This window comes from Rattus rattus, chromosome 2, assembly GCF_011064425.1.
Source record: "Rattus rattus isolate New Zealand chromosome 2, Rrattus_CSIRO_v1, whole genome shotgun sequence".
Classification (NCBI taxonomy): domain Eukaryota; kingdom Metazoa; phylum Chordata; class Mammalia; order Rodentia; family Muridae; genus Rattus; species Rattus rattus.
This window is the reverse complement of record NC_046155.1, coordinates 8139354-8250392: the sequence shown is the minus strand read 5'-3', so window position 1 is coordinate 8250392 and position 111039 is coordinate 8139354. Positions and strand designations below refer to the sequence as shown.

Here is a 111039-nt window from a genome sequence, read left to right as displayed (position 1 = left end):
TCCGCTTTCTCAGTAAATCGACAGTCTGTCTTCTATTCCTATCAAAGGGCATCTCTTCTGAGCCACAGTGTTCCCTTGACCACAAAATGGACAGTTGAGTCCAGTGAGCCAATTTTGCCACCCATTCAGTACCTCAGTGCCCTCTGAGCCCCTCAGCCTCTAGGTCAGTCTCAGTTTTGTGGTCTGAATTTTCCCCTTCAGCTCTATGGTCCTCTTTAACACTTTTTTAAAATAAGTCATTAAAGATTTAATTATTTATTATATATAAGTACACTGTAGCTGTTTTCAGACACCAGAAGAGGGCATCAGATCCTATTAGAGAAGGTTGTGAGCCACCATGTGGTTGCTGGGATTTGAACTCAGGACCTCTGAAAGAGCAGTCAGTGCTTTTAACAGCTGAGCCATCTCTCCGGCCCTCCTTAATATTTTATTGACACTGGCCAGTCCTCTTGCATTACTGCCCCTAATCCTACTATGCTTCATATTTTCTCCCCTCCCACCAGGGCTTTATACATGCTGGGCAAGAAAGGCGGCACCTCTAGTTCCATTCTATTAATTATCTATGCTATACAATTAAGCCCTTCACAGTGTTCACAATTTATAGTGCCTTCCCTCGCCGGGCTGAAGGGAACGGAAGAGACTGTATGTATGATTTACGTGCACACTCCTGGAAGGGAACCAGAAGCCCCAGGGTACATTCAGAAGCTTTCTTCTAGCGCTCCTGCAGCCTCTGGCTGCAGCTAAGTCCTGCCGCCAGGAGGAGGCGCTCACGGGAGGGCGGAACAGTTGTGGGCGGAGACGGTAGGGGGGCGTGGTCTTGGTGCGGCTCCTATTTATCCGGGCGGCGGACAGCGAGTCGGACTGTACCAACTGCACTGAGGTGAGAGCCACAGCCTGGTCTAGTGCACTGGTGAGAGCTCGGACAGCAATGCCCTGCTAGATACTGGTCTCCTCTGACAGCACTCGTGGGTTAGTCAGTGTCCTGAGAGGAAGGGGGCATTCTAACTTCTCGACATCCTCCGCCGTGAGTTTTTCCCCGTTTTGGCCTTGGTAGTTTCCACCAACGGGCAGGGCGGAAAGTTCCGGAAGAGTGTGGGTACACTTCCGGGTCAGGGAGCGCGCGGCGGCGGTGGCAGCGGCGGCGGCTGACCGGCCTACTTGCGGTCGTGTTCGGACAGAGGCAGGATCGTCTAGGAGCGTCCGGGAGGCGCGAGGTTTCCGGGTACGTGCGGTAGCCGCTCCGGCCCGGTGTCCCAGTCGTGTCTGGCCGCGCGGGCTACCTATGGTAGCCGGGCGCTTTGTCTAGGGCCTTCCGGGCGGGTTAGGCCTACGTCGCGCTGGCTGTGGGTCGGTCCGGAGGACGGGGGGTGGCTGAGGCCTCGAGCCGAGCCCCGGGACGTCCGGCTGCGACCGGGAGGCCCATGGGCCTGGGGCCGGCCACTTGTCTGGTCGTGCGGGAACCTGGACTGGTGCATAAGAAAGGTGTGACCCCTAGCTACCTTCTTTTCTGTCCTGATGGCCATCGACCAGGCCAGCACCATCTGAGCTTGCCCAAATTGTGGTTGGTGTCGCGATTATCATATTCTTCAGTTCGAGGAGCTCTCATAGCATTCTCGAGTAGGCGCCGCTGTTGGGGCTTTACAGTCATAGTTCAGAGAGGCGAAGTCACTTGCCACTGTAACATCGCTGCAGAGTGGCAGAGCCAACATTGCTCTTTCCATGTCCTCTGTCTTGTGTTTGAGTCCAGTGTTGCTCTGTCGTGTCTTGAAAGGAGTACTCTGCAACAGAAAAAACAGTAACGTGTCTGGTGAATGTCATTTTGGCCGCTGGTTGGAAGCACAGTTGGAGTTTGAGATTGACTTGCAGCTCTGCATTCCTTCCTTCTCCCCAAAGACCACTCGATACTCATTCCTTTGGGAAGAATGGACGGCAACATGCCGCATCTCTCAGCACTGAGAAAAGCCACGACTTGTGATGAGGTTCACCGAGTTAGTTATAGCTCCTCTTTCCTGAAAACTGGGACCATGCTCTGTCACCCCATAGGAGCGAGGTCACTGTTATGAATGGGCCAAAGCTCTGTGCCTATCTCAGTCTGCTTTTTTAAATATCAGAGATGGTGTTTCAGCAGGAGTCTGTGGCCAGGACTCCTTTCCAACAAATTCACTGAGCATCAGGTAAGAGTAAGATAGTTTTTCAGAACTCTTGTCCCTTTACTGTTCCCAGGCAGGAGCAATGTGTGACAATTGACATTCCTTAAGTTATGATGCCCTCAGTGTTTAGAGAACATCAGCTCTTCCGCCTGGCCTTTGACCTCTTGGAGAAGGGTTCCACTCTTTTCTGTGGCTTTGAGGGTAGCCTGTGTGTCCTTGAAGCTGATAGAGACAAGGAAGCTTGTACCGTAGGACCTAGGAGTGGGCCCCTGATCTTGAGCCTGCCTCTAAGCTTCCTTAGGTTGTCTTCTTCTGTTCTGTTTTGGTTTTCTCAGACTGTGGCCATTAGGCTTGGTGGGAAGCATATGGTATGCCACAGGATAGGCTAGTAAGTTCTTGAATGAATTTTCTGAGAAAGGTGCTTCCTCTGGAAGTAACTGGGAAAAGGTAAGTGGCACTGAGGAGTAAAGACTATGTATACGAATAGGTTCTTATTTGGGGAACCAGAGTCTGAGAGCTTGGTACAGAAGGAAGGTCATGTCCAGTGACATTTATGACCTTCCTCTCTTCTCCTCTCTTCTCTCCTCTCCTATCTCTTCTCTCCTCTCCTATCTCTTTTCTCCTCCTCCCCTACTTCTCCCCCCCCTTTCGTTTTTTGAGGTGGGGTTTCTCTGTGTAGCCCTGGCTGTCCTGGCACTTGCTCTGTAGACCAGGCTGGCCAACAAGTCTTTTATACAGGTATTCCCCATTGCTTTTACAGTGACTTACGAAGGAGGACTAGCAGGTGTCCCACAGCAGGAGAGGGAGGGACAGCCCACCATCTTCTGCTTTTCAGCTTGGGCCACAGGAATGCCATAGTCCCCAGGAACTTTATCTGCGGTTTATAATCTGATGGTAGCCAGGCGAGCAGAGGCTAATGGGCCAGCATTGGCCAAGAGTGACATGCCCACTTAGCGACAGGCAAGTGGGCAACTGAGCATTGGAGTCCTTGTGATGACTGGCTCTCAGGTGAAGAGTGCTGCTTTGTTTCAGCTCAGGTGTCTGCTTGGTTCATGTTTGATATTAGGACTCTTCAGGAATACTTGGGGAAAATAGTGCCCGAAAAATCAGGCATTCAGATTCTACTTTGCATATGGTTCTGAAAACCAGTCACTGTCTCTTATGAAGATATATTTTATATTTTGTATTTGTACATGGCTTTATGGCTAGGGTCCTGTATATTGTGTCTCACAGTTCAAATTCTACATGTGTGGCAGTGCTTAGGTCTCAAGTGTGGTTCCCTTTGGGGAATGGCACCTTTCAGGAGGCTCTCTGTAGCCAGGGGAGTTTGGAGTTATTTGGTTCTGGTCTCTTTCAGAGGTGAACTCCAATGCGCAGCCATGGATGATGACAATTTGGATGAGCTTGTGGCTCACAGCCCTGGGCCAGATGGACCTCCACAAGTTGGCTCCTCAGAACTAGCCAGTGATGCTGGTAAGCACCCCCACTCCTACCCCCATCCCACTGCTGGCAGGATGTCTGCAAAGGAATAGCACTTGGTACTTTCTCCAGGTTACTAGCTCCTCTTGGAAGCTTAAATGTCAGCTTTCACTTTCAACCTTAAAAAACTTAAGTTATAGAAGTACAGTACATTCATTCTTTTTTTTTTTTTTTTTTTTTTTTTTTTTTTTCGGAGCTGGGAACCGAACCCAGGGCCTTGTGCTTGCTAGGCAAGTGCTCTACCACTGAGCTAAATCCCCAACCCCACATTCATTCTTTTTGTTTTGCTTTTTTTGTCTTGTGTTTGAGATGGTGTCTCACTGTGTGGTTCAGACTATTCTTGAACTTCTTGACTCGTGGTCAGCCCAACTCAACTTCTCAAATTGCTGGTATTGCTGGTAGCTAAGTCTACAATCAAATGTCACTGTGTTTGGTCTTTTTGTGAGGAGGGAGTATTATGAATGGAACCGAAAGCCTTGTGCATACTTAGTAAGACTCTACTGTTGGGCTCTAGGTTTTGGAACAGGGTCTTGCTTTGTCTATGCTTTGTAGCATAGGCTGCCTTCTAACTGCAGACCTCTTGACTAAACTTCCAGACTGCAGGGTTTGCATGGTTTTCATTTACTTGTTTTTGTTTTTGACTGGATTTCCTGTATCCCAGGATGGCTTTGTAACTTGCAGTGCAGCTGAGGATGCATCTGATCCTTTTGCCTCCACCTCTCAAAATGGTGGGATTATAGATGTTCACCACTATACCTAGTTTTGTGTGGTGCTGGGGATATGAACCCAGGGCTTGATCATGCAAGGAATGCAGGTTCTACTAGCTGAGCTGTACTTCAAGCCACTTTGTCTTATTTTTAATGCTAGCAACATAAATACAGAGTAAGATGACTCGTTTCCCCCATTTTATGTCTAACCACACGCACGCACACACCATGGTAGCTTGGTAGTATACCTGTATATTCTAGAGTGGTTTTGGCTCTCTGCTTTGATGCTGCCCTTTGGGGTCTGTGCTTTTCACCTTGTGATCTAGAAGAAAGCAGCAATGGCCACAGTGAAGACTCTGAAGATGATACTGGCAGTGAGCAGGATGATGACACAGATGGGGAGGAAACAGAGGGGCTGTCTGAAGAGGAAGACCCAGAAGATAGATCTGGTAAGATTGTAGGCATTTGAGCCAGTTACCTTGACTCTCTTAGTGAGGAGACAGCCTGTGTTACAACATCCACAGCTGAGCGCGCTAGCTGTCACCTGCCATGGAACAACAACTGACTTCAGCTGGAGTTTTTAGTTTTTAAAGTTAATTTAGTGATACAATTCTGTGGGTATCTCTTTCTAAGAGACAGAAAATAAAACGTCGTAAGAACATTGAGCAACATAAGCCATTGGAGAATGGGGAGACAGGAGCTCTAAGAGGATGAGCAGGGATTCTTGATGGCCTCTCTTCATTTCACAAGGGCCAACTGCTAGCATCACCCAGGTGCAAGACAGCTTAGCAGACCTTACTTAAGAGGCATGTGGCATGGGACCTTTTTTAGGACAAAGGTTGTTAGTCCTATCTTATAGCTTGTTCTTTGCTTATTCAACCAGCTCATTGTGGGTATTATTAAAGTCCTGGCTTCTGTGCACTGGAGAAAGTTTATAACTTGGAAATCATGCAAAGAATAGTGCTTGAATGATATACCTCTACTCTGGAAAACCTTCATGGCCACCCTAGCCTATGGGCAGTCTATGAGGGTTCTTTGTGGTTGTCTTGGCCCCACCCACCTATTGCTACCTTTCTTACCTGTCTTAGGGTTTCTGTTGATGTGATAAAACATGACCACAAGCAACTTGGGGAGGAAAGAGTTTATTTCATCTCCCCGCTTGTGGTCCATTGTCTAAGGTAGAAGCTTAGAATTCTCAAGGCAGGAAGTGATGCAAAGGGCATGAAGGAGTGTTGCATACCGGCTTGCTCCTTCGATTTGTTCAGTCTATTTTCTTAGAGCACCCTCCACATCCAGCCCAGGGCGTCACTGCTGACTGTGAGCCTAGCCCTTCCACAATGCAATAATAACTGAAAATGCTCTACAGGCTTATCCATGAAACTGTCTGGTGCAGGCATTTTCTTAATTGAAGTTCTCTCTTCCCAAATGAGTCGAGCTTGTATTAAATTGACATAAAATTGGACTGAGGCTTCTATTAACTTCAGGTCTCCTTCTGTTGGCAGGCTCAAAGCACCTACTTATACATAAATTTCATTATATCCTTTGGTTGTTGATGAGAATGTTCTAGAGAAGTGACTCTTCCCTTATCATTGGGACAGTACTCATCATGAAGGAGTAGAACTGACTGTGAGTTAGGTAACCTTGTATTGATAATGAGTGCCCAGTTTTCCAAAGCTAGCTAGCCTTGAATTCATCCCATAACCAAACCTCAAATTCCTGGCAATCTAGACTAGAGAGATGGCTTGGATGTTTGTTTTTTTTTTCCCCTTTGGATCTGGGGACCAAACCCAGGGCGGTGGCTCGGATGTTAAGAGCACTGTCTACTCTTTCCAAGGTCCTGAGTTGGTGGTTCATAAACAGTCAGTTCTACTCCTTCATGAAACCTAGTGCTCTATTCTGACTTGTAGGCATATATGTAGACAGAATGCTATATACATAATAAATAAATACTTTTTTTTAAAGATTTATTTATTTTATGCATGTGAGTACACTGTCACTGTCTGTCCTCAGACACACCAGAAGAGGGCATTGGATCCCCTTACAGATGGTTATGAGCCACCATGTGGTTGCTGGGAATTGAATGCAGGACCTCTGACTGCTGAGCCATCTTTCCAGCCCTCGAGCCAGTGTCTTAAGGCATGAGCGAGTAGCCAGCATCTGGTTAGCCATCAGGAGTTCAGTAGATACCAAGGAGAATCACTCAAGGGTCCTGGGTTCCTTCTTATAGGAAACGTCTTTTCACTCTTTGGTTTTCCCACCCTATATCCTGCTACTAAGGTGTGCCTGCTTTTGCTGCTGCTTGTGTGTTCCCGTGTTCCCCAATGTGTAGAGTATTAATCTCTTAATATCCTACTCTGAGAACTAATGCTCAGCACCCAGGTCTCTACTCAGTGTCCGTTATTATTGCATTCATAGATTGTTTAGAGCCTTCCACAGTTCCTCTGCAGTTCTCTATTCTGCTCACCAATCCTGTCTCCTTTCAGAATGGACACAATTTGAGGCCTGGTGTTCTTGGAGACTCTGCCTTTAGATACACCTGGTCTCTAGGCTAGCCACCTACTGCCCTGTTGGTACTAGCGCTTGTTAGCACCTCCCGTGGGTATTGTCTCAGTTACTTCTGTTTCTGTGATAAGACACCATGACCCAGGCAATTTATAGAAGAGTTTATTTGAGGCTTCAGTTCAGAGGGTTAGAGTTTGTGACCATCAAGGTGGGGAGCAATAGGCAGGCAGTCTGTCACTGGAGCAGTAGCTGAGAGCTCACATCTGGAAATACAACTATGAGGCAGAGACACCGACTGGGTAATGGTGTTTTGAAACTTCAAAGTTCTCTCTCAGTGACATACCTCTTCCAATGAGGCCACACCTCCTAATCCTTCCCACACAATTTCACCCACTGAGGAACAATATTCAAATACAAAGAGCTGTCATTCTTGGGGTTGGGGATTTGGCTCAGTGGTAGAGTGCTTGCCTAGCAAGCGCAAGGCCCTGGGTTCAGTCCCCAGCTCCAAAAAAAAAGCTGTGTTCTCTTTCAGCCACAGCATATTTTAAGGACATCATTTGGCAAGCCAGATGAGAGTTCAGTGAGGGAAACTGCTGAGGTCCTTTTTTCTACCTTCAAGTCAGGTGTGGCTGTTCTCAGCATCCAGCGCATTGCTCTGTAGGCACTATGGAATTAGGCAAAACAAGATGGCCAGGTCCCTACCTTCAGATTGCAGGGGAGAAGCAGATCCATCTCTTCTCTTTGACTCTGCTACCATGAGCCTCAGCTCGCAGGGGAAAGCTAGAGTTAGTTGTCATTCTGCTATGGAAGCTCCGTTTTCTAGCCGATTGTTAATAGCCATTCTTAGCTACTGTATTATCACACTCCCTTTGGAGTGGGTAGTAGCTGTTTGTGTCCTTCAGTGCCAGCACGAGCAGCCCCTGTGCTTTGCAAGTGCTCACCTGTGTAGAGGCAGAAGGATCAGGGAGTTCAGGGTCATCTTCATCTACGTAGCCAGCATGGACTACGTGAAACCTTGTCTCAAAAAAAAAAACAAAAAAACAAAAAAAAAAGCACAAGGTGCTGGCACGATTGCCAAATGAATGACAGCGTTTGCCACCAAGCCTGACAGGCTGAGCTCAGTTCCTGAAATTCGTATGGTAAGAGAGAAACAGTTTCCATGGTTTACCCTCTTCTGCCCAATAATTAAACAGATGGTTGGTTGGTTGGTTGGTTGGTTGGTTGGTTGGTTGGTTGGTTGATTGGTTGGTTGATTGGTTTGGTTTGGTTTTTAAAAATCCTTTAAAAAGAGCTCATGTGGTAGGATTGATCAACCAGGGATAGTTCCGCTTTATGGGTTGGCAGCAAGGCTCTGGAGAAGGGCAGCCTAGCACCTTTGTTAGTCCTACTCACAAAGAATCAGATTCTGAGCCCCAGTACTATCTGCTTTTCTGGTCCCTGTGATAGGTGTTTAGTAGTTCATAGGAGCTTGTTTGCTAAATGCATCTTCATGTTTTCCTTCTGACCCAGCCCCTGCTTCATACTGCCGAGATTGACCAGATCTTTTATAGTCACTAATCCAGTTAGGATCTTCTGTCTGTATTCCACAAGGAAGGAAGAGATGCCCAAGAAGAAGGTCTTATCTAATAGCAGATATTTGTCGTCATTGTGTTGAAAGACTTGTGCAGCTATGCAAGGGTTGTCCTAAGCGGGCATTCTTAGGGGTGTAATCATTATTTTGTCCTGTGTATCCTCCACGCCCCCAGAGCTGAAGACTGAACCTGGGGCTTTACACTTCTAAGTAAGTGCTCCCCATCATGGAGCTGAATCCCTAACCCATGGTGGTTTAGTTGTTAGTTCCATCTTCTCTGCAGCCTGTGGTAGCTCTTGAACCCTAACTTCTCGGATGTTTTCTCACAGACTCAGGTGAGAGGAGCTAGTGTAGTCACTTAGCCAAGCATTCCTGTCCTCTTAGCTCTGGGCAGCTGTGGACAGAGAGGCTTCAGGTAAGGGGCTTGGTTCCTCAGAATGGGTATTGTATGAGTATGCCTTTGCGGGTAGGTAGGAAGGCATATTTCAAGAGGAGCTGGGATTCTGCTAGAGGCAAGTGTCCTGAGTGTACTTGGCTCTGCTTAAGGCCAGTCCTTGAGCATGCACTTGTTTCTATAGTTACTAAAAGCATAACATTTCCATTTACCCAAGGTTCTGAAGATTCAGAAGATGGAATAGAAGTGCCAACAGCAGCAGTGGAGACTCAAAGGAAGCTTGAAGCTAGCAGTACACCCAATTCTGATGACGATGCAGAGAGCTGCCCCATTTGCCTCAATGCATTTAGAGACCAGGCTGTGGGCACCCCAGAGACCTGTGCCCATTATTTCTGCCTGGACTGCATCATTGAATGGTCCAGGGTGAGTTGGCTTTTTACTGGGCTACTCTTACCCTTTGTAACTAGGCCTTCTCTGCAGCAAAGCTGAACACAGGGCTGAGCCCAATTTGCTCAGCACTGTGGGGATGTGTCTGTGGGTGACAGGGCTTCAGAGAGGATGGCTCTGGCTTTTCTGAGGACCAGGACATAAATTCTGAGAGAACTTCACATAGTAAGTGTGAAACGGCCTCTGTAGATACTGAAATGGTATAAGTGTGATTACTCAGTCTGATGGCAAGATGATGTGTGTACAGGTATGTGGTGTGTGCCTGTGTTTACATGTAGAGGCTAAAGGATGTCGGGTATCCTGCTCTGTCAGTTTCCACATTATTCCTTTGAGACAGGATCTTTTACTGAAGCTACAGCTAGATAGGCAGCCAGTAAACCCAAGCAGTTCTCTCATTCTCTGTGGCATTAGCATTAAGAGATGCATGTATAATCTTGCCCAGGTTTTTATGTAGCTGTTGAGATCTGAGCTTGGATTCTTGTGCTTGCATAACATATCCTCTTATCCATTGAGCCAACCCCTTCCTTAAGAGAAAAAAAAGTCAAATAAGAGGTTTTATTGCCTGCTTTTCTGTCTGTCCCCAATGACGCTGGTAGTGTGGTGACAGATCCCAGCAATGTTATCAGGGTTATGCCTCTGATACTCCATTCCTTCTCCCCAAGTAGCTTCAAAGCGTCTCTGTGGTTCACTGTAAGTGGCATGCAGATGGCAAATGCCTTTCTTGTGCCCACAGTTCTGTCAGCGTAGTTTATTGTGTCAAACTTCTTTTTTTCTCTTGTGAGTCTCATTGATTAGATTCAGATTAAGTTATTTCATTCTTTAAATTGAACAGCAAGAGGTTGGATGTGATAACACATGCCTATAATCCCAGCATTTAGGAGAGAAAGACAGTGAAAGAAAGTGAGTGGGTCTGAGTTCAAGATCAGCCTGGTCTATATAACAAGTTCTAGGCCAACCAGGGCTACATAGCTAGAACCTGTCTCAATTAATTAGTTGAAAAGCAAGTCAGTCTGTTTGCTGTGCTTATGATGTTTATTGGTAAGGGAAGGCATTTGAAAATAAGCTTATTAGTAAAGATCTTACATATCAGTTCAGATGTTGGATTTTGTGAGATAGCTAGGTACTGGGTTAATGAAGGTGAAAAATTTAGACTTAAAAAAAAATGAGTGAGGGAGATGGGTGGTGGTAATACACACCTTTAATCCCAGTACTTGGGAGGCAAAGGCAAGCAGATCTCGGAGTTTGAACCAGCCTGGTCTACAGAGCCAGCTCCAGGATGGCCAGGACCACACAGAGAAACCTCTTCAAAAAACCAAGGATGGGGGTAGATAAATAAATGAAATATAATCAGTCAGGCACTGGAGAGATAGCTCAGCAATTAAGAGCACTGGCTGATCTTTCAGAGGACCTGAGTTCAGTTCCCAGTGCCCACGTAGTTGCTTACAACTGTATAACTCCAGCTCCAGGGATCTGACACCTTCACATAGACATATAAGTAGGCAGAACACCAATGTACATAAATTAAAAAAATAAGATCAGGGTCAAGGAGTTGGCCCAGCAGCAAAGGATCTTGCATCAAGCATGACAGCCTGTGTTTGCTCTCTAGGGGCCACATGGTAGGCGAGCACTACCTTCAACAAGCGGTCCTCTGAGCTCACCTCTCACAGTCAGTCAGTCGGGCTGGCCAGCAGGGAAAGCACATTGTCTTCTGGTCTCTTCACATCTGCTGTGGCACACATAGCCTTCCCTGCCACCTCACCTTGTGGGACATGTGGTGCACAGCTATAATTCCTAGCATTTAGGAAGATTGCCATGGGTGTGACGCTAGCTTTGGTTACCTAGTAAGTTCTAGGCTAGTCTGGGCTACAGAATGACACCCTGTCTCAAACTCTTCCACCAAAAAGAGAGGGAGGGAGAGAGAGACATTAATATTAAGCCAGTCAGACCAGGGAAGATACAGTGCCTTGGTTCTCACATAACTGTAGTGGCAGGACATGAAAGAGAGGTGGCAGACCTGGGTGGCCCTCAGTTTATACATTTATCAGAATGTAGTGGAGTACACAGCTAACAAAGGTATGTTTTATTGTATGGTATATTTCAGGAAAGGCAACTTGAGCTGAATAGACAAGGAAAAAAAATCTTTGTAGCCTGCATCTGATTATCATACACACTGAGACCATGTTCAAGGTCCCGTGAGCAGTTCACAGAGGCCTAGGAGAAGATCTGGGATAGCAGCAAATAGACTGAAATGCTGGCTGGTTACTCAGTGTTTCCCTTCCCTGCTCTCCTTTTCCTTCTCACCTACACGACACCTGTATGGGAGCATGCATCCCGCTTGTTGACCATTCTCCCTCAGTAGCATGGTGACCTCAAGTTCTCACCATCCAGTTCTAGCATCTTAGCATAGGACTTCAGCCAAGACCAAGGCTATCGGTACAGATTTCAGTGTAAAAGGAATTATTATTATTTTTGTTTTTTCAGGACAGGGTTTCTCTGTGTGTATCCCTGGCTGGCCTTAAACTCAAAGAGATCACTTGCCTGTGCCTCCTGCTGCCTGCCTCCCAAGCACTGGGATTAAAGGCATGCACTACCACCACCTGGCTAATAAAAACAACTTTTTAATTTGTTGTTTCAGATAATCTGTAGATCAGGCTGGCCTCATATTCATAGTTCTCCTGCCTTGGCCTCCCAAATGCTGGGATAATGGCCAGGTGCTACCACCTCCATCTTAAAACTGTTGCTTGTTAAGTGAATTCTTCATTTTGAAGAGAGTCATAATGATCGTAATAAGTAATTGATGAGTAATGAGGGATTATGCAGGATTCTAATCCAATCTTTATTTCTTACAGAATGCCAATTCCTGTCCAGTTGATCGAACAATATTTAAATGTATTTGTATTCGAGCCCAATTTAATGGTAAAATCTTAAAGAAGGTAAGTGTAGATACTGCCTACCCCTGCTTGTATTCTTGTAGGAAGAGCATGACTTGCTTTTTTTCTTGTGAGGTGGTTGTCAGTTCAATTAGGCTTAAAAAGGAGTGACTCAGGCATCCTTTTCGGCCCTGATCAAGCCTAGGGCTAGGACTATCCATATTTACTGGGGCATAGAGTAGGAGTCATGGAGATGTTAGGGGTTTCTGGGCTTCTGTTTCCTCACACCTTCTTACTACAGAGCTTCTCTTTGGCCTGTCTCCTTATGAACTGCAGTCTTGGCATGTGGGAGGTTGCAGTAGGGTGGGACAAAGGGCCATCGAACTGAAGTTTGGAAAGTACTGTTGGGACTGGAATGAAAGGTGTTTTTGCTTATTATTTATTGTCCTCTCTCTTTCTCTTCTTTCATTACTCCCTCCTTTTTTTTTTTTCTCTGCTTTTCCTATCTGTCCCCCAAATCCCCCACCTCCTTTCTTTTTTTTTTCTTCCTTTCCATGGATTAAATTCTAGGCCTTGTGCATGCTAAAGCAAGCTACACAACCAAGAGCTACAACTTGAGCCCTGATTGGTTTTTTGTTTTTTTGTTTTTTTAAAGATTTATTTATTTATTTTATGTACAGCATTCTGCCTGCATATGTGACTGCAGGCCAGAAGAGGGCACCAAATCTCATTACAGATGGTTGTGAGCCACCATGTGGTTGCTGGGATTTGAACTCAGGACCTCTGGAAGAACAGTCAGTGCTCTTAACTACTGAGCCATCTCTCCAGCCCAAACATTTTCATTTTCTTTTTTTTTTTTTTTTTCTCGGAGCTGGGGGCCGAACCCAGGGCCTGCTAGGCAAGTGCTCTACCACTGAGCTAAATCCCCAACCCTGATTGTTTTGTTTGAGAGAGGGTCTCACCATGTAGACCACACTGGCCTTGAACTCCAAGAGTTCAAGAATGAAGGAATTAAAGGCATGTGCTACCACTCCCATGTATCGCTTGTGTTTTTTTGAGACAAACTCTTACTGTGCATCAAAAGATCAGCCTTGCCATGGTTGTGTACATCTTTATTCTCAGTACTGGGAGGTAGAGGTGGGTGGATCTCTCTCTCTGTTTGAGGACAGCCAAGAAAACATAGTTAGATCTAGTGGTAGCACACACCTTTAATGCCAGCATTTGGGAAGCAGAGACATCGGCAGATCTGTGTGAATTCAAGGCCAGCCCAGTCTACAGAGTTCTGGGACAGCCAGGGCTACACACAGAGAAACCATGTCTTGAAAACTAAATAGACAGACAGACAGACAGACAGACAACACCAATAAAACAACAAAACACATTTCAGTTCTCTTGTTCTTTGCCTTCTGATCCTTTTGCTGGTGATTGAACCTAGGACCTCTAACAGGCTGCGCAAGCTCTGTGCCACTGAGCTACAATGGCAGGAGTGTTGTTGAGCTTGTGCTTTAAAGTCCTCATGTGCTCTCCGCTCCCATGCCTGGCACTCACAGCGCTGGTGACTCAGTTCCATGAAGTATTCCTCACACCACAGGCTCGTCATCATGTTTGTTGCTTGCTTGTTTGTTTTTAGAGACAGGGTCTCTGTGTAGCCCTGGCTGTTCTGAACTTACTGTAGACCAGGCTGACTTCACACTCTCAGAGATCCACCTGCCTCTGCCGCCCAAGTGCCCAAGTGCTGTGATTAAAAGCCTGCACCACCACTCCTGGCCCCTGGTGCAGTTCTTGCTTTTACTTTTCTAGTTACTTGCCTTGCCGTAGCGACAACGTGAAGGTCACCTATGTTTTTTGCTGCAACAAAACACTGTGACCAAAGAGCAAGTTGAGGAGCAAAAGGCTTATTTGGCTTATACTTATATATATTACTATTCATTATTGAAGGAAATCAGGATAGGAACTGAAACAAGGTCGGAACCTGGAGGCAGGAACTGATGGAAATGCTATTGAGGCTGTAGAGGGTTGCTTGCCTACTGACTTGCTCCTTATGGCTGGCTCAGCCTGCTCACTCACTCCTTTCTCTCTTCCTTTCGTTCGTTCATTCGTTCATTCTTTCTGTTTCTATTTTTGTTTTTGTTTTTTTAGAGATAGAGTTTCTCAGCCCTGGTTATCCTGGAACTCAGATTTATAGATCTCCCTGCCTCTGCCTCCAGAGTACTGGACCTAAACACACGTGCTACCATGCCCAGCCTTCAGTCTGCTTCCTTATAGAACCCAAGACCACCAGCAGAGAGATGATACTACCCACAATGGGCTGGGCCCTCCCCCATCAATCTCTTAAGAAAATGTCTTAAAGCTGGATCTTATGGAATCATTTTCTCAGTTGTTCCTTTCTTTCAGATGACTCTAGCTTGTGTCAAGTTGACATAAGACTAGCCAGCATACCATATATTTGTTTATTCAGGATGTGGGTTCATAGGACCTGTCTTAGGGTTTCTGTTTGTTATGATAGCATCATGACCAAAAGTAACTTGGAGCAAAAAGTTTATTTTGCTTACCCTTTCAAATCACAGTTCATCATCAAAGGAAGTCTGGGCAGTAACCTGGAGATAGGAGCTGGTGCAGAAACCATGGGGGAATGCTGCTTATTGGCTTGCTCCCTGTGACTTTCTCAGCCTGCTTATAGCACCACAGGGCCATAGCCCAAAAGTGACATTATTCACAATGAGCTGGCTAGAAAATGCCACCCCGTTTACCCATAGTCCAGTCTGATAGGGGTATTTTCTCAGCTGAGATTTCCTTGTCTAACATGATGCTAACTTATGTCCCAGTTGACATTTTAGCTAGCACACAGCCCACGTAGATCTTTGGTCAGTCGATTTACTTTAGATTAGATACGTGTTGTCCTATGAATTGACCACTCAGATTTTGAGGATATGTTCATTAACCAGTATTTCTGTCTTCAGATTCCAGTGGAAAACACTAGAGCTTGTGAAGATGAGGAAGCTGAAGAGGAAGACCCGACCTTTTGTGAAGTGTGTGGCAGGAGTGATCGTGAGGACCGGCTCCTACTTTGTGACGGCTGTGATGCTGGGTAAGGGTAATGGTGCCTCATACCTGCCTTGCGGGCTGTTAGGTTTGGCATGGTCAGGAGAGCAGGGTGAGTACTGAGGACTCCATTGTGGAGTTCGGCCCTGTGAGTCATAAGCAGTGACACTGATAGCTCTCCTGCCTCCTATATCTCTACTTCCTTGGGCTGCTCAAAGGCCATACAGTATGTCATGGCCAAGAAAAAAGGCAGGAGTGTGGACTCACTGGCCTTAGGAGAGAGGGCAGGCTGGCTGAAGACTACATCATCTTGCTGCCTGGATCTTTTTATCATTATTGTTATTATTTTCACTATGTGTGCAGTCTATATGTGAGTATGTACATGTGAATACAAGTGTTTGTGGAAGGCAGAGGCTTTGGGTCACTCTGGAGCTGGAATTACAGACTGGTGTAAATTACCTGAAGTGGGAGCCTTGTACCCTGTGGGAGTGATAGGGTTTTAACTGCGAACCATCTCTGGCTCTCTCCTTTTGCCTTTTGATATACTTGAAGTCACTTTATGCTTGTGAGCCTGTCTTCTGGGACACTGCTTGTGTTCTTTGCTCACCCTTTGGTCTCTGAGATGGAACTGGCCTCCCCTAGCCTCTTGTTGGATCTTTGGCTATTGGTTAGAAAGATTTTTCTGCTATAAAATTATGGCCAGTTACAGAAATATTCTTGCAGTGGTGAGGCTGGTAAATCTGGAATGTTTCCTAGGGCAGAAAATAGTAGTTTGAAGATGTGTCCATGCTGGGAGCTGTTTTCTGAACTTCCCCATGCTCTCCTGTCACTGGGGTTCTTCTGTGCCACCATTTGTGCTAGCTCCACTGGCTGGACTTTGGTGTATAGTTTATACCCAGGAGCTGACTTTCAGCACCACAGGGATCACCTGTGCCCTCTCAAGCCTGTGGAAATAGTTAGTACAGTGAATACCAGCTTGTCTTCCAGGCTCCGGCAGATCTACCTGCCCTTATTGCAACCCTTGGACCTCACTGCCCCTGGGTGCTACTATTCCGTAGGCTTGGTGTCCCTCATTCCTAACATTTGTTTGAATCCATGTTTTGCCACATTGTCTCTACCTTACGGATTGAACGAGTCCTACAAGCATCTAGGACCTCTTCTCTCTTAATTTGTGGATTGATTTATTTTGAGACCGGGTTTGACTGTATAGTCCTGCCTGGCCTGGAATTGGCTTTGCAGACCAGGCGTGCCTGCTTCTGCCTCCCAAGTGCTGGAATTAAAAGCATCTACAATCTTGGCTGGCTTGATTATTTGTGAGATGTAGATCCTCTCTGTTGCCTATGTTAGCTTCCAACTACTAGACTCAAGCAAAGATTAACAAGTGTACACCCCACACCTAACCCTATTAATTTCGTTTTATTTGTTTGTTTGTTTTTGGCTTCAAACATGTAGCAGTTCTCTTCTCTGTTGTAGGAGCTACAGATGTCGACTTCTAAGCCTGTTGTCTGTTAAAGCTGTAAATCGGGGTTTTGTTTCTAGTAGTAATTGACCAGGAATTTCTGGGGGTTTCTCTATCTTCATGAAGTTTTTTGTTTTGTTTTAGTCAAGAATTACACTTGTAAATTTCATAATGATTTATGTATTTCACTTAACAGATGTAACAGTGTAAGCATTAAAGGTCCTGATAGATCTAAGATATTAAAATTAACACATATTAGTGATTCTTGTGCTTCTAAGCACCTTAATACTGTTGGCTTTTACATTTTTTTTTAAAGATTTATTCATTTATTATATATAAGTACACTGTAGCTGTCTTCAGATACACCAGAAGAGGGCATCGGATCTCTTTACAGATGGTTGTGAGCCACCATGTGGTTGCTGGGAATTGAACTCATGCCCTCTAGAAGAGCAGTCGGGTGCTCATAACTGCTGAGCCATCTCTCCAGCCCTACATTTTTTTTTTTATATATCTTCATAGTTGTCTCTCAATTTACAAGTCTAAAATTTCTCATTCATTTTGAAATGAAATCACAAGACTTTCTATGGATGTGGGGGGTGTGTTGCACACGTTGGCATCTTGTGAAATAAGTGCAGGTTGTCTTTGAGTTTTAAGGGATTAATGACTGAACATTAAAGGTCATAATTAAAGGTTCACAGGGAGACAGGAGAACATGAGAGAAGATCTTAGGATGGACTTTACTTGAGTCTCTTTATGGCTTTTCAAGTTTTGTGCTGTTGCATGATGTAAAGTGGACCACGTTTCATGTGACATTCCAGTGAGGGTCACACACCTGATTGTAGAGGATCCGCAACCACCATAGCTCCAGGCACTCCTGTGGCACACACTCGTGTGTGCACGTATTCATATACTTCGTTTTGTAGGGTTTTTTTTGTTGTAGGTTTTTTGGTTGGTTTTGTGGGTTTTGTGGTTTTGTTTTACTTTTTAGTTTTGGTTTTTGAGACAGGGTTTGTGTAGCCCTGGCTGCCATGGAACTAGCTCTGTAGACCAGGCTGGCCTTGAACTAACAGAGATCTGCCTGTCTCTGCCTCCCAAGTGCTGGAATTAAAGAAAGGTGCATGCTTGTCCGGCTCCAGACTCATAATACAAATCTCAATTTTTTTTTCTTTTTAGAAAAAGAAGAAAGGTAGAAAGTATCAGTACAACTCTCCCCAAAGTTTATTCCTGGGAAGCTTGATGGGAAGAATTTAAAAATAAGACCTGAGACAGCATAGTAGCTCACACCTTTAATACCAATACTATGAGTTCAAGGCCAGCCTGTCCCACATAGTGAGTTCTAGGATAACCAAGTTACATAGTGAGACTGACTGAAAAAACAAAACCACAAAAACAAAGGATATGGACAGAGAAAAGCCTAGGGACTGAGTGCAGGGCTTCTTGGGGTGCCCTCTTCAGGAACCTCTTGCTCATCTCTTTGACACTCTCCATGCCCTATCCATGGTGGTCCACCAAGGTCCTTGGTGGCATGATATGATTGAAGCATGGTCAGTTTGGCTGCACTGTAATGATCTCTCTGCCAGCGTGGGGCAGGACTTTTGCTAGGCAAGTGTTCTTTCCCAAGCCCCGTAGAACACTCTCTGTAAAGAAAGATTACGTAGTCATCTACTGTCAGACACAGTGGGTCAGAGGAGATTAGAGTTTCTGTGGCCCACTTTGGGAGTGGGGATTAGAGGCAGGGACTGTGTTTATACTGAGGACCCAATAACATGTGGAAGTGATTCAGCCGTTGGCAGGATACATTGCAGACTAAACATATTTAGTCTTTGCAATGTGGTTTCTTGTGAGACTTGAGGTCCAAGGCCAAGACTGGCACTGAACTGTTGTTCCCATAGGTACCACATGGAATGTTTGGACCCTCCTCTCCAGGAGGTGCCTGTGGATGAATGGTTCTGCCCAGAGTGTGCGGTCCCTGGTGTTGATCCCACTCATGGTAATGTGCTATCCTTTCCTGCAGAGCACTTGGGTTTTTCCTATTGTCAGTTTTAGAGAAGGACCTTGGAGAAAATCTAGACTTGTTATGTGGGGAGAACTTTCATCAGGGAGAGGGCTTTCTTTGAATTCCTTGGTAAGAGCTGGAGGAGTTTAACCTTTGGAGGCCATGAAAGGTTGTCAGTTTGGGGCTCTCAGTTCTTAAGGCTAACTGGGAAAAGCTTGTGATATGAAGTGTACATGACCCAGCAGCCCACGGCTCTCTCCTAAGATGCAGCTCCTGTGAGCGATGAGGAGGTCTCCTTGCTACTGGCTGATGTAGTGCCTACTACCAGCAGACTTCGGCCTCGAGTAGGCAGGACCCGGGCCATCGCTAGGACACGGCAGAGTGAGAGAGTGAGGGCAACTGTGAACCGGAACCGGATTTCTTCTGCCAGAAGGGTCCAGGTAAGTAGCCAGCACTGAGCTGGGTCTAAACAGGGTGGTCTCAGGGTATGAGAACTGAACTGAAGGGATACCACCGGCAGTAAAGGGTCCATACCATTGTCCCGTGACAGCCCACCATGCATGCAGTTAATCTGGCAAGAGAGCAGATGCATCCATTGAAGACACAGTGTTTCACCTATGTGCCAGCAGGACCAGTAGGACTGCCTTCTCTAACACTTTGATGGATGGGATGATGATTTGGGGAATTTGCTCTAGTGTGAAAATGGCCACTTACTGGCTCTTCACCCCTTCCAGGCACAAGAGACTATCTTCTTCATGCCTGGCTCCTGGCACTCATTGTTAGATGTCTGTGACCACTGTTCTGGGTACTGAGGGAGCCTAAAAGTTCTTTCTGTGAAGTCATATTCCTGTGGTCAGTATAGTGACATCATGGTTCAAGTTCCAAATGAGTTGAAGGACTGGGAACTATCTTCTGTCCTATGCCCTCTCTCTGTAACCTCCAATTTTGTACTTGAGTCTCAGCTCATGCTTGCCATCCCTCTTTGACTTTGTGTGCAGGGTAGTGTTGGGGCTGCTATTTCTCACTCGCTTCATTGTTTTCTATCTGCTGGCTCATTCCTTAGTCCCTGCTAGGCCCTGACCATCACATGCCTGCCTCACCTGGGCTGAGGCAATGCTCCTGGCTCCCACCTGCCCACTTCCTTCCTGCTTGGAGCTGATAGCAGCTGAACCCTCTAGTTCATCCTTTGCCTGATCTTCCCTTCTAGAACTTTGCAAAGAACTACTGTCCTTGTGATCATGCTGCCCACTTTTGGTAGGAAAGGAGGGAGGTGGTTCCAGTCTCAAACTATTCTGGCCTCTCTGGTCAGTTTTCGTCATATTCAGGGTTCTGAAAGGGAGTCTGCACTGACAGGATCTACTCACATGGCCCAGCTCAGTGTCCCATCCGTTGAAAGGGTGGTCACCCACTGAGTGGTGCTGTCCCTTGTATGCAGCATGTGCCACGGTACCTCATGTCTTCTCTGCTGGATGAAACTATTGAGGCTGTCGCCACTGGTCTGAGCACAGCTGTATACCAGCGTCCCTTGACACCTCGTGTTCCTGCAAAACGGAAAAGGAAGGCAGGTAAGCTGGCATAATGGGCTTGCCTCCCACCATCAGCTCTGTTTCAGAGTCCAGATATGTGGTCATTTCTGATTATTCCTGCAACTTTCTCAGCCAGAAGAATAGTATACCCTTCACATTTGTGGGTTCTATACTGTCAAGCTCATCTAAACCTAGTTAGAGACTATTAGGGAGAAAGAAGCACATCTGGATTGTTTGGTACAGATGTACCGTCATTCTCTGATTGAGACAGTATTTGCTGTTGGCATGGCTGCTGCATTTCCTAAGTGAATAAATGTCTGGAGCTGGTGTAAACTATCCACAAACACCACTGGCACATAGAAGGGACCTAGAACCCTGAGACCACCTCTGCATCCTGATCTTGTCTCACTGACCCACCCTTCTCCTTCACATTAATGTTTGATGTGCCTAGCAGATGCAACTCAGTGTGGATTTAGGGACTCCTCTCTCCCTAGGTGGGTCATAATCAATCTGTAGCCTCTTAAAAATATACTTTATTGGGCTGGCAAAGTGGCTTAGCAGAGATAAAGGTGCTTGCCACCAAGCTTGATAAGCCAAGTAGGATCCCTGGAACCCACTGATAGAACTGGCTGTACAGGTTGTTCTTGATAGGCTGTGTATGTGGTGCACTCACACACAAATAAAAATTTTAATTTACTTTATTCACGTCTGCACAGTAAAGTGCATGCACCCACTGTAAGTGCATCTTACTCACGGTGTGATTTTTTTTTTTTTTTTTTCATCATCTATCAGTCTGGGTTCCCACTAGATCCAGTGGAACTCTCTGGTCTTGCTTCATTTGCTACCACAGAGTCTTTAGAACATGTGTGATGTGTATTTTTCCATTATCAAAGAGTCTGTTAAAGTGCCAGTTTGTTGACTTCTTATGTGATGGTCATTTGTGTTATTTCCCAATTGCATTTCCTAAGGAGAAGCTACAACCAGGTGTGATGGCACATGCCTTTGGTCCCAGCATTTAGGAAACAGGCATGTGGATCTCTAGGAATTGGAGGACAGCCTGGTCTACATAGTGAGACCTCGTCTCAAAACCTAAAAAAACAAACAAAATGAATAAAACTACAGAAAAATAAGTTTATAATCCCTGACCTTAGCTTAGGAACTATTGACAATAGATGACTTCTGGGGGAAGGAAAATCAGTTTCTTTTTTTTTTTTTTTAAGATTTATTCATTTATTATGTATAAGTACACTGTAGCTGTCTTCAGACACACCAGAAGAGGGCATCGGATCTCTTTACAGATGGTTGTGAGCCACCATGTGGTTGCTGGGAATTGAACTCAGGATCTCTGGGAGAGTAGTTGGGTGCTCTTAACCGCTGAGCCATCTCTCCAGCCTGGAAAATCAGTTTCTTTAAAGGCATGGCCTCTAGGAGATCAACTGTTCCAGTGCATGGCTCTACATCCATGCACCACAAATTAGACGTGGTGGTTTATTTTAAAAAAGAAGAAGAAATCATGGAAGTTGGGAGGGGGTGGAAGATAAGGATTGGATCTGGGAGGAGTGGGTGCTAATTTTATCAAAATGTTGTATGCCTGTATGAAATTCTCAAAAAATAATAAATACATTTAAAAAGAATAAAAGTGCTGGAAACTACATTCATGCAGTTCAGTTTATTTTGCGAGCAGATGTTTTCTTTTTTTTTTTTTTTTCTTGGCAATATGGAGGAGGGAAGAGATTAGATCATCAGCTTGATCTTAGGTTTAACTTTAGAAAAAAATGTCAACTCTTCTAGCTCTCATCCATCACATGTGTGTACTCTGCATTCTCAGCAGCACTCATGGTGGCTGGGTTTCAGTTCCTGCTCACCAGAAGGTGTGTGTGTTAGGAGCCTTAAGGTGATATGCTAAAGCTCTGAGGTCTAGGTGCTGAGGCCTTGCACATGCTGGGGTTGTGGTAGGTTTGTGTGGGTGTGTGTATTTGTAGAATCCTCTCCAGGAAGCCCTTCGTTTCACCAAAAGCGGAGTTTAGAAGCCAGAGCTAAAATCTGTGTTCTGAGAAAGCAATTGGTCATTGTCTAGGTCAGCGACATAGCCCCTCATAAGGTCTCACACCTGCAGCTGAGGTTTAAGGTCAGGCTTTCACTTCTCATATTGTACATCTGTGTTTCCTCCTCTTCATCTCATAACCTGCTTCTCAGTGCTGATTGTAACAACTCATTTGCTTCATCAAATTGTGTAGAAAATTGTGTACCATCGTTTGATTGGAGGTTGGAGTCTGTTTCATCCCATTAAGAACATACAGTCAGGGGGTTGGGGATTTAGCTCAGTGGTAGAGCATTTGCCTAGCAAACGCAAGGCCCTAGCTTTGGTCCCCAGCTCTGAAAAGAAAGAAAAAGGGAAAAAAAAAAACAACATACAGTCAGGGGCTGGAGAGATGGCTCAGCAGTTAAGAGCACTGACTGCTCTTCCAGAGGTCATGAGTTCAATTCCCAGCAACCACATGGTGGCTCACAACCATCTGTAAAGAGATCCGATGCCCTCTTCTGGTGTGTCTGAAGACAGCTACAGTATATATATATATATATATATATATATATATATATATATATATATATATGTATGTATGTATGTATGTATGTGTGTATGTATGTATGTGTGTGTGTGTATATATATATATATATATATATATATATATATATATATATAATAAGTCTTTAAAAAGAAAAATACAGTCAGGCACCCCACACCTCATTTTATTAAAAGACTTTTATATGTATGAGTGTTTTACCTGCCTGTATGCTTGTGTATATGTGAGCCTTGTGCCCACAGAGGCCAGAAGATGATGTTACAGACAGACCAGAGTCACAGACAGTTGTGAGCCCCATGTGGATTCTGGGAACCTAACATAGGTCCTCTGCTAGAGCGACCAGTGCTTTTTATTGCACTGAGCCATCTCTCCAGCTCCAGTTTTAGTTTTGTTTCTGTAAACTTGTTTCCTTCTCCCCCTACTTTCCCTCCTTCCTTCTCCCTTTTTTAAAAATTAATTTTAATTTATAGTACACTGCATGTCTGTGTGAGGGAGTCAGATCCCCTGGAACTGGAGTTACAGACAGTTGTGAGCTGCCATGTGAGTGCTAGGAATTGAATCTGAGACCTCTGGAAGAACAGCCTGTGCTCTTAACCTCTGAGCCATTTCTCCAGTCCCTCTCCCTTTTTTTTATAACAGATTTTCTCTTTGTGACCCAGGTAGCCTTGAATTCATATCATACTCTACCTGCCTCAGGTTCCTTGGGGTAGGTTACAATATTTAGGGTATGTGACACATGCTGTAATCCCAGTACTTCACAGGTGGAGGCAGGAAGACCAGGAGCACAAGGTTATCCTTAGCTACATGAGTTTGAGTATAGCCTGGGCTACAAATGGGAAGCTGTCTCAAACTAAAAATGTGAATGCTTATTTGAATTAAGATCCAAGACAAATTCATGTTAGGCTGTGTGCGTTAGCTCCCTTCTCTACTCTTCCCTGGCATTTGGTCTGTGTAAAGAAGCAGTGTTCACTTTGCTGTTATCTGTAGATTGTATACTTGAGCTGTATGCCAGAAACTTTATCACATTCCTCTAAATGGTACAGTTTAAATTTTATGAGTTTTTTCCTTCTTGAATTTCCCACTTGGTATTTTCAGTTATGTTTGATTGTGCATTATAGGAGCCATAGAAAGGGCAACCAGGGAGGAGGGGCACTGTGCTCTCTGCTTCCTGGGGGTTCCTGCAGAAGATGTCTGCCCTAGTTGAGCTGCTAATTACCTGGTATTCCCTTCACACCACAACATATCCTGGTGTATTCAGTCCTGGCTTGTCAGAATCCTAGAATAAAGAGTCATGGCAGTACATTTGAGGGTGGTTTAGACCACAGCACACAGGTCCTTTACCAGTTGATTTCTGCTTGAAAGTGCGTATCTCCACAAGGGCTCAGAGTGCTTGTTGGTCTTCCAGTCTCTAGGCGAGCTCTGTTTGGACCATGAATGGTCATGTTATAGCCATTGTTGTCTTCAGCTCTTGGTTTTCATGTGTTCTGTTTTTGGATTTATGTAAAGTATATAACGGCTCTAAAAACCTAATTGCTCAGAGAGGTAGAAGAGCCCCATCTTTTCATTGCTATTTGGATTATCCCCTCCCCTCCAGGAACACATTACTTTAAAATGTTACAGATTTATTTCTCTGGTTTAAAAAAACAATTCTGTTAGGCTGAAATGATGGCTCAGCAGTGAAAAGCACGACTATTCTTCCCTCAGGTCCTGAATTCAGGTCCTAGCAGTGACCTGGTGGCTGATAACCATCTATAATGGGATCTGATGCCCTCTTGTGTGTCTGAAGAGCGAGACTGTACTCACATACTAAAAAAAAAAAAAAATTCCAGGCCAAGGCAGTGCTTGTTGCCCAGACTGCAAGACAAGTTGGTCAGTGTCTAATCCCAGTGTTCCTGAGGCAGGAGGATCCAGAGTTCAAGGTCATTTTCTCCACTACACAATGAGAGAAGAGTGTCTCAAAAGACCGTGGGTGATTTTTAACAGATACAGACTCTTACTAACAGACCTGATACCCTGATTACAATCTCCAGATCACATGGTAGAAGAGCCAATTCTTACAGTTGCCCTCTGACTTCTCCAACACATGCACACATACAAAATAAATTTTAAGAATTCACTTTCCCAGGAGAGTGCTGGGAAGGCTGAGTAAGGTGAAGAGTGCTTGTGGCTCTTGCAGAGGACCTAGGATTGGTTCCCTGAACCAATGGCTGCTCGTGACTGTTACTCCTGGTCTAGGAACTCTAGCGCCCTCTTCTGAATGCCTGGGTAGTGGACTTATGCATGCACATGTAGACAAAGTAGGTAGTCACATGTAAAATAAAATAAAATATTCAAAAAAATTCTTAGGTGAGGCGTGTTCACATCTGTAATCCTTGAGAAGCTGAAGTAGAATTTCCATGGGTTCCAGACCAGCTACAGACTTAGACAATTAAGCAAAAATAAATAGTGGCTGGAAAATGGCTTTGTGGTTAAGATCACTGACTGGTCTACCAAAGAACTCAGGTTCAATTTCCAGCACCCACATGGCAGCTCACAACTGTCTGTAACTTCATTTCCAAGGGGCTGACATCCTCACATGAACGAACATATATATATATGCAAAACAACAAAAATTAAACAGTACACATAAAATAAAAATCTTAGGGGCTGGAGAGATGGCCCAGTGATTAAGAGCACTGACTGCTCTTCCAGAGGTCTTGAGTTCAATTCTCAGCAACCACATGGTGGCTCACAACCATTTATAATGAGATCTGATGCCCTCTTCTGGTGTGTCTGAAGAAAGTAAAAAAAAAAAAAAAAAACAAAGTCCTTAAAAAAAGTAAATAAATGAAGAAGTAGTGCCAGGTGGTGGTGTAACAGGCCTGCAATCCCAGCACTTGGGAGGTAGAGGCAGGCGAATCTGAGTTTGAGGCCAGAGTGAATTTCAGGATAGCTACAACTACACAGAGAAATCCTGTTTCAAAACACATAAAATAAAAATTAAGCAGGCCAGGCATACAGCACTTTGAAGCACAGTAGACAGATCAAGAGTTCAAGGTCATCCATAGCTGTATACTGTGCCATCATGGGTTACATGAGACATAACTCTTGTCTCAAGAGCAGGGACTGAAGAGATGGCTCAGTTGAAGAAAAGTGTTTGCTGCTATTCCAAGAGGACCGGACCCAGTACCCACGGTGAATGGCTCACAGCTACATATAATTCCAGTGCCAGGGCATCTGATGCCCACTTCTTTCCTCCAAGGGCACGTGCTTGCATCACACACACACACACACACACACACACACACACATAAAAAATAAACTTTGTGTGTGAGTTGTATGTAAGATTAAAGCCAGCACACGGTAGTCCTGAGGTGCCTAGACCCTCTCCGTAGCTTCCTAAGCTCTGCTTTAACAGAGCTTGGAGGATTGGGTCACCCAAGTCAGAAAAGACCCTGCAGTACTGAATCACAGACATTCAATGTTGTCTTTTCAGGGAGACGAAAGAAAGTACTGGGAAGGAAGAAAACCCGGTCCAGGTCATCTGTGAAAAGTAAGAGTGGGGGTACAAGAGCCAAGAAACGACAGCACCGTGTGAGGAGGACGAAAGGGAGGAAGCTGAAGGTGAGGATATAGCAGAAGTGTCTAGATGAGCCAGTCTTGCTCCTCTGTATGCCTCTGCTGCAGAAGTGTCAACGTGGCTGTTTTTCTGCTGCTCTGTAGGCGGGTGGGTGTGCTTCTAGGTCCTTTGGAGTAGGGTATGTTAAGGATTATGTATGATGAGCCCTGAAACATAGAGGCAGAGGGAGGGCCAGCGGGGCTCAGTCACCTTCTTTTTCTTTTTTTTTTTTTTTTTTTTTTCAGGCTGGGGACGAACCCAGGGCCTTGCGCTTGCCGGCAAGCGCTCTACCCTGACTAAATCCCCAACCCCTCAGGTCACCTTCTTATGGTCACTGGCTGGTTAGATCAAAGGGCTCTCAATCCTAAACTAGGAACAGGTGTGGGTAGGCTGAGTTGAAACCCTCAGGGCAGATAGTCAGTGTCTGTCTTAGGGAGCTGTCTTAGGGAGCCTCGTGTGTGAGAAGCCTGTGTTCAGTATATCCACATCAAGTACTGTGTTCTCACTCAGCCCTGCTGTCATGAGACACACATGGTACTTATAGACGCAGAATGCTGGGGGCGGGAGGGCATGGGGGACACACACAAAAACTTGACCATGTGTTTTATTTGAATTTATACTTGTTACCCATTGCCTGATAAGTAAGTTTTTTAGTGTATGTTTGTAATATAAAGACATGTTTAAATATTTAGTAGTTAGAACATTTGTTCTGGATGTCAGCAGATTCTTCTGGCTGTGATTAAATTTTTTTTTTTTTTGGTTCTTTTTTTCGGAGCTGGGGACCGAACCCAGGGCCTTGCGCTTCCTAGGCAAGCACTCTACCACTGAGCTAAATCCCCAACCCCGCTGTGATTAAATTTATAAGGAAGTTAGGTAGCTGATAATGTTCTTGGATTCTGTGGTCATTTAGCACTTACTTTGTGCCCTGAGGCCTAAGGGCTTGACAATATCAGTTCTTCCTTTCTTGTTTCTAGAAAGTTCTAGACCATACTAGAATCCATCCTGAGCTCACTTTCTCCCTCTGCAATTACTGTGTTTCCTTTTGACCCCCCCTAGTAGAACATCTGGGGCCATCGCCCATGGTGGAAGTGTGGACAGACCTGGGGAGAGGTCTCAGCTTAGGGTGTTGGCTCTGTTCCATCCTTACTCAGAACTAGAGCAAGTGGCATGTGGTCCTCGATTTTAGTATCTTGGGAATGATTACAATTGTGATAGTGTTAAAAGTCCACAACTGTTCCTCCTGTGGCTATTTAAATGCAATGTGCCAGTCATTAATTTTTTTTCTATCACTTTGGTTCAGAACGAAGTCACAGCTCGTTCTCGCATTGCACGAACACTAGGCCTCCGCAGGCCTGTCCGTGGCACCAGCATGCCATCAGTATACAAGCCTGTGGACCCCTCTCTTGGGCTGATGAGGGCAGATATTGGAGCAGCTTCTCTGTCACTGTTTGGAGATCCCTATGCGCTAGACCCTTTTGACAGGTAATTGCAATGGTGACTGTCCCAGTGCCCCCAGCTCATCCTCAGATTTGTTTAGGCTGCATGTGGCACCATGTCAGTGTCACAGGTCTGCTGTGTCAGTGTCCCCTTGGCATGTGTCCCATCCAGCAATGGAGAACAGTCTGCAGATCCGCCTTCCCCTCTGAGTGCCAAGAGGAGAGTGCTGTCCCGCTCAGCCCTGCAGTCTCACCAGCCTGTGGCCAGACCTGTCGCCATGGGACTCGCTAGGTATGGGGCTTCTGGAGTGGGTGAGGGCATGGGACTAAATTGTCTCTCCTTTCCATATGGCCCTCGGTGATGTGACTGAGCAGCTAGCTACCCTTGGTGTCATGTGCTTGAGTTGAGGTTGGCTCTGAGTGCTAAGTCAAAGCTAATTGTCTCAGGGTCAAGTAGCACAGCTGCTAGCCACACTGGCCTTAGTCTCTAAAAGGGAAAGGGTCTTTGAGTGAGGCAGCAGTCCTGGTCCACAGTGACCAACAGGTAGAGATAACGTTCCTGCCAGCTCATGCCTTAAGTGGGGCATACATGTCATAAGTGATCTCCCTACACACTTGATCCCCATGATAGGGCTGGTGAGTGGGAATACAGAGGAACCAAGCTAGCAGAACCACTCTCTTCATCTGTCTACAGGAGGCAGCTCCCTGCTGTGGCCCCAGAGCCCAGTGTGGAGGAGGCCCCCGTCCCTGACCTGCTGGGGAGCATCCTGTGTGGCCAGAGCCTCCTGATGATGAGCAGTGCTGATGTTGTCATACACCGGGATGGCTCTCTCAGTGCCAAGAGGGCAGGTGAGCACCATGGGCTGCCCTTCCTTATGGATGTGGAAATGTAAAAATCACAGTCCTAGAAATGGATGAGTTGGAAAGGTTCCCAGACTTTGCCCTGAGTTGGGGGCAACACTGCTAAGAACGTAGCCAATGTGAGTTCTGTCAGGGTCTTCCAAGGTCTGCATAGTTAAGTGAGTGTGACAATTCTAGGACAGTTCAGATGCTTAGTGCAGTGTCCCATGAGCCAATATGGTCAAGAGTGGACAGCATCTCCATCTGCAGCTTCTTGTCTGTCACACTGAATGGGATACATTTGAACCACAGTCCTCTCTGAAAAGAGAAAGACTACATGGCAGGGGACCATTTATGGTCCCTCAGGTAGTCAGTAGGACAGCTGAGTCATAACACTTCCATTGTGGAGGGACAATTAGTGTCTACCCTGAAAACTAGTTTCAGTTTCAGTGTCTGTTGTGTTCACAAATCATCGAACTTGTTAAAAGAAGTGGGAAGGCTTGCTATCTGACTTTTTTTTTTTTTAGCTCCTGTTTCTCTTCAGCGAAATTCTGTGACTCAATCCAGAGAAGAGTCCAGGCTCAGAGATAACCTGCAGCCTGGGGCACTACCTTCAGAGAGCGTATCCGGTGGACTCATAGGAGACAGACGACCAAACTCAGGGCTGAGCTGTGGGGACAGAACAGCTCTGCGCTGTCTCCCTGCCCAAATAGTGCAGACACCTGTGAGGTCAGATTCATCAGTGACCCCTCGTTCAGGTCTGTCTGGGAACCTTTCAGATGAGAGCAGACCTAAATGGAAACACAGTAACAGCCCCCGACTCAATGGCTCCAATGTACGGGTTGGTTCTGCTTCAACTAAGACCATGACTCATTCTAACTTTCCATCTAAAAATATAGCTCCTGGGCATCCTCAGAAAACAGATCCCAGGAGACCTGATTTCTCCAAGCTCCCCAGGATACCAAAGATCCGCAGGGATGGCAGTAATAGCACACAGGACCAGGCCCCAGCCAGCGGTCAGACTGTCGAGCTCCCCAGCGCATGCATCAGCCGCCTGACTGGCAGGGAAGGCCCTGGGCAGCCAGGACGAGGCCGGGCTGACAGTGAGCCCAGCAGCAGGGGTCCCCAGGAGACTGGCTCACACACAAGTGGTTCTCGACCTCCTGCGCCCAGCTCCCATGGCAACCTAGCTCCTCTAGGGCCCTCAAGAGGAAAGGGCATTGGGTCTAGCTTTGAAAGCTTCAGGATCAACATCCCTGGGAACACTGCGCACTGCAGCCAGCTGTCCAGCCCTGGATTCTGTAACACATTCCGGCCAGTAGACAGCAAGGTGCAGAGGAAGGAGAACCCTTCACCCCTCTTCTCCATCAAGAAGCCGAAACAACTCAAAAGTGAAATCTATGACCCCTTTGATCCCACTGGCTCAGACTCTAGCCCTCCTAGCAGCAGCCCAGAGAGTCTTGGTCCAGGCCTTCTGCCCTCTGAGATCACAAGAACTATCTCCATCAATAGCCCAAAGGCCCCAGCCTTCCAGACTGTGCGCTGTGTGACCTCCTACAGAGTAGAAAGCGTCTTTGAGACTGAGACGGACCCTGACCCCCAGCCCCCTGGGGAGCCTGTCTCTGGCATGCTGGAGTTACTTGGCAAGGGGCCTGCTGAGGGAGCCTCTGATTGGGAGCAAGAAGGACTAGGTGAAATAGAGCCTACAGAAATTCAGGGCTCCTCAGCCCGAGCACAGAGGCCATCCCCACCAGACCCTTGGGATGATGAGGATGGAGTGTCCTGTACGCCCTTCTTTGGCTCTGAGGAGCGGACAGTGACATGTGTGACTGTCGAGGAGCCAAGTGTTCCAAGCCCAGATGCTCCACAGATAACCACCCACAGAATTGTGGAGTTCAGAGCCTCATCCCGTTCCCGCTCCACCTCCAGCTCCCGAAGCAGGAAGAAAACGAAGAAGAAGAAGAAGGTTGCCAGAGAGCACCAGAGGACACGATCCAGCACTCGCTCAGGCTCCAGGGACAGGACTTCACGCTCAGTATCTCCATTTACCGAGGAACACACCAAGAGACACAGAGCCAAGACTAAGAGCCGGAGGTCTTCCAGTGACCGTGCCAGCAGCCAGGACAGAGCAAAGAGGAGGAAGGACAGAGACAGGGAGCATAGACGGGGTCCCTGGGGTCATGGCAGATGCTGGAGGAAGTCCAGGTCCCGCTCAGGGAGTCCTGGCAGTTCCTCCTGTGAGCGCCATGAGAGTAGGAGACGGAAGAGGCGGCATTCAGGGTCCAGATCTCGTGGCAGGGATGGCTCACCACACAGCAGCCTGGAGAGGGACCGGAGACATAAACATCGGGAGAGGAGCCGAGAGCGGATGGACAAGAAGGAGAGTATGACTCGGTCCCGGGAGAAAAGGAGGTGGCGGTCTCGGTCACCCAGTGTGGAGCATAGGACACGAAGGCCACATTCTCGTGAGAAGCATCCCCATTCCCCAGAGAAGAAGGGGGCTGTGAGGGAGGTTTCCCCAGCCCCTGCTCCACAGGGGGAGCCACGGCAGGATGGAGACCACTCTACCAAGCCTCCAGTCTCAGAAGTAAGTGTCTTGCCAGAGGTAGTAAGTGTCCTGCCAGAGGTGGTTGTGGCTGACCTGAACCCTCCAGAAGTCCCTCCTGTCCTGGCAGAGTCAGTTTCATGTGTGCCTGAGGACCTTGATTATGGTGATTCTGTGGAGGCAGGCCACGTCTTTGAGGATTTTTCAAATGAAGCCATCTTCATCCAGCTCGATGATATGAGCTCACCTCCTTCCCCTGAGAGTACAGACTCCTCCCCCGAGCGAGACTTCCTACCAAACCCCATACTGCCCCCAGCCAGCCTTCCACAAGACAGTACTTTACCTGTCACCCAGAGGGAGGTGTTACCAATTCACAGTGAAGATATCTCAAAGCCTGCACCCCAGCCACTGGCCCCTTCAGACCAGTGCCTGCTCAGGCAGGACACTGTAGAGACCACTGCTACAACTCTGAGCACCCCAGGTGTGGTGCCCATGGGAAAGGACAGTCCTTTGCTGAGTGGGAGAGGATGTGAAGTGGTCAGGCCCAAGGATGCTGTGGCCCCGGCCCCACTGCTGCGATCCAGAACCCTGGTGAAAAGAGTCACCTGGAACCTGCAGGAAGCAGAGGCCAGCACCCCAGCCCTGGACAGAGATCCAAGTGAGTTTGTCCTGCCCCTGGCTATGACCCTGGTGATGGTTGTCCTTGTGGGTCAGGGGTGTAGAACAGGCATTGAGGCAGGAAGGCAGCCTCCTTACGAGCCTCTCCTGACGATCTGGGGCCCCTACTCAAGTCCAGCTTCTACAGACACATCTGCAGGTTGGCCTTGGTTCCTACTGCTGGTTCTCTGAAAATGTTTTGGCCAGGGTTGACCACAAGGCATCCACACTCCCTGTCTGTTGGGTCCTCAGGGACACCACTTCAGAGGCCCCAGAGGCCCCAGGAAGGAGACTGGGATGCAGAGGACAGGGCCCTCATAGGATTTCAGCAGGCACCATTCTCCGAGCTGCCCCCTCCCATCCACGTGCTCCAGGAGTCTGGGTTACCTGATGCAGATCCCTCTCAGGTGGGTGCTGGGCTAGAGGGGCATGGTCCTTGTGCTGGGCTTTTTGGGCTCCCCTGCTCAGGGCTTAGACTTCATGGTACTACTTCCTTTCTACACAGCCCCCTGGTGTTCCCAGGGCAGAAGGGCCTCCAGCTGTTGGGACTCTACACTCAGCAGGGGGTATTCTTGCCCAGGTTTACAGCCCCAACATGCCACCACCCCTGGCTCAGCCCTCAAGCATCCCGCCCTATGCACTGGTCAACCAGCCCTCAGTCCAGTTGATTCTGCAGGGGACCCTTCCCCTAGCAGGCTGTGGTGCAGCACAGAACCTGGCCCCAGTGTCCACTATGCCAGCTACAGCCTCAGAGCTAGCTGTTCCAACCACCAACAACTCAGAAGAAAGGACGGCTACTCCCAAAACAGCTGCTGAGAAGACCAAAAAGGAGGAGGTGAGTGCTGCTGCCTGTCCTTCCACAGCCCCTGTCTTATTTGGGCCTGATTTTAAGTATAGTATCCAGTCTTGGGGGCTTGGTCAGGGTGGTGAGAGAGCAGCCTGCCCATTTCCTTTAGTGTTCTTTGGCAAATGAATATCCCAGAACTACTGGCTTCTCACCAAAGGGCCCACAGGTCAGTTTTGGCCATCTTGCCACAGGGTCACACATGTCCTCCTCACTCCTAGTACATGAAGAAGCTGCACATGCAGGAACGGGCTGTGGAGGAAGTGAAGCTGGCCATTAAACCCTTCTACCAGAAGAGAGAAGTGACCAAGGAGGAATACAAGGACATACTGCGCAAAGCTGTGCAGAAGGTAGGCTGCAAGCAGGCAAACATGCCTTTTTGGCAATCCTGAGGTTGCAAGGAACATAGTAACACAGAATAGCTAAATCTGTATGTGTCAGAGAGCTGCCATTTCATATTTGATTGGACTCCTGGGTCTGTTAAGTGTGGAGTCAGCCAGCTAAGCCAATGGCTGAAGCCTTAGATGAGTCCTGTGTCCTGCAAAGTGTCCCTCAGACAATGCTCGTTAAAAACAAAATAATAGATGAGGAATTTCAGATGTCCTCAACCCCCTAATTTCTTTGGGTCTTTGGAGGAACTAAGTCTCTGAGAGACAGGCAGATCTTTCTATAGGAACCAGTTCTAACTTCTTTCTGACCTCTGACTCGGGAAGATAAACCTTAGCAGTTCTGTGAAGTGTGATTATAGATGTGTGTAGTGTGGGCGTACAAGTACCCATAACAAGGCCAAGGGGCAAGGTTGAGTTGATCTTTGTGACAGGTTGAGAGAGCACTCAGAGTAACGTGTTTTGTCTTCAGATCTGCCACAGCAAGAGTGGCGAAATCAACCCTGTAAAGGTGGCCAACCTGGTGAAGGCCTATGTGGACAAATACAGGCATATGCGCAAGCACAAGAAGACTGAAGCTGGAGAGGAGCCACCCACTCAAGGTGCTGAGACCTGAGGCTAGCCACTGTGTGGGGAGGCGTCCCCAGTAGGAAAGAAATGGGGCTACCAGCACTCCTGCCTCTGAGGTTCTCATGATACCTGTCTGCACCTGTCTTGCTTACAATTGAAAACTGGACTTTTTATATGTATATTATAGATACACTGTTTCCATTGTGGTCTAATTTATCAAAGATGGCTTATCTTTAGAAACTTCTCTATGGACTGGTGCTTAGAAGGGGAAGTGATTTTGGTTTCAGAAAGCCTGACGGCTCAGTGGGAAGCTTCTGTGTCTGCCACGCAGCCAGCTGTCAGCATTTACTCCTGACGGGCTCTGCTGTAGCAACTCTCTTACTCTAGTTGCTTTGTGCTCCTGTTAGGAGATAGGACACAGTGCTGTAGGTTTCAGAGGCTTAGGTGCACGCACACACACACAAACACAGAGCTCACCTTCCCAAGCACGCTGGGCACCATACATGTGCTCCCCATTCCTGTCTTAAAGCATTTGTATCCAGTGAGAGGTATGGTAACCCAACCAATTCTTTATTGTAAAGATGAGTGCTACAAAGGAGGCCTAGTGTGTAGGGAGTGGGGGTCACCTTCTTTCAAGGGACTCCACAAGGTCCACTAGAGATGACATATAGCCAGGGAATAAGCCTGAGCCAGGGCAGCAGTGGTTCTGAACTCTATTGGAAGTTGGGGTTCTGAATCAAGCCCACTGACCCAGGTCCATGAGGAAGTGTTCAATGTCATCGTAGAGACTATTGGTGCTAGACAAGCACAGGCCAAGACTGCTGCTGTCCAGAGAGGACACACCCTCACGCTGCACGCCTTCCAGATGTGTCTTACACAGCCATGGCTCCAGCTGTGGAAAGTACATGTTAGGGCTCTTACCCAGCTTACCCAGCAGCCCACACATCTTTACTTGGCCAACCCAGGCTCTACCTTCACCAGGATCAGGCTCTTCTCCTTGGGCCTCCCTGCTGACAAGTCTTGCCCAAAACCCAGGTAGATGGTGTAATGTGGTGATCCTTGTCGCCTCCGGGCCCGAAACTCCTCCAGTTCTGTTAAGGAGATCACTCTGGTGAGCAGGTTAAGAAAGGCTCCAGGCCCCAAAGGACAAGCACCCCAGACAGACACCTCACTGACCTCGGAAGAAAGTGCTGAAGTCAAAGATGGGAGTATGGCAGTTGCGCTCCAGCAGCTGGGCTGGGGTGGAGGGGTTGGTGGAGCCCATAGGGCTGCCCACCTCCCAGTACACCTTGCACTTGCCCATTCGCAGGGCCCATAGCGATGGCCCCCGGAGCTCCAGCTGAAGGCCTGGAGACACATGCTGTAGGAGAGTCTCTGTGTAGTGCAGCTGCTTCTGATCTGGGAGCTCAGCGGGGCTCGGAAAAATCACCGGCTGGGGCTCTGAAGTTCTTATTGCTGAGCCCATGGGGCTATACAGGAACACGCATCTGGGGTGCCCCACCATTGCCTGTAGCACTGTGCGGCCCTTGTACATGATGGTCACATCCAGGGACCCAAGGTTGCGCTCTGGGTATATATAGACCAAGTTTGAGTGATGGGTATGGGTAGGCATTTTGTCCACACTCCTTGCCAAGGCCTATTTGCCTCCCACTGGGGCACTGGTATGAGGGTCAGTGGAGCAGTATTCTGCTTGGGATCTAGGTCTGTAATAGAGAAGAGCTGTGCTAGCACCTCAGCTCTACCCCACACCAACAGGTCCCCGGTTCCTCACCAGTCATCAGAACTGGGTGCTGAAGCCTGGGGCTGGAGGTAGCTTCCATCTGCCATGCTGCATGGGGCTCCTCAGGAAGGTGTTCTTGCTCCTGGCCTGAGGACAAGTTGGAGCTGCCTGTCAATCTTACCCCTGTCATTCTAGCACCCTTATCTTTCCTCCTCCCAGCAAGGGCTCTGTGATCCTCCCTCTCATATAGCCTTAGGCAGATGGGGTTCTCTAGCTTGACCCCAGCTCTGTAACAGTTCCTGTCTCTCACCAGAAGCCTGTGGTGGGACTGAGTCCGCCCTAGACTCAGAGTCTAATAGGTGGCTGTATTGCAGAACCTGAAGCAAGAGGTCCCCAGCATCACCAGAAAGCAGAGGGCTTGGGGTTTGCAACCCAGCATTTCCTCTTGCCAGGAATGATCCTAGGGACATACCCTGCAAGAGAAAGCATTGTGGTAGGCGGCTGCCAATCGCCCACACCTAGAAAGAATGAACCGGACTGTACCTGTGTGGGTAGGGCACTGCTGAGGGTCACTTCTTCCCTGTTCTCCAGAGCTGGGCCTGAAGGAGAGGGGAGAGGATTCGGATCTGAGGCTGATGTGTAACTTGGTTATGGTGCCTGAGCAGTTCCAGAAGTTCTCTATTCCTCAAACCCTCTGTTCCCAAAGCACCTCACTCAGCCCAAGGCTCTGACTTAGGAGGAAGTGTAAGCACACGTGCCCGCACACACACACACAGACACACACACCTTGAAAGGAGAGGAACTGAATCTACAACTAGTTTCAAAAACCACAAGTCAAACCATTGAAGCAACCAAAACAGCAGCGGCCGTGTACGGCCCTCCCTATCCATGGCCCTCCTCACCAGTTGTAGATCCAAGCTCCGGGCTAAGTTCATACACCTTGTGCGGATCAGCAGGGTCCCCTGAGTTGTCTTGACGCAAGATAAAGCGCCCTGTACTTCGGAGTGCACATCGGAAGTTGGTCTTCCAGCCTCTTCGCTCAGCAGCCTCAGCCTCTGGGGGTGGTAAGTTAACTCCACTAGGTGGCCACCTCCCTCGGGCCACAGCCCAGGCCTGAAGGAGAGGAGAGAGCATGGGTTAAGGCTGGATTCCCCAGGAGTTGTGGCGGATTATAAGGAGGGCAGGATTGGGTACCACCTTGAAGATCTGTGCATCAGCTTCATCCAGATCCCTACGGTTGAAATGCTTCCAGGGCACACGGAAGACTGTGTGAGCCTCATTCAGCCACCGCAGCCCCTCGTACCGGCCACTACTGACCTCACCCAAGAGCCAGTCTCCGAACAGCACTCGCTGGACCCCCCTGCAAGCAGGGCAGCCATGCTAGGATTAGGGCCAATGCAAGGGATACGGGACCCAATACAACCAGGGTAGGCATGTTCTCACCTCACTTCGGCCATTGCTCCTTCTACACGGGCAGTCTGGGAGAAAGTAGGTGCTACTCTGATGACTTGCAGTCACTGAGGCAGTATTACAAATAAGGTAAGAGTCCCTTGGGTGTCTTTATGGTTTTAGCCACAGATAGTGTAACCAAGTTTCATAAATATGTTTTAAACGTTAGGAGTGTTGGTCACAGGTGGGAATTGAAGTTTCACAAGTGTGACCCAGGTATTAGGGTGTTGAGGGTCACAGATGAGGTTTGAGAACTTGTAGCCACCTAGGTTCCGAACTTGTGTGGATTCCTAGGCCAAGGTGGCTGTAGATGTGACTACAGATGTAGCAGCGGGAGCGCACATGTGATGTCACAGGTGTTGATCCAGCGTCCGGGCCTGGATGGGCTGTCACAGGCTGGACCCTGCAAAGACATGTTGAACAAAAGGGGCGGGCCCAGGCGAGTGAAACGAAACTGCGTCTCGGGAAAATGAAACCTAAACTGTCCAAACAGCTCAACAGCGCAGTGGAGCTGCGGGCCTCACTGTCTCCGTGCCTTCGCCAACGGGTGCAGTCCTCGACTTCCACCCGACCCTCTCTCAGAGCCCAACCCCTACAGATTCAATTGCAAATGCTTCCCAGGGAGTCTGCCCTCCTGTTTCCCCGAGTCTCTCTTCACTGTCCTTCCCCAATCGCTCACTACTCTGTGGAGGGGACAAGAATTTCCCCTGTGGCACTATCTCACCTCCCTCCCCAAGTGGCCCAAGGGTCCCACATACCTGGTACCGGAGCCGCCGGGACGGTTTTATCTCAGTGAGAAGGAGGTAGCCGTGCTTTTATAGTACTTCGGTCAGGGGCGGGGCGGAATGCTGCAGGGTGTGGCCTAAGGGTTCCACACGCCCCTGGGGTGTCACAAATCTGAAGCACTCAGCTCTCAGATTCAGTCTCCTAGGCCCTTTGTAGATTCACTGAGAGAGGCTGACCCTACTTTGGACAGAATGGTCAAGTCTTGGAGGACAGTAGGAGTGGCAGGTGGAGGTATATTTGCTGGGCTCAGCTCCTGGTGGAAGTGTAGGAAAGGTCTTTCCCTGTACCTCCTCAGGAAAGCATATCAGGGTAAGGCAGGGATATCCACAACAGTTTGTTTGTTTTGTTTAGCTTGCAGAAAAGTCTTAGAAAATGGAGTCTAAAGAGAGGCTATGGTACAATTTGGCTTAACACTGAGAATGGTACAGATAAGAATATACCATCCAGGAGAGGTTGAAGCAGAAGGGTTGGGGCCAGCCTGCTTTAAAGAGTAAGACCCTGGGAGCTGGAGACACTGCTCAGTAGTTAAGAGCCCTGGCTGCTCTTCCAGAATCAATTCAATTCCCAGCCATCATATGTTGGTTCACAACCATTTATAATGGAATCTGATGCCCTCTTCTGGCAGATGCACTCATACACATGATATCACCACAGTCTAGGATTGTGTCCATCCTTCAAAAGAGAACCTTCTCATTACAGTGGGTAGAATCCTGTAACTGGCCCAAGAGCAAAGAATAAGCGATGCTGGAGCCATCTCTGTCACCCTCTCCAAGGCTCAAGGGACATCTCCCAAGGTGGTGTACAAAGAACGAATGCCCGAAAATGGAGATGTACAGCAAAATATGTCTCTGAGCAAGACATAGCCATTCCACCTGTGAACTCACTGCACAAGACCACAAAAGTGGTCCCAGTAACATTTCATCATAGGCGTGGGAGGGGCCCGGTGCCCCTCCCCCACTGTTAGCAATTTACCTCTAGGGGAAGGGGGGTCATATATTTAGTGATAAATTGTTCTTGTTCCAGCTGGGTCAAGAAGCTAAAACTAAGAAATAGCTCAATAGTCAGGGGCTCTGACTGCTCTTCCTAGAGGACTGGGGTTCAAATCCCAACACCCACATGGCAGCTCACAACTGTAACTCCAAAATTTGACACTCTCATACAGATATGTGTGTAGATCATGCACTAATACACATAAAAGTAATTTTTTTAAAGATTTATTTATTATATATAAAGTACACTGTAGCTCTCTTAAGACACATCAGAAGAGTACAGATGGTTATGAGCCACCATGTGGTTGCTGGGATTTGAACTCAGGACCTTTGGAAGAGCAGTCAGTGCTCTTAACCACTGAGCCATCTCTCCAGCCCCAAGTAATTTTTTTAAAAACACCAAAACCAACAAAAATTTTAAATAGAAACTAGTTAAACTCAGGGGGATACTGAGAAGACGAAAGTAGGAGGGAGGCTGGCTGAGAAGGGTTCCAACAAGGGGGAAAGAAAATGACAGGAGAGACTGGGCAGGAAAATCACCAGTCAAAATGAAAGCCGAAAGCTACACTGTCTAAATGCCCAAAACTGCCAATTTAAAAATATTCAAACACTGGAAGGAAATAAAAACCTTGGAAAGGAAATCATCGGGGTCACTTTTCATTAGAAAACATGCCATGACTACTGTTCAGGGAGAAACTCAGTGTGGTGTGCACTCCTAGGAAGCAGGCCCAGAGAGCTGTGTTAACTTCCACAGCCCTGGATTCCCTCCACTCACGGACATGACCTGTAGGTCCCTGTTTCTCGTCTAAACCTTCTGTGTGGGGCAGAGTGCCCTGGTCATTGCCGAAACAGCCCCCCACCCCCACCCCCCAGAAATGCTCTCTCCTCATAGTTTTCCCTTCCCTGGAACTCACTATGGAGACTAGGTTAACCTCAAACTCACAGAGATCCGCCTGTCTCTGTCCACCCAAATGCTGGGATTATGGGAGCCACCATTCCTGGCCAGACCTTTGAAATGGGCTGTGACACTCAGGAAGATCCCAAGGACCACCTCTCCCAAATGAATGTACATGTGGAATGGACGGTCCTGGCTCCTTCCCTCCCTCAAGTGAAGCTATCCATCTTGGGCAAGGAGCTGGAGATCTCTAGCGAAGACCTCTCTCTTCCCCCTTGGCTACAATGGGAACTTTCCAGCGGCTAGCCACCCGGAAACCGCAGCTGGGCTCTCACACCCATGGCACGTGTTCCTCCCACCGCCGGGTTTCCTCCCACCACCGTAAGACTCCGGAATTCGAAAGTGCTACTTTAATTAGAGGAGGAAAGGGGCGTGGCTTGGGGCGGAGAGTCCGGGCGCTGAGCTAGACGTAAGTGTTGTCTGCGTCTGCGCCAAGGCGGAGACTCTTCTTCTGGTCAGGGTCATCATCGTCATCGCTCCCCTCACTTCCCGAGGCACTGGCGCTGTCCACGTCGGCGGTGGGTTCGTTGAGAACCACCACATCAGCCTCTGCCCCGATGTCCTTGCCGAACCACACAGCCTTGTAGCCGCCCTCCCCCTCCGGCCGCCGCTCCTTAGTCAGGATAGACCTCACGGCTGAAGGACTGTCCCCTGCCTGGACTGTCTTGGGAGACCCGGAAGCTTTGGGCTGAGGGCTAGGAGGCATGGAGCTGGGGGGCGTGGGACTGGAAGACATGGGACTAGGAGGCCGGAGGGGCGGTTGGACAGGCTCAGGGCCCGGCTCTGGCTTCCGGTTGGAGGTGGGTGACCACTTGGCCTTGTTGTCTGGGAGGAAGGTCAGGTTGTCATAGCCACTTGGCTGTGGCTCCTGAGGGGGGAGTAAGGGCAAAGGCATCAGCAGCAATGATATGACTCCCACAAGTGCCTTCTGAACCCTCCTCCCACAGCTTGGCTCCCACTCTTCCCCTGAACCCCACCCCTACCACTTGGTATCAGAACACCCATCCTGGCCTACCTCTGATTCTTTCCCTCATAAAGCCCTGTTTTCCCCAGCTGTTCCCACTCATCCCTCCATGTCCCTTTTCTGTGACTCCTCAGCCCTATTAGTCTGCTTTCTACTTTACCTCACCCAGTACCCAGCCAGAGGCCCTTACCTTTGCCTTCCCAGAGCAGCAAGTGAACCGATGTCGGTAGTGCTTATGGATGAGGATGACCAAGAAGATGAGGGCCAGCAACAGCAGTGCCCCTAGCACCCCGCCCAACACTGCCATGTCCACCGTGGAAAATCTCTGGCCATCACCCAGCTCGCCTACTCCTGGTATCCAAGAGACCATGGCCACTTACCGTAGGAACACTCCTAAGAACTTCCCTTCCCACCCTGGGCCAGGCTGAGGTACCATAAGAACAAGACGGGCCTCTCCTGGCCCACCATCTAGACTTGAGGTTCTGAGAATGGGTGCTATTACCTCCAGCAGGGAGCCTGCCTGGGAGATACCACAGCCCCTGGGAACATGACCACCGACCTCTGATTCACCAGGATGGCCTCCAAGGGCACACTGCAAACAGTTGTGGTGACCTCTGACTTATGTACCATCAACCACAATTTTGAATACACATTGTACTTAGACCAGAGCAGGGCTCAGTGACACTTGCAGAAGTTAGTCATGGAGAGCTGCCTCTGGTGATCATTTCCATGGGACAGCTAGCTGTGCCTGGCCCCTTGTCACCCTGTACACTCAGAGGTTCAGTGGGTACAGCTGAGTGACCAGTAAAAAAGACCTTTCAGTAGGAACCTCTTGTGTGTACGTGTGTTAAGTTTATTTATGTGGTGTGTGTATTTGTGTTGGTGCTGCATGTCATGGTGCATGTTGTGGTCAGAGGAAAACTTGCAGAAGTCAGTTTTCTGCATTTGTAGGACCCAGGGATCTGACTCAGGTTGTCGGACAAGTCGCTGAGCCATCTTGCCAGTCCGCATCTTACTCTGTAAGTCAGGGTCTCTCACTGGCCTGCAGCTGGCCTTGTAGCTGGCTAAGCCGTCTGGCCAGCAATCCCCAGGGTTTTCTGTCTCTGATTTCCCAACACATCCCAATGCTCAGCTGCATAAGGTAGCTTCTGGGGACAAAATTTACGTCCTCGTGCTTGGAAAGCAAATACTTTACCAAGCATGTCATCTCCCCAGCCCTGGATTTTTTGTTTTTATTTTTGTTTTAGCAGAATTGCCTCAGTATGTTGCCCAGGCTAGCCCTGAATTCCTAGGCTTAAGTGGTCCTCCTGCCTAAGTGTCTCCAGTATCACAGGCATGTATCAATACATCCAGCCATAAATTTTTAACACATATTCTCTCTCTCTCTCTCTCTCTCTCTCTCTCTCTCTCTCTCTCTCTCTCTCTCTCTCTCTCTCTGTAGCTGGCTGAAATTCTGTAGACCAGGCTAGACCAGACTGGACTAAACTCACAGAGGTGTGCCTTTCACTACCTCCCTAATGCTGGGATTAAAGGGATTTGTTAGCACACTCTGATGGCCATAACATTCATTTTTTTTATCTTGTATCTCCCTACTTATTGGAATAGTGCCCTTACCTAACCTAAGACCCTAAATACAGATTGTCCTGGGAATTATGGGACTCACTGGCTTTAAAATCTGCTTCTGTATCCCTGTACCTTCTTCAGTTCACCTATTATGACCTCTTGGGGCCCTCTGTCTAGAGCTAGACACAGACTCCATAGTCAGTGTGGTCAGGCCAGACTAGCCCGGGTGGACCCTTTTCTAGAGCACATCCTAGAACCCCTGTCTGAGTTAAGGGTGACAGTGACTCCAGGGCAACGTGTTAGACTACCTGAGATGGGCCCAGTGGTTGTCGGCTGAGAGGTTCCTGGCTTGGGGGTCTGTGTTGAGCCACTAGGTGTGGCTGGCTGAGAAGAGGTGCTGGCCCCTGGAGTGGGGACCATTGGCTGGGAGGTTCCTGGTTTGGGGGTCTGGGTTGAGCTGCCACTAGGTGTGGCTGGCTGAGAAGAGGTGCTAGCCCCTGGAGTGGGGACCATTGGCTGGGAGGTTCCTGGCCTGGGGGTCTGTGTTGAGCTGCCACTAGGTGTGGCTGGCTGAGAAGAGGTGCTAGCCCCTGGAGTGGGGACCATTGGCTGAGAGGTTCCTGGTTTGGGGGTCTGTGTTGCATCCCCACCAGGAGTAGCTGTCTGGGGAGAGGTGCTGATTCCAAGAGTAGGGGACCCCCCGGGTACAGTTGGGGCAGAGGTGAGTGGGCTTAGGGTTGTGCCTGCAGGTGGGAATGGGCCAGCACTTCCCCCAGGGCTGGTTGTGGCAGGTCCTTGAGAGGTCCCAGAGGTCGAGGGGGTTTCCAAAGTGGTGTTACTTGAAGGCCCAGTTGTTCCTCCAGCTTCTGGGGGTGTGGGGGACTCTGGTGGTGGCATGTACAGAACTCGGGTTTGCCTCTGTCCCCAGATATGTCTGTCCCAGAGGAGAAGCCACCCTGCCTGGGGATCTGGGGGTGCTCACCTGTGGAGGGCGGCTCCCGCTCTGACACCTGGATCTCCACAATAGTGGTGGCTCTGTCTTTAGTCACAGTATTGTTAGCTTCTACCTGGGTCAGGAAAGGGACTTGTTCTCTTGGGTCCCTTTTTACCCCCACACCTTACTCCCCTTATCCCCACTCCACCTCTATGCGGATTGTTCTTTCTGTCTCCATAGGCACAGTGGTCAGCAAGATATCCTTATTCATGATGAATTCTGAGGAGTTGGTGACTTGATATGTGACAGCCGAGTTGAGGTCCTAGATGAGACTCCAGTGAGACCTAGGCCTGGTACTCTATAGTCCATCCCAAGTAGTCTACACAGAGAGAGGAGGCCAGAGGGTCCAGGTATACTTAGAGGGTTCGTAGGTAAACAGGAAGGGACTGCATACCGGGAAGCCTAGGTACTGAGCCTGGATCCTCAGGATCTCTGAAGGGAAGGTCTTGTCCTTCACTGCTGTGCCAGCCTCAGAACCCAGTACCACCGTGCCAAAGTACAGGCTCTGAGAGAACTGGAGTGGGTTCCCAGTGACATCGCGAGCCTCCACAACGGCCTGAGTCACTGAGTATCGAGCCATGTCAGCCTGCTCGGCCTGAGGAGTCAGGGGAAGCGGGAGTGGGTATTGGGATTTAAGGCAGCTGGGGCCACAGCTGGGGCCACAGAGGACCCATCTCTCATCCAGTGCTGGTACCCACCCTGACCAGCAGGGTGAAGGTCATGGGGCTGGGGATACTTTTGGCCATCGTGAGGTTGCCATCGTCTTTGTTGATGATAAATGTGTCATCCGTGTTTCCTGGGAGAATTCGTGGTGGAGTTTGGTGTCTGGTCCCTCTGTTGTGGGGTCCAGGTGCTGTGGGGCTAAGCCGTTACTCACCCATCATAATGCTGTAGACGATAGGCTGGTTAATGGCCTGATCTCCGTCCACAGCATAGATGGGACCAGGACTCAAGATGAGAGGGGATGGCTGTAGGAATAGGAACATCTTGAGGTTTAAGAGTCCCAGCTCGGGGTTGGGGATTTAGCTCAGTGGTAGAGCGCTTGCCTAGGAAGCGCAAGGCCCTGGGTTCGGTCCCCAGCTCCGAAAAAAAGAACCAAAAAAAAAAAAAAAGGAGTCCCAGCTCTTACTCTCTTGTTGTCCCTCAAGATCTGAAACATGGATTTGAGCCTGGAGGGAGGAGCAGTGCCTGCTTGGGACAGAGCTGCAGCCACAGCAGGACTCAGTGGCAACAAGAAGCTAAGAAGGAAATGTTGTAGCCCCAGTGTATGCCGCCTGCCCAGGGGCACCACTGGCCTCAGGAGACTCAGCTGACCAAGGACTTAGCAGATCCTTATCAGCATCAGCCCAGCCCCTGAGGTCCTCACATCCCAGCCGACATGTACTCCTCACTGATTTTTGTCTGTATGCCCCACCCCCACCTGGCTGGGAAGGATACTTAATGATTGATTGGTGATTGATTGATTGATTGATTGTTCATTCAGGTTTGTTTCACAAATCACAGAATTGTCCACAAGCCTCTCCAGGAGTGCAGGACGGCGGCCAGATCCCTACCCTGAATAGTTTCTGACTTGGCCTTAGATTCAAGTTTGACCCTGATCCTCCTCACTTCCCATTACCAGTTTGTGTCCTGTGGGGATAACTGCGTGGTACTGGGCCTGAATGCAGAAGTAGCCATCGGTAAAGGAGCACGGCAGGAACCAGGGGGTCCGTAGGTCAGCTGGCAGCACGTTCAAGACCACGGTGGCAGTGGCCGTATGGCTGGGAATTACATTCTCTTCCCTAGTATCCTGTAGTAATGGCCAGCCCCTGATAGGTTAGGCCCAGCGTGGACAGGGCCTACAACATCCAGGACTCGGGAAGATGTGATCTGCCTACCCGTGCCAGCAGCCTGAAGGTCATGTTCGGACTCTTGTAGTAATCCAGGGTCTGGTCCAACTTCAGAGCAGGGGAGTTTATGCCCACCAGGGAGAAGAACTTGCTGGCATTCTGAGGGAAGGGAAGAAGGTTGGACTCTGGAAGGTGGATGAACTGAGGCCTGGAGGCATCAGAAAGGGTGGGGGTTGTCAGCAATGTGTGGGGATGGGGAAGCACTGACGGGGGTCACTTCCTGCAGAGTGTAGACTAGGATGTCATCTTTGTCAGCATCTGTAGCCTTCAGCTCTGTCTCAGGGATGACGGTTGTATTCACTCTGGTGTCCTGGGGATGGAGAGGAAGAGGTTGGTCCAGCCATGCTGTAGCTTCTGTATATAGATCTCCCTGATGTTGTCTCCCAGAGACCCCTGTGTCCCCTGCCTTCCCCATACTCAGACAGCACTGGTTCAGACTGGACTCACCTCCGATACATTATATTCCTTGATTGTAAAGGGGAATTCTGGTGCATTGTCATTGATGTCCAGGACAACCACAAACACCCTGAGCTGTGTCACCTGCAGCAAAGTCACCAGAGTCAGCCCCTGGCTGAGGAGCAATGCTCTGATGCCCCCCATCATTCATTCCTTCCTCTTCTTATCTGTTCATTCATTCATTCATTCATCCATTCAGTTAGTCAGTCATTCTTTGTCTTTCATTCCACAGACACTGGTGGCATCAACAATGTGGTGGCCTAGGAGCTCCTGTTCTAGGAGGAATGCACTCAAACTGTAAAGACAAGTTTTAGAGTGTGGCCACGTGCATGTGGTGGGTTCGCTGAAGAGAGAGAATGACAATCCTGGGGGCACAACCAGCAAAATATCAAAGGGAGAAAAACAGCATCTCACGACTTCAAAAACAGGTCTCCAAAAGGATGGTGGGAAAAGGGCCTTCAGGTCGAAATCAAACAGCTCATTCCCATGACAGCCCTTCCTGAGACCCAGGGAGACATGAACACAGCCAGGTGCTGGAGGACAGAGACGGAAAGCTGCTCTTCTCAGCTGTGACAGATGTCAAGGCCATGGCTCTCTCTCTGTGCCTCTCTGTCTCTCTGTGTCTCTCTGTCTCTCTGTGTCTCTGTCTCTTTCTCTGTCTCTCTGTCTCTCTCTGTCTGTGTCTTTCTGTTTCTGTCTCTGTCTCTCTCTGTCTCTTGTGTGTCTGTGTGTATGTGTGGGAAGTATATTTGTGTGTTGAAGGTGGAGCACAGGGCTTCAATCATACTAGGCAGGTATTTGTCCTGGCTGGTTTTGTGTGTCAACCTCACACAAGCTGGAGTTATCACAGAGAAAGGAGCCTCAGTTGAGGAAACGCCTCCATGAGATCCAGCTGTAAGGCATTTTCTCAACTAGTGATCAAGGGGGGAGGGCCCAGCCCATTGTGGGTGGTGTTGTCCCTGGGATAGTGGTCCTGGGTTCTATAAGAAAGCAACCCAATGGGGCTGGAGGGATGGCTCAGTGGTTAAGAGCACTGACTGCTCTTCCAGAGGTCCTGAGTTCAATTCCCAGCAACCACATGGCTCACAACCATCTGTAATGGGATCTGATGCCCTCCCTCTTCTGGTGTGTCTGAAAACAGCTACAGGTCTGAAAACAGACCTACTTGAGTTCCAGTCCTGACTTCCTTTGGTGATGAACAGCAATGTGGAAGTGTAAGCTGAGTAAACCCTTTCCTCCCCAACTTGCTTCTTGGTCATAATATTGGTGCAGGAATAGAAAGCCTGATTAAGAGAGAAATCTAAGGGGTTGGGGATTTAGCTCAGTGGTAGAGCGCTTGCCTAGCAAGCACAAGGCCCTGGGTTCGGTCCCCAGCTCCGAAAAAAAGAAAAAAGAAAAAGAAAAAAAAAAAGACAGAAGTCTAACACTAAACTTTACCCAAAAAAGAATTTCGTTTTTGGTTTTTTTTTTGTTTTTTTTTTTTTCTTTTCTTTTTTCGGAGCTGGGGACCAACCAGGGCCTTGTGCTTGCTAGGGGTGCCGCCTACCACTGAGCCAAATCCCCAACCCCTCGTTTTGTTTTTAATTATTATGATCTATTAGAGACATAGGCCAAGATGTGTGTGGGTAACATGTCGTGGTGCAGGGCAGGAGTGCAGGGTGTGAGAATTGCTCACAGTGAAGCAGGAAGTGTGTGGGGCCTGTTACTTCTTCTAGTGTCCTTTAGTAAAAGGCTATTGATGGAGGATAAGATGTATGGGATAGGGTAGGGGACAGTATAAAGTAGGAGGGTTAGGCATCAAAATGAATTTGCACACCAGGTCAGTGTCTGCATACCACAGCCTTGCCCACCCACTTGTGCATTTGACTTTGGCTTCCAGTAAGAAAATGCGGAAGCTTCTGTGAGGCTGCATGGGGTTGTGGCTATGAGCTTTCGGGATTCCCTGTGTAGAGAGGGAATAGAGGAGGGCCAAGGACAAGAACAGCAAGTGGATGTGCAAGAAGGGTCAGAAAGGAGAGCCACTGGCCAGGGCCCCATGGGACGGAGTAGAGGTAGGAAGAGTAAGTCCGACTCTAACTGAGGTACAGTCAACCGTGCCAACAGTGTTCCTTGGATGGGGTGACATCAGAAGTGGCTGGCAGGTGAAGGTGTCTCCCAGGTGAGGGGTGAGGGGCCGACTTAGGGTCTCAAGGTACTGACTTAATACTGGGCTCTACGTTAGCTGAGTTTGAGTCTGGAGCTCAGGGCAGAATCTAGGCTAAAAGAATCATGGAAGTGGCTAGGAGAGAGTTGATGTTCAGACTCCCTGGGGTAAGGTCTTGGAGGAGTGGTCTTGGGGTACTCTGACAAAAGGCCCAGGTGGTCAGGTAATGGGGTTAACTTACCAAAGTATTTCCCCTCTTACACTCCAGGACTGCCTCCAGCAACGAGTTTTCCTGAGGATAAAGCCAGGGGCCCTATGAGTCACTTGCCACATAGGGAACTATCCTGCTATAGGATAGGAGAGTACGGCTAGGAGAGCAGGGAGTGCCCCAGCGCCCCAGTCACCTGTGGGAAATCCTGGGTATAGGGGACATTTGGCAACTTTGTCCCCTTATGGCCCTACCCCTCAGTACCAACCAACCAACCAACCATCTAACCAACCACTGGGCCTGAAAGGGCTCCTCACTGCCAGGAGCATATAGATCCCTTCAGTCCCTCTTTCCCTGAATCTTTCCCAGGTTAGGGGAGTGGATGCCCATTTGTGTCCCCATGAAGGCATATTCTATTCGGTCTACAGTCTGTACCTCATAATCTGGAGTCACGGTGAGAAACAGCTTATCGCCATCAACCCTAAAGGCATTAGGGGTGGACAACTGTCCCAAGGTCACATGCTGGTCTTCTGGGACAAAAATGTGCGCCAGTGGCCCAGAAACAGTGGTGTTCTCGTTCATTGTAAACACGGTCTGGTTCGCAGAGCAGACTAGAAAGTTGCAAAGGAGAAGTTGGTTCCTCCCAGCCCAGCTCTGCCACCCACCCATCCTGCCCATGTTCAGTACCTACCCTGAGCCTGGGCCAAGGTCCCTGGAAGGTGGCCAAACAGCACCACGAGCAATGGCAACAGCAGGGGAGGCCACAGGAGGGCCGGAGCCCCCATGGTGGCAGCTGTCACCTGGAAGAAGGGTCCGGCCGGCTTGGTTCCAGGGCTGGTACAATTCCTGCCTTGGCGACCTTCGCCCCTGCCAGGCACCGCCTCATTTTATGATCCTTTACAGATGGCCTCTACCAAGGGGGATCCCGCTGGCCGGCCGGCACTAACAGGGGACATGAGGTCATATTGCAGCTTGGACTTCCAGGAAGTTAGCTGAGGACTCAACTTACAGGCACCACACATAAGGTGTAAAAAATCTTGAGAACCAGGAGTGGAGAATAGGCGTGGGAAGCCAGGGCAAGGCTCTGGAGCCATAGACCTAAGGAGGCTGAGTCAGGGTTGGGGGCTGAAGCAGGACTGGGGGATGGAGCCATAGGTCTGGGGAGCTGGGGCAGGGCTGGGGAACTGGGAGCAAGAACAGGGATGCGGGCTGAGCCATTGGTCTTGGGTCCACTGTGACCCTCATCTCCTCTCTTTCTTCTCAATGTTTATTTTAGAAAATCCCTGGAGCTCTGTTATGTTACCTCCCTTCCCTCTTCCACTCCCAAAGGACAAGGCTGTGTCCCAGCCAGCTGCTCCTGCGGTCTGAGAAACACAGCAGTGCCCCCAGGGTAGGGCCTGGCAGAGCCTTGGTGGGTGGTAAGATGCAAACAGAACCTTTCACCCACTGGAGGAGCTGGGGTCTGGGGAGCCAGTATCTGATGGAAGACAAGAACCCCAGAGGACACAGCCCAGCCCTCCATTAGACCTGCTTCCTTCTCTCTTGCTTCCTCTCCTCTGCCCTACAAGCTCTCAGAGATGAGAGGAAGCCTCTAAGTGGGGCCAGGAGAATGGTAGGGGGTGTTCTGTTGAAAGGGCCTACATAGCCCTCCCTCATTACTCTGGGTCTTTTGCTTTAGATGTCTGAAAACCTTCCCAAAGCTCCAGGCCTCTCTCTGTCAGAACTGGGCACTGTCTCACCACAGCCGCCCACTGAGAGATGACATCACCGGCCAGGCCTCATGGCTGGGCCATGACCACATAGGATGTACTCAGGTGCTCCCACTCCTGCCTGAGCCTCCTCCTCACCACTTCATTTACCCTGACCACATGGCTGGGCCAGGGTGGGGATCCTTGATCCCTGGAGATTTTGCTAAATGAACCACAGGGCAGGGTTGGACTCTAGGGAATTCAGCTAGGAAAAGAGGGGTTCAGCTGATGTCAGAGATAAAAAATGCCCTAGCTGGCTTTCCAGGTTCAAAGGGCAACAACTGGGTGTGGTCCTAGTCACTGAATGAGATGGATGGATCCGTCCACGCCTGCCAGGTTCACGGAGCAGAGGCTGCCTTGATTTTATCAGACATCACACACCATGAGCTAAAAGACCAGGGTCTAAATTCCTTCTTTATTGATGCCAAGGACAACCAATCCCTACTCCAGTCAGGCTCCTGGAGACTCCCCTTCCTCCCTCATCTGGGCTGCCTGGTTGTTTCAGTCCACTCTGAACGGTCGACACCAGGCCTTGGTCCAGGAGGCAGCCAGAGAGACAGAGACCCATCCAGGGACAGCCTGGGCAGAAGCCTGTGGAGGGAGATAGCTGGTGAGGGGGCTAGTGACTGGCCACCAGAGTGCAGGCACCCACATGGCTAGGGACTTAGGAATCCAGCTGAGGATGGAGTGCTCACCAATCCTGTAGGGCCTGAGTGTTCGACCACAGCAAGCAGAGTTGGTCCTCTAATGGCTTGGGACGGGCCACGCTGTTCTCTGGAATATTTTCTGTGTCCTCCTCGCTGCCCCCCACCCCCAAGCCCAAAGTAGAATTAGTGGTGTACTGGGATGTGACAGGCCTGTCCCATACCAGCAGGTCTGGAAAATTCTACCTAGTGCTGGCTCACCTGCGCTTCCCCACCAGACCCTGCAGCAGGCGCTGCAGCCTGGCACTGTCCTGCAAGCGGCTGAGCTCGCTGGTGAACGTCCCGTCTGAGTGTCTTGGGGTCCTGGGGAGGGGTGGAGCCATAAGAGTCGGAAACGGAGGTGGGGCGTGGCCGGGATGAAACCGATTCCCGACCCCGCTCACCTGGGAGGTGCAGGAAGCACGAAAGAACTTGAGAGCAGCAGCAGCAGCAGCAGCAGTAGCGGCGGCGTGGGCAGCAGAGGCTCCATGGTCGGGTTCTGGGTGTGATAAATGCTGCACCTTCAGCCTGAGCCCCGCGCCACCGCTTTATAGCTGCCCGACCCGCAGGCGGGGGGCTCCGGCACCGCCCCGGCTCCGCGCGGCCGGCCGCACCCCATCGATTGCGGGAAGGTCAGGGCCGCCCCCCCAGCTGTCGTCCGGCCGCCTCCTGTCCCTACCGCCGTGTTGGCGCCCCTCAGCTGGCTGGGCGGGAGGAAGTAGAGGGGTAGTGCTACCAGGTAGCGAAATGGACATCTCCATCTGAGACCAGGGTTAGGGAACAGGAGGTGGCAGTTCAGGACAGGCAGAGAGAACCGCACTGTGAGGCTTCAATCCACATTGGAGCCTAGCCTAGACCAAGACCCTACCGCAATAATGTCTGGAAGGGGTCTGTAGGTGTCTTGAGGAGCCTAGGCATGGCAGACAGACAACTGAGGAGAAAGGGAGACCAATGTTCTAGGGCTCCCGAAGAAGCCAGGGCAGGGTGGACGAATACAGAGAACCGCCTTAAGGGCAGCCCATCACCCAAAACAAAATGGGAATCCTCTCAGGCCCTGTGGTTACATTTTTAAATGGGAGAAAACAGTCTATTCATATTGGTAGCAGACAACGGAGATGGGTTAGAACAAGAGAAAAGCAGGAGAGTAGAGACTGTAGGGAAGTGGGGAGGAGGAGCTATAGATGAGGACTGGGGACAAATAGACTTGCAGAACATGATCATACCTGGAGTCCCAGACCTTAGTGCGAGAACACTTGTCTAGCATGCACCAAGGCACCCAGCACCGAAACCCAACCCAAAAGATAATCCCTAAAATCAAATTGCAAACCCAGCGAGCTGTTAGTTTGGAACTAGCTCTTGGATAAAAATCACATGGTTTTCGTTATTGCGAATGGTTTGTGTTTGGTTTTGTTTTGTTTTGTTTTTGGACACAAGATTGTTTAGCTCAGGCTGCCTTTGATCTTACTGTATAGCCCAAGTTGATCTGGGACCCTCAACGATCTTCCTGCCTATCCTCTCAAAAGCAGAGATTGCAAGCCTGAGCCACCAAGACCATCTCTGCTTGCATTTTGGGGGAAGGGGTTAAGTTTTGAGCTTGGGAGTTCTTTGCTTTGCGTTTCTTGAGACAAGGTCTCATGTACCCCAGGGGTCTGCTAACACGTCTAGCTTTACGTGGTGCTCAGAATGGCACCTGGGGCTTCACACAGGCTATGCTAGCACTCCGTCAAATGAGCTCCCCATTCCTGACCCTCTACGGGAGGCTTTCAAAAAACACTTAGAATGCGTTTTAGAGCATTCGGTTTACAGAAAAACAGAACTGAAAGTATGGGGCTCAGTTCCCTTATGCCCCTCACATATGCCTTAGAAAACTTTTTCCCACTGTCCTGGAACTCACTCTGTAGAGCAGAACTCACAGAGATCCACCTGCATCTGCCTCCCAAGTGCTGGAATTAATGGCTTGTCCCGCCATACCAGGTTTGAAACACCCAGCAGTATCGGAAGCCCTGCAATTGTCACTAGGGGCCACTTTGTCATTCTGTTGGTCTGGGCAGTGAAAATGGGCATGGATCCAGTTTCAAAGTATCAAACGCAGCAGTGTCACAGCCCTGAGCAGTCCCTGTGGAACCTTATTCCTTCTGTCCGCAGACTCCTGATTTCTTCACTGATCAGGCAGTGTTGCCCCTCTGGTGTGAGGGCTGGAAGCACAGCTGGCATCCTTTACACAATGGCTTCTAAATTTCAGAATTTACATCTACCTGTGTGTGACTGGGTAGGTGGGTGGGTGCATAGAGTCAGAGAGCAGCCTGTAGGGCTTGGCTTTCTCCTTCTTTGTGGGTTCCAGGGATCAAACTCAGGTGGGCAGATTTGGCAGTGAGGGCCTTTACCCACTGAGCCACCTTGCCAGCCCCACGCTGGCCTCTTTCATTTGGCGATAATCATTTACATCTGCTTTGAATCTCTTCATGGCTCGGTAGCTCAGCTCTTTCTAGGGCTTAGCAATGTCCCACTGTTTGAATGGACCAGTGTGTTTATCCATTCACCCAGTGAAGGGCATTTGCCTTGTTTCCAAGCTCGGACAACTATAAATAAAGCTGCTATAAAATGTGTGTACGCATGTGTGCATGCACGTGTGTGCATGCATGCGTGCATGTGTGTGTGTGCGTGTGTGTGTGTGTGTGTGTGTGTGTGTTAGAGCCACAGACACAGCTCAGTGATAGAGTGTTTGCTTAATATGCATGAGGCCCAGGTTCAATACTCAGGACTACAGGATCGGATGGGAGTGGGGGTGGGGACATATGTCAGTCCTGACCAATGGGACCATAGAAGTGACATTAAAATAAAATCCCTAAGTAAATAAGCAGAAGGGAGAAGACAGGTGGTTAGTGAGCAGTGACCTACAAGGACGGTGGGAGGCACGAGGCAGTCCTCTGCCTGCCAGGCGTCCTGATGTGCACAGGACCTCATCAGGAAGACAGACTGTCAGGCCAAGGGGAGGTACTAGGGCAATGGCTACCGCCCTGTGGCAGCCACTATACACGGAGGCCAGAGGAGGATGGCATAGCTGTTTGAGGTTGTGTTTGGAAAGGGCTTATGAAAGACTCTGAGGGGGCTGGAGAGATGGCTCAGCAGTTAAAAGCACTGACTGCTCTTCCAGGGGTCCTGAGTTCAACTCTCAGTAACTACACAGTGGGTCACAACCATCTGTAATGGGATCCGAGGCTCTCTTCTGTGTGACAGTGTATTTACATATAGAAAGAAAGAAAGACTCTGAGAGAGAGAGCGGCTGTCATTTGATTCTAATCCCAGAATTTAAAAGGGAGAAGCAGGAGGGTCTGCGTAAATTTGAGGCCAGCCTCGTCTATATAGAGAATTCCAGGCCAGCCAGGGCTAAAAAAAAGTGACCCTGTCTCAAACAAACAAAGGATGGCCCCTGAGCGACTGCTTTGCCAATGCACATGGGAAACCAGGAGCAAAGCAAAATGTCATGTGTTCTAGTTGTGTGGTAGGCTCTAGTGGTGAGTTACAATGACTTCGATTATAAAGTTGGCATGGCGGCTTTCCCCTATAATCCTGGGGAGCTGAGGCAGGAAGAATGTGAGTTTGAGGCCAAGCCTGGACTATGCCATAGCTTTCGCCAGCTTAGCACAAGCCTAGATACACCTAGGAACAGGGATGCTCTGTGGCTCTGCCTCCGTCAGTTGGGCATGTCTGTGGAGCATTTTCTTGGCTGCTGCTGATGCAGGAGAGCCCGGACTTTATCGGTGATGTAAAAGTCGGGCTTAGTGCTGAGTGCCTTGTGGGAGACTTCCTGTGGCTGAGCTGTCAAGGCTCTGCCAAGACCCTTGGCCCTAGGTCTGGTCTTGAATTGAGCCACAGCATCCCGCAGGTCCTTCTTGAGAATGTCAGGCTCAGCCCACATTGAGCCAGAGTACATTCTGGGCTATGTTGTTGGAGAAACAAAAGTTCAGCCATGCCGGGGATGGTCAGCACCAATGATCTGAGTGGCCCTCATGCTGGCTAGCAGTTTCCAGCAATGTGCAAGGGTCGCACAGCCTTGAAGCAGAAGTCACAGGTGTCGCTTACAGGTGTTGAAAAACGTGCTCGGGGCTGGAGAGATGGCTCAGTGGTTAGCAGCACTGACTGCTCTTCCAGAGGTCCTGAGTTCAAATCCCAGCAACCACATGGTGGATCACAACCATCTGTAATGGGATCCGGTGCCCTCTTCTGGTGCGTCTGAGAGCAACAGTGTACTCACATTAAATAAATAATAAATAAATCTATTTTTTAAAAAAAGAAAAGAAGGGGCTGGGGATTTAGCTCAGTGGTAGAGCGCTTACCTAGGAAGCGCAAGCCCGGGGTTCGGTCCCCAACACAAAAAAAAAAAAAACCAAAAAAAAAAAAAAAAGAGAAAAAAAAAAAAGAAAAGAAAAGAAAAACGTGCTCATTGCCTGAAAACTAGAGGTTCAAGTGGTTTCTCACACTGAATTTAGCATCTAGCCTCTCCTACAGAGGAAGATGGGCTTCTCTCCTGTGGGCTTATGAAGCCTCACAGTTCCTAGTCACCAATTCAGTGCCTTCCTGAGGCCAGGAATCACAGGGGTGCTTTCTGTCTGCCCTTTATCCCCTTTTCACTTTAAAACATCACAGAGCCTTGGGGGAGGAGGGACCAAGCCCTGGCACAGGAAGTGCACCAGTCCTGGGACCACAGAACTTGTGCCCCCAGCTATCAGGAAGGCCACACCTTTGTCCTCCACATCCATGCATTTCCCCCAGCGCTCGCACAGTTTGCAGAGGTCATATGCACAAGGATACCTTACAAGGCTGGCCAGAGCCTGTTTGCCTGTGGCTAATGGTTGTAAAGGACATATTGCTCTTTAGGGACAAGCACATGACACTGGTCTCATTCTCCATCACCCTGATGGTGACCAAATAAGGTAGACAGGCAGCTATGGAGGACCTTCTGTCTTCCTCTGGCTGCTTACCTTGACACGGGGACAAAGGTGATCGCTATCCGGGTTTTTTTCCCCAGGTGCTCCAGAGGCAGATAGATCAAGTCATGTGAACCCAGAGCAAGTTATGAAACGGGGCTTGGGCCCCTGAAACAGGGCTGTGTGGTTTTTCTGGAAACATTTCACCGGTTTAAGATTACTAATTGATTCAGGCCTGCCAACGTGAATGGTGACGACTGTAGTGAGACTTTTGGTTTCTTTTAAAAGCCAGTTAGTTGTTCTATGACTATGCTTTTGTTTTAATCCCAGGTGTCTGATACGGGGCTGCTTCAGATTGTCTACAGCAGCTGACTGTGATTTGTCTCGTGCTCTGGCAGATTTTACTTTTGGAATTCTGGGAACTCTTGAGAGGCTATTAAGATAACAGAACCCTGAGTGAGGCAGAGGCTGCTGCCAGTTCCTGTTGTTGCAATTCCTCAAGTGGTCACGAGCAAAGAGACGAGAAGAAGAAACTGGATATCCTGACAAGGATGGTTGAACTTGCCCCAAGGAACTCAATGCCCCTAGTCAGCAAGAAGTAGTCTAAAGAGGTCTATGCCCCCTTTGCCCAATAACCTTTCTCTCCTACCCAGTGTTGGGGCATTGGAAGGGATAAGGGCGGTAGATATAAGAACTCAATAAAGTATCCAGAAAGTACAGGTACAGACGGACGTCTGTGGCTTCCCATCTATCAGTTTACAAGGAGTCTTTCAAACTACATTTATAATATCCTTGGTCTTCCTACCTACTTCATAATGATGGCTGGGACTCACTGGGTTTCGAGCATGGCCTGTCTCAGTCTGGATAAGTTTTAACTCCAGAAGGTTGTGGGGTTATAGACCGTGTGTGTGCACAGGTGTGTATGGTGTGCAAGTATACATGCATGCTTTACATGTATGTGAACACATGTGAGTGTGAACACATGTGGGTGTGCCTGTTCACAAGGAGATCCAAGGCTGGTGTCAGGAATTACTCTCCGTCACTCTCCTGCCTCGGTCACTGAGGCGGGGTCTCTTGGTCTATCCCAGAGCTTGCCACTCAGCCTAGTCTCAGTAGCCAGCTTGCTCTGGCTATGTCCTGTCTGTTTCTGCTTTACATGGCTGGAATCACAGCCAGTCTCCATGTATGTATGTGGTTTCTGAGACTCTGAAGTCAAGTCTGGCCCTCGGTGTACAGCACCGCTTTAAGAACTTAGCCATCTCCCCGCCCACCTCCATCTCAGGCCTCTTCCCAGTCCCCACCGGTCCCCTCCACATATTTCTATTGTTTGTTTTGTTGTCCTAATGAGTAAGAATGTTTTGAGGGCTGGAGAGCTGGCTCAGTGGCTAAGAGCATTGGCTGCTCTTCCGGAGGTCCTGAGTTCAATTCCCAGCAACCACAAGGTGGCTCACAACCATCTGTAAAGTGATGTGATGTCCTCTTCTGGCATGGAGGTATACATGCAGATAGAGCACAACATACATAAAATAAATCCTTTAAAAAATGTTTCAAATTGTCCCTTGCCTTCCCCATGTTGGGGATGGAACCCAGGACCAGGGTGTCGAACAGACTAGACAAGGACTTGGCCAGTGAGTTGCATTCCCAGATCTTAGTATTTTCAGACAAGATCTCCCCGGGCAGCCCACACTGCCCTCAAACTTGCAATCCTCCTGCCTTAGCTTCTTGAATGCTGGACTTGTATGTGCCATTGCACCTGGTTTGGGGTGGTAGATTTCTGCAAAATGCTTTTTCTGATTCAGTTGAGATGGTCCTGGGTCAGCTCATGACATGTTCAAGAAATAAAACAGGACTTGAGCTCCTGTGGGGTTTTTCTTTGTTCTATTAGCATGATGTGCTGTATTGTGTTTCACTCTGGAACTCTTGCAGACTTGGTCACAGTGCATAATTCCTGAAAAACTGCAGTGGGGGGCCAGAGAGATGGCTCAGTGGTTAAGAGCACCAGCTGCTCTTCCAGAGGTCCAGAGTTCAATTCCCAGCAAACATGGTGGTTCGCAACCATCTGTAATGAGATCTGGTGCCCTCTTCTGGTGTGTCTTTTTTTTTTTTTTTCCCTCGGGAGCTGAGGACTGAACCCAGGGCCTTGTGCTTGCTAGGCAAGCGCTCTACCACTGAGCTAAATCCCCAACCCCCTGGTGTGTCTTAAGACAGCTATAGTGTACTCATATAAATAAAAATTAAAAATTAAAAATTAAAAAAAAACTGCAGTGGGATTTTGCTGTCTTTTCTCTGAGTTTTTTTTTTTTGTTTTGTTTTGTTTTTTGTTTTTTTTTTTTTTTTTTTTTTCGGTGCTGGGGACCGATCCCAGGGCCTTTTGCTTGCTAGGCAAGCGCTCTACCGCTGAGCTAAATCCCCAACCCCTTCTGAGTTTTTTTTTAAAGACTTCTTTTTTTTTTTCTTCTCAATAGCCTTTATTGCAGGACCACCTCATTGCTGATACGGGGACCAAGACTTCTTTATTTCTATTCATGTGTGTGAGTGTTTTGCTTCTGTGTGTGTATGTGCACCACATGTGTTCAGATGCCTTCAGAGGGCAGAAGAGGGTGTTGGATCCCCTGAAACTGAAGTTACAGACAGTTTGAGCTGCCATGTGCGTGCTGGGAGCAAAGGCCCTGTCCCCTGGAAGGGTGGCCAGTGCCAAGAATTTCTACATTTACATTTAAAGGGAGTTTTTAGAACCGTCTATTTGTTGATGTATTTTATGTATCTGAGTGTCTGCATGTGCCCTGCTTGCATGCACGTCTGCGTGCCAGAAGAGGGAATTGGATCCTTTAGAGATGGTTGTGAGCCAACCTGTGGTTGCTGGGAATTGAACTTAGGACCAGTAGTCTTAAGAGCTAAGCCATGGGCTGGAGAAATGGCTCAGTGGTTAAGAGCACTGACTGCTCTTCCAGAGGTCCTGAGTTCAATTCCCAGCAACCACACGGTGGCTCACACCCATCTGTAATGAGATCTGATGCCCTCTTCTGGTGTGTCTGAAGACAGCTACAGTGTTCTTTTTTTTTTTTTTTTTTTTTTAAAGATTTATTTATTTATTATATATAAGTACACTGTGGCTGTCTTCAGACACACCAGAAGAGGGCATCAGATTCCATTACAGATGGTTGTGAGCCACCGTGTGGTTGCTGGGATTTGAACTCAGGACCTCTGGAAGAACATTCAGTGCTCTTAACCACTGAGCCATCTCCCCAGCCCCTACAGTGTTCTTATATATAATAAATGAATAAATCTTTAAAAGGAAAAAAAAAAAAGAACTAAGCCATGGGGTTGGGGATTTAGCAAAGCGGTAGAGCGCTTGCCTAGCAAGCCCTGGGTTCGGTCCCCAGCTCCGAAAAAAAGAAAAAAAAAAAAGAGCTAAGCCATCACTCCCACCCCTTAATAAAGTTTTTTTTTTAATTATTTATTTTATTTTATTTTATTTTATTTATATGAGCACACTGTCTCCATCTTCAGACACCAGAAGAGGGCATCAGATCTCATTACAGATGGTTATGAACCACCATGTGGTTGCTGGGAATTGAACTCAGGACCCCTGGAAGAGCAGTCAGTGCTCTTAACCCCTGAGCCATCTCTCCAGCCCTTCATAGGGTATTTTTTTTTAAAAGAGTTTTCTTTCTTTTGATGTTATCTCTGTTGGATTTTGAGAGTTCTTTGTATATTTTATAAAAAATTCATGTTGAAAATTTCATATGTACAAGATGCTTGCTGGATATATAGCTTGCTAATATTACCTTTCATCCTGTGCCTGGGAGTTTTCAATGCTGACAAAATTCACATTGCTTGCTTGGTTATTTGTCTAATCCCAGGTCACAAGGATTTTCTCCCATCTTTTCTTCTAACCCTCAAGGCAGGGTTTCTCTGTGTAGCCCTGGCTGTCCTGGAACCCACTCTGTAGACCAGGCTTGCCTTGAACTAACAGAAAGCCCTCTGCTTCTGCCTCCTGAGTGCTGGGATTAAAGGCGTGCACCACCACTGCCCCTATAGGTTTTAACTTGAGCTTTATATTTAAATCTAGTTTCAGTCTAGGAATGTAGCTGAGTTGGTGAAGTGCTTGCCTAGCATAGTCAAAGCCCTGGATTCAATCTCCAGCAGCACAGCACAGACAATTGTAATTCAGGACTCAGAAAGTAGAGGTGGGAGAATCACAAGTTCAAGGTCATCCTCACCTACATAGTGACTTTGAGATCAGCCCGCCTGGGGAGATGGCTTGGTCAGTAAGGCGCTTGATAGTACTTTATATGAGTCTGAGTTCAATCCTAAGAATCCACAGACAAAAACAGGGCCATCAGGACATACCAGTAATTCCAGTTGGGGAAATCCTGTGCTTGCTGCCTAGCTTATCCAGTAAACCCCAGGATCAGTAAAACACCCTGCCTCTGAAAAGAAGGTGCGGAGCAGTTAGGGAGACATCTGGTGCTGACCTCTAACCTCCACGTGTACGAACACACCTCCAATTAATTTGAAATGTTTTATTATTGTTTTTGTTTGTACAGGGTATCCTGGAGTCCAAGTTAGCTTCGGACTAGCTATCCCAGAATGACCTCGAATCCCAAATCCCCCCAGACAAACCTTCCCTGTGCTGGAATTACAAGTGTGCACTAATACACCCACGTTTCTTGCTCTGTTTTAAAAACAGGACCTCACTTTGCAGTCCAGACTAGACTCACACTCCTGCCTCAGTCTCCCCAGTTTGTTATCATCCCTAGCTAACAAGTGTTGAGTCTTGGAATCACCACACAAACCACTCAAGCACTGGTCTCAGTCAAATAGGGGTGGTTTATTGAATGCCACACCCCAAGACTGACCCATCAGGCCTTGACGTTGAGTTAAGATCCTGTAGGGCTTTTTCTTTTTTTTTTTTTTCTTTTTTCTTTTTTTTTTCGGAGCTGGGGACCGAACCCAGGGCCTTGTGCTTGCTAGGCAAGGGCTCTACCACTGAGCTAAATCCCCAACCCCTGTAGGGCTTTTGAGCCTAAAATCCACAAACATCTGTGCCAAGTTATTCCACCCATCAGGATTTAGAGATGGGGGATTTCCTTAGAAATATGTTTTTGTTGTACACATACTCTGATCCCATTGGTTGGGGTATTTAACTCTGGCAGAGGACTTGACTTACCTAACATTCCTGTCTTAACTTTCCAACCAGGATGTTATTACCCCATACATGTCTCTCTGCCAAGCAGGATGTCAGTTCCCAGGGAGGTCTCCAGACCCTTACTCAAAATGAAAGTCTAACTCCAAATAGCTTCTTATAGTAGTGCAGGGGTCTCTCTTATGTTGGGGTCCATCCCAGGGACAGCTTATAAAGGCAAGAAACCTTAAAAGCTCATACATAGGTGCAGAACGTGCTGCTGGGCTATTGGTGCGGGTCCAGACTTGCTGTGGCTAACCATACAGAGCAGTTCTAATTGACTTCTATTGTGATTGGTTTCTAAGAACACCAAAGCACAGAACATTCTAGTAACAGCACATTAGAAAGTTTCCTTATGGGGGCTGGAGAGATGGCTCAGCGGTTAAAAGCACCGACTGCTCTTCCAGAGGTCCTGAGTTCAATTCCTAGCAACCACATGGTGGCTCACAACCATCTGTAAAGAGATCCGATGCCCTCTTCTGGTGTGTCTGAAGACAGCCACAGTGTACTTATATATAATAAATGAATAAATTTAAAAAAAAAGAAAGTTTCCTTATGACATTAGTTATTACACACACAAATGCACAAAATGACAGGCTAGACAGGTAACAGTTACCTGGGTCTTAATGTTTTACCCAGGCCTAGGACTTAACACAATTTATATGTGGGCAAAGCTGTGTGGTTTTTTTTAAAAAAATTATTATGTGTGTGTGTGTGTGTGTGTGTGTGTGTGTGTGCGCACGCACACATGCATGCTCAAGTGGGCATGTGCAGGGGAGGGAGGGGGTGACGACACACACGCACACTGGTGCACATGAATGTGAACACACAAGTGCCACAAAACTCGTGCAGCATCTAGAAGGCAACTTTTCCACCAAAGATTCTGAGGCTAAAACTCATGTCCTGTGTTGGGTCACTGGTGCCAAGAGAAGGCTTCAGCGGGGAGGAAAGTCTGCCCGTTCCCTACATCAACCTGCGAAGGATGGCTTAGAGGGATTTAGGTACCTTAGTCGGGGCAGATTCGGACGCCTCTCGGCACGAGTATCTGTATGTGCTCTTAGAGGGCTGGCCCAATTCCCCTCAATTATTGTGAATTTAGCTCCCTTTTCCTGAAAGTGCTCCCTGTGGCATGCCAGGAGGTGAAGAGACAGGGTATACATTAGTCAGGGAGTGAGTTAGTCCATTGTACTGAAAATTCCGGAAAGCTGGTGAAATTACATGGGTATTTTCACTTTAAAAAACACAGAAAAGGGGCTGGAGAGATGGCTCAGTGGTTAAGAACACCGACTTCTCTTCCCGAGGTCCTGAGTTCAAATCCCAGCAACCACATGGTGGCTCACAACCATCTGTAATGGGATCTGATGCCCTCTTCTGGTGTGTCTGAAGATAGCGACAGTGTAATCATAATATATAATAAATAAATAAAGTATTTAAAAAAAAACACACAGAAAAGGGGTTGGGGATTTACCTCAGTGGTAGAGCGCTTGCCTAGCAAGCACAAGGCCCTGGGTTCAGTCCCCAGCTCCGAAAAAAAAAAGAAAAAAGAAAAAGAAAAAAAAAGAAAAAACACAGAAATACAAGAAAACGTTTCATTTTAGGCCCAGGTATAGGATATGGGGGTGCGTTGGGCCATCTGCAGCAGCTGACTGTGATTTGCCTTATGCTCCAGCAGAAGCGTGGCTTTGCCAGCTGCAGGTAGTTTCTGCGACTGTGTGGTGATTGGAATGCTGGGGACTTTTCAAAGGTTATATAAATGCTAGGGTCTGGAGAGGTGGGGGGTTGATGGTTGATGAGGAACGGTGTTGGATCCTGTCTGTTAGTAGTCATACTCAAAGAAGAAACAAAGGGCTAGAAATTAGATTCAGGGACCTCCCCCCAGCCCCACTCCCCATCTTCCCTCTCTCCTTTCTCTCCTATCTAGTGATAGGGGGTGTGTAACAGGCAGAGGGGAGATAAAGGGTGGGAAAGAGGAGAACCCAAGGGGCTGTCCTTGCTGCTGTCTCTTCTCCTGTCCTCACTCTACAGTGTCATTTCTACCTGTGATGTCCTGTTCCAGCCCAGGCTCCTGTAGTGCTGTAGTCCAGTGCTGGTACACAGTGAAAAGTGTGGCCTCCAGATGTGGCTTGGGGAAAGAGCCCCCATGTGAGATCTCTCTCAGCTCAGAGTCCTTGTCAAGTGTCACTGGTAGCCAGCGGTCCATACAGTCTCAAAGGCAAGGAAGGCAAGGGTCAAGTGGGTCCTAAAAGATGAGAAGTGGGGTAATCACTGAGCGGCTCACAAAGGATGGTTGAGGATTAAGGTTGAGCCAGACATGGTGGTCCACCCTCTTTAATTCCAGTCTTCTGAAGGCAGAGGAGAGAGCGAAGGGTCTGAGTTCAATGCTAGCCTCCTCTACAGAACAAGTTCTAGGACATTCAGAGCTACGCAGGAAACCTTACCTCGAAAACTCAACAACAACAATAAATTAATAATAATAAAATAAAAAGTTAGAACTGGGCCTTGGAGGTGTCAAGTAGCAATTTCACCACGGTCCACTTAAGCAACGACTGATGGAGACTTGGGAAGGGAGATGGTGAGAAATGCAGGGCCAGCCACGGCCTGGATCCCAAGCGTTGTTCCCTATCTGCCCACGCGTGGGTGTCGGATGAAGAGTGAGCTTGGTGTGCCCGATTGTTCGGTATTGCTGAGCCCAGAACCCTTAGAGAAAGAGGGGAGGAGCCCTTAGCCTGTTACAGAACCAGAGTTGATGGTTTCCTACGTGGAAGGACCCAAATGCAGGAGTCCAATAGTTCCACCACGTCCTCCAAGGTATCTTGGAGAGACGCTTTTGACAAGTAATTTAGTGGCCTGTCTCCTGGCCGGGATAACTGACTCTGACGAATCTGGTCCAGACAACCTGCTTTCCATATAGTTTTCTGGAAGCACAAAGTAACCCGGATCAGGGGAAACATCAGCCGCTGCTCCACCTTTTATGCCAATCACTTTGCTCATTTCTCTTGAATTGAAGCATTTCTCCTTCTGCCAATTTCCTAGAGTGCAGAAATTCAAGCCCTGGCGGGCGGGGCGGAGCTGGACGCTGGGGGCGGGATTCCGGATAGCCCCTGACTGCAAATCCCCAGGCTCAGCGCCTTGCAGAGTCTCAGCTAGGGCGCCATGGGGAACAGCAGCGCTACTGACGACGGTGGGCTGTTGGCCGGGCGTGGGCCAGAGTCCTTAGGTACTGGCACCCGACTTGGGGGCGCGGGCGCGGCGGCGCTGGTGGGAGGCGTGCTGCTCATCGGCATGGTGTTGGCAGGGAACTCGCTCGTTTGCGTGAGCGTGGCCTCCGAGCGCACCCTGCAGACACCCACCAACTACTTCATCGTGAGCCTGGCGGCTGCCGACCTCCTCCTCGCGGTGCTGGTGTTGCCTCTCTTTGTCTACTCCGAGGTGTAGTAGCGTTTCCCTAGCTCCATGGCTCCCAGCCCCCCAGCCCCCCAGCCCCAGCGCGGTTTCACGCTTAGACCCTCAGCAACCTTGAGCCAGGGGGTTTGCAGGGACGTCAGGTCTCCTCACTCCTGACTACCCACTTTCTCCCGCTCTTCAGAATCTTTCGCCTACTTTTCCTCTGTCTGTCACCCTACCATCCTCTGGATCCCTTCCTGCTCTATCTAAGATCTGCCGACCCAGAGAGGACTCGTGTCCCTAAAACCAAGGATCACAGAAAACTGTCTTTCCTATTTAAGCCCTGGCTCCCACTGCAGAAATACTGCACCCCCAACCCCCGCCAAAAACCTGCTAGACAGGCAGGCGAATGTGCAGACACACATCACTGCCAATGACCACTGCCTTTTGGGAACACACACACACACACACACACACACACACACACACACACACACACACGCCAGCCTGTGCCAGCTCACCCTAAGGAAGAAGCCCCAAAGCCCACAGCCACCCAGATACCAGGAGCTTGGAGCATTGCAGGCTGCAGGCAGAGAGGGCCTGGGCAGGATACTCAACCTGAGGGGCTTAAAGGGAGTGGGTTCGGGACCTTTTGGAGACTATTGGAACAGAGGCACCCCAGATCAGGTCTGTCTCTTAGGTGGGACTTCTGTGGTACCGGCAACTCTTCATCTACCCGAGGTTTGGCCACAGTAAAGCTGTTTGGGATAGGGGTGAGGACAAAGCGGCCTGGCTGGGGGAGAGTGGGGATAGGAATGAGGACATAGTGGCCTGGACTGGGGAAAGTGGGGTGGGATGCACGGTATTTCTAAGGAAGAGCCTGAGTTCTGGAGCAGAGGCCAGTGGCCACACTTGACCCTAGGTCCTCCCCCAAGGCACAGACGTCACTGTGGTGATTCTTAAGCTCCTAATCGTCCCGAATCAGTGTGAAGGGATTTGGGGATGGGTGGTTTGAGGTGGCTGCATGCTCCTTTGCCCTTGAAAACGAATACTCCATGCTGCAGACTCACAGAGAACCCCATGAGGTCTTTGTACTTTTAGGACACACTTGTCCTCAGGACAATTGTCATATGTCCAGCAAGTGAAGAGACCTATTCAAAGCCCCACAGCAGTGACAGTTCATGCAGGCAGGATAACGTGCGTGTTGGAAGTGGGTAGGATTTGTGTTTAGGGGGTGAAGGGTCAGGCCTAAGAATGCAGGGGCTCCTCTCCCTCAGATGGTGTTATCCTCTCGGATCTTACCCGAGCTTTGCACCTAAACAAAAGACCTAAATCAAGAGGCAGGTCTGTTTGCCCCCTCTGTCTCCAACACATGTCTCAGGCTCACTTTGGGCTGGTACGCCCCCTCCCCTCTAACACACAGCCCTCCACTCCCCTCAACAAGAGCGGGGGTCAGAAAGCCCGCCGCTGAAAGGTCAAATCTTGTGTTTCATTTCTGCAACCTGTTCCTGTGGCCAGGTCCAGGGTGGCGTGTGGCTGCTGAGCCCCCGCCTCTGTGACACTCTCATGGCCATGGACGTCATGCTGTGCACTGCCTCCATCTTCAACCTGTGCGCCATCAGCGTGGACAGGTGGGTACCCCGGACGACCCGCCTCTTCCATTCCCATCTTCCGGTCAGCTGCTCCATTCGGCGGCCTCACCACTCCTGTGCTCCTTCCTCTAGGTTTGTGGCTGTGACCGTGCCACTGCGCTACAATCAGCAGGGTCAGTGCCAGCTGCTGCTCATCGCCGCCACGTGGCTGCTGTCTGCCGCGGTGGCTGCGCCCGTCGTGTGCGGCCTCAATGATGTGCCCGGTCGCGATCCAACCGTGTGCTGCCTGGAGGACCGCGACTACGTGGTCTACTCATCCATTTGTTCCTTCTTCCTGCCCTGTCCGCTCATGCTACTGCTTTACTGGGCCACTTTCCGTGGCTTGCGGCGCTGGGAGGCAGCCCGGCACACCAAGCTTCACAGCCACGCGCCGCGCCGACCCAGCGGCCCCGGCCCGCCGGTGTCCGACCCTACTCAGGGTCCCCTCTTCCCAGATTGTCCGCCTCCCTCACCCAGCCTCCGGACGAGCCCCACCGTCTCCAGCAGACCAGAGTCAGACCTCTCTCAGAGCCCCTGCAGCCCCGGGTGTCTGCTCCCTGATGCAGCGCTCGCGCAACCGCCTGCGCCGTCTTCCCGCAGAAAGAGAGGCGCCAAGATCACTGGAAGGGAGCGCAAGGCGATGAGAGTCCTGCCGGTGGTAGTTGGTGGGTTCCTGCCCTGGGACAAGAGCTGATAGAGGGAGGGGTCCCGGGAGCCGAGGAGGGAAGGGGGAAGGGTCCAGTTTGGAAGGGTGAAAGGTGGGGGACGGGGAGGGGGGGAGTCCTGGGTGAGGGACCTCGAGTGCAGGTGTCCTGGGTGAGGGACCTCGAGTGCAGGTGTCCTGGGTGAGGGACCTCGAGTGCAGGTGTCCTGGGTGAGGGACCTCGAGTGCAGGTGTATAGGCTCACGCCGCCCACCCCCAGGGGCCTTCCTGATGTGTTGGACGCCTTTCTTCGTGGTGCACATCACACGGGCGCTGTGTCCGGCTTGTTTCGTGTCCCCAAGCCTGGTCAGTGCTGTCACCTGGCTGGGCTATGTCAACAGTGCCCTCAACCCCATCATCTACACCATCTTCAACGCCGAGTTTCGAAGTGTCTTCCGCAAGACTCTTCGTCTCCGCTGCTGAAAGGACCGCTGATGTCCTGAGGTCAAGGGGTTCCAAGCCTGTGTTCAGAGTGCGCTGGCGCGCATTCGTTCGTCTGATTAAATGAAATCTTTCCTAACCATTTATCAACGCTGGGGGCTGGGAAAAAGCAAGGAAAAGAGGGAGGTCTTTTGTCTGGATGATGGGCCCCGGCTAACTTCTGCCTTTGAGGATGCTGCCGGTTCAGCTCCGGGAGGCAGGAGGCCTCTGAAGTCTTTGCCTACATCTGCCTTAGTTTCCGCTCAACATGAAAAGCGACCAAGTGCTCTCCTGGGAGAGGAGCTAGAGGAATTTCCTGAGGCTCCTGGGTCCCCAGGATCCTGTCCAGGCCTTGCTCCTTGGAGAGCTAGGGAGGGAGGGCTCTTCTGTCATTGATGGGGGAGGGGATTCCCATTTCGGAAGCTTTCTGAGTACAGCACACATGGCTTCCTACCAGCCTTCTTCCAGAAGGTACCCTAAACTTGGCACTGACCAAGTTCCACTAAGGTGCCCTCGGAAAGGAAGCCCTACACTCAGGCCCACACAGGCCATCCTTACCCAATGTATGTCCAGCATCTGGGTGACCAGGCAGCAGGGTTCAAGGTTGGACTGAAGCAGCCAATGTGTTGGGGCTCCTAGACCAAGGCTCAATTCTATAATTAGAGGTGACTCCTAGCAGGGACCACCTACCCTACTTTCCCCTCCCCCATTCTGCATGGAAGAGATTTAAGTCAGTACTGGTGCAGAGGGGTCTGTGCAGGGGTGGTTCTCAGTTGGGATTCGACATCAAAGCTGTTCTTGATATTGAGAAATAACTGTGAGTTCTATAACAGTAAGCAACGCGCACACACACACACACACACACACACACACACACACACACACACACACTCACAGTCTTTTATACTAGTCCTGGTCAAACAGGAACAATTCCCCAGCTCTGAGGGTGCTCCGACCTCACTGGGCTCTAGATGCTCATCCCCCTGCTGTGGCCTCTGTTGACATCCTAGGACTAGCATGCTCCCAGGAGGGCAACGGGGTCTCAGGTTTACGTCTGTCAACATAAAGTCTAATATTAGTGGAAACAGGCCTCCCTTAAGTTTTGTCCCTGGAGACCCTAGGATACCAACTCTGCCTGGCCTTTGCTGACCTCCACTGAACTGAAAAAGCTCTATACATATGAAGGTAAGGCTGAAACTCATGTGAGCGGGACAGAAGTCTCTGGAAGCTTGATATAGCTTGGGGAACCAAGCCCTGAGTGCCCATGCCCCTAGACCCTGAGTTTTTTCCTTACAGGAAAGGGAAACAATAAACTGGATCAACTCCAGGTGGCACGTGTCACTCATCCATTGCTCTCGGTCACTACTCCAAACCCATCTTGGTGTTCTGGGGCCCACACAGTGCCACTCCTTGGGGGTAGAGGCCATGGATGCCTCTGCAGGCTGTCCCATGGGGGCAGGTGGGGGGCTGGGCATTTCCTTGATGACTTTGCCACGTGGTTTGGTCTTTTTTTCTGCCACTGTCAGTGTGTTAACTGAGCTGTGCCCTGTAACCTCAGCTAACTGCATGGTTTGCGAGGCTGGTTAGAGCTGAGGGCTACTCAGCCACCAGAAAGGCTTCGGGGAACAATGGCAAGGCTCCTGCTCAAAGTTGTTAGAAAGGCCCCAGGCTTGATTCCAGAACTAAACAGGGTGCTCATGGAGACCTTATTCAGCAGAAAGGCCTCAGGTGCCTGACTCCCTGTTAAGCCTTGGGGAGAAGGCAGGGACCCACAGACTTGGGATCTCCTTACTCACATGTATCCCCCTCCCTCCAGTAACCTTGTGATTCACCGTGAGAAAACTGGGTTCTCAGGTACAGAACCTTCTGGCACAAGGAAGAACCACTCTCAGTGTGGGGTATAGCGATGACTTCTTACACACACCCAAGTGTGAAGCTGGAAGATACTTTTTTTTTTTTTTTTTGGTTTTTTTCTTCGGAGCTGGGGACCGAACCCAGGGCCTTACGCTTCCTAGGCAAGCGCTCTACCACTGAGCTAAATCCCCAACCCCTGGAAGATACTATTATCTCGCAGGATCTGTTTTAGAAATAGGAGTCAGAAGGGATGAGCTTATCCGTTCCTCCTAAACTTGAACTTCCCTGCACTGTGTAGGGGATGTGCAGGGTCTCCAAAAACCACTTCCACTAGAGAAACACAAGCTGAAAACTCCTCAGGAGTCGCAGGCTGGCCTGTATTAAGTGCTGGCCTCACGGCAGTGAAGCTGGGTCAACAAGAGGATTGCTGGAGGTCTATATCCACACAGCAGAACCCATGGCAGTGCATACATGGCCCATACTCACACAACCACGCCTCAGCAAAGCCCTCTGGTCGTTTGAATATAAAGTGGGCTCGGCAGCGGCCAGGTGTGGGGTGGGAGCTTTATTTACATCTTTATTAACAGATAAAACAGGTATGTACACGTGGCTAGGGCACCCCGAGGGTAGTGGGACACTCATGATCCAGGGAAGAAAGAGCACCGTGATAGGCAGAGGACCCTGGGCTGTGGCAGAGTGCCCCATCCTGCAAGCTGCCAGTGTTCCTTGGTCTCTGGCAGGAGTTTGTTTCCAAGGGCACAGTCTGTTAATAACTTGTCCGGCAAGTTTCCCAGGGCCCTCTTCTCAGCAGCCCCTAAAGTCAGAGCCTAAGCCTGTGATGGCTTCTCAGTAGAGCTCAGGGAGAAGCCTGGCTCAGACAGCAACTTTTTCTATCACACTTTCTTCAACATGGACGTCATCAGCCTGGACAGTGACAGACGCTGACTGGCCACATACATGCTGATGGTCTTTCCAGTCCTGGAAGAGAAGGCAGCCATGTTAGCGGGAAGGACAACAGGGACTCCCTGTGGTACAGAGGGGCGCGTCACCTGCAGATGGGCTAGCAGGGGGGCGCTTGGATGGGCCCTGGATTTCACAGTCAACCACAGAGGCTGCAGAGATCAGATAGCAGATAACAAAAGGCATTCACATAACAAGACAATATGTTCACATGTCCCTGGAGACAGGGTCTCTATCATGTAGCCTAGGCTGTCCTGGAACTAACTAGTAGACCAGGCTGGCCTCAAACTCACAGAGATACTCATGCCTCTGCCTCCGAGGGCTGGGATCAGGGGTGCAGAGGCATACATGCACACAGATATGCGCAGGAGAGCCAAAACAAGCACATCGTGAAGGCGAGTGGCAACCTCAAGATAGGCCTGCGTGTTTTCATAATAAAAAGTTGCCCCAGCCAGGTGCTGGCGGCACATGCCTTCTAGCACTCAGGAAGGAGAGGCAGGATCTCTAAGTTTGAGGCTAGCCTGGTCTACAGAGTGAGTTCCAGGACAGTCAGAACTATACAGAGAAACTAAACAAACCTTACAAAATTGCCCCAAGTTATAAAATTCATGTCACTGTAGCAGTGTGGGTCAGCAGACTATGTGTATCAGGCCTAGATAGGCACTAGACCTGGCAGCCATATTCCCGGCTAGATTCTTCTCCATAACCAGTATGAACTGGTGTGGGGCCTTGGCGCTGTATACCCTGGACAGGTCCCTAGGGAATTCTAGACGAGGAAGCCCAAGGCAAATGCCAGTGTCCACTCCAACCAACCAGCAGGCCTCCACCCAGTCTTTGAATAAAAATGTAAATATCCGAGACTAATTCTTGAAACCTCCAACCCTGGGGCTGGAGGATGGCTCAGCGGTTAAGAGCACTGAATGCTCTCCCAGAGGTCCTGAGTTCAAATCCCAGCAACCACATGGTGGCTCACATCCATCTGTAATGGGATCTGATGCCCTCTTTTGGTGTACACACATATATGCAGACAGAGCACTCATAGATAAATAAACAAGTCTTAAAAAAAGAAACAAAAACATCAAAAATAAAACACAAATAAGCAAATACAAACTGTTCTATCTTAAACTTCATTGTTCAAAAAGTCAGAATTAAAAATCAGTCTTGGTACCAGAAAAGTGGCTTAGTGGTTAAGAGCATTTGCAGAGAACCTAGACTCTTCCCAGCATTCACCTGGTGGCTCACAACTGCCCATAACTGCCCATAACTCCAGTTCCAGGCATTCAAGACTCTCTTCTGACCTCTGTGGGGACCACCCACACCTACCCCCATCCCCAGCAACACTCCAGCACTCGGGAGGTAGAGGCAGACTGATATGTGCATTTGAGTGTCAGCTTGGTCTGTACAGTGAGTTCAAGGCTAGCCACCATACCATAGTGAAGGGAGTTGGAGAGGTGGTTGGGGTGGTGGGGGTGAAGTGTGCTCATGTTGTGACATCATGAGTACCCGAGTTTGGATCACAGCATTCATTAACAGGCCAGGCATCCAGTATATGCCTGCAACCCCAGCTTCAAGAGAAGCAGAGACAGGGAGGATAGCTGGGCTTGCTGGCTTCCAGATAAGCAAGGCAGAGTTCAGGGAGAGACTGTCTCAAAGGAATGGATAGATACTAAAGAAACACACCTGATGCCTTCCCTCTCTGGGTCTCTCGGCAGGCACTAGCACACTCATGTACACAGATACACACATTTTGTTGCTGTTCTTTTTGAAACATGGTCTCTAGGTAGCTTTGGCTAGCCTGGGACTTGCTACGTAGACCAGGCTGGCCTTGAACTCATAGAGATCAGCTTCCTAAGTGCTGGGATTAAAGGTCTGTGCCACTATACTTGGCACCAGCATATACTTTTAAAACAATTTAAAAAAAAAAAAATCCCATTAAGTTCCCTTTTTGGGGATTAAAAAAAATTTTCCCCCTGGGTCAGGCCCCCAGCTCAAAAAAAAAAAAAAAAAAAAAAAAAAAAGAAAAAAAAAAAAAAAGAAAAAGAAAAAGTCTATGCAACTAAAAATGTTCCTGGCTCATGGATGCAAACTGTGATGTCATGGCTTGCTTGAAAATACTCAGGCCTGACTGTGGAGCAGGTGCTGACACTTGACAAGACTTTCTCAGAGAAGCCTGCCTCTATGGACACTTCAGATTCTCCAAAACAGTGAAGCAGAAAGGCCTGGCACTGTGGCAGGAAACAGACACAGGCATTCTGGAGTCCCTGGCAGACAGGTCCTGTTATGTGGGTAACATGCAGCAGGTATGTGGTTGAGTGTGCAAGCTATTCCCAACCCTCCCAGCTGACGGCTCAGGTGTGCACGCTGCAGATTTGGACACATCTTTTCCTGTATATGCCAACCCATATAATTAAAACCTTAAAGTTAACAATGCTTTTCTAATGCTGCTAGTTTGGGGATGGTTAGTTCTTGAAGTTCTGTGGCAAGAAGTCACCAGCTGAAGGCCAGCCTGAGGTACAGAGTAAACCCCCTATCAAAAAAGGCCAGCCTGGGGTACATGGTTAAACCCTGTATCAAAAAGAAAAGTGGGGGAGGGGAATGGAGACCACTTAGTAGAAAAAGTCACTTGCTGTCCAGCCTGATGATCTGAATTCAGTCTCCCCGACCCACGTGTGGAAGGGGAGGACCACCTCCTTCAGGTTGTCGGCTGATATCCATGTGTGTGCCTTGGAGTGCGTGCCCCCACTGACATGCTAAATAAGTAAATACATAAATAAATAAACAATGTAATTAAAAGCAAACAGACAAAAAAAAAAGGGCTGGGTATAGCTCACTGGTAGAGTACTTGCTTGTCTATGTTCAAACCCCAGTACAACTACAACAACAACAATAACAACAGCAGCAGCAGCAGCAGCAACAACTACAACAGCAACAACAACAGCAGCAGCAACAACAACAACAACAACAACAGCAGCAACAACAACAATAGCAGCAACAGCAACAACAACAGCAACAGCAACAGCAACAACAACAACGGTGGGCCAAAGGAGCTGGCTGCGATAGGCCATGTGCTGGGTGGTTTCTCCAGTATGAGACGTCTAGAACAAGCTAATGTACTTAAGGGAAGTGGATTATCCCCACCAGGGCCTGGGGATTGCAGGGGTGGGTGGGGGCTCCAGGCGTTCATTTGAGGGATGTTTCAAAATGCACTGGATTGTTGCACCCCTGTAAAGTTACTAAAATGCACTCACTTTATGGATATAAAGCAGGTGAGTTTTATGTTATGTAAATCAGAACCAACTAAAGTGTTCTGACACACAGCTCGCATGGGGTTTGAAGGAAATAAATGCCGTGTAAGTTAAAAGCAAAAACACGACGCGTCATCTCTTCAGGTGCCCAGTCGACACAGGTGAGGAAGTTAGTTCACAAATTACATTTGTTTAAAGTAGCCTCTGGCTTCTGGTCCTTCAGACCCCAGCCACTGTTCCCTTTGAAGCCAACATTGCAATTTTGGATAGTGACATTTACTTTAAAAAAAAAAAAAAGGTTTATTATTTTTACTTTATGTGTATGGGTGTTTAGCCTGCATGGATGTCTGTAGACCATGTTTGGGCCCAGTGTTCATGGAGGGGGAAGAGGGCATCGAATCCCCAGGTACTGGAGTTAGGATGGTTGTAAGCCATCATTTGTTTGCTGGGAACTGAACCCAGGTCTTCTGCAAGAACGGCAGTGCTCTTAACTACTGAGTCATGTCTCCAGTCCCCTACACTCATTTCATAGCAATTCAGATGAAACCAGCCTGGTCTACAGAGTGAGTTCTAGGACATCCAGGGCCATACAGAGAAATGCTATCCCCTCAATAAAAACTGAAACAAAAGAGAAAGCTGGAGTGTTTGTCTTTATTGACATAGGACATCAGAGGACAGCTGACTACGCATAGTGGCTCCAAGAAATGGACTCTCTCACCAAGATTATTCCTAGAATCAAGGCTCCCAGAACAGGAAGTGAGACAGGGGAGACAGAAGTCTGCACTGTGACGAGGTCTCTACTGAGCCTGTGCCTGCACTTCAGGCAGCTTCAGACAAGAATGAGGGTCCTAGGTTACCTGTGCTCTATGATCTCACCACCAGTGGCCCTGGCTCATGTCCCAGCATCCCTAAGTACCAGTAGAACAACTTGGCTCGACTTTTCTCAGTGCAAAAGTTTGTTAGTGGAGTTCAGAAGGCAAACTTCTAGCCAGGCGTGGTAGCCCATGCCTTTAATCCTAGCACTCGGGAGGCAGAGACAGGTGGGTCTCTGTGAGTTTGAGGCCAGCCTGATCTACAAAGTGAGTTCCAGGACAGCCAGGTTACACAGAGAAACCCTATCACCCTCCCCACCAACAAAAAAAAAAAAAAAAGAGAGAGAGAGAGAGAAAGAGAAGACAAACTTCTGATTTTGTTCCCCAAATCTCTGGCCCCTTGGAGACAAGTGCAGCTCCAGAGATATCTGGAGAACATGGGCCATACCACCCCTCTAGAACTTGGAGGCAACGGCTCCAGGGCAGCCAGGACGGCCAGGAGTCCATTAGGGTGGAGCACCGAACTCTCCTTGTGACAGGGGAAGCTCTCAGATACCTGCAGACCTCAGGGGGAGGGGCACATGCCCACTCCTTGAGCCACCCTCGAGCCTGTTTCCCCATGTCCACACTGTGTTAGCTAGCCAGGTTGCAGTGAGACACCAGGCCGAGGGTCAGCAGACACAGCTTGAAGCTGCAGTGGCTACTGAGCTCGCTCTACAGAGGAGCTCTTAAGGTTCCTACATCTTTAAAACACGGATTAGGCAAAAAAGAAGCAACCGAGTAAGTCAGTAGGGCATGAGGAACACAAATGACTCAACAGAGTACGGCGAGGCCACAGTAGCTGCCACAACCCAGACCCCGCTTCATGGCACTTCCTAGGATGAGCATGGGCTGAGACTTTGGGAAAAGTAAAAATGATGAGGTTACTGCTCCAGAGTGCTCTGGGGAGGGTAGACACTTAAGCATATGATGCTCTAGGTGTTCGTCTGACAGCCCACTCGCGCCCTAGGATAGTATGGATGTAGCCCAACACCATAAACTTATCTAAAACCGCATGAGATTTTTGTTTCACCCCCTCCACCACCACTATTGATTATGTAGTTCTTGAGTGTGTAGTTTGTCAATGACAACGTTATATCACGATAGATATCAAAAGGTTAGACATGCAAACAACTCTCTAGGGGTGGTAGCAAGCCTCAAATCCAAGCACCAGAGAAAAGGAGGCAACAGGAGGTTATGTAAGGGCAGCCTGGGCTACATAAAACCCTGCCTCAAAAATAAATAAATAAATAAATAAATAAGTAAGAAAAAAAAAGAAAAAAGAAGAGAGAGCTGGGGCTGGAGATGTGTCTCAGTTGGCAGACTGCCTGCCTAACTTAAGGTTATTCTTGACTACATATGGAGTTCTACAGCAGCCTGAAATATAAGAGACTCTGTCTCAAAGACAAAAAGGGCCAGGCGGTGGTGGGGTGTGCCTTTAATGCCACCACTCAGGAGGCAGAGGCAGGTAGATCTCTGAGTTCAAGGTCAGCCTGGTCTGCAGAGCAAATTCCAGGAGAGCCAGGGCTACAGAGAAACCTTTTGTCTCAAAAAACAAAAGAAAAAAAGAGGAAAAAACCTCTTTGCTGTTCTAAGAGTCAATGATTAATATAAACAGTGACACTGGATGACCATTCTTGCAATGTCTGTGAGGCCTACTGGGCCTGGACATGGTGAGAGGCCCTCAGGACATGGACTCCTTACCAGTGGACTTTGCCCAGTGCAGTACCACGGGCCATGTGCTTTCACCTCACATATCCAGCTGGGAGCCTGCGGAAATGGGAAGGGAGAACCCGGACCCAGCAAGATGTGTGTGGGAGGGACGGAGTAGGGTGAGGGAGCCTGCTGGGTATTCCGAGGGGAATCTGTCCTTCTGTAGAGGATCCAGAAGGCAGCTCTAAGCAGCCACTGTTCTGAACACTACTCGGACCACGAGCCTGAAGCCAGCGTTCTGGCCTGCAGGTGCTTGGAGTGAGTCCACCTGTGTAGGCGCCTGTCCAGGACACTAGATGTGAGAAGGCTGAGGTGATGCAGGCATGTGAGCAGGCACGCTACCTTGCGCTGGCAGAACGTAGAGCAGTAGTTAACCTTGTGGCAGCCGGTACACTCACTCATGGCCTCCCGGCCGCAGTTGACACATGACTGCTGCAAGAAGGACAAACAAGTGTCAGCGTCCCAGCAAGCGCTAGGCTCCATGGCAGCCACCCACGACCATCAGAGACACTAGGCATAGCTGTGGACTGTCCATCCCAGGGTTGATCATCTGTAGAACTGGCTTCCCTCTACCTGAGCTTACTCTGTCCTGTGAAGCAGGATGTCAGCCGTGAGGGGACAGAAAGCCATGCTGGGAAAAGTTCTCAACCCTCAGCACTCCTCCCGAGTGTCTGAGGGCCCAGCCTGCAGACATGCAGGGCCTGGCTCTGCAAACTCTGAGCTGCCTGCAGTGTGTCAGCTCGGTGTGCAGTGTGGGTCTAGTATCCCCAGTGGTCTGAGCATGCCCAGGGTTTCCCCCATGCCGCTCTTCCGTCACTTCATTGAAAGAGCACCAGTGGCCCAGTGTGTCCTGTACTTTTCTTTAAGTCACATTAGTGGAAGGTGGTTAATAAATGGAAGTGCTGGGGTTGGGGATTTAGCTCAGTGGTAGAGTGCTCGCCTAGCAAACGCAAGGCCCCGAGTTCCGTCCCCAGCTCCGAAAAAAAGAAAAAAGAAAAAAAATAAGATAAATGGAAGTGCTGAAAACAACCTCTCAGTGACTTATTTTTATGAAATAACTAATTATGTATGGCACTTGGCAACTGTGAGCTTGCTGTTAACACTTTCCAGAATGGAGAGAGGGTTGGAAAGATGGCTCAGTGGTTAAGAGCACTGACTGCTCTTCCAAAGGTCCTGAGTTCAAATCCCAGCAACCACATGGTGGCTCACAACCATCTGTAATGAGATCTGATGCCCTCTTCTGGTGTGTCCGAACAGCTACAGTGTACTTATATATAATAAGTGAATAAATCTTTAAAAAAAAAAAAAAAAGAATGGAGAGAACAAGAAAACCTGAGACTGGGCTACAGAGTTGGGAAGGGCATCCATTAGGGTACTGGGTCACGTAGGCCAAAAGAGCCATGGGCAGCAGCCTGCTGGGACCAACATATACAATATACAGATGTGACTGCTGGGCTCACATCTACTCAGTCCACGCTGATCACTGGTTTTGCAGGAACACTGGAATAGTTACTTGTAGGTGCTTGTTCTGATTTTTAGCTTCCTTCTGTGGTCTTCGCTGTGACCACCATCTTCCTATCGGTAAAGCATCAGTACCTCATTCCCTTTAGAAAGCATTAACTGCACATGGATCCTGAATTAGCTGCCTGGCTTCCAGCTCTGTACCAAGCCTCCAGACTCTGCCTCCACCTTAAATGACAAAACACTGCACAAAAGTCTGTAACTATGTAGACAGAATTGGCCAGAGCCAGGGAAGGCACTATGGGGAGGACTGGGGGTCCAGACACACAGCACTAGCTACAACCAGAAATATGTGACCAGACAGATCAATAGGGCAGGAGACAAATTGGTTGGTTAACTCCTGATTCTCATCCAGGAGAGCTCCTAGGTGAACTTGTTCAGTGACCAAGTCTGCAGAGGGTGAGAAAACAGACAATGGCAGGCATCCTAGCCCAGGCTACAAGAACTGCCGCTGAGTACAGGATGTGGTAAGATAGGATGTGTTTTCCTGCTGAAGCCTTCTGTTAGTGAACTCCATTGTGAGGAGAGCCAGTCTGAGCATGTCCAACAGACGCCTGCCAGACTTCAGAGCTGCAGAGAAGAGGGGAGCATCCTGGCCTATAGAGCTGCGGGAAATGCCACCCCTTTTTTTTTTTTTTTTTGGTTTTTTTTTTTTTTTTTTTTGGAGCTGGGGACTGAACCCAGGGCCTTGCCTTCCTAGGCAAGCGCCTACCACTGAGCTAAATCCCAACCCCTGCCACCCCTTCTTGTGCTGGGGTGGCGGTGTGCCCCAGACAGCCCTGAGCACAGAAATGGCAGCGATGAATCTCACTTTGGAGCTGGCAGTGTGTTCAGAGGCGGGTCAAGAGGCTATGATTGACAGGTTCCTGGAGAACAGCCTGTGCTGGCCACAGGGACCTTCTGTACTAATGCTGCGGCTTTCCTCAAAAAATGGAAGAGGGTCCCAGATCAGTGTCTTTATTCAGAGACAACATTCCACCATGCCAGCAGAGGGACACAAGTGACAGCCATCTGTGCTGTCACAGCAACTTCAGAAAGGTCCCCTGAGCTTCCTAGAAACCTACAGAGTCTTGAAACCACAGAGTGGCTTCCCGTGGATGAGCTTGAATAGAAGGGGGTCACCACTGTGACCTCCAGTAGAGGCCACAGAACTTCCTCTAGGGCATATGGTCTACAGAGCCCGGTGTGAGCCTGGGGCCTCTAGAGAACCACGTCCCAGTATCATGGCTAACACCTGCCCACACTCAGGGGGGCCCAGAAAGAATGGGTACACCTGTGCCCTAGAGTGAGGGCCGGTGAACTGTCGATTGGCACAGCACCCAGGTCGACTTCAATGTCAACTTACAACGTGGCCGGAAAATGAACAAGGACCAGCTGTGCCACCCACTGCTTTAGGCGTCACTCATTTCTCTTTTTTTTTTTTTTGGAGCTGGGGATCGAACCCAGGGCCTTGCACTTCCTAGGCAAGCGCTCTACCACTGAGCTAAATCCCCAACCCCACTCATTTCTCAACGATACAAATTGTACGTCACAGGTGACTGAGAACACCCCACAGAAGACCCAAGGAAGAAGATGAAAAGTCACCCATACAGCGCTCACTAATCCCAAATCACTCAACAATGTATTTGTCATCAGTTCTGCGAATGCTCTTTAAGTCCTAACTTGAACTTGGGACCTGCCAATGCTGGGGGGAGGCGGGGAGTTCACTGCCTTGTCCTTAGATAACCAGCTGTAGCTAGCCTGGAACTCACTTTGTACACGCGGCTTGCCTCAACCTCAGGAATCCATCTTCTCCTTGCTCCCGACTTCTTTGAAGGCTTTCACATTTTTATTCCGTCGTGTACATGTCTGAACATACATACACGGTACACATGCAGAGGTCAGAGAACAGCTTGCAGGAATCGGTTCTCCCCTTCCAGCATGTTCCTGGTATCAGACTCGGGTCACCAGACCCAGCAGCAAGCATGTCTACACACTGAACCGCCTCACTGCCCTCCCCATGCCTAAGAAGTGAATGGTGTGAATCTGTTTCAGCTACAGACACACCTACAGCTCTCCAGAGAAGGGCAGACGTGCAGGAGGCTCACAGCCTGTCTGTCCTAGCTGGCAGCTGATTATCTGGGTATTCTCAGTTCATCCTGGGGTTGAAAGGTCACAGGGAGTCTGCTATGTGACTGAGTCCAGGGATCAAAAAGGAGGGACTATTGAGCCCTGGGGCAGGTACTAGATATGGCTTGGTATCCTGAGCCGACAGGATGGGAGAATTCAAGGAGGGGGCCACACTCCACACTAGGTGTGTTCCTCCCTGAAGGACTCAGCCAAAGAGAAGTTCAGGGCCAGGGAAATGCACCAGGGACTAGACTAAACACCATTTTGCAGCAAATCTGCACAGTAGCTATTTTTCCTTCTGTCCAGGCTAAGGCCTGACTTGGCTTGTTTCAGTCTTGCTATCCTAGGTCTCCAGTACTTTTATTATGAAGTAAAGATCTTTGTCTCTCACACCTTGACCCCAAGATCATATGACTGAGTCCTGTGCCTGATGGTGGCCTGGGGAAAGAGAAGCCACTTCCCTCTAGTCTTTGAGACTTTCATGTGCCCCTCAGATCTTCAGGCAGCCCTGCTTCTGCTTGGTCCTCTCAGAGACATCCGTTCACAGAGCCCCAGCAGGTCTACGCCGTCTGGCCTTTTCTGTTTCTGAAGGACCCTGCTCCCTAGGGCAAGAGAAGCAAAGATCGTACGAAGATCCTAATCCTGACTCTCACTAGCAGTTTACAATCCATCTTCAGTGTCTAAAGCCTGTTCCTTTTGTGTGCATACTTGCTGGGGAGGCTGCAGGTGAAATGGGTAGAAGACAGACAGACATGCAGCTCCTGCCATAGCCTCGTTTTTCCAGTCTATTAAAATCATATAAGGATAGCCAAGTGGTGGTGGCACACGCCTTTAATACCAGTACTCAAGCGGCAGAGGCAGGTGGATCTCTTGAGTTTGAGTCCAGCCTGGTCTACAGAGCAAGTTCCAGGACAGCCAGGGTTACATAGAGAAACTTTGTCTCAAAACCAAAACCAAAAAGCATGTGAGGTGCCTTGGAATTCAGTACATATAGACAGTCCTAGCACCTGGGAGGCAGATGAAGGAGGCCAGCCTGGGCTACACAGCAACCCAGAAAGAAAGGTGTGTGTGTGCATCTGTGTAAGATCTCCGATGGCACCAAGTGGGAATGAAAGGCAATGAGACAGTGAGGGCCAGCCTTCATGGTGCTTGGCCATGGTTGTGCCTTACGGGCTGCTCTGACCGTCCCTATCTCTGGGTCAGAAAGCAGCAGCACTGGGGTAGACTGTCCAGGATGCTGTCGTCTAAGATCTGCTGATGGAAAAGCTGCAGGTAGAATGGTGACTCTCAGGAGGAGCATTCCCAACGCTCTTCAGAGGACACGGAAAGGAGGGATGTCACATCTCCTCCCTGAACACCTACTTCACAAGTGCAGTCTGAGGTCAGACTGGGGTGAAGGACATTCTTCCTTTCAGACCCATCCAGGCAGAATTCCAAAGGCCCCTTGTCCAGCACCATGGCACCTTTTTCTGAAGGCGTGGCCTCCACAGGCTACATAGCATGAGAGGGAAGCAGTGGCTGGCATCTGGGCACTGGAAGAAGCTGCCAGAACCTGGCCTACATACACACCTGAGGCCTGATAACTGAAAGTAGGAGAGCTGGGGCTGGAGGGCTGGCTCACCAGTTAAGAGCACAGACTGCTCTCCCAGAGGACCTGAATTCAATCCCCAGCAACCACATGGTGGCTCACAACCATCTGTAATGGGATCTGATGCCCTCTTCTGGTGTGTCTGAAGACAGCTGAAGTGTACTTGTATACATAAAATAAATAAATCTTTAAAAAAACCTAAGCTGAAAAGAAAAAGTAGAACAGCTGTGTGCTGCATGCTGTGTGCCATGTGCTATGTGCTGCACATTGTATGCTCTGTGTTGTATGCTGTGTGTTATGTGTGTGCTATGTGCTGGCTGACACAAACTTACTCTATGTGGGCCAGTGGGCCAGTGGGCCAGGTTAGAGGCTCCAGTAGATGGATGACTAGAGGAACAAGCCAGTGGACAGAAGCCTAGGGGTTGTTCCTACAATGGGTCATCACTTCAGGTGCCAGCCATGAAAAGGGAGCCTTGGGCATCCTCCCTCAAAGGAGCTGGGGCTCAACAAGAAAAATGGAGTAGGTGTGAGTGTCTCCTAGACAAGCAAGGGAAGAAGACAAAATCCTCAAATCTACAGACTCATCACAAAGCAGGACTGCCTGGGCTGGACTGACTTAACTGGAGGCCATGAGCAAGTGAAAGCATTATGGATTTCTCGCCTAGCTGCTTAATAAACACCAAATCGAAACCCTTGGAAAGGGCCCTGGTCAGCTCAGCTGGCTGTGGGGAGAAAGCCAAGTACTCTAACTGTGCTGCCTGACTGGCTTGAACTTGCTACGCAGCCCATGCTTTCCTTGACTCAGTCGCTGATGGAATCAGAAATGTGTGAACCATCACCACGCCTAAGCTCTGTCTGTGCCTTTCTATCCCCTGATCAGGTGTCTCTGTGACTGGATTAACGCCTGTGAAATAACTGTCTTTCCACCCAGCCCCTAGGGACAGCTCCTTCATGAGTCTATGAGATCAGCATTCCCAAGGTAGTCATCCCACTGTTGTATAGAAAGGATCCCTCAGGGATGAGCAGTGGTATCCCTGGTCAGCAGCCAGGAAGACAATAGTGGAGGCCATGCTTTCTTCTCCAGGACTTACAAAAGTGAATGCTAAGTTCATTCTGGAGAAGGCAAGAACAGATCTTCCTTGTCAAGGTCTGAGCAGACGAGCTCCTCCCATACCTGTACCGTTTAAATGCTCAGCACGTAGGAAGTGCTCTCAGATGCATGGGTTAATAAAAGACCCTGCGGCTACTCAGCCAGCTTGGTTTCTGCTGGACACAGTGTCCTTGACAGGCAAGGGCATCTGCTTTTCTGCCCTGTTCATTTAGTCTGTGCACATGTAATCACGCATACACAAAACCTCAGTGTTAAAAGTGGCATATATACAAACAAAATCCTGTAACAACTTGCTTCAGCTAGGCTAAATTTGATCTCTTTTAAAATTCCAAATAAAATGTGAAAGCTGGCAGACTCAGGGCCCTCCAGCCATGTTAAACTAACTCCTGCATTACCTCCTGCAAGCCCCTCAGTGAGGCTTCTCAGCTGGGCCTAGCGCACAATCCCTAGTGGAAAGGGTCCCACATGATCTTTCCACCCCAACACAAGCACCATTTGCCTTCTGAACCTCCACTTCCTAGGCTGTGGTCAAGCAGGACTGCTTGCAAATTAAACTGTGATGGCAAGTGATTGTTTTCTCAGAGAGCATGGGCTCAGAGAAGGCAAGTTCAGTGATGCCAGTTGTGAGTTTAGGTGTTGGTGTTTCAGCCAATCTCAAGAAAATCCATACTTTTTCTACAGGTAAGAAGAAGACACCTGAGCTGCTCACCATGATTCCCTCCTCCTCCCACTTCGTACATTCAGGGAGCCATGTATAGTGCCTTCCTATAGGATTTTGCGTCCATGTCTACTGAGGTGCCAGTAGGGCCTCTAGTTCAGAACCCTCCAATGCACAAGGGCTCAGGGACTAACTGCTGTGGCCAGCACATTTATCAAAGTCATCATATATATGTTGGGCTGTGTACCCAGGAGCCAGATGGTGACAGGGTTCTTTACCTCCCTCTGGTCTGTTCCCAACAGTCGTGTGACTCTGGTCACACACCAGCACTCAGGGCCTGTTCCCAGCATCACCAGATTCAGTATAGGACCAGCCACTGTAGCCAACTGATGGTTAGTGGTTTCTTTTTCTCAATATATTTTTATTTATTTATTATTTGTTTGTTTTTTTCTTTGAGACAGGGTCTCACTACATAACTCTGGCCTTCCTGGAATTCACTATGTAGACTAGGCTGGCCTCGAACCCATAGAGCTCCACCTGCCTCTGAGTCCCACGTGCTGGGGTTAAAGGCATCCTCCACTACACCCAGCTTGTTAATATATTTATAAAATGCCTATATCCTGTTAATCATCAGCCACACTGATGATAACTCATATATACAGTGTTTCACTTGCATGTATGTATGATCACATGTATCCCGGAGCGCTTCGGACTGAAGGAAAGCCTGAAGAAGTAAACAGTGTCAGTTACTGTGACCTAAGGATGCTGCAGAAGGCTGAAATAACCCGAGGAAGTGAGACACTATCGAGTACATAGCAATGTTCATCGAAACACAGCACACACTGCAGCACACAATGAACCCTAATGAACTTAAGCAGGAGACGGTGACATGGTCCTGAAAACCAACATGGAGTAGACCAAGGCAGGAGGATCATGAGATGGCCAGTCTGAGCTAAATAGAAGATCCTGCCTCAAAAATCAAGCCAGGCTCCGTGGCTTATGCCTATAATCCCAGTACTTGGAGGTTGGAGGGAGGAGGACCCCGAGTTTAAGGCCTCATTTGCATAGCAAGTGGGAGGCCAGCCTGGGCTCCATGAGACCTTGTCTTAAAACACCAAGGTGGGTGTGGTGGTATACACTTTTAATTTCAGCATTAACCATGCTCAGCCTGCAGGCAGAGGCAGATGGATCTGAGTTCAAGGGTAGCCAGGACTATACAGACTCTGTCTCAAAAACAAAAGAAACAAAATCCACGTAAAATAAGCACACACAGCTAACGTCCCACAGAGAACAGTCTCCAGAGCCTCATCTACCTGAGAGTCCCACGTACTTCGAAGGGATCTACATTAAGTGTGAAAGTCGGCCTGCATCAGGCCATCAGCTGCTTCTCAGATCTCTGCGGGGGAAAGGAAAGTCTCCACAACTGCTGCTGGGATAACTGACGGAAACGGACCTCACGACACACACGTGCTGTGCTGAGTGAAGGACATGAGAGAGGAAAAGGAGGCTGCCAGGCCCTGCGCTGCTGTGGAGCTCTGCACTGCTCAGCCCTGACCTCTGACGACTGAAATCAGGGTGGTGTAAGGGGTAGGAACGCCCGGGGTGACACTGGGAGCCACTAGGGTAGTTGTCCTCACCAGTGTGGCTGATGATTAACAGGATATAGGCATTTTACTGTGGTTGAATTTTGCTAATAGCCATTTGTCTTTGAATACACTGGGCTCTGGTGCTGAGAAGCTACAGGGAAAACATGGTAGCTGCAAGGTCATAGCATCCTCCATGGCCCACAGGAGGCAGGGCAATGCAACAGCAGATGGAAGACAGTGTGTGCTTATGTATTAGAGCCACACCAAGTAACACTTTCCAAGTTAAAATATGAGACATGTTTTACTACATAAAAGTAGCCTGAATGTAGAAACACCTATGAATACCATGCATTCACATGCTATCCCAGGGTCAGGGGAGGATGATGGTACAGGTCTGAGCTCACATTACCTCCTTCCTCTCTGCATCAACCTGCATTCTCGCCTGGGTCACAGCAGCTTCCCTGCAAGAGCTCGCCTGCTTGGCTTGTTCAAACAACGTCTTCAGCTGCTGGGCTGTGTTGAGGAGGGAGTTGACCATCTCTTCCAGGTACAGCCAGCTCCGATGCTCTGACATCTCCAGCCCACTGACCACGGTGGGAGAGACAGCTTTGGTGGGGGTGGAGGGCGGCACGGCCAAGGCGGGCAGCGATGTCAGGACTGGAATGTAGAATGTGGGATAAACAAGAGATTAGTGACTTCCAAGCTTAGCCACAGCCCCGGTGTGAGGATGGAGATGCACTGGACATGAACAATGTCCCACTCTTACTCACATTCCCACAGGCTGTCAGCCAAAAGCCTTCCCCGAGAGCCGATCGCTTCTAACCTAAGGCCTACAGCAGAAGCTCACAGACAGTAGAAAGGGCAGGCAAGACACTCACCCAGACAAGGGGCAGCCATGAAACATACAAGCAAACAGATATAGGACAAACACACTTTGGGCAGGGAACAGAGACATTCATCAGCCAGCACCACACACAGGAAAACCAAGGCTTATCTGGAAAGTCTTTCTGGGGTCTGCAGTCAATCGGAAGTAGCTAAGGACAGTGAGAGTCATGATTCTCACAGCTGGTAAAGAAAGCCACAGAGAGAGGCAGAGGGGGACAGGAACACACTGTGATTTCAGGCTGCACCTTGAACTCCCTCTGCAGGTGGGTCTAGAATAGAGATGCATGTGTGTGTGTGTGGGGGGGGTATAAAGCGCTTTCTACTCCAGTCTACTGAGAAGTCTGGAAGTTGACACGCTGTGAATCCCAACACGTCAGGGCTTCTGTAGAATGCTGTTTCTACTGCACGAAGCCTCTTTCCAATTCCCTTGAGCTGGATAAGGCACCCAGTCATCCCAAAAGCCTGTACTCAACAGTTCCAACCTCTGTGATGTAGGCCGGACATACCCGTGGCTTCTGGAAGGAGAGGGGGTGTAAAACTTGGGATGGGAGCTGGTAAGGTTGCTCAGTGAGTAAAGCACTTGCAGCACAAGCATAAAAACCTGAGTTCGAATCACAGGGATTCAGGTAAAATCTAGATGTGACATTGAGGACACAGGAGAGACTGCTCAGGCTCTGAATGACAGCTAGCCTGGTATTGGCAGTGGAAAAGCAAGAGGCCTGTGCCAAACAAGATGGAAGATGAAGACGGATACCCAGGTCAGTTGTGACCTCCACATACACATGTTATAGTGAATCAGGACATCGTAAGGCCACATTCACATACACATAAATGTGCATTAAAAACACACATGCTGGGTACGGTGGTGCATGCCTTTAACTCCAGCACTCCAAAGACAGAGGGAAGTAGATCTCTGTAAGCTCAAAGCCAGCCTACATAGAGAGTTCCAGACCATGTTATAGAGTCAAACAACAGAAAGGAACACTATACACACACAGAGAGATGGGGGGAGAGGGGGAGAAAAAGAGAAAGACAGAGAGGCAGAGACAGAGACCAACTGACTAATGAAAAACTTGGGATGAACCTCAAGTGTCCAGTTAAGTCAGAAAGCCCCTGCAGTGAAGGGCAAGTAACACAAAGACCACCTATGTAGCTTCTGCTGCCTCATACAGGGCTCTAAGTCTGGGAGTGTGAACAGAAGCCAGGACAGCAGCCATTAGGACTGACTAAAATGGGAAGCCCTATAGCCAACATAGTGGGAAGGGTGAAGAGGCACTGCAGACCTCAGTGGTCTCAGGAACCTCCCATGAGACTTCCCCACCCTTACTCAGTCGTCAGGGTTACCCTCAGCAAGAAGACGGGGCTCGGAAGACACAGGATCCCAGGCAGCCCCTATCACAGGCCTGTCCCATCACTAACAACCCATTCCTCAGGAGCCAACGTCACAGTGCCAGGGTAAGGGACACGCTGCACAACAAGTGTTGATAACCTCCAACCAGGCAGGTGAAAGGCCAGGTGTCAACAGGACAGAGCTCACCCTGCCACTGGGGACCACCAGTCACTGGCTCATGGGTGACTCGTAAATGCTGACCTAACTCCTCAGTTTTATACCATCTTTTGTGTGTGTAGGAAACAAAATAAAACACTGAAGCATGTCGGGTAATACCTGCAACTACTCGTAAACATTTTAGAGGAGAGGAAGAAGTTCTTTGTGTTATATTTACAAATTTTTCGAATGTTTGAGATCTATTTAAAACCCTATTTTAATGTTACTAAATATCTGTGGTCTCCTGCAAGCTGAGTGCCAAGACGAGCAGGGGAGAGCACACCCTCCTAGGGCAGGATGGGACCCAGCCCACAGCAGAGACAGGGAAGAGGCTGACACGGCCTGGAAGCAGTGGAGTCTGAAGGAGCCTGACGGACGGAAGAGGTCAGATAGGGTAAAGGGAAGATGATGAAGCAAGTGAGGGAGGACTCCATCTTGTCTTTAGCGCTTGGAGACAAGTTTCTCAATGCTGAAGAACTTGACAAATGCCCATCAGCAGGGGAAGGTGCAGGTAACATTTTATCTATAACATGTACCTTTAAAAAGTATACTGACACAGAAATTGGCCTAAGATGTGCCACTGAGTGAAAACCCAAAGTCAAGGGGCCCACAGAGAGGGTCATCTCAGCTCTCAGCTATGGGGACACAGAAACTGGCAGCCCCTCACACCAGTCACAGCTCGATCTGATTCCATGGCTCGTCAAGGCAAGGAGATAGTCTGCTCCCACAGCTCTGTTGGGGTGGACCTGACAATACCAACAATAGGTCCTGTCAGTCACCATGGAAGCAGCCCGATGCAAACAAAAGAAACCTTGTATGTGAGTGAACAGCTCAGTTGTGTCTAATAAAACTTTATTTGAAAACACAGGCAGAAGACTGAACTTGTCGACCCTAACCCAGAACTTCAAGAGAAAAAGCAAACACATCAGCACGAGCCCTATTTCATTCACAAGAAGCAGTTCTAAGGCTGGGGCACTGGGTCTGAGGTAGGGCACTCATCCAGCATGTATGAGGTGCTACTGGGTTCCACCCCAGCAACACAAAGAATGAAAATCAAACAAAACCATGATTTTGAGGACTATAGCTTACGTGCACATACATTCTTTCATACTCACCAATTTTGGGATGTGATGTTGGCAATGCAGCTTCTGGAAATGGGGCGATCTGGCAGCTGTCCTGATAGCCAGGGTAGTGGGGTTCAGGGTGGCCAACCCTGCAGGGGGGCTGCACGCCTGCCTCTTGCACTGAGAGAGAGAGGCAGACAGACTCAGCACAGCAGATTTAATTCTAAGTCCCCACAGCTGCATACTCACTCGAGAGACCCCGGCCCTGGGTGGCCGCCAAGCAACCTGACTATCTACTATGAGTTGGTGACACACCGGGATTCAGGTGGTTGAAGAAATACAAATGCCACCTGTCTCCAGCTCCGTATGTTGTCACAGCACTACTTCTCCCAGCCCACCAGGTTCCTCTCAAGAGACAGTCCTGCTCAAGGTCTCCACTGAGGGGCCAGGCAACAGAGACCAGCACGGGGGTTGGGGACATACAAGGCAGATCCCGAGACAACTTACCTGTGGCTCCTGCAAAGACATCCCCTTGGGCTGGGCTCTCAGAGATGACAGCAGTGGCCTCCACAGTGGATGCTCGGTCGAAGGTTAGTGCTCCAGAGGTAGTGATCTGTCCTGAGGGTGTCACAGTGACTGGAAAGGCAAAGGGGGTGTTGTTCATGGCCACGTCAGGCACTGGGCCTGACGCATGACTGCTCTGTGCAAAGGTGCAGGCTTCAGAGAGAACCCAGGAGTTGGGCCAAAGCAGACACAGGGACATAGCCCACACATGGTATGATATCAGGAAGTCAGTGACCGTGGCTCCTAGGGGAAAGAGCCAGAGGGTGGGGCTCAGGCCTCCATCCACACTGCCAAGTCTGACTATGGGGCCAGGGAAGTGTGTGCTCCAGCCAGAAGGTTAAATGTGAATGAGTTTTATAAAATACTTTGCAGTTTGAATCAAAGGAAAAGACGTTTCATTGTCAGACTGTCTCATTAGGTAGGACAGGATGACAACTCAGCAAAGCACTGCTCTGCTCTGTAGCACTCACAGGTGGTGGCCGCCGTGGCAGGGAGCAGCGTGATGTTCTTGGGGGAATCCTTCTTAACTGGAGTCGTGGGCAGCTCATTCTCTTTCTTGCGCCTTTTATAGGGGACGAAGAGCCTGACAGGGCCACTCTGGGGGAGAAATGTAAAGCTGACCAAGGGCACCATTTGAAGGACACCAGCTGCTTCCCACTGCTTATCAAATTAGTGACTCTATTACTACTGCAGGGAGCAGAAGCCCACGGGAGTCCTCAAAATGGCAGAGAAGACATTTCCTCAAGAAATGCATGAACAGCACTGCTGCCAGGCAAGCTCACATCCTCGACATCTGTAGCTTCAGATTCTTAGAAGAAAGGAAGTGGGCCCAAGTAAAGGAGAACAAGGAAACCCACAGCCTGAAATGAAAGTCACCAGCAGTGGGAAAGTCGTGCAGAGCCATCTGTAACTCAAGGAAGCAGCTCTGCGAGGAGGCACGGCGCAGGCCTATAATCTCAACACCCAAGGCAGAGGCCAGAGAACTGCCCCAAGTTCAAGTCCAGCCTGGGATGCAGTGTGAGAGCCCACATGTCCAAGTCCAGCCTGGGATGCAGTGAGACCCCACATGTCCAAGTCCAGCCTGGGTTATAGTGTGAGACCCCACATGTCCAAGTCCAGCCTGGGATGCAGTGAGACCCCACATGTCCAAGTCCAGCCTGGGTCCCACCTCAAAAAGAAAAAGCTCAGGGGCTAGGCAAAATGGCACAAGCCTTTAATCCCAGCACTCGGGAGGTAGAGGCAGGTGGATCTCTGTGAGTTTAAGACCAGCCTCATAGTGAGATCCTGTCCTGAAAATAAAAACAGCTCAGTGGTGGAGGACAGCACTTGCCACCAAACGTACCAAGACTGAAAACCTGAGTTTGATCCCTGTCTCCTTCCCACATCATCACTAACCAAGAAAATCCCTTACAGAACTCCCCACAGAATATCCGATATAAATAATTCCTCAGTTAAGATGCCCTCTTCTAGGTTTGTTAAAAATACCCAGCACATGCCTCCACCTGGTGAGTGCTGACATAGGTGTGAAATTTATGTGATGCAAGGGCTTGAACGCAGTGGCTTTGTGCATACTGGCAAACATTCTTCCCACTGAGCCACATCCCTAGCCCTCCCCCATTTATGTGGTTCTTTGGCATCTGAACGTGCACCTCCCCTGGCTACAGCTGCTCTTTGCTACTGTGCTGTGTGGGCTGTGCTCCTTTCTTATCTCCCTCTCTTAGTTTAGTTGAGAACCAGACTTACGGGCGACACACTGTGGCAGGGATGGATACTGACAACCACTACCCCTGGCTTTTTGCTCTACTGTTTCTTGGGGTCCATGTTGTCTCCGGCCTCTGAGTTCAACCTGGGTGTGCAGCCGCTTCAGGTAAAAGTAGGCCTGGCTGGCTGGCTCTGTCCTTGGCTTCTCTACCTAGCAGGTGCCAACTTTAGGGCTCCAGAGTTCCTAACAGACTCCTGGCATGTAAATAGCCATTGTCCTAGCATTGTCGAAGGAAGCCTCTGGAGCCTGCTCTCAACCTGAGCAGGGTCTTCTTGGCTGCTGCTTTCCTTGCTCTGGTGTGGCTACCAGTTTTCCCACTGTTCTCAAAATATTCTTGGCTTCGGACATCCCTATAGTCTCTTCATCATCAAGCAAAGACAGTTCATCAGAGGAGATGCAGGACATCTGAGATGATGTGACCCCTGTGTAAAGCTGGTTTTTCAACCCACAAGGGGTTGTGACCTGCAGGTTGAAAATGCTGTCCTGGTGGAAACCAAAGCTTAAAATCCTACAAAGCTGGGCTGGAGAGATGGCTCAGCGGTTAAGAGCACTGACTGCTCTTCCAGAGGTCCTGAGTTCAAATCCCAGCAACCACATGGTGGCTCACAACCATCTGTAATGGGATCTGGTGCCCTCTTCTGGTGCATCTCAAAACAGCTACACTGTACTCATATAAATAAAAATTAATAAAAAAAAAAATAATAATAAATAAAAAAAAAAAAAAAAAAAAATCCTACAAAGCCCAGCCTACTGAGCAGTACTTAATGACTGTAACCTTGGTTCCATGTCTTAAAGTCTGGCTCTATGTCACAAAGATAGTCCTATGTGTTTCCTTCTAAAATGTCACCGCATGTCCTCTCCTGGTTAGATCTTTGCTACTTGAATTCACTTTTATCTGCAGTGTATTTTGGATCAAAGTTCATTCCTTGTCCAGAAACATCTAATGGTTCAGCACATGTTGGAAGGCTGGGGTTGGCGCTGGACTCTGCTCAGTTCTCAAGAGGTCCCTGATCCTCCCTGCTGACACACTGAAGATTACCACTGCAGTAGAGAACTCGCACAAGCCCACGGTCACATGAGCTTGGCAACCCCAGAGTTGTCCTTTTCAATTTTTTTCTGAAATAGGGTCTCATAATGTAGCCCTGGCTGGCCTGAAACTTACTGTGTAGACTGAACTGACCTCTCATCCATAGAAATCCACCTGCCTTTGCCTACTGTACTGGGGTTAAAGGCATGTGCTACCTTACCTGACGTTGAGACTTCTTTTTCAAAACTGCTTTGGCTATTCTTTTTCCCCCTTTCATATAAACTTTGGGATCTCTGTACCTAGAGAATCCTGCTGAAATTCAGATTACACGGGGCCTGTCGGTTTGGGGAGTTAGCTCCCTCACTATGCTAAGCCTCCCACCGGTGAGGCAGCACGACTCGACGTGTCCAGGCTTTGCTGACTGCCTTTATCAATCAGCCCTTTCTAGTTTTCACAACACAAAGTCCACCATGTTTTATGAGATTGATACCTAGAGACTTGTGCTTTACAGCAACGTCAATGGTTCTGTGTTGTGTCCTGAAGCCCTTGAAAGACCAATTCCTGTGATACCTCAGAATCTCTGACCATCTCCCATTAGTGTTGTTTGATTGAGTTTTTGGGTTTTTGTTGCTTTTTTTGAGACAGGATCTTTCTGTGTAGTGCTGACTATCCTGGAACTTACTCTGTAGAACAGGCTGGCCTCGAACTCACAGAGATCTGTCTATCTCTGCCTCCGGAGTGATGGATTAAAGGCATGAGCCACCACTGACCCCAATTTTTGTTTTGAGTACTTTTTAATGATGTTTAGATTATATTATTTTCATTAAGGTTTTTATAGTAGAATTATATTAAAATTAAATAAGTTCTGCATAATGACACCTCCTATAATCCCAGCACTTGGGAAGCAGAGGCAGGCAGATCTCTGAGTTTGAGGCCAGCCTGGTCTAAATACTGAGTTCCAGGATAGTCAGGGATACACAGTAAGTCTGTGTCAAAAACAAGCAAATAAAAAATTTTTAAGTATAGGGGTTGGGGATTTAGCTCAGTGGTAGAGCACTTGCCTAGCAAGCGCAAGGCCCTGGGTTAGATCCCAGCTCCGGAAAAAAAAAAAAAATTAAGTATACTTGGTATTTACAGCATCTCTCCAATTACAATGTCTTTCTGCCCCACACTCACATGCAGGTGGACAGCACTACTGAAATCACTGAGCTATGAAAAGATAAGAGGAAATGAAGGTGAAAAGGGAACATGCCTAGGAGGGCACAAGGGAGCAGGAGGGGGAGTCAGAGGTGTGTGTGTGTGATCAAGACACTTTGTAGAAACATGAAATTGTCAAATAGTCTAAAAATATTAAGACAGGGTTTCTCTGTACAGCCTTGGCTGTCCTAAAATTTGCTCTGTAGACCAGGTTGGCTTTGAACTCATAGAGGTCTGCCTGCCTCTGCCTCTCAAGTGCTAAAATTAAAGGAATGTCTTAAAATTTTCTCTCAGGAGCCGCACTGAGTGTTAGAGCACAGCTGCTCTTGCAGAGGACCTGTGTTGGATCCCAGCACCCACAAGGTGCATCCCAGCACCCACAAGGTGCATCCCAGCACCCATAAGGTGGCTCACAACCATCTACAGTTCCAGGTCAACAAGATCTGATGCGCTGTTCTGCTCAAAATCATAAAACAAAACAAATATTTTTAAAGCCTCTCTAATTTTTAAAAGGCTCAGCTGGCCTAAGATTTGCTATGTAGCCCAGGCAGGTGTTCAACTTGTGGCAATTCACCTCACTCCATGTGGTGATCGGAATGGAAATGGCCCGCACAGTCCCACAGGGAGTGGAGAAAGTGTGGCCCAGTGTCTCTCATCTACATCCTGCCGATCCAGATGTAGAGCTCTCAGCTGCCTCTCCAGCACCATGCCCGCCTGCAAGCCGCCACGCTTCCTGCCACGCTTCCCCCTACGACGATAGTGGACTAAACCTCTGAACTGTAAGCTAGCCCAAGTAAATGTTTGCCTTTCTAACAGTCGCTGTGGTCATGGTGTCTCTTTGCAGCAACAGGAACCCTAAATAAGAGACATTCCATCTCCTAAGTGTTGGGATCCAGCCATATGCCACCATGCCTGGCTTAAGTTTTTATTATCAATTAGTAACTTACCAGATTATAAATGAAACTAAAGCAAGGAAATCATAACTAGGCAGCTTCTACTTTATATTAAGGATATTGTGATGATTTGTATATGCTCAGCCCAGGGAGTAGTACTATTAGAAGGTGTGATCCTGTTGGAGTAGGTGTGTTACTGTGGGAGTGGGCTTTGAGACCCTCACCCTAGCTGCCTGGAAGCCAGTATTCTGCTAGCAGCCTTCAGATGAAGATGTAGAACTCTCAGCTCCTCCTGCACCAAGCCTGCTGGGAAGCTGCCATGCTTCCTACATTGATGATCATGGACTGAACCTCTGAATCTGTAAGCCAGCCCCAACTCAATGTTGTCATTTGTAAGATTTGCCTTGGTCATGGTGTCTGTTCACAGCAGTAAAACCCTAGCTGAGACAGTATTTAAAAATAATTTGTGGGCTAGAGAGATGGTTTAGCGGTTAAGAGCCCAAAGTGTTCTTCCAGAGGTCCTGAGTTCAATTCCCAGCAACCACACAGTGGCTCACGACCATCTGTAAAGGGATTTGATGTGCTCTTCTCGTGTGTCTGAAGACAGCTATAGAGTATTAATATAAATAAAAGTAAATCTTAAAAAAAATAATAACTTGCAATACTAAGGAGAGTGGAAACAAACGTAATATGTTCATGTTAGCATCAAGCTACACAGTAATCTTCAGCAAAATCAATAATATCATGCTTCTTCTTGAGTCAGTTACGAATTTAAAATGAGGAGGTATTTCAAGGACATTAAAAGATCCATCCCTGATAAAGTAGGGGCTTTGCTTCCTGAATTTGGGGCCCTCACATGTGAAGTAAGTGCTCTATCACTGAGCTATATCCCTCCCTCTTTTTCTTTTCTTTCCTTTATTTATTTTTTTTTTCTTTTTTCTTTTTTTTCGGAGCTGGGGACCGAACCCAGGGCCTTGTGCTTGCTAGGCAAGTGCTCTACCACTAAGCTAAATGCCCAACCCCCCTTTATTTTTTTCTCAAGACAAATTTTCTCTGTGTAGTACTGGCTATCCTGGAACTCACTCTGTAGGCCAGGCTGGTCTTGAACTAAAAGAGATCCGCCTGCCTCTGCCTCCTGAGTGCTGGGAGTAAAGGCATGCACCAGCATCTCTGACTTCTTACTAGGTTACCGAGGCTGGCTTAGAACTCACTCTAAATCAGGAAGGTCTTAAACTACCCATCTTCTTGCTTTAGCCTCCCTAGTAGCTGGAATGATAACTTCATGCTACATGCCTGGCTGGTGTAATATTACAACACGAATGTTGAAAGAGGTGGCACATGCACGGTCACTGTACCCACTTTAAAGAAGGCATGGCCCGGGCTCGCCTGGTTCCATACAGCCTTCCCATTTCAGTGTCCTGGGCTCCCCTACAGTCACCTTCTACCCAGTGAATGCAGCAGCCTTCAGAGACAACAGAACTTTAGAAAAGGAGGAACAAGGGGTTGGGGATTTAGCTCAGTGGTAGAGCGCTTGCCTAGGAAGCGCAAGGCCCTGGGTTCGGTCCCCAGCTCTGAAAAAAAAAAGAAAAGAAAAAAAAAAAAAAAAAAAAAAGAAAAGGAGGAACAGCACCTCTGTAGGCAGGAAGCACAGCACCCAGTGACTTACTAGAGTCATGTCATCGCAACAGGCAGCACAGGTGCAGGAGGCAGCATGAGGGTTCAAAATACCATCCTGAAAGAGAGAAGGAGATACAGACATCATATAGGTTCAAATGTAGAATTATATAGATATATTATACATATGACAGAAATATAGAAATTAGGGAGTTGTTCAATGCTATACTGCACCCACCACCAAGATAAAAATCTGAGCATAAAATACAATCACTTCTAGAAAGTTCTTGTCTGCACAGTGCTCCAGCAGGCTGAGTCTCTCTCCCTAGGAATGAGACTCCACAGACACTGTATAGCCACAGTCGGGAGCTGAGCTGGAGCAGAAAATCAAGTCTTTTCCTCAGGCTAGAAGGTGGGTGTAGTGGTTAAGAATATGTATTACTGGGGTTGGGGATTTAGCTCAGTGTGAGAGCACTTGCCTAGCAAGCTCAAGGCCCGGGGTTCGGTCCTCAGCTCCGAAAAAAGAAAAAAAAGAAAGAAAGAAAGAAAAGCAAAACCAAGTGGTTTGCTTGTTAAAAAAAAGAATATGTATTACTCTTAGAGAGGACCAAGGTTCAATTCTAAGTACTCAGATGGCACCTCACACTGTCTATAACTCTAGTCCCAGGGAATCTGACATCACAGGTACCATGCATGTGGCACATATACACACATGCAGACAAAATACTCAAAATAATAAACCTAGAGGAAAAAAGTTTCCTTCCTTGCAGTGAAATTGGAGCAAAAGGAAGGCAGATGTGGCTGGGCCCTGCCACTGACTCTCGACCTCTCTTCCCATGTGTCTGAGTTGTCCGTCTTCTGTGCCAGTGTTACCCCATCTGCCCCCCACGATAATTCTCTGAGTCACTGCCAGCACACACCCAGGACAAGAACATCAAGATGGTCATACTGTGAGCGCTCGGCATCAGTCCCTGTCTGGGGCCATGTTCTGGGCACTCCCCACTGCTCGTCCTAAGGCTGGCGTGGTCCCAGCACATACCTGGATGAGGCACTGCAGGGGTCTGCCTGCATAGCGGATGCTTCTCTTCCAGTCCTTGCTGCTGGCTCTTCCTGCCATGGCTTCAAACTCGGTTGGGCTGTACCAGTTTTCTCCCTGCTTGATACACCGCCCCCGGCCACCTGGAATGAAAGGGTCTGGTCCTAAGAGTTCATCAAGGCCTGTTGCTGGCTTGCCTTGATGACATCAGTTCCTTCTGCCTTTTTTCTTTCTCTGCCCTGCATGGCCTCTAATCACCGAATACACTGCCTGGCAAGTTATCGCAAATCCACTGTCCACGGTCACTGCATGCTGCACTGGGTCTCCAGTGAGCATCAGCCCACTTCAGGGGTCCTCTGTCATCTGAGTGGTCTGAGTGGCTCCAGAGACGCAGGGCTGACAGTCCTCACACATCCGTCTCCTCTACCACATTTGCACATGACAGGCCTCCTGGGCCCCAGTTTACTAAGAAGGTCACACAGAAGAACAAAGTCTCAGCAGGGAATGACGATAGCCAAGTGCTGCCTCACCTGAGCCGAGCCGACTCTTGTAGAGCGTGCCACTGATGTTCCGACAGCGCACAGGCAGCTCGCTGTCATACACTGAAGGGTCCCAGTTGTACTTGGTACCACCTTTCTCCTGGCCAGGTGCCAGTGGGGTAGGAGGAGACTGAGGACCTGGGCAAAGAGAGGCTATGAGGATGAGAGCACAGAATGACCAGAAAAGCCCATGCTGCTCCATCCCCAAGCACCAAGCCCCTCACAGGTACATCAGGATAGCACTAAAGGGTAGTGCCAGCCCTTCATGGGTAGCATTCCTTCTCTGCCTGGAAAAATTTGCCTTTTCTATAGACCTCGATTTAGTTTTCAAATTAACACACGCACATGCACATGCACACACACACAAGGCCTGGGGTCAGGTGCTGTAAGTACCTGGAGTGAGAGGTGCTGCTGGGCCCTTCAGCCCAGTGGTCTCCACAATGCTCCCATCTGTGTGTACAACTATTAGTGTAGCTTTCTCAGTGTTCAGGCTGTCCCCGATCTGCAGGGCTGTCCTACCAGACTAGAAGGAAAGGCACTCTAGTCAGCTCTAGGATAGGCTGCAGCACATTACTTGACTCAATGGAATGTGGCCCTACAGCAAGAGAAGATGTGCACCTAGGCCCACAAATCCTCTCCACAGACAACCCCAAGGTACACAAGGATAGAAGCAAGAAGACACAAAGGCTGTTAAGTGTGTGCACGTCTGTCAGAACTGAAGCGTACTGTGTGTTCATTTGCACAGCTGCTTTCTGGACACTGAGCAAGTCTGCCTTGTCTAAGGAGGGTTCCTGAAGGTTGCACATAGAAAGCAGGAAGGTGTGACAGCCATAAAAGGTCTCTGATTTTGGACACAGGTGCTACTGAAGGCATCATAGATGCTGATAACCTGCAGGAGTGAACACAAGAAAGGACTAATGGACTATAAGCCTCGGAGAAAGGGGCAGGGTGGCCAGATACAATCATTCTTCGTGTGTCTATGGAGCCCAACGGAAAGCATGGAAAGCCAGGCACTGAGAAGATGCTGTGTGGGCTAAGAGCACCCTGAGCCTGGTAGAACACAGGCTGCAAGGCCAGCTGGCATGGAGGATGGCCTGACTGCAGCCTAAGGATTTCTCCTAGCTCTCTACCTTTTTCTAGATTTATACTGCACCTTTCACATTAAACCCCAGGTCAAACTGAGTCTTGCCTGAGAGCACAGAGAGGCAAATAGGTCCCCCATGGATCCAAGAACTATGGGTGTTCACTCACATCTAAACCCTGAGAGGGTCTTGAGAATGAGGATCACCCTCGTGGACTGGGCAGAGAAGTCAAGAACTCTAAGGAGAGGGGCCAGGAACCCTGAGCTACACCCAAGAACAGCTTACCAGGACATGTCCTGATATCGAGGCTGCATTTGCCACTGATGTTGTGAAGACGTTATCTGCAGAGGACCCCACGTTGGCCACAGTCACTGTGGTCACTTCTACAAGAGAATGGAACAGAATGAAACTTCACACACAGTGAGGGGAGAGGTCTTTCTTACTTGTGAAGCTTTAAAGTGCCCATGTCCACCCAGACATTTTAATACTTCGGTTAATGCTCTGCTGACATCTCTAGTCCAGTCTAAAACACTTGCTTCTCCCAGAAAAGGGAGATGTCTACCCTTCCCCACCAAAGCCTTTCACATGCAGCAAAAATGTCCACCATGGCCCCCATTCCCACTCCACCACTGGCCTTTCTCCCTTTGCAAAGAAGCTGCAAGTCCCATAGGTCTAGGACGCCTCCTTGTCGGTCAAGACATGGCAGACTCCAGTCCAGCCTCATCCCTCTCCACTGCCATAGCTCAGGCCATCCTACAGTCTTGTGTCCACTGTCTGGGGTCTCCATGACATCCTTCCCCAGAAACTCTTCCTCCTGAAAGACACATCAACCTGCCAGCCACTCCTGCAACATGAACTTGACTCCTTGGGGCAAACAGGTCTACCAGCAGTAACTGCACAGAACAGCTGCACGAAGATGTGTCATGTCCCTGAGGTGTCCTGCCACAGTGTCACTGGGTTCTTCTGTATCCTACTGCCTACTACTATGTATCCTTTGCAGTTGGCCTTCCCGATCTCTACAACAGTTCTGTCTGCCACCCAGCATTCTAAAATGCCCAGTACCCAGGGAAGCCTTTGGCATGAGGGAAATACCCAAGGATGCCAACTGGAGTCCTGCCAGCCCCATTAATCCAGCCCTGACCAACCTGCACCCCTTGCACCTGTCTAGCTCCTGTCCATTACCAATCCATACATGGGGTACACCTAATTAAGGAACTCAGCTAGCACTGAGCTACCTGGGTATTATCTGACTTAAAAACTTACAACACGATGTTAGAAGTCTTCTGATACATAAATATCACTAAAATTCTAATACATACATATACACACATGTATACACCCAACACAGATGCAGTTCTCTGTTGTCACCACAAACATACTTCCTTCCTGAGCTCAGAAAAATATATGCAAAAGAGGATAAAAACTCCATGGCCCCAAATCCCAATGTCAACCCAGAATTCATGGTTGAAAATGGAGCATTAAAAACTCCAGGAAAAGCCAGACAGCAAAGGCAAGCATCTTTAATCCCAGCACTCAGGGCAGAGGCAGGCATATCTGAGTTCTAGCCTAGCTTGGTCTACAGAGTGCCAGGACAACCAGGGTTATACAGAGAGACTCTGTCTTGAAAGAAAGAGGAGAGAGGAGGAGAGGGAGAGGAGGGAGGGGAGGGAGGGGAGGGAGGGAGGGAGGGGAGGGAGGGGGGGAGGGAGGAGGAGAGGAGGGAGGAGAGGAGGAGAGAAAAAGAAAAAGAAAAAAAAAAAAAAAGAAAAAGAAAAAGAAAAAAAAAAGAAAAAGAAAAAGAAAGAAGCTCCGGGAAAGGGACCAGAAATGGCTCAGCAGTTAAGAGAGTACTGTTTTCTCTTCTGAAGGTCCTGGGTTCAATTCCCAGCAGCCGCATAGTTGCTTACAACTCCCTATAACTCCAGTTCCAAAAGAACAGAATCCTTTTTGTGACTTCAACGGGGATCAAGCAAACATGTGGTATATCTATACATGCAGGCAAAGCAGCCACACACATTAAATACATTAACTTAAAAAAAAAAAAAAAACTCTGGGAAGAGAGCAGTATGGCTCAGAAATTTCAAGCATACTGTTCTTTCTGAGGCCCAAGCACCCATGTTAGGTTCTCACAACCATGTGTAACTCTACTCCATAAGGAATTGCAGACACCTGCAATCACATATATACACATAAAAATAAATATATATCTTCTTTTAAAAAGCTCTAGGAAGCTTCCCTCGCTCTTGTAACTGGATCTAGACTTCAGGTAAATAGGGCAGAAAACAAGCAGAACCAAGGCTTCTCCACCACTGTGCTCCAGTCCTAATGGTCTGAACAAACACCCACCCAGAGTTAAGCTTCAGCTCTGATGTGCCCTGATTAAAACCCCAACACCAGGCCTGCAGCTTCATATTGGAAATAACAAAACAAGAAGCATGGCAAAATGGTGGTCTTCCAAGGTTCAGGTAGACAAGCATAAAATCCAGAGCTCCAACTGGCAGGGAGTTCAACACACAGGAAGGTCAAAGGGTGGGGGGATTTAGTGGAGTTGTAGGAGGCAGTGTGGTGTGGTGTCACCTGTACAGGGTGATACAGCTTAGCTCAAGGCTCCATTTGTCATGAAACATGAGAATCGGGGTGCTCTGTGTGTCAAGAAAACAGAAGGAACAAAATGGAAAGCTAAGTAATGAAGGAGGGATATCTGCATAGGAAAAGACTTAGAAGATGCAGCATGGAGACTCTCATGCCGCTATATTTAAGCAAGGCTGGTGTCTGCATCGTTAACTTTGAAAGGTTGCCTGCCTTGGATAACTCTCTTGCCCCGCTCAGGTCACACTTTGACCTGAACTGGCCTTTGAGACAGGTCTACCAGCAGTAATGCTGCTGACCATACCTGGAACACCTCCAGGACAGAATTCATATCTGACCCATCTGTGCTATCAGCTCCCAGGAAGCAGCAGGAGAGGACAAGGCAGGTAGTAGAAACTGAGAAAGTTCCAAAAGGTAAAAAAGACAAAGAGCAGAGAGGCACACTCACACAAGAGAAAGGAACAAGTCAGTATACAGTGCAGAGCCAGGCTAGAGAGAGAGGGGGAGGCAGAGATAGGGAGGAGACAGACAGAGAGACACAGAGAGAGATATTATGCAGGGCGATGTGAGATGCAGAGCAGGGACAGAGCAAGTGTGCAAGGCATTGTTCGATGCATGGGCAGGTGCAGAGTAGGTGTTCAGGCATTGTTAAGTGCTCGGGCAGGTGTGAAGTGCACAGGTGGTGCAGAGCATGGCATGTGTGTAAGGCAGGTGTCAGGTGCAGGGACAGTTATATGGTGCATGGACAGGGGCAGGGCAGGTGTGCAGGTCACTGTGAGGTGCACTGGCAGGGCAGGTGCTAAGCAGATGTGCAGGACAGGTGGAAGAGAGCCTTCCCTGTGAGACAGATGTGCATGACAGATGCATAATGCATATGGGAAGCAGCCTGTGCGTGGTGCATGTGTTCAGGGCTTGTACGCGGGAACCCGGTGAGGCGCGAGGCCGGCGGGCGCACTTGCCTGCAAAGGCGGCGGCGGCGGCGGCCTCATCGGGGCTGGGCAGAGCCTCGGTACCCATATCCATGTGCCCAGATTCGGCCGCCATCACCGCCACAGCCGTGACCCGCCGCGTCTCGCGCTCCGCCTCGGAGTCTGCGTCCTCCTCCGAGTCCTCGTCTCTGCTTAACACCGGCTCCTCCGCCTCGCTTTCCGCTGCGGCCGCGGCGGCCGCCGCCACCGCGGCAGCGGCCGCCACCGCTGCCGCCTCGGCCAGGCCCAGCTGTTTTGCCGCCGAGTCCGAGTCCTCCATACGGACTCCACCGAGTCCGCCCGAAGGCGCTGTCCGGGACCGCCCGAAGCGCCAGGCACCGAGCCCGAAGCGGGGCCCGAAGAGGCCGCCCGAGTTGGGCCGAGGCCGCCCGAAGCCACCGCCCGAGCAGCGACCGAAGAGGCAGTCTGACGCCCGCCGAACCGAGCCGAAGCTGGCCGCAGAGCCGAGCTAATGTCCCGAGTGTAGAACCGAGGCTCTCCGAAGTTTCCCGAAGTGCAGAATCGAGTTAGTACGAATGGTCCCGAAGCTTCACGAAACCTTACGAGCGTTTCTTCCTCGCTGTCTAGGAAGCTGATCTGACTGTAGTCTCTAACCGATGGAGCTGGCTGGCTCTGGGTAGTTTCTCGCCGGCTTCCAACGAAATTTAGGTTCGCGGACAGACCCTGGAGCCACTAGATTTTTTCAACCCCCTCTGGCGGCGGCAGAAGCCGAACCCATACGAGGCCTAGCCGAACTCCGCCGAATGCCTCCGAGCAGAGTTCTCCGGAGCCTCAGTGCCCGCCTCCTTCTATCCGAAAGCTCCCGAGTGTTGCCGGACGGGAGAATCGGGCCTCGGCCGCGGTCGGACGCTCGCTGCAGCGCGCGGCGGGAGGAGCGAAGATGGCGGGAGGGTGCGGCCAAGAGGCTGCTGGGATTGTGGCGGACCCAGCGGCAAAATGGCGGCCGTGCGGCCAGGTGAGGCGGGCGGGGCTGTGCGATCGCCGGGACAATGTGGTCATGTTGTCACGATGAAAGGCTATTTGGGCTGGCTCCGCAAACTTCTCTGATTGTTACCTCGCTATTCCGGAACCTGGTGGCTTAAGCCCGCTAGTCCGGATTTCTGCGCCGCAGTTGGAGAGGGGGAGGAGGGGCCATGTCTTCCGGTTGGGCGTGGGAGCACTTCGGGTGTCCAGACGGCTGTCCTGAAGCTTGTCTCTGTATTCCAGTGACATATCTGAGGCACACACTGGGAGACCCCCGTATACAACCATATCACAACTCCTGCGACCCTGGGTCCACCTGTGGATTACCCAGAGTACACTATAGTGGCATACGAAGTACACAATTGTATTTCACTAAAGCTGACATTCATGGCATACCTATGGCTCATCCAGAGCACACCCATGTCATACCCGCTGCTCACCCTGAGTACGCCCTTGGCACACCTATTCTTGCACTAAACCCTTGGCACACCGGACTAACACATTGAAAATACCCAAGACAACCGTAGTATATATTCAGCTCATCCCTGTCATACCCACAATACACTCGTGTTGCTCACTCGAGATGTAAGAATAAGTAAGAATTAAGTTTGTAGGAAAAAACTAAAAGATGATGGTTTAGTTGACCTCAAACAGCTAAAGCAGGCTTGTGCCATATGATGATCAGGGCACAGGATCCAGTCACTCAATGACACCACTTCGAGACAATAAACTACATGCTTTAGGCTCATAGGTTTTTGTATCTAAGGGTAGGGAAAGGGTGCTTGTTAAGTGCATTCTAGATAAGTTAGCTGTTTTCCTTAGACAAACTGGTTTTGGAATTTCAGGGTCTTTTGTCTCTTTGTACCCATGGGGTATCTGGGGTAGGGGTCATCTGCTCTTCTGGATTCTGGTGTCTGAAGTCAAGGTCAGCTGCTTTTTCTTCAGCTCTCAAATACTTGGCTTTCTGGAACTTTGAGCTAAAATTCAGTCCCTTGGCTTTGATGGGATTTTTTTTTTTTTAACCAGGTATAGCTGTGACACACCCTAGGGTACACCTTGTCATACCTGCAGCTTACCACACATTCATTCACGGTATGCCTCTGGCATGCACTGAGATATGCTCAAGATATTCATAGCATACAGTCAGCTCATCCCAAGTACACCTATAGTTCTCAGCACCTCCATAGCATACCTGAGTTATACCTTGGGTAAAGCCATGGCATACCTGGTACACACCAGACACAGCCATGGCATAATGTCATCTTACCCTGGATGAGTACACACCCGTGTGTATACACGCGCATGTACACACACACACACACACACACACACACACACACACACACACACACCTGTGGCTTACTTGAGTCTCAGACAGCCAGACAGTGCTATAGCTAATATTTCACTATGGCTGAGTCCCAGGCCAAATGAGGAGGTCTGGGCCCAGATGATATGGGCAGGCAGGGCCAAGTACCAGCAATATGAGTCAGAAGCTGGTCGTAGCCAGCTCAGACCAGTGCATCCATTTCCCCAAATGTTCCTTAATGGAACACATTTCAGAAATGTGATTGTACTACACATGCAGCCTTGCCCGTCACCTCCCACCGTATGCTTTGTTTAACAGCTACCACAGACTTGGGAGTGCTATTCTTGTGTGCATGTTTACAGTAAAAAGGAAATCCTGGGCGAGAAAATGGTCTTGAAATTAAGTTGTATAAAACACCCAGTTTCCAGTCTGGGCTTTTGGCTGTCTCCGCTAATCAGCAATTAAGAGGCCGAGTCAGGAAGATGGCTATGAGTTCCAGGCCAAACAAGTCAGAACTAAATAGTGAGGCCTTATCTCAAACTTGAAACAAACAAACAAACAAAAAACAGTATGATCCTAGCATTTGGGAAATTTGAGGCAGGATTATAAATTCAAGATCAGCCTAGGCTAAGTAGGAGACCCTTGTCCCAAAGAAAGAAGAGAGAAAAAAAGAAAAAGAAAGAAAGTTTAAAGCCAGCCTGGTCTACATAGTGAGTTCCAGGAAAGCCAGAGTTACATAGTAAGATCCTTTGTCAGAAAACAAACTCTCTAACTATCTAACTAACTAATTAACTAACTAACATTATGCCATGTGAGGTTTTTATACTGTAGTTGTAAAATGTTTCATTGTGTGTATATGCAGGGAAACACTTTAAGTATAAGGTGCCCACAGAAGCCAGAAGAAGGCATTAGATTTTCTGGAGCTGGAATTATAGGCATTTGTGGCTGCCTGATGTAGGTGCTGGGAACCAAAGACAGTATTTGCTTTTACTGGCAGAACTCTATCTCTAGCCCCCTGTACAGTATTCCCCCCCCCAAGTCTCACAGTTTTGATCTTTAACAATAAACAACCAGCAGATAAAATTTAAATACTTCTGCCGCTTTTTCGGGGATATGTGTCACTGTTGGGGATTGAACCTAGGACCTTTGCATGCTAGACAAGTGTTTTATCTTTTTTTTTTTTTTTTTTTTTTTTTTGGTTCTTTTTTTCAGAGCTGGGGACCGAACCCAGGGCCTTGTGCTTCCTAGGCAAGCGCTCTACCACTGAGCTAAATCCCCAACCCCATGTTTTATCTTTTATATATATCCCGGCCCTAATCCTAGCTATTATTAAAGGATCCAAAAGGAGTCTTGAGAGATGGCTCAGCTGTTAAGAGCACTGGCTGCTCCTCTAGAGGACTTAGGTTTGACTCCCAGTGCCCATATGGCAACTCATAACCATAAGTAACTCCAATCCCAGGTATCTAACACCCTCTTCTGGCCTCTGCTGGCACTTCATGCATAAGGTGTACAGACATACATGCAGTCAAAACATCTATGCAGATAAAAGGGGGGTATTAAAAAAGGATTCAAAAGGAAGAAAACCCCAATGAAGTTTGTAAAGCCAACCCAAATATTGATGAGTGTCTAGGTAGCCTAGTTTAGCTGGGGCGTGGAAAAGAACAGATCAGGTTTACTAGAGCACCCTGTGGAAACATAATGCCACTCCAGCCACACTCACCTGGCTTCCTGCTCTCACACGTGTGCCTGCTGGGAGGCTGTCCAAAGGCTGTTACTAATGTCCTGTGTTTACCAGTTTATGACTTGCCCATGCAAGAGTCCACAACTCCAGAGTAAGCAGCTTCAAGCTGGCCTTCAAAGTTTAGTGACCCATATAAGTGACCCATAGAAAGTCAGCAAGGTATTACTTCCTTCTCAGCTGAAACTCTAGGGAGCAAAGGGAACTAATGGGCAGAAGACTGCAGAGCTTGGGTTCAGGTACTGTTGCACTGTCTCTGCTCAGAAGTCAGCCTCTTTTACAGGAGGCTTTGGCCAAATTCTGGGTTTGAATGGTGTGCATGCACATGTGGAGACATGCACAGCATGAATGTGCAGCTGCTGTGAGCTCCAGACAGGTCTGACCCAGGTCACATCCCATTCAGGGAGGGGCCAGGCAGATTTTCAAGTATAAAACCAGACCCAGAGACACAAGGGAGGCTCCATTACACCCTAGAACTGACTCTTAATACCTTCGTGGAGCAGGAGACGGTCTGAGAGTCTGCACAGCTACATGGCTGCTTCAGAAAGTACTTTCCCCTCAGACAGTTATTTTGGGAAGTTAAGTAAAATTCCAGCAGAAAACAACGTCCTACAAGGGACAGGTGTAGAGGTAATTCAAGAACCTCAGGCTGGAGAGATGGCTCAGTGGTTAAGAGCACTGACTGCTCTACCAGAGGTCCTGAGTTCAAATCCCAGTGACCACATGGTGGCTCACAACCATCTGTAATGAGATCTGATGCCCTCTGAAGACAGTGACAGTGTATTCACATATATAAATAAATAAATCTTTTATAAAAAAAAAAAAAAAAAAGAGGGGTTGGGATTTAGCTCAGTGGTAGAACGCTTGCCTAGCAAGCGCAAGGCCCTGGGTTTGGTCCCCAGCTCCGGAAAAAAAAAAAAAAGAACCTCAGTGCAGCCATAGGTCACTTCCATTTATAAACATGGAGTCAGCAGTGCAGCCATAGGTCACTTTCATTTATAAACATGGAGTCAGCGAACTAGGTTCTGCCATGTTGCTGTTGGTGTCTTACTGGCTGTCCTTTGTCTTCCAGGGAGAGGCTCCTTCAAGGTGGTATCCTGCTGCTGCTGCTTCCCAAGGCCTGACAAGCACAGCCCTACAGGGCTCTACCACACTAAGTTGCAGACTGACACAGTCAGCTTTCAGCTTTTTTGTGCCTTTCATGGCCCCTACCCCCATTTTTTTCCCTAAATCTGACTAGTAACTTGTAAGAGGGAGTGTTCCATGGTGTACTGGCTGTCACCCACCAGCTCAGCCCTGTCCAGGCCTGGCACATTAAGAGGATGGCCACTTGTCTACCACCAACCAAACCAACATGGCAGGAGGCAAAACCCCCTTACTTTGAATAACCACGTCGTGATATACTTTCTCTAAAGAAAATTACAAGGATCCTATGTAACCTGTGACATGAATCACTCCCTCTGTCCTGCCTCATCTGCTGGAGACTGGGGTGCTTAGGCCATGCCCTGCCAGGGTGGGGAGGGGGCCCAGCATCACTCTTGTGACCACCAGGTGCCCTCAGGTGAGCACTTCAGGAGCCCATGTAGCAGTACAAGCCCCAAGCAGGCAGGAGTCAGTGGCCGGGTTCCATGTCCATCTGTTGGTGCCCTTCTGTCGGAATTTACCCAGCTGCTGATTTGCAGCTATGAGTGGCAAAATGCCACCTGGGTAGGTGCATCTCATTGGTGAGCTTGAGGATCCTTGATTACTTACCAGCTCTCGTCAGTTCCTCTTCAGATGCTGTTCCACCTCAGTGGGCTGTACTATGCTCTGTACTTCCTAGCCACACTCCTGATGATTGTGTACAAAAGTAAGTGACGAGTGCCAGGCCCATCAAAGGAACTGTGCCTGAATAAGCTGATCTGAGTTCTGGCTGTATGTGTCCCTAGGTCAGGTTTTCAGCTATCCTTCTAACTGTCTGGTCCTGGATCTGGTTCTCTTGCTTCTGATGGGAATTTTCGAAGTAGCTCAGCTATACCTAGGTGAGTTTTCTCTGAAACCATAAAATGCTTGTAGTCCCATAGGTGTCCCTTCCAACTTTCTGAACCTTTAAGTATTAATCACGTTATAGTGTGGGTCTCGGAAACACTTTCATTCAGGCAGCTTTACTGGGTGCTTTGCAGTATCACCTTATGTTGTCATTAAGTATTAACTATTTGTTCAGAAGCCTTGCTCCAAGACTAATTGACACTGGTGACATCCTCCTGTCTGGAAGGATGTGTATACCACAGCCACACTCAGACGGGAAGCCCAGCCTGAAGCTAGAGCTCCAGAACACTCCTTTGGACTTCCCTCTTCCCTGTTGGCTTCAGCCCTCAGGGAGAAAGTCTGACAGAGAGGAAGTGTGGAGTTTTTGCCAGGTCCCTTGAAGGACAGGCTCAGCATCACATCAGTTCCCACCTTAAGAGGCCACTCTTAGCCAGTTGCCTGCCTGCCTGCCTGCCAACTATCTATCTATCTATCTATCTATCTATCTATCTATCTATCTATCTATCTATCTATCTACCTATCGACAGAGTCTCCAGTGGCTAAGGCTGGCCTTGAACTCCTGATCCTTCTGCCTTTTCCTCCTGAGTGCTGGGATTATAGGCATCACATCCAGTTGTGCATTGGTAGGATCAAACACAGGGCTCCTGCATGCTAGGCAAGCGTCATATCAACTGAACTACATCCCTCGGTGGACTGTACTATGCTCTGTACTTTTTTCCCCCAAATCACATAGTTCATTTAGATCAGGGTTAGGGTCAGTACACGTAGGTTCGTCTAATGGACAAAGAATGCAAAAGGTAAAACATGGAAGTCTTCCTTCCATAGCTGGCTGTAGTGACAAGCACAGGTCTCGGTCTCTAGCTCTGCCCTTACTTTTTCCTATACTCAGTCACAGACACGTAAAGGAGGTGCCACATCCAGGTCCATTGCACTGTCAGGCTCTGATCCTTCTCTTTGATTGGATCTGGTGCCTTCCCTCCCACTCTGTTGGGGGTAGAGTGTCCTCTCTGGTCATTCTAGACAGAGCCACAGTGTCTGCTGCCATGGACTGTACCGGAACTTACACAGCACAGCTTACTCAGTGGGCAGTGCTCCCATGGTCCACAGAATGAAGAGTCAGGTCAGGCCAACCCCTTGTAGTACCCTGTAGGGGGCTGTCAGCATTGGACCTCTAAGCAGTTAGTACCCCCCATCCACTCGAGTCAGCCTCATCAGACACCCAGGGCTGGGGTCATCTTCAGACCTTCAGACACAGCCCCAGCAGCTGGGATTAGCAGACCCTCCAGCACCCCTGGCAGCTGGTCAACTACCGGCAGCTCCAAGCTGGCGTTTTCCATGACTGACCCATTTGTTTGTAAAGTGGGCAGTTTGTTTTTCATAAGTATTCATGAAACTTTCCAGAACCAGCCTGCCTTAACCCAGACTGAAATATTTTTAGATATTTTAAACAAAATCCCTTTGATCCCTCTTGGAGTTAGAAAAAGGTGGCAAATGCCCACAGTTTTCAAACCAAACTGTTTGTGCCTTAAGAGTAGAGAATCTGGAGGTTGGAGAGAAGGCTCAGTGGTTAAGAGCACTGACTGCTCTTCCAGAGGTCCTGAGTTCAAGTCCCAGCAACCACATGGTGGCTCACAATCATCTGTATGTAGTGAGATCTGATGCCTTCTTCTGGTGTGTCTGAAGACAGCTATAGTACACATATAAATAAAATAAATATTTAAAATTAAAAAAGAGTAGAGAATCTGAGCTTTCCTTGTTGCTACTGTCTGATATGAGTGGCCCTAGTGGGCAGTGTTCACAAATCCCATGAATTTGTTGACCCTTGGCAAGCAGTCGGTGAGCTGTCCTGCAGCCCCTGCCTCACTTCATGTCTGTTTTCTTCTCCAGGCACACAAGGCAACCTGACGGAGGCTGAAGTGCCACTGGCAGCCAGCCTGGCATTCACAGCAGTCAGTGGCCTCCTTTCTGTTCACTTCCTACTCTGGCAGACCTTGGTCCTGTGGATGGACTCAGTCCTCAGCACGGTTCTCCTGGTGCTGCATGGGCTGGAGGCTGGCCTGCAAGTGGTGGTCATTGCTGACTTCATCAGGTAGACAGACTGGGACAACCTGCACAGCAGGGCTCCTCAGCCTCCAGCCTGTTCCTTTGCCCAGAAAGGAGGGGATCTTTTTTATTGCTTATCTTAGATGGTTTATACATCTTTTTTAGTGAGGGGGGTACAAGACCTCACTAGAGAAGGACAAACTTAGAAGCTTGAAGATGGCCATCATGGACAATAGTCTAGTGAATCCCAGAGATGTGTACCCATGTCCTGTGCTGGGGTGCTGACTATAGCAGGACCACCAGTGACCCCCAGGCTAGTGAAAGGCAAAGCCTCTCAGGAAGTCATCGGCCGGGACAGCCCTGCAGCTCCACCTTGTCTCGGCCCCAGAAACACAGAATCCTGGAGGAGAACTTGGCCGTGCTGGTCTGCCACCATGTGTTTTCTCACACACGGATTACTGAGTTCTGTGCTTCCCGCACTGGCCCCGGGTCTTCTTCTGAGAGCCTGTTGTACTTAGTTGCCAGACTTTGGTCCAGAGCTGGGATCCCCCTGGAGCTGCAGGATGGCAGGCCTTGTGTTCCAGTGTCCCTCCAATTTGCCTCCCCATCAGGCCAGCCCTGAATGAAACGGCTTGGTTTCCAAAAGGAAACAAAAGCAAATGTATCCCAGGTCTGGTGGCACACAAACCTTTAATCCCAGCACCCAAGAGGCAAAGATGGGTATATGTTTGTAAGTTCAAAGCCAGCCTGTCTGGTCTACATAGTAATTTGAGGGTCACCCAGGGTTACATGGTGAGACTGTGTCTTTAAAAAAAAATATGCAGGCCAGAGAGCTGGGTATTATGGCCATCTCAGCCATGTTCAGGGCTGGAGGTAGGGCTGGGGAAGTTCCAGGGAGCAGAAGACAGAATAAAAGAACAACTTTTAGTCAGGTTGTCTGGGAGTCACAGTTCACCAAACTGCAGCCTTTGTAGAGTGCCAAGTGAGTTTCATCTCCTCTCCTCCTAGCCTGTTTTTTCTCAAAAAGCATTTAAGCAGTATTTTTTTTTACAGTTTCTGTCATTCTGTTAGGTGTTTTCTGTTTACAATGCTATGCTCAATTATCTAGTTTCTCTTTTAAAAAAATAAATAAGTAGTTATGCCGTCATGACTTTGCCTTCATTATAACCACCTACCTTCCCCAGCGTCCGATATGGAAGAGCTCCCCTGTTGCCTCTTCTCAGCCCTGTCCTGGACTCGCTCTGTAACCTCCACCTGGCTTCTCTCTACCCTGGTAACGAGCCAGAAGCCTCCCTATGAAGTGTGTTGAAGGTGGTAGGATTCTGGGCCATCCAGAGCCTTCTCTGGGATCAGGGAGCCTTCTATACACATGGGTCCTTGGCTGATTTCCTTTAATTCATGTCTCCCAGAGACCGTGGTGAATACCAGAAGGGCCTGGAGACATGCTCTATGCCACAGGCAGACTTGGAAGGCCCAATGTCTAGAAAGCCTATGAGCACCCCTTCCCAGTGTCTTGTGGCTTGAGCAAGGATAGCCTGTGTAGGCAGAGTGGGCTAGGGCCAGTGGGTCTAAGGGCTCAGCCACGCCCATAGATCAAGTCAGGACCTCTGTTGGGAAGGAAGCTGGTTACGTGCACACCTAAGCCAGAGTTTCAAGCCTTTAACACCCCTGTCCTTACTGGCCACATGAAGGTGGTACTTCACGTGACCCAGAGTGGGCATCAGTCACCACCACAAGCCCGGGCTGCCTCACAACCAGGTTTATGAAGACCGGTAGCAGCACAGAGGAGCCCCGCCTGAGCTGCCATACATGTTTCCCACACTTCACCTATCCCCAGCTCAGCCCAGGAATGTCAGGGCACACACCTGCCCCTCCCATTACATAGCTGACCACTTGACCCCTGCTTGCTAGGCCAGGGCGAGGTCACAGGCAGAGCAAGATTGGACCAGTTCTGTGAGATCAGCAGTAAGGGCTGTGAACCAGGAAGCCTCTCTGGGGTTCATCAGGAGCTGGGCTTGGAGTCCACTTCTGCCACCCCTCTGTCCTCTCACCTGTAGTGTCCCAAAGTGTTTCAAGTGGGCAACAAGCCAGGTCAGACAGTGCAGCTAGCCCTCTAGGGCAGAGCACCCAATACCCTAGGAAGAGCTAGCTGCTTTCCCAGGGGAAACATGCCAGGGCCCTGCCCTTCTGAGACTGTAGCCTGGGACCCTGACTTCCCGGCAGCACCCATTTCCTCTGCCCCAACTCTAGGAACAATAGCCGGGGCCTTAGGGTCCCTGCTCACATAAGGGCAGTACCTTGGCTAGCAGGCCACAACTGTTTATTTCCTCCTCAACAGCAAGTTGGCTACTCTAAGTCACCCAACCCTGCCCCAAGCTGTCAAACAGCAAGGTGGGCAGGGTAGCCTGGGGGGTCAACATGGTGGAGGCTGGTACCCCTCTCTAAAGATATAGCTCATCCCTCGGGAGATACTCTAGCTGGACAGGGTCTTTAGGAGTTCCTGCATGTGAAGGACAGAGGGGCCCCAACCAGGAGCTGAAAGCTTCGGAACTCAAAAAGCCTTAGACGCAATGC

At 49.0% G+C, this 111039-nt stretch overlaps 7 protein-coding genes across 21 annotated transcripts; 3 read left to right on the top strand and 4 right to left on the bottom strand.

Annotated features, from left to right (window-relative positions):
- Window positions 1-855: 855 nt before the first annotated feature.
- On the top strand, window positions 856-33847 carry Phrf1 (PHD and ring finger domains 1). Of its 9 annotated transcripts, none has more exons than XM_032891468.1 (18): window positions 856-880; window positions 3508-3623; window positions 4663-4785; window positions 9020-9225; window positions 12099-12182; window positions 15080-15207; window positions 18513-18610; window positions 18881-19056; window positions 20052-20181; window positions 26203-26330; window positions 27626-27807; window positions 27934-28053; window positions 28456-28610; window positions 29129-31804; window positions 32011-32210; window positions 32309-32638; window positions 32869-32997; window positions 33506-33847. In XM_032891468.1, the coding sequence occupies exons 2-18, from the start codon at window positions 3530-3532 to the stop codon at window positions 33647-33649; spliced, it is 5103 nt and encodes a 1700-aa protein (XP_032747359.1). In that variant the 5' UTR covers window positions 856-880; window positions 3508-3529; the 3' UTR covers window positions 33650-33847. The 9 variants fall into 9 exon arrangements, 7 of the variants coding, with proteins under 7 accessions (XP_032747359.1, XP_032747360.1, XP_032747362.1 ...); XM_032891469.1 differs by lacking the exon at window positions 856-880 and adding an exon at window positions 1091-1222 and having other exon boundaries at window positions 4666-4785; XM_032891471.1 differs by lacking the exon at window positions 856-880 and adding an exon at window positions 1091-1222 and having other exon boundaries at window positions 32384-32638.
- A 305-nt stretch (window positions 33848-34152) lies between these two features.
- On the bottom strand, window positions 34153-37606 carry Irf7 (interferon regulatory factor 7). 2 transcript variants are annotated; one of them, XM_032891465.1, is made up of 10 exons: window positions 37531-37606; window positions 36767-37175; window positions 36521-36683; window positions 36226-36436; window positions 35867-35922; window positions 35634-35796; window positions 35375-35470; window positions 34780-35169; window positions 34576-34694; window positions 34153-34495 (listed from the first exon to the last, which is right to left on the bottom strand). In XM_032891465.1, the coding sequence occupies exons 2-10, from the start codon at window positions 36778-36780 to the stop codon at window positions 34340-34342; spliced, it is 1368 nt and encodes a 455-aa protein (XP_032747356.1). In that variant the 5' UTR covers window positions 36781-37175; window positions 37531-37606; the 3' UTR covers window positions 34153-34339. The 2 variants fall into 2 exon arrangements, with proteins under 2 accessions (XP_032747356.1, XP_032747357.1); XM_032891466.1 differs by having other exon boundaries at window positions 35634-35700.
- A 2231-nt stretch (window positions 37607-39837) lies between these two features.
- Cdhr5 (cadherin related family member 5) lies at window positions 39838-48583 on the bottom strand. Of its 2 annotated transcripts, XM_032891462.1 has the most exons (15): window positions 48411-48583; window positions 48155-48330; window positions 47753-47803; window positions 45360-45452; window positions 45121-45222; window positions 44901-45011; window positions 44642-44812; window positions 43901-43991; window positions 43722-43819; window positions 43418-43618; window positions 43172-43285; window positions 43012-43096; window positions 42338-42913; window positions 40657-40817; window positions 39838-40370 (listed from the first exon to the last, which is right to left on the bottom strand). In XM_032891462.1, exons 1-15 carry the CDS (start codon window positions 48502-48504, stop codon window positions 39906-39908), a joined length of 2589 nt encoding a protein of 862 aa, XP_032747353.1. In that variant the 5' UTR covers window positions 48505-48583; the 3' UTR covers window positions 39838-39905. The 2 variants fall into 2 exon arrangements, with proteins under 2 accessions (XP_032747353.1, XP_032747354.1); XM_032891463.1 differs by lacking the exon at window positions 42338-42913 and having other exon boundaries at window positions 48411-48582.
- Window positions 48584-49861: 1278 nt separating this feature from the next.
- Sct (secretin) lies at window positions 49862-50731 on the bottom strand. Its single transcript, XM_032895335.1, has 4 exons — window positions 50555-50731; window positions 50373-50474; window positions 50163-50267; window positions 49862-50058 (listed from the first exon to the last, which is right to left on the bottom strand). The coding sequence occupies exons 1-4, from the start codon at window positions 50638-50640 to the stop codon at window positions 49947-49949; spliced, it is 405 nt and encodes a 134-aa protein (XP_032751226.1). The 5' UTR covers window positions 50641-50731; the 3' UTR covers window positions 49862-49946.
- Window positions 50732-63289: 12558 nt separating this feature from the next.
- Window positions 63290-66529, top strand: Drd4 (dopamine receptor D4). 2 transcript variants are annotated; one of them, XM_032895334.1, is made up of 4 exons: window positions 63290-63695; window positions 65175-65281; window positions 65375-65946; window positions 66205-66529. In XM_032895334.1, the coding sequence occupies exons 1-4, from the start codon at window positions 63420-63422 to the stop codon at window positions 66405-66407; spliced, it is 1158 nt and encodes a 385-aa protein (XP_032751225.1). In that variant the 5' UTR covers window positions 63290-63419; the 3' UTR covers window positions 66408-66529. The 2 variants fall into 2 exon arrangements, with proteins under 2 accessions (XP_032751225.1, XP_032751224.1); XM_032895333.1 differs by having other exon boundaries at window positions 63420-63695; window positions 65169-65281; window positions 66205-66407.
- A 2279-nt stretch (window positions 66530-68808) lies between these two features.
- Window positions 68809-100663, bottom strand: Deaf1 (DEAF1 transcription factor). Of its 3 annotated transcripts, XM_032891458.1 has the most exons (12): window positions 100358-100663; window positions 97095-97192; window positions 96121-96250; window positions 95719-95865; window positions 95192-95331; window positions 94205-94270; window positions 88130-88256; window positions 87603-87731; window positions 87147-87275; window positions 84010-84257; window positions 75370-75459; window positions 68809-69236 (listed from the first exon to the last, which is right to left on the bottom strand). In XM_032891458.1, exons 1-12 carry the CDS (start codon window positions 100644-100646, stop codon window positions 69132-69134), a joined length of 1698 nt encoding a protein of 565 aa, XP_032747349.1. In that variant the 5' UTR covers window positions 100647-100663; the 3' UTR covers window positions 68809-69131. The 3 variants fall into 3 exon arrangements, with proteins under 3 accessions (XP_032747349.1, XP_032747350.1, XP_032747348.1); XM_032891459.1 differs by lacking the exons at window positions 75370-75459; window positions 100358-100663 and adding an exon at window positions 97444-98290; XM_032891457.1 differs by lacking the exons at window positions 96121-96250; window positions 97095-97192; window positions 100358-100663 and having other exon boundaries at window positions 75370-75456; window positions 95719-95893.
- Window positions 100587-109612, top strand: Tmem80 (transmembrane protein 80). Of its 2 annotated transcripts, XM_032891460.1 has the most exons (5): window positions 100587-101342; window positions 105467-105486; window positions 106150-106243; window positions 106323-106415; window positions 108310-109612. In XM_032891460.1, the coding sequence occupies exons 1-5, from the start codon at window positions 101324-101326 to the stop codon at window positions 108513-108515; spliced, it is 432 nt and encodes a 143-aa protein (XP_032747351.1). In that variant the 5' UTR covers window positions 100587-101323; the 3' UTR covers window positions 108516-109612. The 2 variants fall into 2 exon arrangements, with proteins under 2 accessions (XP_032747351.1, XP_032747352.1); XM_032891461.1 differs by lacking the exon at window positions 106323-106415.
- Window positions 109613-111039: the final 1427 nt, after the last annotated feature.

Coding starts and splice junctions, on each gene's coding strand:
- Phrf1 (XM_032891468.1), top strand. CDS start 3,530: ATGGATGATGACAATTTGGATGAGCTTGTGGCTCACAGCCCTGGGCCA. Junction 3,624..4,662: donor AGAACTAGCCAGTGATGCTG/GTAAGCACCCCC, acceptor CTTGTGATCTAG/AAGAAAGCAGCAATGGCCAC. Junction 26,331..27,625: donor CGAAAGGGAGGAAGCTGAAG/GTGAGGATATAG, acceptor ACTTTGGTTCAG/AACGAAGTCACAGCTCGTTC.
- Irf7 (XM_032891465.1), bottom strand. Junction 35,471..35,633: donor AGTCCCACCACAGGCTTCTG/GTGAGAGACAGG, acceptor ACTTGTCCTCAG/GCCAGGAGCAAGAACACCTT. Junction 35,170..35,374: donor GCACCCAGTTCTGATGACTG/GTGAGGAACCGG, acceptor ATATATACCCAG/AGCGCAACCTTGGGTCCCTG.
- Cdhr5 (XM_032891462.1), bottom strand. CDS start 48,504: ATGGGGGCTCCGGCCCTCCTGTGGCCTCCCCTGCTGTTGCCATTGCTC. Junction 43,992..44,641: donor TCCCCACAGGACACAAACTG/GTAATGGGAAGT, acceptor CTATTCCTACAG/CCATCCCCTCTCATCTTGAG. Junction 40,371..40,656: donor GCTGCTCTGGGAAGGCAAAG/GTAAGGGCCTCT, acceptor CTCCCCCCTCAG/GAGCCACAGCCAAGTGGCTA.
- Sct (XM_032895335.1), bottom strand. CDS start 50,640: ATGGAGCCTCTGCTGCCCACGCCGCCGCTACTGCTGCTGCTGCTGCTG. Junction 50,475..50,554: donor GTGCTTCCTGCACCTCCCAG/GTGAGCGGGGTC, acceptor ACCCCTCCCCAG/GACCCCAAGACACTCAGACG. Junction 50,059..50,162: donor ACTCAGGCCCTACAGGATTG/GTGAGCACTCCA, acceptor CTCCCTCCACAG/GCTTCTGCCCAGGCTGTCCC.
- Drd4 (XM_032895333.1), top strand. CDS start 63,420: ATGGGGAACAGCAGCGCTACTGACGACGGTGGGCTGTTGGCCGGGCGT. Junction 65,282..65,374: donor TGCGCCATCAGCGTGGACAG/GTGGGTACCCCG, acceptor TCCTTCCTCTAG/GTTTGTGGCTGTGACCGTGC. Junction 65,947..66,204: donor AGTCCTGCCGGTGGTAGTTG/GTGGGTTCCTGC, acceptor GCCCACCCCCAG/GGGCCTTCCTGATGTGTTGG.
- Deaf1 (XM_032891458.1), bottom strand. CDS start 100,646: ATGGAGGACTCGGACTCGGCGGCAAAACAGCTGGGCCTGGCCGAGGCG. Junction 84,258..87,146: donor AACATCACATCCCAAAATTG/GTGAGTATGAAA, acceptor TCTACATTCCAG/TCCTGACATCGCTGCCCGCC. Junction 69,237..75,369: donor CTACGTTCTGCCAGCGCAAG/GTAGCGTGCCTG, acceptor CTTCTCTTCCAG/GACTGGAAAGACCATCAGCA.
- Tmem80 (XM_032891460.1), top strand. Junction 105,487..106,149: donor GGAGAGGCTCCTTCAAGGTG/GTATCCTGCTGC, acceptor ATTACTTACCAG/CTCTCGTCAGTTCCTCTTCA. Junction 106,416..108,309: donor AGTAGCTCAGCTATACCTAG/GTGAGTTTTCTC, acceptor TTTCTTCTCCAG/GCACACAAGGCAACCTGACG.